This window comes from Marmota flaviventris, chromosome 3 (assembly GCF_047511675.1).
Source record: "Marmota flaviventris isolate mMarFla1 chromosome 3, mMarFla1.hap1, whole genome shotgun sequence".
Classification (NCBI taxonomy): domain Eukaryota; kingdom Metazoa; phylum Chordata; class Mammalia; order Rodentia; family Sciuridae; genus Marmota; species Marmota flaviventris.
In genome coordinates this window covers 99,598,283-99,742,461 of record NC_092500.1, presented here as the reverse complement: position 1 = coordinate 99,742,461, position 144,179 = coordinate 99,598,283, and the positions used below count along the sequence as shown (strand labels likewise).

At 34.0% G+C, this 144,179-nt stretch overlaps 5 protein-coding genes across 15 annotated transcripts; 2 read left to right on the top strand and 3 right to left on the bottom strand.

The window, feature by feature from the left end:
- The first annotated feature begins 39,413 nt into the window (after positions 1 to 39,413).
- Positions 39,414 to 49,995, top strand: Clec1b (C-type lectin domain family 1 member B). Of its 2 annotated transcripts, none has more exons than XM_027924008.1 (6): positions 39,414 to 39,671; positions 40,276 to 40,374; positions 41,372 to 41,497; positions 41,657 to 41,808; positions 43,330 to 43,436; positions 49,900 to 49,995. In XM_027924008.1, the coding sequence occupies exons 1-6, from the start codon at positions 39,608 to 39,610 to the stop codon at positions 49,904 to 49,906; spliced, it is 555 nt and encodes a 184-aa protein (XP_027779809.1). In that variant the 5' UTR covers positions 39,414 to 39,607; the 3' UTR covers positions 49,907 to 49,995. The 2 variants fall into 2 exon arrangements, with proteins under 2 accessions (XP_027779809.1, XP_027779808.2); XM_027924007.3 differs by lacking the exon at positions 49,900 to 49,995 and adding an exon at positions 45,307 to 45,526.
- Positions 49,996 to 50,021: 26 nt separating this feature from the next.
- On the top strand, positions 50,022 to 64,796 carry Clec9a (C-type lectin domain containing 9A). 2 transcript variants are annotated; one of them, XM_027924006.3, is made up of 6 exons: positions 50,022 to 50,665; positions 52,069 to 52,149; positions 61,130 to 61,276; positions 62,248 to 62,399; positions 63,648 to 63,783; positions 64,436 to 64,796. In XM_027924006.3, the coding sequence occupies exons 1-6, from the start codon at positions 50,407 to 50,409 to the stop codon at positions 64,552 to 64,554; spliced, it is 894 nt and encodes a 297-aa protein (XP_027779807.1). In that variant the 5' UTR covers positions 50,022 to 50,406; the 3' UTR covers positions 64,555 to 64,796. The 2 variants fall into 2 exon arrangements, with proteins under 2 accessions (XP_027779807.1, XP_027779806.1); XM_027924005.3 differs by having other exon boundaries at positions 50,026 to 50,665; positions 63,662 to 63,783.
- Clec1a (C-type lectin domain family 1 member A) lies at positions 63,592 to 91,214 on the bottom strand. 5 transcript variants are annotated; one of them, XR_011707110.1, is made up of 7 exons: positions 90,996 to 91,214; positions 81,617 to 81,715; positions 77,861 to 78,037; positions 73,789 to 73,940; positions 71,475 to 71,593; positions 66,412 to 70,441; positions 63,592 to 63,985 (listed from the first exon to the last, which is right to left on the bottom strand). XR_011707110.1 is itself a non-coding variant. In XM_027924010.3 (6 exons), the coding sequence occupies exons 1-6, from the start codon at positions 91,108 to 91,110 to the stop codon at positions 70,291 to 70,293; spliced, it is 813 nt and encodes a 270-aa protein (XP_027779811.1). In that variant the 5' UTR covers positions 91,111 to 91,214; the 3' UTR covers positions 63,592 to 70,290. The 5 variants fall into 5 exon arrangements, 2 of the variants coding, with proteins under 2 accessions (XP_027779811.1, XP_071466245.1); XR_011707111.1 differs by having other exon boundaries at positions 63,592 to 66,547; positions 67,360 to 70,441; XR_011707112.1 differs by having other exon boundaries at positions 63,592 to 66,547; positions 70,149 to 70,441.
- Positions 91,215 to 101,912: 10,698 nt separating this feature from the next.
- Positions 101,913 to 113,296, bottom strand: Clec7a (C-type lectin domain containing 7A). 5 transcript variants are annotated; one of them, XM_027923979.3, is made up of 6 exons: positions 113,096 to 113,290; positions 111,525 to 111,623; positions 109,988 to 110,125; positions 108,757 to 108,908; positions 103,618 to 103,736; positions 101,913 to 103,340 (listed from the first exon to the last, which is right to left on the bottom strand). In XM_027923979.3, exons 1-6 carry the CDS (start codon positions 113,187 to 113,189, stop codon positions 103,208 to 103,210), a joined length of 735 nt encoding a protein of 244 aa, XP_027779780.2. In that variant the 5' UTR covers positions 113,190 to 113,290; the 3' UTR covers positions 101,913 to 103,207. The 5 variants fall into 5 exon arrangements, with proteins under 5 accessions (XP_027779780.2, XP_027779783.2, XP_027779781.2 ...); XM_027923982.3 differs by lacking the exon at positions 103,618 to 103,736 and having other exon boundaries at positions 113,096 to 113,296; XM_027923980.3 differs by lacking the exon at positions 109,988 to 110,125 and having other exon boundaries at positions 113,096 to 113,288.
- A 12,695-nt stretch (positions 113,297 to 125,991) lies between these two features.
- Positions 125,992 to 140,601, bottom strand: Olr1 (oxidized low density lipoprotein receptor 1). The gene is made up of 6 exons (XM_027924004.2): positions 140,459 to 140,601; positions 135,597 to 135,698; positions 133,760 to 134,005; positions 127,871 to 128,010; positions 127,607 to 127,722; positions 125,992 to 127,312 (listed from the first exon to the last, which is right to left on the bottom strand). Exons 1-6 carry the CDS (start codon positions 140,544 to 140,546, stop codon positions 127,168 to 127,170), a joined length of 837 nt encoding a protein of 278 aa, XP_027779805.1. The 5' UTR covers positions 140,547 to 140,601; the 3' UTR covers positions 125,992 to 127,167.
- Positions 140,602 to 144,179: the final 3,578 nt, after the last annotated feature.

The window sequence follows — 144,179 nt, the reverse complement described above, 5'->3', positions numbered from 1 at the left end:
TTGGAGTATAAGGATTCAAAATAGTTTTTGATTATCTTCTGTATTTCTGAAGTGTCTGTTGTGATATTGCCTTTTTCATCCCGTATGCTAGTAATTTGAGTTCTCTCTCTTCTTCTCTTCGCTAGCATGGCTAAGGGTCTGTCGATTTTGTTTATTTTTTCAAAGAACCAACTTTTAGTTTTGTCAATTTTTTCAATTGTTTCTTTTGTTTCGATTTCATTAATTTCAGCTCTGATTTTAATTATTTCTTGCCTTCTACTTCTTTTGCTGTTGTTTTGCTCTTCTTTTTCAAGGATTTTGAGATGAAGTATGAGATCATTTATTTGTTGGTTTTTTCTTTTTTTAAGGAATGAACTCCAAGCAATGAATTTTCCTCTTAGAACTGCTTTCAATGTGTCCCATAGATTCCGATATGTTGTGTCTGTGTTTTCATTTATCTCTAAGAATTTTTTAATTTCCTTCTTGATGTCTTCTATAACCCATTGATCATTCAGTAACCTATTGTTCATTCTCCAAGTGATGTATGCTTTTTCCTTCCTTCTTTTATCGTTGATTTTCAGTTTCATTCCATTATGATCAGATAAGATGCATGGTATTATCTCTACTCCTTTATATTGTCTAAGAGTTGCCCTGTGACATAATATATGATCTATTTTTGAGAAGGATCCATGTGCTGCTGAGAAAAAAGTGTAACTGCTTGATGTTGGGTGGTATATTCTATATATGTCAATTAAGTCTAGGTTATTAATAGTGTTATTGAGTTCTATAGTTTCCTTATTCAACTTTTGTTTGGAAGATCTGTCCAGTGGCGAGAGAGGTGTGTTGAAGTCTCCCATGATTATGGTATGGTGATCTATTAGACTCTTGAACTTGAGAAGAGTTTGTTTGACGAACATAGCTGCACCATTGTTTGGGGCATAAATATTTATGATTGTTATGTCTTGTTGGTGTATGGTTCCCTTAAGCAGTATGTAGTGTCCCTCTTTATCTCTTTTGATTAACTTTGGCTTGAAATCTATTTTATTTGATATGAGTATGGACACTCCTGCTTGTTTCCGAAGTCCATATGAGTGATATGATTTTTCCCAACCTTTCACCTTCAGCCTATGTATGTCTTTTCCTATCAAATGCGTCTCCTGTAGGCAGCATATTGTTGGGTCTTGTTTTGTGATCCATTCTACTAGCCTGTGTCTCTTAATTGGTGAGTTTAAGCCATTAACATTTAGGGTTATTATTGAGATATGGGTTGTTCTTCCAGCCATATTTGTTTATTTCTGTTACTAAACATGGTTTGTTTTCCTCTTTGATTATTCCCCCCCCCCTTTACTGTCCTACCTCCCACTGTTGGTTTTCATTGTTATTTTCCATTTCCTCTTCCTGTAATGCTTTGGCGAGGATGTTTTGAAGAGATGGTTTTCTAGCTGTGAATTCTTTAAACTTTTGTTTATCGTGGAAGGTTTTAATTTCATCTTCCATCCTGAAGCTTAATTTCACTGGATACACAATTCTTGGTTGGAACCCATTTTCTTTCAGTGTTTGAAATATGTTATTCCAGGATCTTCTAGCTTTCAGAGTCTGTGTTGACAGATCAGCTGTTATCCTGATTGGCTTACCCCTAAATGTAATCTGCTTTCTTTCTCTTGTAGCTTTTAAAATTCTCTCCTTATTCTGTATGTTGGGCATCTTCATTATGATGTGTCTAGGTGTGGATCTCTTATGATTTTGCACATTCGGCGTCCTGTAGGCTTCTAGGATTTGGGGTTCTGTCTCATTCTTCAAGTCTGGGAAGTTTTCTTGTATTATTTCATTGAATAGACTTCTCATTCCTTTGGTTTGGAGCTCTGTACCTTCCTGTATCCCAATGACTCTTAAGTTTGGTCTCTTAATGTTATCCCATATTTCTTGGATGTTCTGCTCATGGTTTCTTAACAGTCTTGCTGAGCTGTCTATGTTCTTTTCCAGTTGAAATACTTTGTCTTCATTGTCTGATGTTCTATCTTCTAAGTGTTCTACTCTGCTGGTAGTATTCTCCATTGAGTTTTTAAGTTGGTTTATTGCTTCCTGCATTTCTAGGATTTCTGTTTGTTTGTTTTTTATAACCTCTATCTCCCTGTATAGTTGATCCTTTGCTTCCTGGATTTGTTTGCGTAATTCGTTGTCGAAGTGATCTTTCATTGTCTGATTTTGCTGTTTAATGTCTTCCTTGATACTCCAGATCATCTGAAGCATGTATATCCTGAATTCTTTATCTGACATTCCATCTGCTGCAGCTGTTACCTCTTCTAAAGTTGCGTTGACCTGCATTGCTTGTGGTCCTTTCTTTCCTTGTCTTTTCATACTGCTTGCGTATCTTTCCTGCAGGTGCGGGCGGCGGCTCTGCTCTCTCCTTATTCCAATTGGGGTTTCGTGGCTACCACGCCGGCAGGTCACTGGGCCTGTTCTGGGAGCCGGCGGCAGCTCTGTTCTGCCCCTACTCCAATTGGGGTGACGAGTGTACCACGCCGGCAGGCCACCGGGCCTGATCCGCCGGTCGGTTGCAGGTTTGCCTACCCTGCAGGCGTGGGCGGCGGCTCTACTCTGCCCCTACTGCAAATGGGGTGACGTGTCTGTCGTACCGGCAGGCCACTGGGCCTGTCCCGCTGGTCGGTCGCAGATCTGCCCACCTTTCGGGCACGGGTGGAGGCTCTGCTCTGCCCCTACTCCAATTAGGGTGTCATGGCTACCCCGCCTGCAGGACGCTGGGCCTGTTCCTGGCACGGGCGGCGACTCTGCTCTGCCACTACTCCAATTAGGGTGGTGTTTGTACCACGCCGGCAGGCTCCTGGGCCTGATCCGCCGGTCTGTTGTAGGTCTGCCTACCTTGGAGGCGCGGGCGGCGGATCTGCCCTGCCCCTCCTACCACGCCTGCGGACCCCTGGCCTGATCTACAGGTTGATCACTGGTCTGCTCACCCTGCGGGCACGGGTGGCAGTCGAGTCAAAAAATTCTGAATCTTCTTCAGTGCTAAGACCAGGGAAAGAAAAACTATTAAGCAATAATCAAATGACCAATGAGAATCTAAACTAAGTATTAAGGATTATATAATGAGATGAAATTGCAAAATATCAAAAAACAGAATCAATGAAGCTCAGAAATCTATGTGAAGATTGAATGAAGAGGTAAAGAGTTTTTAGGTTTCTGACATGACTAAGTGAACAGATGGCCAGTGCCATGTGCTTAGATGCAGGAGGAAAAAAATAGCTATTTTTGGTACATACTGAATTTGAGTATTTCCCAGGAAAACCCAGAAAGAGATGTAAATGGTGAGATATATGAACTAGAAGCTTGAAGAAATTCAGGGATAGCTATTTTTACAGAAATAAAAATGTAGATCATGGAATAAAAATGAATGCATTGAATAATCAGAAGAATATGCACAGTAAGATCACCAAAAACAACTATTTTGTGAACAACACTGGGCAAATAGGGAAGCTTGTCTAAAACACAGAAGGAATCGCAGAAGTGTAGGAGGAGAACCAGGACAGAGAGAGCATGAAGGCCAAAAAGAGAAAGACTTGTGGAGAAAGAAGAATCCTTCTATTTATATGAAGGAGAAATTTGAGCATATTAATTTTCTGAAGCAAAAACATGTGCAGGAAAAGGTTGACAAAAACAGGAGTGAAAGGACCTGATACTGCAAAGTCCAGAGACCAGATTTTCTTAAGTATACAGCTGTTGAGTGCAAAGTTGGGCATTTTAATTTTAGGAACTTAATGGGAAAAAATGAAGAGACAAATTATGGAAAAGACCGAGAATTATACCACACATTGCATAGGTACAAACTCCAATCTGCCTTTGGCCAGGAGTCAGATTGGCAGTTTACAATCTGTCTGCCCATATAACCCTGAAAAGAGAACATTAGAACACAACCAACATAATTTAGCTACTTGCCACATAAAGGGTAAAGCCAAACTATTAGTTTCCATTCCTTGAAAATTTCTCTTCCAATGCAGTTTTGAAGTTTTCATTGTTAAAATATTTTTCAAAGCTTTCTTTCCTTGAATCTCTGATCCACTCTTTGTGGAACTGTCTTCTTGGTGACTTATGCAATAGAAATCTCCAGATTAATTTCTGTATATCAAACAAAAGCTATCCATATTGTGTGTGTGTGTGTGTGTGTGTGTGTGAGAGAGAGAGAGAGAGAGAGAGAGAGAGAGAGAGAGAGAGAGAGAATGTGTGTTAGTATGGATCTGAATTCTTAAAGTGAATGGTGGAATGAGATGGACATCATTATCCTGGGTACATGTATGACTGCACATATGGTATAACACTACATCGTGTACAACCAGAGAAATGAAAAGTTGTGCTGCAATTGTGTACAATAAATCAAAATTCATTCTGCTGTCATATATACTTAATTAAAATAAATTAATTTTAAAAATCACCTAAATATTAAAGTAGAAAAACTTGTATTTGCATTTAGTTAAGCAATATTTATATAGTATTTACTTGATTAACAAGGCTTTCTTTTGTAAACTAGTGTCATTCTTACTAAACTTTCAAAAAAAATTCACACATTTTTTATTGAGTGCCACTTAATTTGATCCTGATTGCTAGCACAAACCACCTTCTATTTAAAAAGTTTAATTCAATACCCACTATGTGAAACTTTTTCAATTATCTAATTCCATTGACTTTTGAAGGCAAAATTATTGTGAGTATACTGAGAAAATTGATTCCATAAAATATATAAGGATTTTGACAGTTTTTAAACAAGTGAGGTTCTTACAGTTTGAATTTTCATAGCAACAGCTACTTGATGTAGTTAAGCAAAAGCAACGTGAGTAGAGGACTGGATCAATCAAGGGTGACAAGTAGAAGGTGATCAGAGTGACATGCCTTGGAATGACTCACCTAGAATGAAATGGCAGCAGCTGCAATCATGTAATAATTAAGATGAAAGATCTCTGAGATGCTTTAGCAAAGGAGACTGATTTAGATCATCTTTTCATTTTACTGGAAAACAGGTTCATGATTGAATGATCAATAAAAAATGAACTTTTGTTACTTAGTTTTAGAGATGCATTGTCCTTCTTGAGGTTAACATGGCAACAAAATTGTGGCTTTGATTTTGACTTGTAGAGTGGGTGGTGGGAGTGGCAGGCTGGGAGAATGCAAAGTGTTTCCTCCTACAATGTGAGTGCAATACATTTAAGAGGCTGATTGATATTTTGGGCATGTCAAGTGTTCTAAATAGAGATTCCAGGAGTTTGAACTTTTATACTGATCAGAGTTTTCAGATTTAAGCATTATGAGAATAAGATTAAATTGGAAGAAAATTGGAAAAGGAGATATGGGAGTTAAGAGGGGAGGGATAGAGGCTATCTTTGGGATGTTGTCTAATATCAAATGTAATTTATGAAACCATGGCTGTGCTTTCTGCTTCCTTAATTGGCATATATACAGATAGTTTTGCTAGCTTGAAAGACTGAGCATTTAGAAGTCTGGAATACCACACTTTTAAAAATCTGTTTAAAAGTAAGTTGAAAGTAACAGCTGGTTGGTCTCTCACCAAGAGGTTAGTTAATAAAAGGAAAGAGTAGGAAGGAAATCCAATTAGTGAGTTAAGTATTAAAAATACTTGACACAGGTTGTCACAGAGAAGGGGAAAGGCTGCATTTAATTTATTAAGTAACACAAATTGATCTAAAAGCACTGTGCATGGTTTATGCATTGGTCAAAAAACTTTATAAACATGATAAATATAAAAATATTGAGTAATTCATGTATATGAAATTTGAAATTACATGGGCAAAATAAAAAAAATTGTTCAGGAGTCCTGATTTCATCAAATATATGTTATAGCCATTTTGAGAGATGTGGAAATATTATTGTCGGGCACAGAAAGAGGTTTCTAAAGGATAGTTTTAAACATGAATAGCTGTAATACTTTTGCCCTATCTTTCTGAAATGTAACCTGTGATTTAAAATGTAAACAAGAGACTTGTAAAGATGGCCTCTGGGGCCTCATATGACTAGAAGCATCTTGCTGTGTACACCCTATCAGAACCTTCTGCTTATTTTGTGGAACTCAGTATTTATTCCTACCTCTACTTCTGCTATTATTTTTTGTGATTCATCAGCTCTACCATGCTACCACATCTCAAGGTTTGCTCAAATCCAATGTTCTTAATGGCATGAAAGGCCTTACGTCTGTACCACTCACATTGTCTTGTATTGATATTTTTAATAAATATAAATCATTTGCACATTCATTATTTTATTTATCTATTAATTACATAATTTATTTAGAAAAACAGTAAATACCTGTTAGCTTATTCTGGAGATAGGAATTTAAGTGACTCTAGGATGGAGGAGAAAAACATGAATATAGGTCATTTTGTTATTATGTGTATTATGATATGCATTTAAGACAAAATTGATGAACAAAATGTACTCTGGTCAATTTACTAAAGCAGGTAAAGTGTGGTGGACACACCCTAGATGACTCCCAATAATTCCTGTGTCCTAGTATTTAAGATATTTTGTAGTTGCCATTCCATGACAATGGGCAGAAACTGACTTGATCTAGCCAATAGAATACAGCAAAGGTAATAACAAGGAACATCTAAGAGTATGATACATTATACAAGGCAACATTGTAGCAGGCTGGAGTGAAAAACTCATTCACCAGCCTTAGAAAAGCATGTTGCTGTGAAATAAACCATCTGTTGAAGAGAGCTGACTGCCATAGAACTGCAGGCAGCCTTTCATAGTTGGGGACTTCAGTCCTCCAACCTCAAAGTGCTGAATTCTGCCAACAACTGTGTGATCTTGAAAGAGGATTCCCAGCCTCAGATCAGCTTGCAGCTTCTGCTGACATCTTGACTATAGCCGGTGAGATCCCCAGCAGAAGACTAGAGTAGGTCATGATAGAACTCCTGGTGCACAGCAACCGTGAGAATAAATGTGTGCTGTTTTTAGCTAGCATCGGTTTGTGCTAATGTATTATCCAGCAATAGAAAATAAATGCACAAAGTAAACCAGGAAAAATTTTTTAATTAGTCAAGTGTTACCTGAGAATAGAGCTTTCTCTCTCTGAATCTAAAGAATGATTGTTATAAAGACAGAAATATATAGAGTGTTTCTAATATAACACAAATATTTCCATTTGATACACTGGAATAAGCCATTTTAAGTACCTGGAATAACATGTCTGCTCTGGCCCTGGTCTACTAAGAGGAATTTTGAAATGATGGAAATGATCTTGGCACTTAGTCAAAAGAAACTGTTCATATATCTATCATATAAGCATCAGAAGAAAAAAAATATTTGGAACATGTGATACCCCTATTTGTGAATTCACTGATCATCTTAAATCATTACTCCCTGCTTCTTCTCAAGTATCAACTTCTGTTTCCTTTTTTCCAGATGTGAACTGACCACATTTTGCTGACTTTCTAAATTATTAAAGAACTATCACTCATGTGATCTAGAAGACAGTTCAGGTTCTTTGAACTGCATATTTATATGCATTCAATTTGTCTCAGACCCTTGAAGCACTGCGGTTGATTTTATGGCATATGACTGCACCAGGTATTGAGATATCTGTACAGTCTTACTCAAAGATACTTAAGGTATTAGAGAATATATATGTATGTGTGTGCTATTTTTCACACTTAGTTGTGAAAACACACACACCCACACACACATACACATATCTCATGTGAACTTTTTGTGAACTTTGTGTGCTATCCTGGGTAACTTTTATTCCTTATTCTGATTGTGGGACAAAGGCAGGCAAGTATTCAAATTATTTTTAGGGATTTTTACTTTGCTTGACATTTCACAATTCTAAAATGTACAAAATCTGTATAAAATATTACAAATATCAAAATAATCTTCCTTTGTAGCAAAATTATACTATTAGTGATGTTCTTGCTCATAACTATAGATCATAACAATATTGGTTCTCTAAGGACAAAAATTGGGGAGAATTAGCATTTTCCCTTGACTATTATATTTTATTTTCAGAAAGCAGAAAATATAACTTATGTAATTTTTAGTCTATTATTTGAAATGACATAAAGTTTTAATAATAATATGATTTTTCCTTAGTACGTCTTCAACTTTGGAAATGACATGCAGTAGAAATGATTCTTCCAATGAAAGATATCAGGGATCCCTGGAGAAGTTGTAAGCCTGGAACTGGGACAGAAAAAATGCAAAATCATTTTCAAAACCAAAAATAACAAATGCTGACGAGGTGCAGAGAAGAGGGAACTCTTATACACTGTCGGTAGGGATGTAAATTAGTACAGCCATTATGGAAAACAGTATGGAGATTCCTCAAAAAACTAAAAATAGAACTACCATATGATCCAGCAATTCCACTAATGAGTGTATATCTAAAGGAGATGATTCATATAACAAAAAGATACTTGCACTCTTATGTTTATTGTGGCACTATTTCAATAGCTAACATATGGAATCATCCCAGATGCCCTTCAGCGGATGAATGGATAAAGAAAATGCGGTATATATACAAAATGGAATAGTAGAAAGAATGAAATCCTGTCATTTGTAGAAAAATGAATGAAACTGGAGGTCACAATGTTCATTGAATAAACAAAATTCAATGAGAAATACCAGGAAAAATTACAGGAGGTGATAAAGACAATGGCAGTGATGGTGGCTGCAGGACATTAAAAAGATACAAGATCCAGTGGACAAATGGGGAGCAATTTGAGCAGCAAGATTAATAACTATTGTATTTAAATATATATTATATTATGTATAATTATATATATTAATAACTATGGTATTTAATATAGCCCAGAGAACACTGAGTATACAATGATGAAAAGAGAAAATTAAATAAATAAATAAATAAATGGAGGGGAATATATAATGGTTCCTTACATAAAAGTTCTTCATAATAATGAAGAGGAAATGAAACAAATAAAAATCACCACTTGGCAAATACCATAGAGCTTCTTGCAGGCAATATGAGCATATTAAACTTAATAGGCTAAAAATGAAAAAAGAAACAAACTATTTGTCTATTTTTAAAACATTTGTTTCAGATATGAACTATTTACAAAAAGAAAATAGTAACTTTATAATTAAGAAGTCCAGCAAACATCACTTTACCCCAGTTTTTAGAGTGAACAGCACTAGTAATAATAGACATATCAGCATCTTGTTGTCTTTGATATGATGCACTGAGAAGGGCACCTCACTTTTATGGTACTTTTCACAAAAATCCATAATTTTAACAGAGTCATAAGGAAACATAAAATTTAAATAAAAGAATGTATTACCAAACATCTTAACAGTCATATATAATACTCCCAAGATCATGACAAACAACAAATAACTGAGAAAATATATATTGGAGAAAACTATGAGAATGTGAAATCTAGATACAATGTTCAAGAGAACTTTGAAATATTTCTACTGAAAGTTATTTATGAGACCAGTTCTAGAAGAAATCAAGGAAAATGGAACTAATATTTGAATGAATATTACTGGAATAAGATCTACTGCCTAGATTAAGTTCACGATCCAGGAGAAGCTACAATAAGAATTATACACTGCCATTTTATTTCCCCTAAATTATGTAGAAATGAGTTCAAGGAAATCAATGAGTGTGCTATTGTAATTTTTTTGTCTTTTAAATATAATTATCATATATATAATAGCTGTTGCTTTTATAGCTCTATACCATATTTATCATAGTTCACTTTAAATATCAAGCTCTGGTTTTAACAGCTCAAGGAGATATCACAAAGTTTTACTTGTTTAAGGATTATCTGGAAAAATTCTTCAACAAACTTTACATGTTTTTAAAAATATCTGTTAATACCTTTTAGTAATCTGTCATGCAAAGTTAACAGAAAGATTATCTATTCTCAGTGTTTTGGCCCATGATTTCAACATTAAAATATTCTACTATTTGTTACCTTCTTTTTTTGTGCTGCTTTGTGAATGCTTGTGTAACATCATTGACGGGTTTTATTAAATTGTCTATCATTTTATTTCTGAATTTATTTTTCTTTTTTAAAATAAAAAAAAAAATCAGTTACTTCAGTTTCTTTGTTCTAAGTCCCCACATAAATAAACAGCAGCCACCTTCACACATTTTTTTTTATTTAAATTCTAAAATCTTTTGAAAATTGATCCATTAAGATAAATGGAAACTTTCACCCTCTGCTAACATAATCACTTTTAACAATACCTGTTATAACATTGTTAAAAACATTATTTGAAATGCTATCTTATATAACTATTATAATTTTATAAGTTACATTTTGCTCGTAATGCCAGTACTGGATTTATTCCTGTTTGTCTGGGTTTTTCTCAGAGAAAACCATCAATGCCCATATGTCTCATTTTCCCCTAGTTTTTCTTGATTGCATTTGTTCAAGGACCAGTATTTACTGAAGCTAGAAGCCCATATGTTTTTCTGTCCCAAATCTTGTGATATGTAGCCAGTTTCTCACCCAGACCTGGAAGCATCGGAGCTAATTAAACTGTAGGTTTGTTCCTGACAAGAGAAATGGATGGGCCTGGGTTGTGGCTCAGCAATAGAGCACTTGCCTAGCACATGCGAGGCCCTGGGTTCAATCCTCGGCACCACATAAAAATAAATAAAGGTATTGTGTCCAACTACAACTAAAAAATAAAAATTTAAAAAAAGAGGAAAGGAGACCCACCCCTCAGTGTCAGGTGATGTGCTTTCTGTTTTGTGAATCTTTTTTTACCTCCAAAATTTTTTCCTAAAATGATGGTCTGCTTTTCTACCATAGCCCTTTCTAGGACTAGAGACATATCTTTAAAACTTGCTCTTTGTTTTAGGATCATTAGTTTTCTTTTCTTTCTTCCTTCTCTGATAAGGGAGAAAAATGCTATTTCTCATTCCTACACAGTTTAAAAATTCACCCGATATGTTACTTGTTCAGCTTAGAAAAGTTGGTATATTGACACTCTGAACATATTTCAAGATGACAGAGTTTGAAGTAGAGGTTTGTAAATCAAATTCATTTTCTAGGATTACTTGGTTATGAGAGGCCCATGATAGTTCTGACTACAAAGAATCCAGATTTCATTGAAGTAATTTCCGTAAATTTTGAGGAAAAAAGGGGCAGAGTATGAAAAATTAAAGAAAAATAAGAGAAGAAGGAGAACAGAATGGGAAGGAGGAGGAAGAACAGGGAAGAAATAGTTAAAGCTTTCTAGTTCACCTGGAAAGTCTTTTCAGTATTCAAAAGGAGTTTAGATATTGCAAAATCATCCCATGGTATCCTGCCTCCCACCTAAAGATACTAAATCCACAGATACTCAAGTACCCTGTATAATATTACATGGAGTTTGCATTTAACCTATACACATTCCCCATATACTTTAAATTATCTCTAGAGCTTATAATGCCAAAAACAAAGTAAATGCTATGGAATATTTGTTATACCATATTGCTTAGGGAATAATGACAAGGAAAAACGTCTGTGCTGATATAGATGTAAATTTTTTTCCAAGTATTTTTGATCCACAGCAGGCTGAATCCAGGAATGTGGGACCCACAGCAACAGAGGGCTCACTGTGTAATTACTATGAATGGAGCACTGTCTGTCTGCAGCCACTGTCTCTACTATTTTAAGGAAAAACAGAGTTAACGAGCTATGATTCTGACACTATTAATAGAAGGTGCCACTTTCCTAGCTGTTTGCAAGAATTAGAGGGAGAGGTGAAGTTCATAACTTCATAGTCTATCACTTTTTACAGTGGGATGCAGCCAGTAACTGTTCACAGCCAACATGATTGAAAATGGGAAATTTAATACTTTCTCAGAGACTATAACTTGTATCTTATAATTTAAACCTACTGATATTTGAAAAGCATACTGTCTCTTTTACTTCATACAAATTTGCCTTCAATTATCTTATAGTTTATTTTCTGATTCATTATTTCTGTGAAATGCCATTTCTGATCCTGTTCTTGTTCTCAGACTGAAATATCTTTGCTCATCTAGTCATTTCTTATTTCATTTATTTTACTGGGATGGTTGGTCGAAATGACAAGTGCTAGCCAACTTCTATAAAGTTGATTGATAGGAAAATTATGAAGATGATTTAGTCCAGCACTCTAAAAATAACTCTCTGAAGTAACTTCAGTGTCAAAGACTATACTAATGTCCTCTAAAAAGTGTTTACTTTAAAGGATAAAGCTTAATTGATAGTTTAAAATTGAGTAGAATTGCATTTAGAATCCTAAGATATTCAATTTCATTTATGCAATAAATAAACTAATTAGTTGGAGTAACCTAAAAGGCTGAACAATAATAAATAATTATAATCCATCCTAAAATATTTACTAAATAAGAAATGTCCCACATGTGAGTTAAGTTGAATGGATTCCAACCCATCATGTTATTGTTTGCTTTTCTTCTCTTTTTATGTTACCTGTGTTTGCTATAATTAGTACTGAAACAAATAAACAAAAACACAGTTAAATAGCAACTCCGTTCTCAGTGAGTACAATGTGAAAAGAAAATACCTTCAGCCTTCTGAAGGATGTGCAACTCTGATTGCTTTGCACTTTTACTCAGTCACTTTCAGGCTTCTATTATGAGTCTTTTTAAAAGATCACCTTTACCAAGTATATCGGTTAAGTTTTGTTGACTGTCTTACCATTCCAAAACTGGTGCCTTAAATCAAATAATATTTTTTTGGCACCAACTCTGTGGGTTGAGTGAAGTTCTCACTCTGGCAGTTTGGCTGAACATTAGCTCACAGATAGAATGGCTGGAGAAAGATGGTCTCAAGCCTGTCTGGCAGCTGCGTCAGTGTCACAGGGTGGAAGATGACCTGGCTAGTGGCTCTCATCATGCTGAGGCAGCTAGACTCTCTCACACTGTATGGTGCAGTACTGTTCCCAGAATAATGAGATGGGGCATACCTCAGTGCACAAAACAAAGGGGATTAGTGGAGATATTCTGACCTATTGGGTACAGGTTTTGCATAGGAGATTTCAAAGGCCAATTTTGAAAACTTGAGACTTCCAAAAAAAAAAGTGATAACAAAGTAAGACTCACATACTACCAGTTTATAACTTTATTATATGCCTTCCATGATTTCTCAATCTGTCATTCTTTTCAAGCTTCTGTTGAAATCAACTCTTTATTGTATCCTATGCTTCCTTCCTGTAGTTGAGGAGGCCATATTGAGCAAGATAAAAGCTCACTACTTAAAGGAGAATCAGATTAACTTTGTTTTGGGGTTTGATGTCATGGCCATTTCACCATTTATTGTTTTCACTGTTATCTCATATCTCCTTCCCCCTCCCATGCCTTTTGTTATATTTACCTCATGAATTCCTGATCCTAGCTAAGATTTGTCCTATACCATTATCTAACTCTAGCTAGGATGCACAAATAATTCATAAAAACCATGGCAATTGTTTGCCCTACAAATGAGAGCTGTTTGGTATGGACTCAAATCCGTTTAGATTATTCTCTATTATATTCCATGCAATGTCTTTTATAGATCAATATTCAAATATTTACTATCTATATTATAATGATCTTTACATATCTTTACTCTCTGTACTATAACCATCATCTATATTAATGAGACGAGAGATTAGCTTAAATTTGTTTCATGGGCTTTTTACCTCAATTTTTTTTTTTTTTTGTATTTTATCTATTCTGTTTCTATTTCTTAAAGAGATCATTTTTAAGATTATTTAAATACTTTATTCCAAGCTCTGCATTTTCTTGAGGATTCCAGTTCATTAAGAAGTCTGACATTTGTGTACCACTTCGCTTTTTCCCTGTACCTTATGTTTTTACCATCAGTACAGTTTAAGTGAACACTAACAGCCTTTGTCAGTCTGTTAACCTCCAATGACCAGCCCATCTCCATTTCTCTTTTCTATGATGTATGAGTTACTTCTTTAACTCTGCTTTTTCACTATTGATCTATACAATGACTTAATTCCATATAACACTGAATTATCCTCCAAAACGGCAATGATCCAGTAACTCTTAAGTCCAAATCATTTCTATAAATACTGAGATAATTGTCACAAATTTAACTTTGAGAAAGAAGTCTCCAGGTCTCTTAGGAACAGCTAGAATTAGATAAAATTATTTGTAAGTATAAAGTACAATTTTAGTCTTATTTCATCACTGAAAGAAAAATAATTTTAGTCTTATTTCATCACTGAAAGAAAAATAAATAGGTTCTAAACTTTGTTATATGAAGACATCAGGTTCTTTCAGCTGTGTAATAGTTCTATTGACTCACTCCCTTGGCCCATCCACCAATAACTGCACTGTTGGAAAATTAAAGCTGAAGCAAAACAATGTGTAAAGTTTGTTCTTCTCAGTTTATAAAAGCTGTATGCTTGAGACTTATCTATTTAAAGAAAGCTTATTTAAGAAAAACTTTAGAAACAATAGAATTAAGAGAATGTAATAAAATATTTTATAGTGCATTTGTTCAACTATGAAGTCTAAATGATATGATTTGTATGCATGCTTAAGAAGAAAACTAAAAAAGAGTGAAATACAATTACACAGAGATATTAGGTGTTAATCATTATTTTTCTATTTTGTTATTTTCATTTTAATAGCTAACCACCACAATATTACTTGAGGGCATGGCATGATACTTATTGAAGTTTGAAGAAGTATTTCCTATTTTAATTACATGAATGGTCTTTAATTCCCTTAGTAACGATATATTTTCACTTAAGAAGCTGATAACTCTTTTATTAGAAAGTAAAATTAATTAAGTGAAGCCTGATTTAATTATGTAAGTATTCATTTTGACATTAAAATTAAATCTTTCATTTCTGAATATAGCTGAGAAATAGAGCTCAACAGGTCAAACATTGTAACTTAAAGTCATACTCAGAGCATATTTAATTATTTAACATCATGTAATTTTGCATATTCTGTAATTCATAATCAATAAGTCTTTTGTCAATAAAAAAATCAGAAATGAAACAAGTTTATAACTATATTGTCCTTAATTTTAGTAATTTTTATCCTTAGAAAGTCTTCAGACTATAATCCTTCTGCTGACAAAATTATAGTAATTACCATCTTTTTATGATATTTAACTGCAGATGTCCTGCATTAATTTAAAATGTGATATTTAGAGGAATATTCATCTTTCATTATTTTCTACTAATAAAAGCTTTCCTACAACAGATTGCCTTTTGAATTCTGACATCATGAGAAACCATACTTCTTTCTTGACTGGGGGCAGTAGAACCCATTTTTCCTACCACCTTCAAATTTGTTCTGGATTTATTTTAAAATACTGAGCACTGCCTACACAATTTGAGTTCTAAGCTGCTTAACATTTGTTAATGTTTCCATTAACTCTTATTTCTGTTATTGCCTTTGATATTCTGACACATTAAAAATAAAGAAGATAACAATGCTTTCCTAGTTCATTTATTAATGATAAATAATGTTTATCAAAGAGAACAAATAAGTCAAATTCAAAAAGATTTTCATTTTGTAATATGCATCTGCTTTGTTCATTTTAAAAATTATCTCATGATATACCTTCTAAAGAAGGAATCTGATATAACTTTCATCATTCATTCTGCCATGAAAACAACAGTACTTTTACAGCATTCCAGAATACATGAGTATTTTAATTACCACATTCAAGTATTTATTTAGTTCTCATTTTGGAATATGACTACCACCTTATATTGTCAGATTATAATGAATTGTCCCTTTCTTTTTTGTCCCTATAACAGTTAACACTTGCTGATATACTTTATAAAATATATTGAGAAACAATTTTTCTCCAGGAACTATGCAGATTATTGTACAGATTTCTTAATTTTCATTATAAAACTGTAAGACATGAATTATAATCTCTCTTTTTCAGATGAGGAAACTGGTGCTCACTGAAGCCAAGCAACCTGCTCAAGTCAGTAGGATCATTGAGTCTTTTTAAAAGTTTTGTTTTTTAAAAAAAATTTATTCTTTTTAGATGTACATGACAATAGAGTATATATTTTGATATATTATACATACATGGAGTATAACTTATATTAATTAGAATTTCATTCTTATGGTTGTACATGATGTGGAGTTTCATTGGTGGCATATTCATATATGAACATAGGAAAGTTAAGTTTGATTCATTCTACTGTCTTTCCTATTCTCATCCTCCTCTCCCTTCATAACCCTTTGTTTAATCTAGTGAACTTCTGATCTTCCTCTCCCTATCCTTCCTTTTGTGGGTTAGCATCCACATATCAGAGAGAACATTTGGTATTTGGTTTTGTTTTTGAATCAGCTTTTTTCAGTTAGCATGACAGTCTCCAGTTCTATCCATTTACGGGTAAAAGCCATAATTTAATTCTTCTTTATGGCTGAGTAATATCCCATTGTGCATATGTACCACATATTATTTATCCATTTATCTGTTGTAGGGCACCTAAGTTGGTTCCATAGCTTGGCTATTATGAATTGAGGTACTATAAATATTGATGTGGCTGTGTCACTGCACTGTGGTGATTTTATGTCCTTTGGGTAAGGACTTAAATCAACACATGGATGAGAAGCTGTTTCAATGGCTACCTATATCCTTTCATGGTGCCATTCTCTGTCTTTCATAAAAATAGTATATTTATTCACTCCAATCTATCTACAGTTATATCTATCTAAAATAGAGAAAATTCTCTAAATAGAGAAAATTGACAAAACCACATGTTGTTTCTTTGAAAAGATCAATAAATTGGTAAAACTTTCATCAGTTTAAGCAAAGAGCAAGTGAGCAAAAACCCAAATTACTACAATCAGGAATGAAAGAAAGGCCCTAACTACTAATATTACAAAAAGAAATAGGAATACGACAAAAAGATGGAAATTCTATGAAAACTGTATAGCAATTAGTTAGTCAACCTAGGTGATCTGAACGAATTCCTTTTAAGACACAAAATAGAAAACCTAGTTCCAGTAAAAACAGACTATATGAATAGCTTAACAAGTAAAACAATTTTATTGGTAATTAAAAGTCTTCCAATAAATAAAAATTCAAGCACATATAGCTTCATTGGTAAACTCTGTCACACATTTTAAGAGGAACTGATAACAAACCTTTTCAAACTTTTCCATAAAATAGAAAAAGGGACATTTGCACTTGAATTCCATGAAGTCACAATATTTCCACACCAAAATCAAAGATAGCATAAGGAAAAAAAAAAAAAAAAAAAAAAAACTACAAATAGAAATGCTTAACACAAAAAAATTCTCAACATCAAACTAAGAAACCATATCTAAAAACATAAAAAGCTTATACACTCCAACCAAATGGAATTTTTACCAAAAATTAAAAGTTGTTTTAACATATTAAAATCAATTAATGTAATGCAGCAAACTAAGGACAAAATCTGCACTGTTATATAAACAGACTCAGAAGAAAACAGCTGTCAAACTCACACTTTTTAGTGATAAAAACATTCAACAAACTTGGAATAGTAGGGAACTTCCTCAATATGATAAATAACATTAATGAAAATTCTGCAGCTTGCTAAGGGTCAAAGGTCTGAAAATACTTTCTATCTAAGAACTAGGACAAGAATATCCATTCATATCACACAGATTCAACTGGATATGCTGGGCAGAGTATATTGAGTAAGAAAAAAAAAAGTCACCCAGATTAGAAACAAAAAATTAAAATGATTTCTATTTGCAAATGCACTGATCTCATGGATAGAAATTCCTAAAAAAAAAAAGATTTAAAAATTATTTCATCAAAGTTAATGTATGCATATCAATACAAAAACATCAATTGCATTTCTATACACTAGCATAAATAAAATTAAGAAGATAATTTTATTTACAAAAATGCCTAAGAATGCAATTGCTAGTTTGTATATAAGCACTTGTTTAGAATTTTTAAGAAGTTAGCTTGCTCTTATTCATGGCATTTGCATGTAAATGGATGGAGTTGGAGAATATAATGCTAAGTGAAGCAAGCCAATCCCAAAAACCCAAAAGCCCGATGTTTTCTTTGTTTTGAGAATGCAGAGGCTTAATGGTGATTGGTGGGGGAGCATAGGAACTTTAGATAGGGCAAAGGGGAGGAGTACAAAGGAGAGGGAAGGAGGTAGGAATGATGGTGGAATGAGTTAGACATCATTACCCTAAGTACATGTATAAGACATGAATGGTGTGAAAATATTCTGTATACTATCAGTGTCTTGAAAAATTGTGCTTTATGTGTATAATATAAAACAAATTGCATTCTGCCATCATGTATAATAAATCAGAATAAATTTTTAAAAAAGAACTTATGACACACTAGGCTTACTTTTAGCTACACTTCTAGGAGCTTGATAGAAAACAACAAACAAAATATACAATATTCCTTCTTTCATATAGCATTCATTCTTGTTTGGGGACACAATCAATAGCAAAGTAAATAAGTAAATAAAATGTTATATTCTTTCCAAATGTTAAATCAAAAGCGTTCAGAGTAAAGAAGATTAATGAGGAAACAAGGAATAAAGGAAATTTAGCCTTTTTTAACCAATAAAAAGTCATAAAAATTTAAAAAATTTTTTCAATTGCAAAGCACTCATAGGAAGACAATCATTTCTATGACTATAAAACCATAATGCATCCCTGATGAGAAGCTTAGTGAATAAAGAAGAGTGAGGTGGACGTAAATTCAAACAGTTGGAGTATCATTGAAAAAAACCCAAATCTTCAAAGCTGTATTTATATTTGAGCCTCTAAACAATTAGAAAATTCTTAGCATGACTTAGCATTTTAAAAGGATCTTTCTTGCTATTCATTAGATTATATTGTAAGGGCAATGAATTTTTGAAGATATTGATGAAATCAAAGTGGAATTACCCTTACAGCACTATAGTTATGTCAGAAATGATATGAAATGATCAATTACTAAATGCATGGATAACTTGACTTAACAGAATTTGCTAATGGATTGGGTCTAAAGGTACTAAAGAAAGAGAGTGTACAGGGATGTTCTTTATTTTCTTTAAAAAAAAATATTATTAACTGTTTTCTCCCTACTTTTAATTTCTCTGGTAAAAGGCCATAACTTCTTTCTCAAGACATTATCCCTAGCACCACATTCTTCTATTTTCAGACAAATTAATGCAGAAGTATAAAATACATCTGTGTCTGACAATTCACAATTGTGGCAACATGCAAACTTTTTGTGTTTTCCTTTTTTTTTTAAATTAAGATATTTTACTCTTCAGTTCCCCTGTGATTGCTTTAGAAGCAATTGCAGTAATTTCAGATGTTGTCATATCTAATATTTGGAGCAGTGATTTTCATACAAATATGCAATGCCATCATTGTATAAGAAATGAGAATTTTTGGAATGGAATTGCATGGAAGGCATTAGCCCAAAAGGATAACTGAAAGACAAGGTAGAGTGTGGCAAAGGGAGAGTGTGTCATGTGGAACCAACTAACAGAATGCAGACTAACATCTAAAAATTCTAATGAAGATGGGCTCTGCTCCACTATATTGGATGTCTCACTTTCAGCAGGACATATACATTTTTTAAAAATTATATATATATATATACACACACACACATATATATACACATGTGTGTGTATTTATGTGTGTGTATATATATATATGGTTGTTGATAGACCTTTATTTTATTCATTTATTTATATGCTGTGCTAAGAATCAAACCCAGTGCTTCCTACATGCTAGGTAAGTGCTCTACCACTAAGCTACAGCCTTCATTTGTTTTTATAAGTGTTCTTCAGTTCATCTCATTCTTTTGCTATCTTTTGTCAGAAGTAATAGCATATACCATGCATATCAGTTCCTGAGGGAAGGGGGCAGGGGGCAGGGGGCAGGGGGCAGGGTACCTCCCTAAAACGGAAATCAAAGTCTTCATTCATGAAATGCTTGACTCAGGAAGCCACAGAGTAGAATCACTTTTCTGTAGAAAACAGAATGCATGTGAAATGATTTATAAAACTTAAAATGTTTACTTTAAGAATATAGGTATGTGTGTATGTATGTATGTGTGTGTGTGTGTGTGTGACAGTGTGTAGATTATGAATTTACACTGTTTTCTGCTTAGTGATATCAATCACATAGAAGGGATTGACACTTAACACCACATAAAAGCAACAGGTCACAGAAATGTTATCATCTTATGGTAAATTGATCTGTTCGTGATAATAAATGAGGACACTATAATATTAGACACATGGTCTTCTACACGTGATGGATGAGAGCCACCTGGTGCCTTGTATACACATCATTTGGCCACATGCGGGAATTTGCTTTTGTTTTGACTTTTCTGTTGACCTGATTAGCTCAACTCAGTATTTAAATTTTATTTGTTTATTCATTGCTTTCTTCTGTCAATTTCCCAAAAGGATTGCAGGTAAGATTAACTAGAATGTCCCCAACAGAACCTAAGCCTTGTTCCTGTTTTTAATTCACATTTCACTGACACTTCTATATAGGAATTTATCAGAGCTCCAGAATTTTGCATTTTATAAGTGGGATTTGTATTATTCATCCTGAATGTTCTCTCTTCACATCTACTTAAAATTTGATGTTTCATTCGGACACTTGGATTTGCATCTGCTGCATATCAATATTTCTTATTTGTCTGAATGCTCTCATTTTCTGCTACCAAGAAAAATGGTACACTTTCCTTAAAAATGAAATATTTTATAACTACATAATCTTTCCAACAAAATTTATTTAGTAGCTGAAATAATCAGCTTATCTTATTGAAAAAAGTTTTGGAGAAGTAAGGACAAAATAGACTATAGTATTCAAGGTAGAATCTGAAATATGAACTATAATAATTTCTCTCAGTGTGGTAGCTTTCAAACAGTTTATAGAATCCACTATACAGATGGTTATAAATGCAGATTGCTGGGCCCAAACCCATTGTTTCTGATTTAATTGATCTGGGCTGGGTGCTAGTATTTTTCTCTTAAGTCCCTGGGAAAATAATGCTGCTGGCTTAGGCACTACACTTTGAGAACCACTGATGTGGTAGGTTGTATGTATGCTTACCATAATTATATAGTTCTATTATCTCTTTCATAAAGAAAGGTACTAACTCTAAACCTCAATCTCAGCCATGCCACCATATATCATGACATGCAAGCTCTTAAAAGGAAGTCTACTGATGGTAGCTGAATTTGTTTAACATATAAATGCTAAATATAAAGTATTTTCCTCTAAGAAATGATCTATACAGGCAAAGGTAGGAAAAAGCTACTAAAGGCAGAATCTAAAAGCAGAACCCTGCTTATTTTATTATGGCAAGTTGAAGAAATAGAATGTATTTTATGATATAAGCAATATGTTTACAGCAGATAAGTTAAAAATATAATATAGAAAAATATTATAAATTTAAGGTAAACACTCAAAAACAATCATTGTCAATTTTGATTGTGTGTGCAAGTAGATATGAGTTTATATGTATAAACATGTACATATATACATGTTTTCAAATAATAGTGTCATTTTAATAGTGTAACTGATTTTACTTAACAGAATGTTATAGTTACTTGTAATTATGTTTTCTTGCCAAAAATATATTTACATAATTTTAAGTAATCGCATAAAAACCCATTATAGCAATATATTAAAATTCTAGCTCTAAATATCAGATGTTGTTTTAAAATTTAAATAGTAATGGACATTTTATGAAACACATTTAATTGTATACTTGTTGCCTGTATATATATATATATATATATATATATATATATATATATATATATATATATATATATAAATGTTGCAGAGCTGTCTAACCACTATCATTTAATCCAGACTTCTCCAAATCCTATAAACTCTTTTTGAATGAAACCATATTTTCTCATGTGATCATATAATTATATGTGAGGTCTTAAATCCCTTATTAGAATCTCTCTTCTCACCTAAAGATCTCCATACAAGCAGAACTGTGGGAGTCCTTGAATAAGAGTATTATCTTTCCACCAGTCAGTCAGCATTTGGTATATTTCTGCTTAGTTGCTGTTTCTCAACCTGGGTACCATGTATCTTAGGGAAAATACAGTACTACTTAAATTTCTAACACTCTCATTGAAGGACAGATAAGGTACCATAAGGCCAGGGAGTTTTGACAAGGACCATGTCAGAGTTTTGTCATAAACAGCTCATTTAACCATACTAGGTGGCATTTATTCAGCCAGATGATTTCATATTCTTGATAAATTAGAATTTATTTATACTTCCAATATGACTTTTTAGTTTTTGTCTCATTTAACTCTTGAAAAAAATTCTTACATTGCTCTATAAGCAAAACATTATTATCTATTTATAGCAAATTTCTTCCAACTTAAAAATCCATGTTTCCTCACTTCTTCTTTGATACCCAACCAATTAGACAAAGATCCTCTATTATCTGTCCCAGTCTCATTACAAAAGTGACATGTCTTCTGGTGAACCTTGTCCTTAGGATTTGAAGTGCCTTGAGAGCCAACATTAGGATATCAGGATTCATCTTTGACCTTCAAGCCAACCTAGTAGCTTGAAAACAGTTTTAACAGAGCCTGGCAAACATTAAGGGCCCAACTGGCATTTGTTAAATGAATGAATGATAATTTAGTACTATCATTCAGTAGGCGTAAAAGTCGTACTTTTAACAGAAGTGTCTTAATTTTATTTCTGAAAACACATAACAAATTGTTAACTAAATTTAAAATGCACTTGCAATCTTAATGTAAGACAAGCTTTTTTTTTCCCCTCCATACTATGGCCACTCTCTAAAATTACACTAATGAACCTGAAGAAAAAACATTTCATCCTTTTGGCTTTACCAGCATCCTTTACCCCTTAGTGTAGTGTATGTTGATATGCAACACATGAAGGTATTCATCTCTGGTAGCCAGCCATTTCTAGGATCTATCTTCTACCTTCTATATTAAAATTTAGCAAATTTTCTGAAATCCCCAGTTTCTATATTGCTACCTCCTGCTTGTATTTTGTTGTTTAAGATGAGAGCTGTAGGACTGATGCCTTTATTGAACAGTTGGCACAGGGCTTCATTTCCGTTTCATCCTGACTGCTGCTGCTCTCAATCCACTTCAGTGTCCACTGCAGGTGATGGACCACAATTTGCCTACAAAACATTTTGGTCTAGATCTTGCATTTCAGGCTTTCACTCATCTTAGACCAGGCACTGTCAGGTCCACTGTCAAGAAAAATTAGGTCTACTTGGTATCCATGCTAACATTAATTTACATATTAATTCACCAGTTGTTTGTTTCCAAAAAGAATTTGAAGTACTTTATATAAAATACTCACCCAAGTCCACTAAACAATAAAGGCTTAATGGAGGATCAGCATTTGTCATATTCTTTTTAAATTTATTTACAATTAAAATAAAATTAGTTATTTTTCCATATTTAAAATCAATAATTAATGGTAGATTTGGATGGTTACAAAAGAGCAAAAAATTACATAAAAACATTATTTTCTGGCAAGTATAACAATTTAAATGACTATAATATTATGTTTAATATTATAATAATATTTATAGAAGAGGAGCAATTTAGATGTGTTGATATATCTGAATTGAAAATATTAGCAATCTTATTTCCATAAAACATTTAGTGTTCTTGGCAGTGGGCATGAAAATATTGCCTAATCACACGAATTTATGATATTATGAAAGCATAATGTTCATTGCAGTTTTCCAATTTTAAGTGAAGGGGTTAAGATGATGTTGTCATTTTCAGAAAATGCAAAATACATTGGCTTACATTCCTCTTTTCCCCCAGTATGTACAAAATTGCACAAATATTGAAAGTGAAATAACTTGACACTTTAAATTTTGGTGAGTTAATAATAGCTGGAAATTAAGGATAAATATAGCAGTCAAATGCCACAGCTCTGCTGGAGCTCTGTTTTAATGGAAGTTTGTTGGGTGTGGCTGGAAGAGGCTGGGGGGCATTGGGGCCAGGGCTTTGGAGTATATATTTTTATCTGGCAAGTAGAGACCCCTCTCTCTCTTTATGACTCTTTATGATCATCACGTATGCTTCCTCCCTCTGCCACACTTTTCTGCCATTATGTTCAGCCTCATCCTGAGCCCTGAGGAAGGAAGTCTGCTGTCTATAGGTTGAGATCTCTGAAACTGTTGAGTCCCCAAATAAACTTTTCTCCTCTACAATTGCTCTGGTCAGGTCTTTTCATCATAGCAGGAAAAAAAAAAAAAAAACCCTGAAAAAAACAAAAGAGATTTAAGTTAAAAATCCAGCTTAGCCATTAACTACCTATCTAACAATGTGTCAATTAAGACAATCTCTCAGTTTTTGCATATGCAAACTGGGGATAAAACACTATTCACTATATTTCATAATACATGAAATAGGTAATTCGTAGAAGGATGATGAAGACACTGTCTGACACACAGTAAATCCTATGTCATATATTATCATTATTTGAATTGTGAAAATTACCAAAATATGAATACTGGTATGATAAATTTATATAGGCAAAAATAAATAAGAGTCAGAAAATTATATGTGGCATGTTACTGTTTTATATAATATCCAAAAAAATAATGCTAAGCTAGATATGGTTCAGTCAATAATCTGATTCAACTACAAAAATTAAAGTAAGTGAAAAAAGAACATAATCAATTTTGGATTGTGCTTATGTGTGGAGAGATGGGGGACAGAATACCACAAAAGGAGAAGAAACAATGTGTCCAAGATTGCCAATATTTTAGTCTTTGGAGGAGAGGACTAAACTGTTGGCAGTAATTGTGATTCATTCTATTCTGTTTATCTGAGTTCCATGAAAGCTACAAAAGAAATGATTAAATCACTATGAGGGAAAAGAATATGAAAGCAATTGGAAGGGGAATAAACATTTTTTAAAAAAATATGTTTCACAAAGGGATGAATTTAATATTATATCCAAGTTATAGTTACTAATAAAGTCTTTTCAAAAGTCCAAAGTAAGCTGGGCGTAGTGGCACATGCCTGTAATCTCAGAGTCCTGAGAGGATTGAGACAAGAGGATTGTGAGTTCAAAGCCAGTCTCAGCAAAAGTGAGGTGCTAGGCAACTCAGTGACACCCTGTCTCTAAATAAAATACAAAATATGGCTCAGTGCCCCTGAGTTCCATCCCCAGTAGCAAAAAAAAAAAAAAAAAAAAAGAAAGAAAGAAAAAAGAAAAATCACAGTAAGAGTTTTGCAGCTGATCACAAATAAGTAAGAAAAATATGACAAATTATCAGCACATTCAGAATCTGACCTAGTCCAAATTAATGATACTTTTGGAATTTAAAAACCTAAGTCTAAAAAGGTTAAAAGAAACACAATGCTTGACTGAAGATATTTTGTCATGAAGTAATTCTTATCTCAGCAATTGTGATTCACTACTTTAAAACAGTTCTTACCTGACAAATCATAGAAATGACTCAGGTCAAAATGGAATTCCTTCTAAGAACAATATGATTTTGCTGAACTTCTTTATTATAATCTGTGCTATTCTTTCTAAGATATTTGAATTTAGGACACTACAGCATTGCAAACAGATAATTTGCAGCCCAGTGAATTCTTCATTTATTGTTAAATGGCTTATATTTTAAAAAGTAGATAATTGCAAACATTATTTTTGAACTATTCTATTTTTAGGTGCTTATTTTACAGGGCTTTTCAACCTTGGCACCACTGACATTTTGGACCATAAATTCTTTGTCGAGGAAGGCCAGCTCATGCATTAGAGGATGTTTAGCAATATCCCTGACCCCAATCCATTAAATGATAGCACTCACAGCACATATGACAATCAAAAATGCCTCTAGTGTCTCTACTGAGGCAAAACTGCCTTTATTCCCATTAAGGACCACTACTATAGTTATTAGACTCTCAGCTAAACTTGTTCAACTCTAGAGGGAAAAAAAGAGCTAAATGTCAATGGAGTTTCAAATTGCAGAAAAATAGGAAATATAGGGTTGAAGGAGCAATGTTACAGATTTTTTTGTTCTAAACTTCTGTAATCTAAGCTTCTAACTCTAAGAATGAACTAAAAAATGAAATGTGATGGAGAAAAGAATTGAAATGGTAACAGATTTTAGATAATCTATAAACTTGAAGGCATTAATTTGAAGCAATCAAAACTCACTCTGGGTAGTCTACTAAAAAACATAAAAGAAAAAGGAGGAGAAGATGTAAGAAAAGTCTAACATCAGAACCTTTATTTATCACAAAGATAATATTAAGTGCCTTCAAATAGGCTAGGAACAGAACTATTTGTGGACATATGGAAAAGAACATAAGTAGATTTTTTTTATTTGTTCTTTTCCATATGTCCACAAACAGTTCTGTTCCTGGCCTATTTGAAGATACTTAATCTTATTTCTGCCAGGCACAGTGGTACATGCCTGTAATCTCAGAGGCTTGGGAGGCTGAAGCAGGAGGAATGGCAGTTCAAAGCCAGCCTCAGCAAAAGTGAAGCACTAAACAACTCAGTGAGACCCTGTTTCTACATAAAAATACAAAATAGGACTGGGATGTGGCTCAGTGGCCTAGTGCCCCTGAGTTCAATCCCTGGTACCTCCCTCCCCTCCCAAAGTTTCTTTAGAAACTGACAAAATAAGTAGCTAATTAATATAGTATATGAGAAGGTATTAATTACTATGCAGAGATACAAAGCAAAGGATAAGAAGAGCTAGGCTAAGGACATCGTAATTTTAAACAGCATTTTATAAAATTACTCACTAAAGAGAAAGTATTACACAAAGACTAGAAGAAAGTGAATGCTGTAGTTTGAAGGAACAGCAAGGGCAGAAGTATAATGTAGGACTATGCCTGGAGAAGCCAGAGAAAAGCAAGGAAGGCAGATTTGCAAGAATGGATCGCATATGGTGAGCACAGTAGATTAGGTTACAGAGGTAGCTCTGGTGTTAGCATTCTTGTTATAAGAATAGTGTTACCATGAATGAGATGGAGAGGAAATGGAAGGTCCTGAGCAAAGGTTGGGGATGATCTGTTTATAATTTATATGTTCATCCCAACTGCTGCTCTGTTGATAAAATATGAGGTCATAGGATCAAGGTCAGAAACAGGACAACCCCCAAAGAAGTCTCAAAATAATCATGTGAAGCATCAAGAAGGCTTAACTCCGAGTTATTGCAGGAGAGGCAATTTTAAAAATCTCGAATTCTGAATAGTTTGAAAGTCAAACCATTTTATTTTCTGATGGACTAAATAGGGGAGATAAGAGAATGAGTTGACAAGAATGACTTTATTGGCCTTGGTAACTCGCAGGTAGAGTAGACTTTGTGGCAGTGTGGAAGATCACAGGGAGCATATGAGAAGATGAGGTGTCCTGCCATGGATATATGTTATAGTTAAACTTGCAAGTGGAGTTTTCATGGAGTGTTTTCAACAGAAGTCTGGATGTCAGCATATAAACTGCACTTAAAGGCATGGTCTAGACGGTATAATCAGTAGACAGGAGAATGCACAGATGGAGAAAATGTTCAGGTGTCGAGCATTAGGAAACTCTACCATTAAACAGAGAATAGCAAGAAGAAGAGCCATAGCATACCATAACAGAAATCAATTGCAGGAAGTGTTTCCGTGACAATACAATAAAACATGGTTTCAAATGTTGGTGATAGTTCAAATAAAATAAGGAATGGGATTTAGCATTCTGAAGTCTTTGTTGAGTACAACATCAGCAGATTCTGTTTCAATACTAGTGAATGCCTGATCAAAGTAGGCTTATTATAAGAGAAAGGGAGGAGATCATTTCTGTATAAAGATTGTAGGCAATTAATTTCAGTGTTTCATTGTAAAGGGAAACAGAAAGGGAGTAGATGCTGAAGGGCAAACAGACTAATGGGACAGATTATTCAAGACAAAAGATAAAAGAGGGAAACTGATGGAAATTACCTAGTAGACAGAAAGATAGATTATGCAGGATTTAGAGTTCTGGAATAATTACCATAAATAAGTAGGTAGAAGAAATATGATCTGGCTCATAATTGGAGGGGTTTGAGTGGTCTCTTGAGCAAGAACCACACATTCTTAGAGAATAAAGGGAACTGAACAGAAGGGTTAAAGAGTGGATTTAATTCAGTAGATATGATGAGGATGAGTGGGGATATTCTCTTCTGATTTTTTCTCTTTTCTTGCTGAAAAAAATGAAGCAAGATTACTAATATAGAAGGAGAACAGGAGAGGTGTTGGTAGCCTGAGGAGAGAGTAAGTCTGAATTAATCGTCTAGAAAGGCAGAAATGACTGAGTAGAGAAATGTATGTGCCAGGCAGTGATAAGTCTTATGGATGCTGCAGATGCAGTTCTCTGTTCTTCTCTAGCCACATTCAGTTTCATGGAAACACATTTGGAGTAAGTGACAATTTGCATTCCATCAAAATAAAACAAAGCTCTCTTAAGAGTTTTTTTGACCCAGCAGGGGTGAGGGGGCAGAGGAGTAAGGAAATGTGCAAGGGACACTTATGATAAATTTTCAAATGAGGGAAGAAGTGAGAATATGAGGCTTTCCCATGTCTGTAACATTATATTCAGGGAACATCTCAATTTTATTTTCTACTGACTGTCTGTATTTAATTGACTATGATTAGATTTTCTTTGTTATGTATGTATTTTTCTTGAACACTGAACAGTGTAGAGGCTCTGGATTCTATAAACTTTCTTGGAGCATATTTTTATCTTATTTAAGTGACATTTCATTTATTGACTGATTATTTTAAATTTGTGTAAGCATAGCTTTAGAGTTTCTTAGTGTGAATCTATGCAAAGCCCAAGACATCATGAAAGGTAGTCAGGAAAATTTTGTTCCCCCATAAATATCTTGGTGAAGCCTCATTTTAAGCTTACACAGGGTGGATCTAGTGTAGGTTACATGCTAGAAAATTCTTACCTCTATAGAAAGGATTTTCTCTTGTCCTAGTTTTCAGGGGTACTACAGAGGTACTAATATTATTTCTCCAAACTGGTAGGACCAAAATTTAAGTGGCCAGAGACTGCTTTTCCCTCTAGTGATCAAAAGTAAATTCTTGTCATATAGGTAAAATATTTGTATTTCAATGTGGTTTTAGTTAACAATTTCTTAGTTACTGGTACAACTTAATCAATTTTGGGGGGGATATTTTTACTTATTAAAATTGATTTCTAGGCCAGAAATATTTTAAATTCCATGATGGATGCCCAGTTTTCCTTATCTGCTCATATTAAAATACATGAATAAAATTTTGTGAGAATTAATTTTAATTAATAAATAAGAGAAATGCTTTCATAAAAATAATTCAGGGCAGCCAACAGTCATCTGCTTACAGTTTTATTTTATGTACACATACTTTTCCTAGTAAGATGTTGATGAATAATTTATAGCTTAACAATCTGTCTTTGAACTGTACTTACTTCCAGGAAATGTATTATTAATTCAGGAGAAAATTTTAATAATGAATATAGAAGGCATTCACAGATCTTAAGGTTTTATTTAAATGCTATAAAAGTTTACAAATCCAATTCACATTTTACAGTTTTAACCTATGGAAAAATATGAATGGACTTTGTTCATCAAGTGCAAATTTTGAGAATGTGACCTTGACTGAAAATCTGTTTTTTATGTTAATTTCTCTGTCAAATAAAAAATGAGGTAGAATATTGTCCTAAAGTAATCATAATCATAAATCTGAATGGTTTGCTCAGGTTTTACCTTCTCCAGACAATTTTATAATTATTCAATAAAATATGAACATATCTTATAAACAGGGTGTGAAATTATCCCAAAATGAATGTTGTGAAATATAATTTTAAACTAGGTGTTTATATGGATATTATTAATAATAACCACAGTTTTCTGAAATTAGTAACCAATAACTAATTTCCCTTCTGAACAATCATAAAAAAATGAAAATATAATCTCTAGACTTAGAAAAACAATTTTTTTCTAGATTATTTTTTTCTGATTATACCATATCCATCCAATAAATAAGAGAAATGCTTTCATAAAAGGTATCACAAAGCAACATCTCTCTTGAGAGAATTCTGAGCCATTGAATCTTGGACATGAGAAGACTTGGGTTTCCATATCAACTGTACTCTGTTAGAATTGTTTTTAACAATCTTTGCTTTTCTGACTAGTTAAAACAATATTAAGCAAGTCAGTCACCATATGGTATTTGTTTTCTTCTTTCTCCTCTCCCTCCTTTTCTTTCTCTTTCTCTGATCTTATTCCTATTTTTTCCCCTCTTTTCTTTCTTCTTTCTCTTTTTCATTGTACTCCATCTCCTCCAAAGAAGCTTACTTTTACTTTGCAGGGAAAACAAAGCTCTCCTGTATTCATCTGAGTTCTTATTAAACAAACAAACAAATCTAGATTTTCTAAGACTCTTGACTTATCAGAAGAATTAGATCTAGAGCCATTTGTCTAGCTAATTGCTCTGATAAGTTATAACAGAACTTGTCTCTTCCCAACAAGGCAAATGGTTACAGCCTGGACTGTAACAGGTTCATTGGTAAAACCCACAATGTGTCCAGAGAACTAGAAGAGCTTATGGCTTGGGGTTTACCTTTCAAAGAGGATGAGTCACCTGTATCCTAAAAAACCAGACTCTTCTGGCTATAGGGCTACAGGACTCCTGAAAAAATTTCATTTCATATAAAAGTGCTAATCAAGGAAGAGATTCTTTCAGGGAAAGGAAGGGGAAGACCTTCTCCTTTATGTTTATAAACAGGAAAAAAAGATGGAGTATTTTTTCATTAATGCTCATCTGCAGGAAATCCATCTACTTAGTTAGACAAGACAATTAACTTGGCTTTCATCGTACTGGTTATTGGTAAAGTCCAAGGGAAATGGAAATCAAGATATCTATTTACTCTAAAGTATTTAATTAGAAATATTATTCAGAACATCTCATGTGCACATCAAGATAAAAGTACTTAAAACTGAACACATAAATACAAACAGAAAATTCTTGATGAACTAAATCTTTATTTCCTTTTATCTCACTTTTAACAGATCCAATTAGGAGGTTGTTTTTGGAAAGAGATCTGAATCTAGAGTCACATGATAAAATCTAGGTCTGGTTCTAGTGTTCTAGTGAGTTGACTTTGGCTAAACATTCAGCAAATCTTTACTGTTCACTACTTACTAAACAGCATGATAAATTCTGAGCTTATAATAAAAATGGCATTGTTATCAACCTTAAGAGTTCTGTGATCATTTAGGTGGGACAGAAACGAAATAGACATCATGCAAAATGATAAAGGTTATGATAATGACCTTGTGGAGAAACAAGATGTTTCATTACAGAGTTATTATGGATTAGTGAGGAACATTGACTTTAACAGAGGGTATTTAAAATATCTTCATCAAATGTGGGTCTTTTAATCCTCATCTGGCTCCAAGGAAACTTCTTTCTGGATTCTGTAGTTCAACATATTTCCCCATTTTGTTGTATTGAGAGTCAGAGTAGCAATCATAAATATTTTCACTGAAATAAGATATATATTGGAAAGTTACAAAGATTTTAGATTCATTATTAACTGCAGACAGAGCAGTCTCTGCTCCATCATGTCCCAAGATGTCCCAGGTCTATATCTGTGTGATGTGTTCCACACAGGGTTCCTATCTGTGTGAAGATGATCTCAAAAGATCTCCAGAATGAGGAGCAACCACTACCAATGTGGGAAAGAGGTACAGGAACATTCTTCAAGTACATTTGCACATGCTCTCCAATGGTATTAATGTACTTACAAATCTTGCTCATGTTCATTTTTTTTTAACCGATGGAGTGTTGAATCAAAAGGTGTTTGGAGGCTCTATGTTATACATTAACTGAACTTTGCTGTCAAAATATATGGAAATGAATAATAAATCTATCCTCTTATTTACCATTCTAGGTAAATTAAATAATGACAGAGAAAATTAACATGAGAAACAGTTAAACCAAGTAGGTGATTATAAAAATAAGAAATGAAAGTTGTTCATCTGTCTCTGCTCTGCTCCTCCATTTTCACCAAATTTTGCAAACTATTTTATTCTCATTTTATCTGATTTTTCATGTACCTTAAATTTCCCTGAGAATGTATGCAACCTCTTTCTATGGTACAGAAAATGATGCTTGGATGAAAGAGTGATATATAATCACACCTGACTCCTAATTATTTCTAAAAGGAAAAAAATTAGTCATACCTCTACATACTTTCTACTATTGTGGTACTAAAAGGATAAATAATCTATTATTATTTTATGATTTTATTATTTTGGAAATCACTGTATGTTTTTAAAGCATCTCTATAGCTCATTTCATCAGTTATATTCTCAAAAAAAAAAAAAACACCTTGATACAATCATCTATCAAACGCTCAGACAATCTTCCTTATCCCCTTATTTTTTTCCCAACCATCTTAAATCTCCTGCTCACCTCTATTGCTCTCATTATCTTAGTAATTTTAATATCCATGTAGATGATAATTCAATACCATGGGTTCTTAGTTCTTGTACTTACCTCCAATAACCTCATCCATACCCACAAATCAACCACCCACAGTTGATTACACTTTAGAGCTACACTGTCCAATACTATAATCACTAGGCACAGATGACTATTTAAATTTAAATTTATCAAAATTTTTAAAACTTAAAATTATTTTTCCTAGTCACATTAGTCATATCTTGAGTGCTCAGTAACTACAGATGCTATTTATTATGAAATTATACAGCACAGATATATAATGTCTCCATCATTAAGAAGGTCCTATGGGATAGGGCTGCACTGACTCTAGAAAATTTCATTTCCCACAAGAACCCCTTCTTCATTATCTCAATTTTAGGTATTCAACTCTCTGACCCCCAACTCCTGTCTTTCCAACCCACTCCTTCTAGACAGTCCATACTCCTTTAATACCCTCTGGGATGTCAAATCCACTGATGTACATATATACATCATTGTTGTACATATATAACCTTTTCAGTGTCATCAATCCCTCATAACTTATTGACTATTTAACCTGACTTAGACCACATAAGGATCAATTATAATAATCATTTCCTTATATACAGCTACCACTTGTTGCTTATCTCTTCATTCATCACAAGCATCTAGAAATTGCAGCCTGGTTTAGTCTACGCCTATGTGCACCACACTTTTTTGAAAGTGGTGATTGTGACCACAGTAACTGGTCTAATCTCCAGGAAGATTATTCACAAATTCTCTTCCTTTCTCAACTTTCTTTTCTCTTTCCTCAAATTCAACTGATGACCTGTTGTAATATTATCTTGGGGGAAAAATAATTAGAAGAGTTTCCTCTACTCTGCCAACCAAATACACAAAAACTGTCTCTTATGTCTGTGTGTAAGGCATTATCCTTTTCAACAATGGTTAAGTTGAACCATCTCTTATTTATCATCTGTCTTCAGCTGTATTTTAAAATTCATCCTATCGGCCTATTTAAAATTTTTGAATTTATAATTCTCTTTCTTTCTCTCTCTGGAATCATTGATTTTTCCATTTCTACTGGTTCACTTATTTTAATGTACATATATAATAAAATATCTCCCATTTTAAAAACAAAAAGCCAACAAATTTAAAAAAAAAAAAAACCTCATGTATATCCTCCCTCAACACACACTACCACCCCATTTTTCTAATGCTTTTAACAACAAAAGGGTTCTGGCCCTGCTTTCTCTTCCTATTTTTCCTGAACCATTTCTTTTTTTTTTTAATCCCTTAAAATATTTTTTTTTGTTTTAATTAGTTACACATGACAGTACAATGATCTTGACATATCATACATTTGAATCAGATGGGAGATAATTTCTCATTTTTCTGAGTGTACAGGTTGCAAAATTACATTGGTCATGCAGTTACATATATACCCACAGCAATAATAATGTCTATTTTATTCTGCTGTCCTGAACCCTTTCTAATCAGGATTTCCCCCTCACTATTTCTGTAAAACTGTCCTGTTAAAGTCAGGATTAACCTCCCTGTTAATATCCAATGGGTATTTCTTGGCAATTATCTTACCCACCCTGTAAGCAGTATTTGACATAACAATTTTATTAAATTTTCTTAAAACACTGTCTTCTCTAAACCATTTTATACCCCAGGACACCATTTTCTTATCTTCCTCTTTAGATTCACTGACTCCTCCTTAACTGATTTCAAAATATTGTGTCCCAACACTTGGTTACACTCACCTAAATGAGCCCATCTAGGGGCATGGCTTGATGAAAGAGCCATATCTTGATGATATCTAAATGTTTATCCCCAAGTCTGTGCTTGATCTTTAGGACCCCATATCTCCCTGTATTTTTTGCATATCTGCTTAGATATTTTTATAGAATTTTAAGTTTAGCACATCAAAAAGTGAATGATCCCTCTCAATATATTTAGTCTCAGTAAATGAGAACTTCATGCTTGTGGTCCCTCACCCAAAAGCTTGGAATCACCTTTGACTTTTTTGATTGTCTCATTTGAATTAAATCCATCAGAATACTGTTCACTGAAGAACAGAACAGAACACAGATATGAAATATAGAAGTATTGATGATTCAGAATACATTAAAAATACTGAGTTTATACCATGGGAAGTTGTATCCTCACTCTGTTCTGTAACAGTCTCCCATTCCCACGTGTTATGCCTGTTTCAGAGAAAACTTTTAAAAAGAATGGCCTACATTGATCAGTACCCAGAGAATAGCTAGAATTGGAATTAATTCATAAGTATTGAAAAAAAGGATTGGGAGAAATGAAAGGCAGAGATGTTAAAACCCAAAGAAAACAAAAGATAAATTAAAAGCAGAAAGAAAAAAAGTGGCCACAAGGAGGAGACAGAGGATGAACACAAGATGGAATTTTTTTGGAAATGTGTCTTTACCAAATAGGAAAAGATGTCCTGATTCAAATAAAGGTCTATAAAAATGCACTGATTGATTCAAATCATAATCAACACTTGCTCTGTGACTAAAGGAAAATTACTAATCCTCTGTGTTTATTTTTCTTATTAGTGAAATTTATATAAATACCTGCAAAGGTAATTGTTTAATATGCATACTTTGCTTCTAGAAGTATCTATCTAATTATTATAGCAGAAGCAAATCTGGTTTATTCTGTATGACTTTTAAAATGGAAGAAACCTGTGTAATTTCCCAAATGAACCCTCCAAGTAAGCCCAACCAGGGTCTTCCTGCAGCCTTACCAGTCAAGCTCTATTAGATCAATTGTTTTTCTTTCAAAGCATAGCACTTAGCATGATGTCACATTATCTTGCTCTTTGCTTTCTTTACTTTTTTACTGTCTGTACTCATTACCCTCTAAGAAGAGCACAAATCATGTATCAGTGACCACTTGATCCGCTGAAAACAGCAGTGCCTGAGACATTCACAGTGATGACAAAATTTATGTTCAAATAATTGACCAATTATCCCTGCCACTTAAGTTTTATAGCAATTTTGATAGCAAAGTGCAATGTTTTATATCTCAATATACTGGGATATGAACCCTCAGTTCAGATATGCTTTTCATCAATTACACCATGTTTACTCAAATTTCCCAGCTTTTTTACTCAGCTATTTTCCTTGCTTGATAAACATTCCCCTCTCCTTTTTATTTGTATTCAAATCTTTACCTTTCCTTATATACACTTTATTCCATTTGATTGTCATTTAACTTTTTACTTATGTGTGTTTTCTATGCATATGCATCACAATTTTAGTGATATGGATGCAGTCTAATACATTTTTTCTTCATTTTCTCAACTATGTCTAACAAAACACTCTGCCATAGTTGTCTATTAGTTACTACTATTCAATTCAATAATTTTTAATGAAGCTCATTCTATTTTTTTTTAGGAGGATCACAAGTTCAAGGCTACTTGAGCAATTTAGCCAAATGCTTTCTCAGAATAAACAGGACTGGGGATGTAGCTCAGTGATAGAGCACCCTTAGGTTCAATTCCCAGTACCCACACACACAAAGAAAAACAAATGTAATGCAGAGGGCTGAGAGAGGAAATAGGATATCACTGATAAAAGGACCCCCAAACTCAGCTTAAAAGGGGTATACACGAAAAAGTCTATATAGACAGAGAACCAATTGTAAAATGTTCCTTTTATTTTTCAGTTTAGAGACAATAAACGATTCTTATAGTAATCAACATCATTTTCTTGACTGTCTCTTTTCCACATCCACTAGCCTTCCTTGAATATTGATTAGTCCTATCCACAATGCTATCCATTCAAATATTTCACTTTGTTATTTCACCAATATTTCCTTGTTCTGATCCCAGTGTCATAATAAGTATTTATTGGGTGGTAATTGAATGTCAGTTACTAGTTTAGAGCCATAGAGTATATATCATTCCAGGGATTTAAAAAAAAAAATTTAAATATGTGAGTGGGGATGTAAGTCAGTGGTAGAGTACTTTCCTAGCATGCACACACCATGAATTCAATCCAGAGCACTGCAAAAAAAGAAAAAGAATTAAATATTTAAAATTACTGTGTGTGTGACAGTGTTATAAAAAAGAGGTAAAAGAATATGAGCTTGTGTGTATTGGGCTGGAGGAAGATGTTCTAAATGTTAAAAAATGAAGATTACATATTTAAATTTCAAGACTGTGCTCCATGATCAATATCATGGCTTTTTTCCATGACTATTTAGCACCTGTTTCAGTGTCAGGAACCTAATCAATATTCGTTAAGTATTTGATTTAAATATAAAGGATAATTCATGCTAAAGTGCCTCAATCTCTAAACTACGTAAAATAGATTAAAATACTTTCTTCCAAATTTAAGACTCATCAGGAAATTTGGAATGAAGAACACTTTTTTTAAGGTACTGTCTTCTAAACAAAGAAAATAGAAAAGAGATAAATATTCAACCAGAAATAAAATATACTAAGAAAAGACTTTGTAGGATGGTTAAGAGATATCTACCAAAGCCTCTGGACTTGTAAAAGGAAGAAGAAAAATTTATCATACCTACCTCTTTTTCCTGCATGTCTCTGCTTAATTTTTGCTGAGTAACTCAGCTTCTATTAATAGGATATGTGACATGGTAGAGAAAAATTAAGACTAAATGTTATCAGAGGCTTTTTTGACCCTGTAATTATGCTCTGTGTTTCTAACACCCAGAGTCATGATGGTGAGGGGGCAGGGATTGCAAATAAAGGCATATTTATTTTATAGAAAATTAGATCTAGATAGAAGATTTTCAGACCACAGCTGGAATTATCAAAGGCCAAAAAAAAAAAAAAATGACAAATTCAATGAGAAAGAAAGAAAAAAAAGGAACAATAGGAAAATCCGGAGCAAAAAAGAAAGAAAGAAACTTTATTATAATCTGTTAACCTATTTCAGATATACCTTCTTCTGATGCTAAATATATAGTTCCATACACTAATGGATCAAGAAGTAAGAAGTAAGACTGATACAGTCCTGGTGGTTTCCAAGAATAAATGAGTCACTTTCACCTTAAACCAATTGCCTAGGACTCAGCAAATAAGAAATCTCAACAAAGCAAACAATTGTTATGTTTAATTCTTTCTTAAAGTTTATATTAATGAAGAAGAAAATGTGTATGACAATCTAAAATGTTTCCTAAATATCCTCTGATGCCACAGTTATACATTCAATTAAATTAAAATGATTAAATTTTCAGAAGTTACCTATTTGGTTACTAAGAGAACATGTAAAACTTTACTGAAAATGTATCCTTTGAATTATTACCTCCATCCCCATTCTATTCTCTAAGTTAGATTATTTATTCAAATGTTTTTTAATATTTCTATACACGGTTAAGAAAAAGCACTAAAGTAAGGCAATAAACGAAAGAACATAAAAGGAGGTTTATATTTTTAAAAAAGTGAAACAAAATAAAAGCAGCTTTGAGCGTTGGTGCATTAGTATATGTGGGCAGAAGAAACCAGAAGGGTCCAGCTCTTCTTAGGCTTTTCTGGGAGTCCAGCTCACCAGGCACTGTCAGGAAGAGGAGGAGCCACTTTAGGTGAAACAAAAGTTACACAAACAGAAATAGCTGTAGGTATTTGCTGAGATGACAGTCTGAATTTATCCTTCTTATGGTTGGAAATCATTGAATATTTTAACTAAGAACTCATTAACAAACACCATATTGGGGATATAAGAAATTCAATTTATAGTACTTTTATCAAATTTCACATTTATTTAAAGCAAATGAGGATTTTTTTTAATGAAGGATTGGTTTATGGTAAAAATATTGGATTATACTAAATTTGGTTTTCCAAAATTAGGAATGCCTTTCATATTTGTTTTGTATAGTCTTCACATCATTCTTAAAATAATTTGAGATGTATAGGGAGATAAATGTTAAAATATGAGTATTTTAAGTGAATTGGTGAAGATTTCAAAGTGAAGTGGATACTAAGATATATTAAAGGTAACATTAGCAATCAAAATTTTACCTGCCACAAGATCCCATGTCATTGTTGCACTAAAAAATAAAGTCTAAGAGTTTATTAACTAAGGAGAAAAATAAAAATAAGATCATTTATAAGATAAATGCTACTCGTCAACTCTAAAGGAACACTTTACTAGCAGTGGAGTTAACAAAAGCATCAGTTTTTAAATTATGTAAGAGCTACCCTAATGGCAAAACAGACAACATTCTCAAGAATATTCCTGCAATATATCAGCCAATTTTGTATATTTGTTCTTATAACTACTTTCAACATAAGCTAAATAATCATTTAAAAGTCTATCTATGAAGTTAAATGTGAGGAATGAATATTATATTATGATGTAAAGGGCATTAGGAAACCATACTTTCCCAAATGTGTTTATCTAAGCACTACCATGATAGAAATGAAATGATGTCATTGAATTCAGATTATTTTTATTCCAGGAAATTCACTTTAAAGTATAAACATTAGTAAAGGGAATTATATCAAGTCACTAACTTTGTGTTATTTCACTGTTATTTTCCTTCAATGTCTAAATCTAAGTAATATGAGGCCTACAGAGTCCTCAAATTTTTGAAAAACCTATTTATAAAAGATGCAAGAATTTAGATGAATTCTAGTCATAATTAGTCAGGCTTCCTTCCAACATAAGACTATGAACATCTAATTTAGCTCCATATAATTTCAAATAATATTAGACTTGCTTCTCACAGTGGGATAGACTATATATCTGGGGATATTTTTACCTATGAATTTTCATCAAAAATTGGTTCATTTAAGCAATATGATTTAAGGTTTCATAGGGTTAAGATGAAACATAAACTTTTGTTCTTTGAAAGGATACACATGAGGGAATCTCTCTTCATTCAGGATTGAAGATAAGGAAACAGGAAACAAATACTACATCTACTCCTTTACCACAGTTGTTATTATTTTTTGTGTTTTTATGTTCAAGGTCCATGTATCTCAGAACAGCCATGAAAGGGCTTCCTGGAAAACAAACCAAACCAAAACAAAAACCATGTGTCCCAACTCACATGGTTCTACCCGACCAAGGAGAGGAGGATCACAGCCTGCAGACTCTGGGATTGTAAAAAAAGGGAACGCTGCATTTCACAAAGTCATTGAAACTCTGAGCTCACTTGCAGTCCAGGGGCAACAATGCAGGATGAAGACGGCTACATCACTTTGAATATTAAATCTAGAAAGCCACCTCTCTCCTCAGGTAAGAATGTAGGGAGCCCTCCACAAGGAAATTAATTAGTGAAACAGGTCAATCCTATTTTCTCTTTGCTACCTGTGATAGTATGTATAGTTGTACTTCATCTTTTCCTGAATGATGTTCTTTCTCTGAGGTGTTTGAATAATGTCTACAAAGGCTTATATGGACATATTTAGAATATAAACAGCAAAGATACAAGCAGGGAACATTATTTTAAGGCTCTAGAATTTAGTACTGGAAGGCACAGAAACCAAGGAGATAAAGAAACGTAATGTTTGAAAATTCCATTTTCTGAATGTCAGTATGGTTGTTGCTTATTAAAGTAACTATTTATGTGGGTGGCACACACAACAACAACAACAACAACAACAAAAAGACAAACTACATGAGATCTTAACAGCCAGATATGTTTTGGCTTAGAAAGAGAGAATCCATTGGGAATGCAGATGGATGTGTGGTGTGGAGTGGGTTGTGCTTATTATCCATTATCACGAAAGGAACAAAGGCAAGTTCTGTCTTGGCCCTTTGTGAGACTGGAAAATCCTGAGAAGGCATGTGGGGGTGGAAGGACCATCTGCTCCCTGATGTCTTTGTTGTTTGCCTACAGCTGACCCCACTTCCTCTCCTTGGTGGCGTGTGATGGCTTTGGTTCTGATGATCTTGTCCGTGGGGATGGTTGTTGGGCTGGTGGCTTTGGGGATCATGTGTAAGTATTGAATTTTGCCAAAGATCTGATCTGAGAAAGGCAATACCTAAGGGTTCTGGTTTATGCTGCTCAACTTCTTGTCACTATTGTCTATTTGTTACACTCCTATCTGCCTATACGTAGCTGCCACTATATTCCAAATGAAGGAGAACTTTGACTTTTACTTCTGATTAAAATTACTTTTTAAAATTCTTCTATTAATCATAATTACTTTCAGAATTCAAAACTGGTCCTTAAGATCTTCCTTAGTGTGGATCCAAACTATCTTTTGAAACTTTCAGCTTTCCTATCATACATATCCTAAGACCCAGCCAACCCAGAATTTTCTTAATTTCATAAATAAATCTGAATTCTCCCTGTTTGAAAGTTTGTTCTATCTATTCCCCCTTCCTGAAATGTCTTCCTTGCTATTTCACTTACTGAAATAATTGGCTTTCTCTTCCTGTAAATCTAATGGCCCTACAATGTCACATTGTAGGTTGTGTAGTTATTACTTGTTTGTATATTTATTTTTATAAGTGGTTTTAAAAGTTTTCATTTATCATGTTTTATCTATGTTAATACCCACAGTTATTTTAAGCATAATAATAAATAAATATACATCCTTAAATAAGTTAATATTTTGGTATTACATGAAGAACAGAAAATAAATGGGGTCACTCACCTCTATGATGTCTGCTCTGAAATTTGTATTCAAGGAAATGTCAGACAACTGCTTTGGCTTATTATTTGATCATGGGATTTTCTTCTTTGTGACTATCTCCTTCAAATAATTAACTTATTCTTCTGGATAGCACTGACATATCTTTTGCATATTTCTTACTTTGTTCTTTATATTCTCCTTTACTCTTATCCTTTTTCATATATTCATATGTATCAAATAATCTCTTCATATACTGGTCATTCTATAGAAGTGGAAATTAATGGAAAGATCCTTGCATCACCTTTATGATCCTGACTACAAATTATAATTTTATGTAATTTTTTTTAAATCTAGCTGTCACACAGCAAAATTACCTACAAGCTGAAAAAGAAAATCTCTCTGGAACTCTACAACAATTAGCAAAGAACTTCTGTCAAAATTTAATAAAACAATTGGAACAAAAGCAAAAGGGCAGTTTCTGTAAGTATGATTTGAAAACCTCTTCCTCTCCCCAACTCCTAGAACATATCTGTGATGGTAACCAAAGGGAGTCATGAGATAGACAGTAAACAATGAACATGGGGAATATGTAAGCGACATGTAGAATGATGAGGTCCCTATACTTGGTTTCTCCTTCAGACCATAAATGCAGCCCTTGTGACACAAAATGGAGGTATTACGGAAATAGCTGCTATGGATTCTTCAGGCAAAACTTGACGTGGGAAGAGAGTAAACAGTACTGCATGGATATGAATGCAACTCTTGTGAAGATTGCCAGCCAGAACATTCTGGTAAGAAAATTCTGATGTTAAGTATGTTGGAAGCATAAAGGGGAAAAAACTGTAATATATGACCTGTTTCTTTCTTTTTAACATTTTCTCATGTTTGTAATAATCAAAGAAACTTGTCAATCTCAGTAAAAGTTACAGAGTTCAAATATTCAATTTAGTCATGTTCCTCAGAATCACTATAGTTGGTCAGTGAAATTGACTTGTACCTTCCTGAGGACTAAAGTGCACAGTGGATCTAACTAGAAGTCAGCCAGGGATGTTCCCCACCACTAGTGTTCCCTGTTACTCTAACTTGTTGCACCATCTACTTACTGTTCAGACTCACAGAGAATATAATCAACTAAATAAACTTTTACTTCCATTCAGGCAAAATAGGAGAATGCCCCCAAATCTCAACTTCTAAAGAGATTAATTGGAGATATCTGTGTACTGAATCTTACTACTCTAGGGTGATGTGAGGGTGAATATTTATACCTAAAAGAAGTAACTTATGAGAAAAAAGAAATACTGAATTTGAGGTAGAATTACCCATCAGGTCCTATAGTGAAGCAGCTACTGTGGATATATTTTAAAGAAAAAAAAAAACAGGTATCAGCAGAAAGTTTATGGATGGCTCATACTTTCAGAAATAAACAATAAGAAGGGAAATTTACACAATATCTCCATGGAATGCCAAAATGAGTCACATATCTTTCAAGAAACTCAAATTACTTTCTTTTTTCCAAAAATGAATTCCCACCTGATATTCTGAGAGGCATGAGAGTATTCACCTTTTAATTTGGTTCAATTGATTGACTGCCCATTCATCCATTGGTTCAACAAATATATACTGGAACTGTTCCAGAACCTTGACCCATGAATTTTTTAAAAAGAGACAAAAATATCCCTAATCTCCAGGAGTATGTATTCTAGTTGGAACAATAGAAAGTGAATAAAACAAATATATTCAGTATATAGAATGATAGTAAAAATTATTGAGTAGAGAAAAGTAAATCAGGAAAGGTTTGATGCATGCAATTTATAAATCCCTTTTAGAAAGATGTCATAAACATTTGATTCTCCCAGCCAACTAAAACAAATTAAAATTCTTTATGTATGATAAGTGGTAAAACCAAAGCAGGTAGAGTTGAATTCTACGTACTAAAAATCTCATCAACAATGCATTTATTTTTGTGTTCTTCCTCTAGCTGTTTGCCATTCTTCACATTTGAATCATATGTTCTAGTCCATTTGGAACTCCAATCTTCAATTGATGGAAAATATAACCATAGATTATAAAGACATAGGAAGACTAGAACATCACTATTCAGTGACTAGTTTTCCTATGTCCTAGAAGTTTTTTCATATTATGAAACAACTCAATTTGGTACAATTCTAAATGCTAAATAGAATCCATTCATACTAACACAGACATATAATCTAACATTTTGTGCAAGGTCTTATTATTAAGCTTTGTCTCTGTTATTATGAAGAGTTGTGGACATATTCTGAACATTTTATATTTATTTGTGTTTACAATAGGAGTACATCAAAACTAGGACCGTTTTAATTCGTTGGGTTGGATTATCCAATCAGAATTCTAACAAGGTGTGGATGTGGGAAGATGGTTCCATATTCTCCAAAAATATGTAAGTCACTAGACACTTGAACAGAAGGCACTACTAGAAACATTCATTCTGGGAAACCATTTCCTCTTGAATACAAGTTATTGAAAACTGAGATATGTCTCTATACCCTACTATGAGTTTTCTCATTCTTAGTACCTAGAATTCAGCTGAGTCATTGATAACCTACTTACTCTTAACCAAAGAACACTGATAATAAGACAATTCTATTTTTCCTTCCCTCTCATTCTATTTTTATCTAAGTCATAGTTCACCTGTATTCTCAGTATTTTCCTCATTTATTTCTGTCTGACTCTACCTTTGGAACAGTGTGTGTGTGTGTGTTAAGCTTGATCTGATTCTCTTCACATATTTTTAGACCCAAATAATCACCCTCATTATTTTATAGTTGACAGTTATTAACTTGATGATTCTGTTGATTTTCAGTGTCATTTCGCTTAGTCTGTATCCTAGGAGCCTCCAAGAATCAGGTACACTGTGGGTCACAAGCAATTCTCATGTTCATGTAATGAGGTGCCATCCTTCCACAGAAAATCCAGGCAAATGGCCTAATTACATTGAAAGATGAGTGAACATCTTGGTTCTCCAATGTCTAATTTCAGCACATTTTGTTCATCCTGTGTATACATATTGAAGTCTCTCTCCAATTCAAATTTAAACTGATAACAAAAGCTTTTGCAATCTGATCATTATTTAAATTATTAATCAAGTTTTAACATATATTTATTAAGTCTTTACTTTGGGAAGGAGACCAGAACATCATAACTACAACAAGCCTCTTCTAGACCTTGGGTTTTATCTCCTGTCACTGGCTGCCTCAGTCACAATTTCATGGGCAAAGTAGCATTCTCTCTATTCTTCCAACAAGTCAAACTTGGTTTTGTTTTAGGTTTTTTTTGTTTTGTTAGTTTGATTTCTTTGAGGAAATGACTGAAGGCCATTGTATCTGCTGGTTTTTCTTCTAGAATGCTCTTCCTCCACAAGTTCAGGTTTGGGTACCCCTTTTGAGTCGACAATCAGCATAACTTGTTTGGTGAAATCAATTCTAATTACCTGAACTAATTTAGTCTCCCTCCAACCCATGTCCACACAGTCCATCATACCTTCATTGTTGTGTATCTTTATAATTCTTGTCACTGTCCAATTTTCTTGTCTACCTGTTTGTAGGCTTTTTACCAATGTTCCATTGTGTCATATAAGAGCCCAAGAGAAGAGAGGGTCTTTGTTTTTATTTACCACTCTATCCTCAGTATCTTGAACAACTTTGACACCTGACACATCCATAGATATTTGGCAAATAAACTAGTAAATATATATTCCTCATCTCCTCATAATAAGCAGTCTAGCAAGGGGTATAGACAAGTTAAAGGGCAAATACAATGCAGTGTGCTCTTGTAGATCTATTACTCAATAACTAAGTCCTCAGTTCAAAAATATTCAATCAACTTTCTTTTCCCTGAGCCTATTCCCATCTTGTGCAGCTTGCACTCTAGGATCTCCCATGTCCTCCCTGCTTATCTGAATCCTAGCCTTCCTTCAGTACTGATCTGATAGGTAAAGCCTTTACTCATCATATCAGAACCATACCCATCGTTTCTCTGCACTGCCATTATAGTTAGTGTTCACTTCTTCTTTATCTTATGCATTATAAAATTTCTACTGGGCTTTTCAAATGTACATACCTTGTATTCTCAAGCAGAGGTGAAGTTTCTCAATGGTGATAATGTTGGGGGCTTTGTTGCTGCTGCTGCTTTTGTTTTTACATTTTTCCTGTCGTCTCCAGTTTGTGCAACAGTGTTTTGCACCCAGGGTTTGACTCTTGATTATTTATTCATTTTTCAAAGGCATGCACTCTACCCTTTTTTATTCACAGGCTTGATCTTTCTGGAGATGAAACAGAAAACATGAATTGTGCTTATTTTCACAATGGGAAAATCCGCCCTGCCTTCTGTAAGGACAGACATTATTTAATGTGTGAGAAGAAGGCTGGCTTGGCAAAGGTGGAACAACTGCTTTAATGTAAAATGATGGACAGATATCAGAGAAGTGGTGGTTGTATAATAAAAGATTTGGATGAAGAATCTATAGCCACAAAATTGCTCATTTCTCCTTTTCTTCCCCTTGGAGTCATTTTTATATTATTTTTACTTCCAACACCACTTGCCTAGTCCCTTCTTTGCATGTCCAGAAGCCAACATGTGAGTTGATCATCTGCATATCAGTTGCTCTATTTTCCACTAATTTTCTCTTCCTGTATTGCATTCTTAATTATCTGAACATACCATGACTCACTGCATCTTCAGATACACACATATTAATTGAAATTTGGACAAGAAAAATTAGCTCTTAGTTGACTTAAGCTGTACAAAATATCTAGGTTAGAAATACAGCATAAGGTATTAGAAATACTAAATGTGGAATAAGGAGAAAATTTAGATAATGTGGTCCCTTAACTAAAGTATAGCCATGAACTAGTCATGCAACCTCCTTAATTTCCATTTTTTCATATTTAAAATGAGATATTACCCAGCTAATATACCTCACCATTCTACAACCTAAGATGAGCTTAATAGTGTTAACTATATCAGAAACTCTATGAAGCAGAGACCATGACTTCCCTGTTCACTGTTCTATAATTAGTACCAAATACAGTGAACAGGGAAGTCTGGATCTCACTTAATAGAGTTCACAAGAAACTGTATGCTTTGCATTATGTGACATAGATATTCAGAAAACTCTTTAATCAGTACAACAAGTGTACAAATACCGTTACTATTTTAAGTCCACTCCTGATCAGACTCAATGCAAAAAAACAAAGTTGACACAAAATCCCCTGGTGTTCATAAATGAGGAAATGCTTCTTAACAAGGCCCAGAGATTAGAAGGCAGAAGAAACACGTGAAAGTGTTTTATCTATTCCCCCCCCTCCATAAGAGGCCTATGTTTGGTTTTTGCTGAATAACTCAGGAAGTATTTATGGAGTATGTGGTCAGGTACCATTTAACAGGATAACAAGAAAAAATTGCCCTTCTTTCCCACAGTTTCCTTTCTCTAACTAGTGGGCATACAATTTATGAACATAATTCTCCACCTTCCAAATGAGTTTGTTAAAACATGGAGATATTACATCACAAATACTGATGGTTCTTGGTTTGAAGGCTGAGGAGACAGCCCTGTTTTAAACAAACACCTCTACATGATTCTGATATGGATAGTATTTAATACATTCCAAAAAACATTGCTTTAAAGCTTATGTGGCTTTGGGTAAGTAATTTAGTCTCTTTACAACTCGGTTTTCTATCTATGAAATGGGTTCAATGTTATTTTCTTATCCAGAAGGTAATTGTGTGGATTAGTTAGTATAATGATATAAAGTAATGGTCAGAGTTTTAAGCATGCAATACTTACTTAATAAATATGGGTTATATTTATAGCTTCATGCATTAACTCCCAAGCATTCTCAAATCTTTATGTTACTGTCCTGTCAATAAACAAGAATGTGTTAGGAAACTGAAGAAAAATATCACAAATTGTCCAGATTCTGTTTGTCATTTCAAATGTCTAGAGATATTGGATTTGGTAGAGTGGGGTATTATTTTCTTTCCTTTCTTCCTTATTTTACTTTAACCTGTTTTTTTTTTTTCTTTGTGTGTGCATGTGTGTGTGTGTGTTTTATTATTGTTGCTTGTTTGTCTGGTTTGGTTTTTGAGTGGAGTTTGTTGAACACCTCATGTGTCTTGTTTTTAATTTTTTTCTGTTTTCTCTTTTTTTAATTTATTCTAATTTGTTGTATATGACAGCAGAGTGCATATCAATTCATATTACACATATTTAGCAGAATTTTTTATATCTCTGTGTTGTACACAATGTAGAGTCACACCATTCGTGTCTTCATATATGTAATTAGGGTAATGATATCCATCTCATTCTACTGCCTTTCCTACCCCATTCCCCCTCCCTACCTCTCCCTCCCCTTTGCCCTATCTAGAGTTCATCTATTCCTCTCATGCCCCCCCACCCCCGCCATCCCCATCATGGATCAACATCTTCATATCAGAGAAAACATTCAGCATTTGGTTTTTTGGGATTGGCTAACTTCACTTAGCATTATATTTTCCAACTCCATTCATTTACCTGCAAATGCCATAATTTTATTCTCTTTTATTGCTGAGTAATAGTCCATTGTGTATATATGCCAAATTTTCTTCATCCATTCATCTACTGAAGGGCATCTAGGTTGGTTCCACAGTTTAGCTATTGTGAATTGTGCTGCTATAAACATTGATGTGGATGTGTCCCTCAGTATGCTGTTTTTAAGTCCTTTGGGTATAGACTAAGGAGAGGGATAGCTGGGTCAAATGGTGGTTCCAGTCCCAGTTTTCCAAGGAATCTCCATACTGCTTTCCATATTGGCTGCACCAATTTTCAGTCCCACCAGCAAAGTATGAGTGTGCCTTTTTCCCCACATCCTTGCCAACACTTATTGTTGTTCATATTCTTAATAGCTGCCCTTCTGACTGGAGTGAGATGACATCTTAGAGTAATTTTGATTTGTATTTCTCTAATTGCTAGAGAAGTTGAACATTTTTTATATATTTATTGATTGTATATCATCTTCTGGGAAGTGTCCGTTCAGTTCCTTGGCCCATTTATTTATTGGGTTATTTGGGGGTTTTTGGTATTAATATTTTTTAGTCCTTTATATATCCTTGAGATTAGTTCTCTATCTGATGAAGATGTGGTAAATTATTTTTAATTGTTTATTTAGATAAAACAAATTGGAAATAATAATTCAGAAAATTTCTCCCAAATTAGCCATATCTCTGAACTTTACTGTTTCTTATTTCCAATATGGAAAAGCATATATTTATACACAGTTATAGCACATTCAAATTTAGAAGAATGATATCTTAGTTTATACCTAAAACACAAATAAAATATGTAAACTAATTGAATTATGCCTACAAAGATTCTATTTTTTTCTGGTACTCACAGCTAAATCGTCTTATACAGCTTAACACAGACATTAATAAAACTTATGCTATGATCAGGCCACTAAATGTGAAACTTACTAAGTGAATTTCAGAAAATTTGACTTCACTGTGCTTTAATTTACAATTAAGCTACACTGTACTAATAGTAGTACCTATTTCATGGATCTACTGTAAGAATCAAAATAATTCATGTGAAAGATATTTAAAATAGTACAATACACAATGAACAGCAAATAATGGGAAATATGATTAAAATAATCAAATATAATATGAGAAGCATATTAATTTTTTACTGGAGAAAACCAATGACCCTCCCAAAGAAATTTATCAAAAAATACAGTGTATTTGATAAAATCAGGTCTTTCTGAACTCAATGCTTAGTGCTAATAAAATCTGAAGAGAAACTGGAAATGAATAATAGCTAATAGGACCTTCGTTCATGTCATTCATGTCAGTTCACATTTGGTATGATTATGGCTTCTTCCTCTTTTTCTCCTCTAAACAGAACTTGGGACATTTTAAAGGTTACATAGATTTTAGTCACCTGGTTTATTCAGATTAGCATCTCAGGTCACAAAAACATTGCATGAAATGTTTAGAGAATGTGCTGGATTTTTTTCATTTGTCCGTGGAGACCCTCTCAGCCCCATCATGTGTCTTGGGAAGCTGAACTCAAAAAATGAACATATTACCTAGACAAGCTTGGCCTCTGGCTTCCAGTTACCCCAGCCAATGGGAGGCACTGGCAATGATCAAAAGTTGAATATTGATTCCACTGACTCTCTCCCTTCAGGGCCTTGGTTTAGCAAAGTCTGTTTGTTCTATATGAAGTGTAATTGGTAAAGAAGGAAACCACAAAGTTCCAATAAACACCCTCCATAAGCCTAGGACTGATAACAGCTTCCCAGTGTGTATCTCACCATCCTGCTTTTCTTCTCTTAACCTTTGCAAAAACTTTAGTCTTTAGTGAATTCCCTTACCTGATCCCTTACATGTGCTGTTTGTTTGCTTCTGGGAGCCTATTATGAGAGCAACAACCGATCTAGTGAGACACTGAAACAACAGTGACACAGTGAAACACTGAAGTTACTAAGGCATGACCTTTGGCCATAAGAACAAGTGGCTAAAAAATGAATAATGATTAAAGGAATGAATTTCTCAATACTGATGCCCTAGTCACAGGATTAACACAAATGGCCATCTGTGCACTAAATAATTTGTGCCTCCCTTCTAAAGTGAAATTACTATTGAAAGCTTGCTGTCTAGGCAAAAAAAAAAAAAAAAAAAAAAAAAATATATATATATATATATATATATATATATATATATATATATATATATATACTTGTCAAACCTAACCTTTATATCCATATATGGATATGCCCTTGGTAGATGTGGCTGTGATACATTTTAATTCTAGGTTTTGGCTTTCAAGAAGTGTGAATCTACCACTTTCTCTTTTTCCTTTCCAGTGGATAGAAGTAGAGGATCAATGTCTCACAATGTGCCAGAAATCCAGGTCCCGTTGGGAGAAAAGCTGTCCACCATTCAAGATTACTGGAGCTAAGGTGTTTTGTGAGAAAAAAAAAATTTATAGTGTTAACCGATATTTGAGGTTTACTTATCACAGCTGTTAGTATTACCCAAATTAACATATAGCATGTAAATTTATTTTAGGAATGAAATCCCTTCCTAACTTTCCTAAGGACACATAGTGATGATCTACATCCTGGTTTGCCCATTGTGATCTTCCTTGTATCTCCATTGTCTAAGCCATCTCTCTGCTTCATATCTTGTGCCAAATAGAAGGACATTGTTTGCACATATATCCTTTCTAAACTAACCCAGGGCCATCACCTTCTGTATTTGTGACACTTTGGAAACCAGAGCAGAACCATGTTCTACCATTGGCCATATCAAGTTCAATACGATCTCACTTCCTTCTTTACCAATTACACTTCAAAAACTTCCACTTTCAAATGAAAATGCATCAGTTCTGTTCCTTAAACCCAAACATATTTTCCCACTACTGCGAAAAAAGTAGCCAGTTTCACTTCATTCACCAACTTGCTCCTAACCACAAATGGAGCTGTTTGTATCAGCCTCCTGCATGGACTGGCTGCTTTACCTATCAAAGCCTCTCAGCCATGCACGAAGAAGAAATATACACCTCTCTTCAGTGGGATAATCCAACATCAGAAACTTCTCAGAAATGTCTGACTTCCACCAAACTTTCAGGTAATGAGTTCTAATTTTTTAGGGTAAGACTTGAGTTTCTGCTTTGTTTCTTGTTCTATGATGAGTCTAAGATTTATTTATTTCTAATCTGAGATAATCTACTTAGAATATTTTCATATGCCTGACATACTAAATGAAATGAAGTGGAGTAAATAAAGGTGAAAAAAGAAAAGAATGAGAGACTTAACAAATATGTCTCCTTTTCTCTTAAGAAAGAAAGAAAGAAAGATGCATTTCAAGATTTAGAAAATAAGTAAAATAAATTATATCATTTTAATTCTTGTATCAAACACTCTCTAAATTATTTGATAAATACTAAGAAATAAAAAATGGGAAAAGTGAAAAAATATCATCCTGGAGCTGCCTGCTATAGTAGTCAGTTATGTCTTCTTATTTAATATTTGCATTAGTGTGTTTCTGTTGATGCAACAAGTCATCATAAATTTAGCAACATAAATTTATCATTTTAAAATTTTAGAGATCAAAATTTGAAATGGATTTTACTGTGCCAAAACCAAGATGTTGGTAGGGTTATACAGGAGAATCTATCCCCTTGTCATTTCTAGTTTCTAGACTTGCATTTATTGCTTTCTTTGGCTCTAAGCTCTCTTCTTTCATCTGCAAATCCAATAGCATAACACCTTAACGTTTCTTTGCTTCTATCATTTCATCACATTTTGTGTCTCTAATCATCTGATTCTTGCTTATAAGAATCCAAATAAGCCAGTGTAAACCTCCCATTCCAAATCCTTAATTTAGTAACATCTTCAAAGTGTCTATTGCCACATAAAATACTATTTACAGGTACCAAGGATAAGGAACCCTACCACACTATCTAAAGATAAATTTTATTTATTTTTCTTTGAGTAGTGTTAATATAATAAATCACACATTCTTAAATTTTCCTTCCTAAGAATTATAAAATTAGCTGGAAAAATTTATTCTTCATCCAAAATTATATAACTTATAAAGAAATATATTTTAATCAGTCATATTTAAGTGATACTTAAAAGAGGTATGGGAGATACAACTGCATTCTTGCTCTCAAAAATTCAAGGCAGCTCCCTGGCTTGTGACAATTCCTAAAGACTGTTGAAAAATAAAACATGTAATTAATTAGTAAGGTTGTGATACTATGCATAAAGACCGAGAGGTGTACTATTAAATCTATTTGACATTTTCCAAATCAGATGCATTCCAAATTATCACTTTCATTTCAAAAAGTTTTTAAAAAGGCTTTCTTTTTCCTATTACACATAATTACAAATTCCAGGCCTCCATAATTTTCCAGTGAGAATGCACCAGTATAAATTCCTTCTTTTGCTCAGCCTCATCTTATCTCTGACCCATCCCTTGCTGGTACTTTCTCTAATTCAATTTCATTGTCCCAATTTCATGTTTAGGAACATACTGTGTTGTGATGGCGATTTCATGGATTTTCTGCATAGGCTTGTTAACAACATCCATTTTCTTGGGCATCAAATGTAAGTACAAAAGAATATTTTTAAAAAATCTATTAACATATATAAGTTATAAATTACACGTTCATATAATTATATGTATGTCATTACATAAAAACTTCATGATTTCCAAGTGAATGAAAAACCAGTTAAAAACTATTTGAATGTGTCTAAATGATATAAATAAAGGTTTTCTGATTTAAATTATAGGATAATTATTTATTATGTATCTATGTGCACTTGGATATTACTGATAACATCAATGATGGCTTACATATTATTTAACTCAAATCTAATCTTATATATTTCCTTGAGAAAAAAACAATGAGAATAGTTTCTTACTCTTTGTTTCTTTCTTTTTTTCTTTCATCTTTCTTTCTTTTATTTATTTCATGGTGCAAGGGATCAAGCCCAGGGTCTTGTACATACACTAGGCACACTCTACTACTGAGCTACAATCTCCCTCTCATTACTATTATTCTGATTCTATTTGTGAGTCACATTAGCATGCCAAAGGATTGAAAGATTTCAGATATACTCTTCTAATATACAGTTATTCCAAATGACTTTTTCAGATTATTTTAATGTGTTTCACTGCACATTAAGCAAGGTACAATTTCAAATGTTTAAAGCAAAGCTAAGAGCTATATTTGAGCCATACTTAAGCACACTGGTTTATTCCTTTTATTCATATTAGAGAAATGTTTCCATGTCTAGCACATGAAATTTTTATAAAATAGAACAATTATGGAGTTTCCAAATCCATAAAAAAAAACTAAGAACCTCTAATATGGCTTCTGCTAGCACTGAAAAAATATGCTTAGAAAGATAGTGATGGAGGTTATATTTGGATAATTTTTGTGATGACCTTGGCAAATCATTTCTCTATCTCAGAGGCATCTGCTGAACAGGAAGTACAATGAGCTCTAAGAAGGCTAAAGGAAAGTGTTAGATTTTCTTTGACAAGCTTGAACTTGCTCACATAGTGCTAGAAGATGAATTTTCTAATGATTCTTAGAGAACTATTTTAAAACTCAAATCATTCTTGTTACCCTGTGTATCTCCTCAGATGAAATAACACAGCCCAACACAAATGTTAGAAATTCCAGAAAGCTTCCCTTCTCCATCTACCCTCCTTCTGTTTTGTTTTCAATATTTTAAGTAAATTCTAGTCCATCTATTAAGATGCTCATATGTTAAATATCTGTTTATCAAACACACTAGAAAAATTCATTTAAATAGAACTAATAGTAAGTCAGTAAACATCTTGATATTCTTCAGTAAAAACTGAGAACCTTTTTTATTATTTTTTATTAGTTTATTATAGTTATACTTAATATTGTAGTACATTTTGACATAACCATACAAGCATAGAATATAATTTGGTCCCCTTCAAAACTTGGGATGTTTAATGAAATAGTTCCAACCTCTTTTCTAACTTTACAACACAAAAATCCATATTGAACTCATTGCAGATGTAGTTTAAATATTAATTCTATAAAATAAATTTCAATGTTTCTTTTATAAATATTAAGGGAATAAAAGAAACTTAAAAATTTAAAAAGCTGTATCTGATTAAGAACAAAATTAACTGAATAGATAACATCTTATAGCAATATTGTCAAGTGAATGGAATATAAAATTTGGTTATATATAAAAATAAAATCTAGAGTGTCCAACTACAACAATCAGATGATAAAAAAATCATATAATATGTGTCTATAAAAGTAAATTGGATGTTTTAAATGTCTTTAATAATACTTGATGTCAGTATATATATAATTTTGTCTTATTCTCTGTCTAGTGCATGAGATGTGTTTAGATAAACTATGACAATCATATTTCTAAGAATTGTTAGTTATTGTAAATGATACTAATTAATTTTGTCCTAGTAATACCACATTATAAATTTATCTTATAGATAAACTTGTACACACAGCAGTAGGAAGTTTTAAAAACTGGAAAAATCCAAATGGTACATCAATAAGAGACCATTTAAATAACTAATATTTCATCTATACAATAGAGTACCGTGAAGGGGAGGGAGAGAGAAAGAGAAGCAATCTTTTTATGCACTGCTATAGAAATATCTCCATGGTACACTATTAGGTTAAAAAAAGGGCAACATTCAAAATACTGTATATTATGCTATAATTTGATTTAAAAAGAATATTTTCTTGAATTTACACAAAATAACAATAGAGTATATAAGTATGATAGATGATGATAATGATGATGATAACAAGCTATGTCAGTTATACTTGCTTGTGTTTTTTAAAAATATTTTAATCCTATGAATGTAGGATATGCCAATTTTCCTTTATATCTTTAGACAAAAATTGTTTGAAAAAAAATAAAGTTACTTTGATAAAAATAATGAGACACTAGCTAGACTCTAATATGTTTAAGACTAGCAGTAATTTCTGGAAAATTCTTACAAGTAAAAGATTTTTTGTTTTATCTTATAGCTGTAAATAAGTATTACACAGATGTAATACTTTTTCCTTTGAATTTTGTCCAAATGTAGTAGCTTTCATTTATTTTTTGTTGTTATCAACCTTATGATTTTCCTGGGTCTTCTCATATATTCTTAGCTAGATTTAATGTACATTGTACAGCACATATTTTTATTTGGGGTGTTTTAGAAGTATTTTGTTATGCTTCCCCAGGTAATTACAATGTTAACCTTACTTGTTGGAAATGAATTCCAACCTCAAATAAAAGTGAAGTATTTTGCTTCCCATTTAGGATAAAAAAGAGAAGTCTCATTTCCCTTTCTCCAGTTTTAATAGTTTTGTATAGTACAAGCTAATCAGAGAGTAATAAACAGAGCAACAATCGCTTCTAAAATACAGCTAATCTAAAAAAAAGCATCTTATATTTCAAGTTCCTAAAAATTAAATTATTGCATTTTACTAAGTTTGCCAAATAGCTAACAAGATAAAATAAAGAACACCATTGTCCTATTCCCCCACTCTGGTTAGGCCCACACTTTGATAAGAGAAAAAACAATCCAATCAGCTGAGCCAGAGTTTCTTGATCCACAGAGAAGCAGGGCATGAACTCCTGCTTTCTCTAGTTCCTGGTTATTGATTTCCAATATTTTCTTTTTAGCAGCAATGTTGGTGAGTAAAACAAATCAGAATGTGAAATATGTGATTTAATGTCCTATTGTGTGTCCTGCCTTGGCCAGTAAGGGGGAGATGGGCAAAGTAATGATGATGCAAATTGCTTTATTTTACAAATTATAATCTTCCCCTTCATTATAATATTCACTATTAGGAGCACAGCCAAATTGTGTCCTGTTTCCCCAAAAGGCAGAGTTAACTAGATCTTAAGTGGGCCAATCTTAATTAATATTTACTTTATTTTCATTTTTCTAATAATTCATGAACCTAAATGGCAGCTAGGAAGAGTAGAGTTTGGCCACTTCATTTATTACAAGTAAGATCAGCCTATCTTTATCAGATAGTCCTTTTTTGATCTTGTTTACCTCCTTTTTCTTGTTAAAAAATAGAAATCATTTTACAGTTCTATTCACTTTCTTCCTTTTCCCCTATTTTTCTCTAGAAGATCTGAGTTTTACTCCTTTAGATTTGGCTGACATGTATCGTTTATTATTTTTAATTTACTAATGATTGCCAATTAATTAGTAATTTACCAATTAATTAACTAATTAATTTACTAAGAGATTGCCATTCTCTCTCCTATTTAACAACATAGGCACTTAATGACTGCCAGTTAATAATTATTAATATGTCATGAGCTTATTTGAAGCTAATTCTGTAGCTCTCTATTAAACTATCTCTACAGAGTAAATGGCGCTGGCACAGCTCTTCTACTCAGAACTAACAAATTCATTTAGCAAAGTCAGAATACAAAGTAAATACACAAAAATCAATTTTATATTTATACTTTAGTAATGAACATGAACATCAAAATTAAAAATGTAGTACTAATTGTATTTACTCTAAACAATGAAATGCTTAACAAAACATGTTCAGAATGTATATGCTGAAAACTACTAGATGAAAGAAATAAAAAAACTAAGTGGAAATACAGGGCATGTTCATGAATTGTAAGACTCAACACAGGAAAAATGTCAGTTTTGCTCAAATTCATATGCAGATTACTGCTCCCCCTGGGGGAAATAACAATCACACACACAAACCAAAAAAAAAAAAAAATTTCAATAAATACTGATGTATAAATTGTATATCTTTAATATTCAAGTGTGACATTTTCCTGCATATTCAATAATTCTTATTTGAATGTTCACCATTACAAATTCTTTTTTATGGTTTTCTGGAGCCTCCTTATTTTTTGGGGGGGGCAGAGGGGTTGTTGTTACTGTTTTGATTTATTTGAAGTACTAGAGAGTGAATCCAGGGTGCTTAATCACTGAGCCTCATCCCCAGTCATTATTTTTTATTTTGAGACAGAATGTCACTAAGTTTGTCAGAGCTTTACTAAATTGCTGAGGCTGGCCTGAAATTTGCAACCCTCCTGCCTCAGCCTCCTGAGTTGCAGGTTTAATGCAATTCTTTTCAAGATATGAGCAAGATTTCTTGTGGATGTAGATAATGTGATTCTAAAGTTCATATGCAGCATCAAAAGAACTAGAGTAGTTAAAGCAAGAATAATGAGGGAGGAAACAATCTTCCTGATTTTAAAACATCATATAGCAGTATTAATGAGGGCAATGTGTATTACTGAACAATACAGCAACAAAATACAAGAGAACCTGGTAATAGTGTCACACAAATATGCTCGGCTGATTTTTTATATAGATACAAAATTAACTCTATGAAGCAGAATAACATTTTCAACAAATACTGATGTATAAATTGCATATCCATTGGCAAAAAAGTCTTAAGTCTCACATCTTATAAAAATATCAAAAATCAACTCAAAATGTGTCACAGTGTCAACTATAAAGCAAACACTATAAAACTCTTAGAAAATATGGAGAATTTTTTTTCAGTATCTAAGGGTAGGCAGAGATATTGGAATTGACATCAAAAGAATAATTAATAAAAAGAAAACACTGTTAAGCTGCATGTTCCTCAACATTGAAAATGTTTTCCTTACAAAAGACACTATTAAAAACCATTTACAGATGAACTAAATACTTGCAAACTTCACATCCAATAATGGACTAGAATATAAAAAGTATATAAAAACTTTCAAACTCAACAGTGAAAGATCAAACTACTCAACTAGAAAATAAAAAAACAAATCAAAATACATCTCTTCAAAGAAGATATACAGACTTAAGCATATATACTTAAGTAAGCATAAGAAAAGATGATCAATGTGATTAACATTCACGAAAAGCAATTAAAGCCACAGTGAGATATCACTATACACCTCTCAGAGAGCTAAAAATAAAAAGTAATCACAACATCAAGTGCTCATGAGAGTAAAGAGAGCTGGCTTACTCACTTCAGTAAAATGGAACAATCACTCTGGAAAATCTCACAGTGATTTCTTTTAAAAATCTAAACTTATTACCCCAACAGAACATAGCAATTGCACTCCTGAGCATTTCCCTCAGAGAAATGAGAGCTTATATTTACTAAAAGCTGTACAGGCAGGTGTACAGCAGCTTTATTGGAAATGAGCAAAGCCAGAAAACTACACAGATCTTCTTTAATAGGCAAATGGTTAAACAGATGTGGTAATCCATATCAACAATAAAAAATGAATTATCTATCTACTTATGACAACAATCCAGTGAATCACCAAGAAATTATTGTGAATGGAAAAGGCCAGTTACAAAGTGTTACATACTATAAGATCCCACTTATGACATCACTGAAATGACAAAACTATAGAACTAGAACATAGATTAGTGTTGGGAGCGATGGGGCAAGAGGGTAATGGGTATGCTTACTTATAAAAGGAAATATGATGGCCATACATGGTGATGGAGAACCTGTGCATCTTGAATATATCGATTTCAATATCCTGGTATTGTCATTGACCTATAATTTTGCAAGATGTTACTCTTTGGTTGAAAGTGGGCCAGGGGTACCTGAAATCTTTATTATTTTTTTGTAGCTGCATATGAATTCACATTGCCTCAAAATAAAATTTGAGTTATAAAGATGAAACTTTTATGTGATAGTTAAGTTCATTATTTCCATTGTAAAGATAGTCTGTTGCAGGAATATATGCATGAAAATGTATCAAATGTTCAATCATATCTTAATAATACATTAACAATTTCAACAGCAATGATCTGCTCTACCATTGGTCCCTTCCCCTGCAAAATTTTAATATATCCCCTGAGCTGAAGGGCAAATTAATAGATTAGAAAATAAAGCAGAAATAATATAGAGAATAAAAAAGGAGTTGTAAAAAAAGAGCAAAATATACAAAAGTGAGAGAGAGACACAAAACTCAAGAAACACTAGAATATGTGTTATAGTACAGCCAAAAGTGGAAAAGGAAGTGTTGGACAAAAGTACTATTATAAGGCTTTTGAATAAAAATTTTCCAAAATTGATTAAAAACATTAAACTGCAAGTTCAAGAAATTCTATTACAACCAAGTAAGATAAATACTCAATGCATGTTAAGAGAAGTGTTTACTGTAATAGGAACAGGCAGCTACTTTATAAAGTGATTTTTTTAAAAGAAATGGGCTTAGTAAGCTAGTCAGAATAGTAAGGGAAAAAAACTAATACAGTATTAAAGTATCAGATACTGAAACAAATTACAAAGTTAAAGTAATTAAGGCCCTGACATGCTGAAATATGAATAAATAAATAGATGAGCTGAATATAATTAAAACAAAACTAAATCTGAGTAGTTTGTTAGATATTTACAGTGATTTAAATGCAGCAACTGAAGAGTTATGGGGGTGGAAGATATTCAACAAATGACTAAGACAACTCTGTAGATACCTGGGGGAAACATTGAAGTTATACCTTACAATTTACAATCAAATAAATTCCACATACATCAAAATATAAATTAAAATATAGAAGTATAATCTCACATATAAAACTCTTTTACTAAAAATTAATCAAAAATACTGAATCTATGTGGCATAAACTACCACAAACCCAACATACAAACTAGAAACACATAATTGTAGCTCATATCATACAAAATCTGCCTCCACATCATGTTTGTGCACACAGTATCAGATAACAGGGTCGGTTGCTAAAAGAGACTTGCCTGACTCAGAATGAGAGCATTCATAAATCTAGTTTATTATAAGGTAAGGACACAACTTAAGAACATCATAAAAGTAAACATATATATTAGCCAAAGTCTGTCTCATCAGAAGGATCCTGGAGAGGTAGCACCTTTTCCTGACTCTGAAAGTGTCCTGTGAGGACACAGCTTCTCTCCTGGATCTGAAATCAATGACATGTATATAGGGTATGTTGGTCCTAAGGAGCTCAAAATGGAGCCTCACTTGGGGATTATTATATTTTGCTGATCACAAAGGCAAAACTTTGCTGAGGCTAAGTAACCTGGCTCAGCACCACAATTCTTTCATGGTCTCATTATAACCAAGGACAAATCACATATTATACTGTCATCAATAAACAATGCTGACAAGATAGTATAATCTGGTCCCCTAATTCCTGGACTCTTGGTTATAAAAGTACACTATTAATCAGTATGTCTCATGCCTTTTCTGAAGGTCAGTGCCATTGTGAACTTATAAAACACTGCTCAGGCTGATTTGGGGCTTGCTGGAACTATTTCTCAGAGCACAATAAAAAAATAAAAGACTAGAAACTCAACAGGGAGAAAATCACAAAGGATATAATCATACATTTCATACAAAGGAAAATACATCTGACTTTATGCATGTAAAAAGAACTTTAACTTCAAACATAAAAAGATAATTGCACATCTACATATTTCTATACTATACATGTGTAAATTCATAATATGGATGGTAGTTTGGAAATATCTAATACAATTTAAATGTCCACAAATTTTGACCTTATCTTAAAAATACACTTGCACATGTAAAGTGATGTAAGACTAAGATTCTTTATGCAATAATGCTTTTTGCCATACAAGAAAAATTACAAATCACCTAAAAGGCAATAGAAAAATATAGGACATTCACATGATGGGATCTTACAGGTATGATGAAAGAGTAACAGAAAGTTCTTGATGTGTCATTATAGAACTAGAACCAAAGTATATAAGTTCTTACCTTAGGTACATATATGAGTGCACATATAGTGCGATGCTGCTACATCGTGTACAAAGAAATGAAAAGTTGTGCTGCAATTGTGTACAATGAATCAAAATGCATTCTGTTTTCATATGTATACGTACCTAATTAAAATAAATAAATTTTAAAAATATATATTTAAAGTAATAAAAGGTACAATATCATGTAAATAGATTGTCACCGTTTGTATAAAGGGGAGAAGAGTATTTTATATTCATTGGTTTGTCAAATTAAAAATATCTTCGGAAAAATAAAGAAGAAATTGATAAACTCATCTGCTCTTAGTGAAACTGGGTAGTTTGAAAAAAAAACAAAACATGGATACCAATATGGCTTTTTGCTCTGCATCCCTTGAAACATTTGATTCTTTTTATAGTAATTACTTAATCATAGTAAGTGTAGTAATTAATGGGTTTCACTGTGGCATTTCCATGAGTACACATATTATGCTTTGATTATATTCACCCTCCCTACTATTCTTTCTTTTCCTTCCTTCTGTTCCATTTTACCCTATTCCTCCACTTCTTCAATAATCCATCTTCTATTTTCTTGTCATTTTTGTTCATTTCTACATATGAGAGAAAACATGGTATACTTAATCTTTGTGTGTCAAGCTAATTTTGACATTTGATGCTTGAAAAATGTAAATTTTAAATTTTTCAAAAATCTAAAATAATGCATATTCAAGTCTCAAAACTTATCAGTAATTTAGAGCTTTCTTTAGTCTGTGTTGAAGGATTACTTGGTTATAAGATGTCAGTATTTTGGTAGGAATGAGTATTCTTGTCTGTAGTTTTCCAGGTATCTACCATCTCAATGCAGCAGCAAGAAAAACTCATCCACCAGGAAAGAGCATTGTTGAACTTTACGCAATGGAAGAGAAACCATGACATTCAGATGAAATATTGTCAAACCTTGATGCAAAACTCTTTCAGTTTGGGTAATTGATATAAGATCAGTTGTTTTCAGTAGAAATCCAAATGCATGCACTAACTCCTCAGAAAAAAACAATGATATATTTTATTCTCTTCAAAATTGTTCTTCAGAATTTTATAGTAGGGGGACATGATTTAGATGCTTTTTACTCTTATCTACTCCAATAGTATAGGGAAAACACTAAGTTTTCAAAAAGAAAATGCAGCTAAACAACAGTTCTGGAAGTTTAAGTATCTTTTCTCCTGTAAAACTGTGCCAGATCTCTTGTTCAAATTTTTGCTCTTTGTTCTACTTTATGCAGTTGATCTTCTTTTTGTGAATACATTCTTTCTTAAAACAAATTCCTTCAAACATTGAATACTAATGCTTACCTTTTAGTTATGTCGAAGTCCTAAAATAAACATACTGTTCATTTACATCCTTCTTCCATTTTCTTCCCCTACATGTTTTCAAATCATTCCTGAAGTTGTACTGTTTGTTCTGTCTGCTAGACATGAAATATTTCTTGCTTAACTCTCAGAATCTGAACATGAACTCAAGGCTTACTATTCAATTCATCTAGTTATTCAGTACACTTCAGGTTAAATTTAAGCAGTAAGATTAACAGGCCTGAGATAATAAGTGAACAAGAAAAGATTGTAAATATTGTAAATTCAAAGAAAGGAAAAGATTGATAAAACTGAGAAAATCATATAAATTTTTATAGAAGTGGAAATATTTGGGTAAAAATGTCTCCGAATTACTTTTAAATAAACCAACTCTTAGAGACCTATTGTAGGTCAAAAGTATTATATAAATCTTACGGTTCTCAGTATCAGAAAAACTGGAATTGCTAAGTGCTGCACATGGGAATGGCTAAGTGCTGCACATGGTTATAGTGTTTAGTTTTCCTGGAGGTGACAGAGGGTTAGACTGGGGAGATATTCTACTAATTTTTACAGTGGTGACAATAATGTGAAATGTTTCTATTCAAAGCCTGTAACTGCAGTCCTTGTTCCGACAACTGGATTCAGAATGGAAAGAGTTGTTACTATGTCTCTGATATTTGGAAAAGTTGGCTAGCCAGCAAAGAGGCTTGTTTGAAAGAGGGCTCCAGTCTTCTACAAATAGACAGCAAAGAAGAAATGGTAAATTCAGCTTTATGGTTACACGTCACTCTGAAAATACTATGTTACTTATTAAAAGAAAGAAGATTCTCCTAAGATAGAATTCTTTAATATTTTTAATAGTTTATAAAATTCATAAAAATAAATACTTATAAAAATAAATTTATAAAAATAATTACTTAAAAGATATAAAGTAGGAATTACTATGCTTTATTTTCCTTTTAATGGGAGAAGCAAAAATCAGGTTGCTTTTACAGAAGTCAAGGAGAGTATATTAGTTCTATGTCCTTGGTTAATGAAAAAGAAAAGGAAAAGACTAGACCACAAGAAAAACAGTCTTCCATGACATGTAGCCCACTTCAACATACACATACATGATTATTGCATATATTTTCCAATGTATTTCTCCATGCTATAGAGAAATAGAATAATCTGGAAAACCAGAAGTATAAAAAACTGAGGTGATGTCATGAAATGAATAGGTCTAATAAAACCAAGTATTTGGTAAATGAAATGTTAAGTTGATATTAAACATAGTTCAGTAATATTTTAACAAGTGAACAAGATATTTCTCTAAAATCATTCTACACATAAATATATATGAAACAGAATGCATAATTACAACATATCTTTTACTACATTAAAACGTATTCTGACTATATTTAGTAATTAGTTGAAGCTCATTTCTACAAGAATAGTGAGAAAACAATGTGTTAAGGATATATGGTAAGCTAGGAAGGCTTGAACTATTATAATTATGGGTATACAAAATTATTTTCTGTGTAAATTTGATGATGAAAGTTATAAATGTTTTTTAACAAAATATATTTGCAGTTACATTGCTTCTGGAATCTCCTAAACTATTGGTAATATTGAAGTATACTAGGAAAGAGTGATCCACGTGTCATATGATATAAAAAATCTTTTTACGTCTGCTTATGAGGGGTCAGTATAACCTACCCCCTTCCTTTTTTTTTTTTTTTTTTGTTGACATCTATTGTCAGACTCTGAATCCATTCATTAAAATTACTTTAATATCAAATTCCTTTTTCCCATTGTCTTTAATACTACATTGGTCATACAGAAACAGAAGAAAAATCTATAAGATGTATCCCCACTTTTTTTGTTTCATTTTGTTTTTTTTAAATAACCCCCTCTCTTTTTCTTCAGCACTAAAGTTACCATTTATTTCCAGCTAGGCAAAATGTCAGAATTCATACTTCATGATAGTTTTATTCATGGTTTATTTTTTTCTTGGTTCATGTTCAGATCTTCTCTCATAGGTTTTTATCACCAAAAACTTGCAGAAGCTCAAAGCAGGCTATGCGTACTGGGTGGAAATATCTCAGGATGGACTTCAGGCACCTTTCCTTTGGCAAGATGGCTCCTCTCCTTCCCCCGACCTGTAAGTCTCAGAGGAAAATGTTGTGAGAATAACTAGAAAGATGAGGCAATTCAAAGGTTAATTTTATTGTGCACACTGGATTCCCTTCAGGAGACATATCAGCATTTCAATTTCACAGGCTCCTGATTGAAATTAAAGCTAATGTTATGAAGAGGTAGTTTCACAGCTTCTAAATCTTCTTCTCAGCCCTCCAAACATTATCCTACAGAAAATAAACCAAAATATGAGTGTCTAAATGAGCAATATAACATAATTATCAAGTGCATTTTCTCTGTATCACTTAATGTTTAGAGCACTAAGGGAAACAGATTGTAATAATTATTAAGCAATTATCATATTGAACTTTTCAGATAGAACTAGAGAGACTGGTGAGCAGAATCAAGTACCCTACTACCTTGAGAATTAAGAGTCAGGAGACATATACTATCTACCACCTATCTTTGTGTATACATGGCTTCCTTTTCTTCGTACACTGTTAAAATTACATTAACATATTTTTATGGAGACAAAACTGCTGCTGCTGAAGGAGGAGGATAAAACCACCACAGGAGGGTGCCATATTAAAACAAAAAGGCCTCTCTCATGTGTTAACCTCAAAAGCATCCTTGTCACACTCCCATCTAACCTCAGATATGCTGACTTGCCTTTCCAGGTTACCAACAAAGAGACCCCAGTCAACCAACCAGCTCTGCAGATTCCTCAAAGACAATGTCCTTTTGTCAGATAACTGTAACAACTGGAAATATTTTATCTGTGAGAAGTGCTCATTAAGATGCTCTATCTGAAAGAATTTGCTCAAAAAGATCTATAACGCTGGTATTTGAAACAGGCCATTGAAAAACCTGCCACAAAAAGACTAAGAGCAAATACAGAAGTAAACCAGTGTATGGGCTTTGAAACCAGCTTCCTAGAAATCAACGCTTACTTTCATATTTTCACTTGGAAATGTCTTCAACAATTTGAAGATTTCAGTTGACATTGTTCAAATTGCCAATAAATTGATTGGAATTACAGAGGACCAGACACTGATGCTCTATGAACAAACAAGAACATAATTTCCTTCCCTCCCTCCCTCTTTCTCTTTTCTTCCTTCTCTTCCCTTCCCTTCCCTTCTCCTCTCTTTTCCTCTCCTCTCCTCTCCTCTCCTCTCAGGGCCATTGAGAAAATAAAATTTGTCTGTAAATTGTCAGTGACTACTTGGAGAGAATATGTTTGAAAATCAATTAATCCTCTTCAAATAAAATTCTCCTCTATATTCAATCTCCTCTCCTCTCCTCTTCTCTCTCTCTCTCTCTCTCTCTCTCTCTCTCTCTCTCTCTCTCTCTCTCTTTCAGATAGAACTAGGAGTCTCTCTCTCTCTCTCTCTCTCTCTCTCTCTCTCTCTCTCTCTCTCTCTCTCTCTCTCTCTCTCTCTCTCCTTTTGTCCAGAGACAGTATAAATATCACGCAGAAATCAATATGTGATTGGAGGAGGTGGTCCAGTTATAACTGACTGATTTTTTTAAATAAATAAATAAATGTAAAGCTTGCAGCCTGCCAAATCTTCCTATGCATTTTCTAAGCTTTCAGGCATTATGTTGGATTGACAGAGTAAAAGGAAAGAGATATGGATTTCCAAATTGGAATTGAGGGGAAAAGGCTTTTCTCTGCAGTGTCACTGTTCTCTGTGTCAGGACTGCAGAGTTCCATGGAGAAGTGAACCCCTAGAACTTGCCAGCATCGGTTACCCAGTGAAGGAAAGCTGTGAGCTTCCTGACTCCCTCTGAGTACATTCCCACCACTCACAAATCGAAGGGCTCATGTCTGAACCCCCCAGATTAACATACCAGTACTTTTAACTGTATTTCTCAATGCCCCAAATTCTCCATCAAAAAATAATAATTGGATTTACTTTTAAAATTGTTGGAAGACTAAATCATAAATATATGTAAATTGTTGTGAATGATGTCCTATAGAGTTGGATACTGTATCAGTGCTTGCTACTGTTATCTGGAGTAAGCCACCAGCCACTTCTAGATATCAACCTCTATGTGCATGCTGGGCAAAACAGTCTATTTTCCTGCTAATGTTGCAGGGCCATTGAGAAAATAAAATTTGTCTGTAAATTGTCAGTAACTACTTGGAAAGAATATCTGTTTTAAAGTCAATTAATCCTCTTCAAATAAAATTCTCCTCTATATTCAATCTGAACCCCTGTGCTAGGCACGTGGGCTCCCTGAAACATCCGTCTTATTTTCAAGAGACTGTTGATATGTAAATACCTCATCATCTTCAGGAAGGAAATATTAATTATTTGTATATTATCTTTCTCCCACTCACCATCCCTAGAATAGCACCTTGGCACATAGGAGGTTTTCACTAAATATTTGCTAAATTCAATATAATTTCTAATCCTTCATTTTTTCATAAGAAGTAGCCAAGATACATTTAATTTTCATATTTTCTCCTTAAAATAAAGGCATTATTTAAATAAAGTAAAAAACCCTAATTCACTGAGGCAGTCGAAATCATTTAAATAAAAATAAAATTTCTGATACTTAAAGGTCTTTTTACAATGGGGAAAGCCTTGGAAGAATGGGAAGAACATGTCCTCATTTTTTGGTTTTGTTTTTTGTTTGTTTTATTTACCTTTGACCTGGAGCTTAATGGTAGAAGTATCAACAAAAGGAATTTTCTCTAGTTTTCTGCTGATGCCCCAAAACCATATAAGTTTTCTTCTGTGTTTGGTTATCACAACTGGCAGCTGGCCGCTAAATATAATAACCTGGAATAAAGGAGAAACAATAGCGATTTTCAGTGGTAAAGACTGTTTGTCTTAAAGAATCTTCAAAGTATTGTCACAGAGCTATGTTTAGAGAAAGGATAGGAAGCATTTACAATTCTCCTTAGAAAAAGCACAGTGAAACAAAAGGCAAACATCCTCCAGCTGATGTTATCCAGCTAGTATATGATGCTGTATTTACAAGTTAGAATTTTATCTACACTGCAGTTGACGTACACTCCTAAAAGTCTCCTCAGTAGCAACTCTGCTTCCACACAGATGGCGATGTGGAAAAGTTTTCCCTGCAGGTTGCTTTTTGCCCAGGATACCAAGGCTTTTTAAAGATGTTAGCACGGAGATAACCAGTTTTATATCCTAGTTCACCAGTGATGAATTGGGTCACTGATTCATCTCATGGAGTTTTTTTTTTTTTAAAGGGAAAGAAAAAATATCTGTCCTACAAATGTGAACAGGCTTTGTCACGAGGTATTAATAAAGTGTACTAAATATATTTTTAAAAACACATTGAAATAATTAGTAGAATAATAAATAGGTGCGCCTAGAGTCTGAAAAAATCTCTTAATAAAACGAGCCTTGTACAAAAGTCATATACCATTTAAGTAAGATTTTTCTGCTTTTTGCACCTTTTGGAAACCACAAGAATCTCTCTACAGAGAAAGTAACTCCCGAATTTTAAGACTGCTCCTGAGACAACCTGCTAAACCCTTGTGCTTGGTTCACAGTCTTCTTGGATCCCCCAAATAAAATCTGCCCATCATCCTTCTTGAACTTCCTGCTATTCCAGGGCTCCTGACCTGTTTCCTGTTGATAAGTTCTAAGTACTGGTTCAATATCCTCAGGAAAAGGAATAGCTCATTGTGTACCCTGGGGAACTCAGCTCTACCAGGAAAGGCTGTGTTCTTGTTTGACTTTTCCTGCAATTTCTTCAGAATTACATACTCACAACCTAGAAGGAAAAACATCTTATGCTGAAAAACCAATTAAGATGAGGTCCCAATCTGACTATCAACTGAAAGTTGTTCTCTGCAAATCATATTTTCAAATTCATCTTGTGATTATGTGCTACTCTTAAAAAAAATTTAAGTGTGTGGAGAAAACATTGTGCCAAAATGTTTTTGTTCTGAAATATTCATTCATAATGCAATCAATATTGTGTTTTTTGTTAGACCAGGGGATTGAGGGCAAAGATGAAGAAGAATAGTTCAGGGAAAGAAAGGATGTCTAAAGAATTCTCTTTTTCCTCCTCACTATCTACAAAGACCTCTCCTTTAGGTCCAATATTGGTAGTGAAGACACTGGTCACCTTTTACTCTTCAGGCAGCTAGACTCTTCAAAAGAATGGCAGTTAAAGAGACATTATCATTCGTCCCTGAGCACAGAATGCCAGGAGTCAATACTTAAATGAGTATTATATCCCTACTTTATAATTTAGTCCATAAATTTATTTGACTTTTTCATTTTAACTGGATTTTCTTTGCAGCAGTAAGGTTTAAATAATGGTTGCTTAACAACACACCTAATTCTCATTTCTTTTTTTAATTTTTTTTAGTAGTTGTAGATGGACACAATACCTGTATTTTATTTCTATATCTTTATGTGGTGCTGAAGATTGAACTCAGGGCCTCACACATGCTAGGGAAATGCTCTACCACTGAGCTACAACCTTAGCCCCTCATTTCTTCTTATATACATATTATATTAGCCACTTTCATTGAACATTGCACTTATCATATAAAATATTTGATAATATCCTCAAAGTAGTTATCTCTACTTTTTGTTTATGAATTTAGTTCACCAAAGAAAGTTGTTTATGCATGTTTGTGCTCTCTTATGCTTAAAATGAATCACTAAATCTTTTTAAATATTTTATAAATTTTCTTTCCATTTTATATTACAATTTAGGTTGTGAAATTAATTTCGCAGTTACCTTATTTTGACAAACAGTAGCATCATGAGGAACTTATAAATATTTCTGCTTTAAACTTAATGAAATCAGCTCCATGAAGTAAAATGATTGGCCCATAAGATAATTCAGAATAATAAGTCTAAAACTCTCATTTTCTAACCACAAACGCAGTTCTCTCTGTATGACACAGGATATCAACACAAAATTTGTACAGCACTGAAGACATTTCCTAGCTAGCTAACCAGAAGAAAATTAAAAGAAGAGTCCTCAAGGAAGAATCTGCAAGTAGTACAGATAAAGTAACAATCTTACCAAATACAGTCTTACAAAAAGGAACACTGCAAGAGTTTTTTTCATCACATGATTGCTAACTGAATGTAATTTCCCCATGAAATACATGTTTACTGAAGATAAAAGCAAAGCACCCTGGTTTTCACTGTTGAAAAATGAAGAGTTATAATCTTTCGTGGATGATCCTTTCTAATATTAAACCCCTAAAACTGATGAATCTATAACCAATAAAGTCAGTAGTCATGACAGTTTTATTCACAGAGATCCCTGTTATGATTGTGCATAACAGCCACCTTGAGAAAGACCTTATCCAGTCTAAAATTCAGCTCTGTAGTTTGTCAGTCTCTTTCACTTTCCATGACCTGACTGGAAATCATGTGGTCTATTGCAAAGCAGTTTACTCACCAGTCGTGTTGATGTCATAATTTTGCTTCAATATCTCATTTTAGGAAAATATTAAAACCTTCTCCTTGAAGATAATATGTATTTCAAAGGCTTGGATTTTTCCATAAATAATCACATAAGCAATTCGCAGAGTCCTCATAAACTCTCAGTAAGGCACAATCAAAACAATGATTATTATCATACTCTGAAAAGAATTTTCATGCTTAATTTTTCCCCAAATCACAAATCCATTCTAAAATCACACACACTTTACATTATTTATATTTATTATTATTAACTCTTCAGTACCTGAATGGTATAAAAACGGATCAAATGGGAGAAAATAAGAACTGATACCAAATTATTTCTGGTGCACATAAGAGAGGTTGTTTTCTTTTTCTTTTTCTTTTTCTTTTTCTTACTGATCTTCAATCTCTCTGAAGCGGGTATCAAGGGCAGTGATTCTATGTAAAGGGGATTTGAGAAATTCTTAGGAAAAAGAAACAACTATTGGAGTATTAATGGGTATGCAGAGGTATGTTTATAAGAAGTTAAGATTCTCATAAAAGGAGTTATTTCAGCTGTTTCAGATGCAGTCTTGATTGACAGACTGGGAAAGGAAAAGTGTAAACTGAAGAGGAACAAAAAGAATTAGTCATGCACTTAGAAGCACAGAATGGGAAGGTCTGTTAATTTCCCCTGGACCACTTGCCTCTGGAGCAAAGGATGTGACTTCCATTTAATTCCTCTCTTTTAGTGAGTGTGTCCCTTCTCTACATATGAGGAAGACATAGAAATAGGGAGATGATGTTGGATGTTGAGAAGGAAGAAAACCAGAAGGTTATTTCTAAGTCAAGAAAGTGGATAAAAACTGTAAGGGTTTCTGGGACTGGTTGGTGGTCTACAGATGAAGACTTCTTGTGACTGGTAAATATGTGCATGACCCCCAAATTCAGAAATGCTAGTGATCCCAAACAAGAAAAATGGGAATCCTGATAGTACCAGTTGAAGATTTTGCCTTTCCTGATTATTTTCCATTTCCCAGTGTCTCAAATATGCCTTGCATTGGCCTCCCTTGGCTCAGTTCTTTTGTTGGTAGCTGAAGCAGAACGGTCAGTCCCCTTCATCTGCTGGTTCAAGTGGGCTAGTGAAGATTTTCGGGCTCCACTCTTGCTGCCATCCTCTGACATGCACATCGTCTCAGCTCTCTACAGTCCTTTGAGAAAGCCTTTCCATTGAGGATGGTCACACAGTCCCTACTTCTTAGGCTGCTAACATCTATTATGATCTCAAACCTTAAAAAAAGAAAGAAAGAGTTAATCAGTTTATTTTTCAAGTAAGATATTAAGTATCCATAAAGTCCCTAAAAGTCTTCCTCTGGTGATAAAATTATAGAATATACACCCAGAATGAGTTCACTGAGAAGATGGGGTCACCTATTTCTTTATTTTCAGACCATCAATTTGATTATTGTTCTTCAATGCAGCAGGAAACCCAGAACAACAAAAACTATTTCTAATTTGAATTTATCATATGATTCTATTGCTACTTAAAAACTTATTTACTGTCTCTTTAATACATTTGCTTAACTGTAAAATACAAATGATCATATTAATCAATTCTGTCTCCTGAGAGAATAAATGCTTTAGAGAAGCTTTAGGGAAGAAAAGCAGATATAGCTTTAAGTGTAATATATTTTGGTATAAGGGTTGCATTTTCCTATTCAAATACTTTCATGCATTCTTCTTTCTAAATGTTTCTCATTATAAATGAAGCTGGTGTTTATAATGGTCTGTTTATATTGTCAGCAAGTCTACTCTAAGTGAGCATATTTTTTTAAAGATGTGCTCCCTATTTCACTATACTAAGACGAGAGAGAGAGCGAGAGAGAGAGAGAGAGAGAGAGAGAGAGAGAAGAAAAAGAAAAGAAATCTTAGGTTTTGTCCTTTTTTCTAGGTATGACAAGTTGTGGCCTTATACACCCACTTTTACAACCTGGACTCCTGGACTTCAGCATACACACACATAAAAGATTTTCTATTTCTTTCTCTCACATTCTAATTATCTAATTCACAGTTACTCCTAGATACCCAGTGTTGAAAACAGCCCAGGAACTGTCCCCTGATATTTTACTAGCACTATAGATGTGTCTCCCTGTTTTATAAGCCATTCAAAAGCAAGCAATTATATTCTACACATCTTTGGACATCTTGTGAACACAGCATCCAGTAGAAAACAAATGTTTGATTGATGTTTGTTGAACCAAACTGCTAACTCCATCACTCTTTCTGTTAGATGCCTTCCCTGTAATATGTTCTGAAATCTTACAGTTCAAAGGAGTAAGGTGCTCCATCCATCCACAGCCAGGCTTTGCCACTGCTGTTGCGGGAGAGCCCTATCCAATAAGAGTAGAAAAACTCAGAGTAGCTTTGAGGCATGGCAAACTCCTGTGAAAGACATACAAGAAAATCTTTAGCTTTAAAGAAGTTGTAATTTATTTTCAAATAAGTGTGGGGGCAGCCAACACTGTTCATGGGAGATCAACAAAGAATTCCTACCTCACATAGATGAGGGTGTGATTAGGAGATAAAAGTATCTGTCATGAGATCCATTAGAAATTCATCCAGGTTAAAGAACTTGTTTTGCTTTAGTTGAAGTTTGCAATTTTATATATTGATATTTTGAAACCAAGCATTTTATCAGTCAAAATTTATACATAATCCATTGTTTTTAAGACACAAAATGAAACATCAAGAGTGATATAACATAGTGGGAAGAAGATTTACAAAGAGATATGGAATGACTATGGGAAATGGAAAATTTTAAAAGGAAAAGTTCAGGAATGGAAAAGAAACCTTTATAAACATCTGGGAAAAAAATAACTGGGTATGAGAAAATAAATGTGAATATACTTCAATGCACAAAGAAGTGAAAAATGGACTTGGAAGGATGACCTATGTCTCAAACTATAGGGGACAAAGAAATTTTAAATTTTACATACACACACACAGTCATGTGTATGTCCATATTTCTAATATGTATATTGAAATTTCAAAAAGTTATTTACTTTCTTTCATCTACTCTCACTCTATATTCATATATATTTAACATGGGAATTATATATAATTATTATTATTATATATAGTATAATTATTATGATCATCCATTTATGTCTTTCCTTTCCAACATATTATAAACTCTTTAGGGATAAATACTTAGTTTTAGCAATTGTTCTACTCTCAATGCCTCAGATAATTAGTGGTACATGCTGATTCAACAAGAGATCATAGGAAATATCAGGGAAACTATTGCAAAGTGATGGTCACACAGTAGTCATGTGAAAAGAACTGTATTTGAACATATTTTCTCCAAATTAAATGGTATCACTTTAAATTAAAACTTCTGAAAATAAATCATGTGTAAGCGATTTAAACATATACAAATTTATAAAGTGCATAAAAGAAAATAACTTTGTAACTTTCATAGCAAAATTTCCTACCATTCCATATAGTACAGTTTAATTATATAACTGAGTCTTCAGTATGGGCTGGAGGTAAAGCAAACAAATATAATAAGAAAATGTTTTTGCCAGGACATATTATGTTAGTAAAAGAAATTGGGCTGGATGCAGAGGCACACACCTATAATCCCAGCGAGCGGTTCAGGAGGCTGAGGCAGGAGGATCACAAGTTCAAAGTCTCAGCAATTTAGTGAGGCCCTAGGCAACTTAGGGATACCCTGTCTCAAAAAAATAAAAAGGGCTGGGGGTGTGGCTTAGGGGTTAAGTGCCTCTGGGTACATTCAATTCCTAGTTACCACCCCCCCCCCAAAAAAAAAAACACAGAAAGAAAGAAATTGCCTTCCTCTATGCATAAATGGAGCCATAGAGGGTAAAAGATATTAAATAAAGGTATTACAAAGGTTCATTCATACAGATTTCAGGAAGTGGACAGAAATTAATATGTGACTGGAAGGATGTTAAAACTTTGTATATAAAGCTGGACATTTAATTAAAAAGCCATATGTTGACAATCTGCTCTGCATCAAGACCACTGCTCAATTATAGAGAAAGATAAACAAGTTATCACATGATCACATTGATGAACGAATTCAATCCAAAAGCAATAATGAATGTGGAAAGAAGTGGGGGAGGGGAATAATTACATCATTTTAAAAGTGCACTTATTCAAAATGTGTCAATTTGTAGGGTGATTTTCATATTTGTCTTGACCAATGTTCTGGAAAGCAAGATATACATTTGTGGATCATGGTAATGATTTAATTAAATATTTGCCACTCATAAATCAAGTACAGTCAGTGGTATTTTCATCTTTCTGATATTGTGTAAACACTCTTCTCTTCTTACCCAAACTAAAAGAGGTTAAAAAAAATTAAGGCATTCTCCAACTATTCCCTGGCTGAGGGGTGGTTTCTGTGGAGTAAGCATTTATGAAGAATGGAGCTCCTTTTTATGTAGTTGAGGGAATCATGCAAAGCAATAGGAATAAGACAGAGTCCTTGATCAGAGTAAGTGGGAACATTTGTGAGTCAATATCATTCACTCCTCTGAATTTTCTTGGCCAGCTCTTTCAAGGCCTCTTCTTAAGAATTCTTCAAACATTGAAAAGATCCAGGGCCTTACCAGCACTTCTTGTGTGTTTATCTTCAGCATGGTGGCATTCTCACCAGTGCAGAAATATTCACAGCCCTGCCAACTTTTACTCTCTTTATAGAATTGGTAGCATTGGTCCCCATGCCACCTCCATTTTTCTGGGCATGGGTTGCACTTGTGTCCTTGAGAGAAGAAAAATATTTGTAAGTTTTCTACTCATGTTTGCTATATTTCTTCTCATGAAATTATAGAGTGTTTATGTCCCAAATAAGAATTGATTTCCCTTCTCTCAGATATTTAAATTTCCCAGGCAATGATAAATACAAATCTGTATTGAGTGGCCACAATATGCCAGGAATTATAATTGGTGCTGATTATACAGTGGAAATTAAAATAGACGCTCTTAATGGAGTGTAGAATCTAGTAATGAAAACTTCCTTGTCTAGATGGAAACTTCCTTGTGTCTTGGCTATGCAAAGTAGCACATGGAGAGTAAAATCAATTCATGAAGCTGCTCATATGTTCAGAAATGCACAATGCATTATATTCAATAAACAAAGGATCATAATTTTCTTTCTCAAAATCATATTCTTATGACAAAGGGGTTTTAAAAAAATACAATGTATACCAATGTGAGATGGGCTCTTACTGTAAACACAAATAAAATTTTAGGGGAAAAAATGCTGAGACAAGCCTTGAAGTTAGAAAGGTAAATTTCCATGTATCAAAAATTAAGATTGGCATCCATGCCAAAGAAGTAAGTACACAAGTTGAATGTTCTTAGATGGAACAGTAGGTACTGACGGTATATTTAAGAGTTAGGCCCTGAGAGTCACAGGCCCTAAAAGGAATGTGGTAAAGTGTAAATAGGAAAATATAGTTTCCTTAGCACAGTAGCTTATACATGCAACAGGCTGAATGGATGTTAGCTTCAAGTCTAATCATGACTGTCACTGTGACAATTTAGATTGGTAATGCCTGCTTGGAGCACTCTGTAGGAAAAGATTAGGAAGCTGCATCTGAGCTCCACATGAAGGAGAATATTGGCTCATTGAAATGTCTGCTCTAGCTTCAGTAGATATAAACTGTAACTGATACAGTTGATATACAGTTGATACAGTATATTAATATCTTACTCCCCTTTCCAGTTATAAGATTTCTTGCATACCTTTAATCTTCACATATGGTGAGTGATTTTCTCTGTACAAGTAAAGTTCCATATTTCTATGAGAATTGATAGAAAGTGTAATTTCAATGAGTGTATAGGAAAAAAGCAAGATACAATTAGATGGAAAGGAGAAAGACTCAAATATAGTGCCTTATGTGAATAAAAATACTAGGCAGCTGAAGTGATAGCAATAGATACCTCTTTACCAATATAACTTTACCTACTTTAATATTTTATTTAATATTACATTAAAAAATTAGAAAAATAGAACGAGTCAGAAGTAATTAATTTTCCCTGGACTTGCACATACATAACGCGCATGTATACATACAAACACACACATGCACGCCATGTATATGGTGTGTATATGTATATATACACACACACTAGATAGGTAGATAGATAGATAGATAGAAAGAAAGAAAATATATTTAAGGAGAAATGCACATTTTGAGAGAGAAATTAATGTCTGTACTGAACATGGATTGTTTTCAACTATTTTATTCATGGCTGTATGACTAGGGAAATTACAAACACCATTGGATTCCTAAGATGAACATGTGTGATTTCTGTGAACTCTCCTCATCTATAAATTATGTGTGTGTGTGTGAAATAAAGTGATAAAAATTTAACATTGTTCATGATCAGTGAAGCAAGAATGTAAATATTACCAAGGCTAATATTCTTAGGAAGGACATTCAGTTTTATAAAAACCTAAAAATATATCATCAAACATAGTCTTATCAATTTTTTTCCTTATAGTCCTTTTTATTTCTGTTTCTCCTTTATTTTACCTAGGACTTGGACCCAGGAATGCAAGTTTATATAGGTGGTTCAGACCCAAACTTTATTTTTCATATATTCAACTCTCAAGACAGCATTTTTCCTAGTTCCTAACTTTGGGATGTCAATTTTATATTTAAACTAAATGTGGTTTATTTGCCTAGCTTTTCTTTTTATTTTTTTTTAATATAGCTAGATAAAAATTATAGAGAAACCTGGATTCTCTTTTTGCTGAGATAGGGCACCGAACAAAGAGAAGTATGCCCACTGGGCTGTTAGAAAAATAAGAAAGAATAACGTGACCAGTGAAATCAGTATTCATGAGAATAAAAATCATTTAGAGAAGTGGAAGTATGCCTATTCATAGTATTTGTTTATGCCTATTCATATTATTGGGTGATTATATAATCAAGATGTCTGCTTAGGGTGTGAAGTAGTGTATGTCTGGAAGTCTGAGATTTTGTCCTGTTTTAGAGTTCCCAAAAGATAAATAAAAACTGAAAAATTGATAATACATATTTCTTCTTAGGTATATATGTTAAAGAGAGCAGAAGATATAGACCGAGGAGTGGGTAGCTGAGTCAAATGGTAATTCCATTCCCAGTTTTCCAAGGAATCTCCATACTGCTTTCTATATTGGCTGCACCAGTTTGCAGTTCCACCAGCAGTGTATGAGTGTGCCTTTTCCCCCACATCCTAGGTTATTTGTTCTTTTGGTGTTTCGCTTTTTGAGTTCTTTATGTACCCTAGAGATTAGTGCTCTATCTGATGTGCTTGTGGTAAAAATTTGCTTCCATTCTGTAGGCGCTATCTTTACCTCACTGATTGTTTCTTTTGCTGAGAAGAAGCTTTTTAGTTTGAATCCATCCCATTTATTGATTCTTGATTTTAATTCTTGCACTATAGGAGTCTTATTAAGGAAGTCAGGGCATACTACAGGGACACAGCCACATCAATGTTTACAGCAACACAATTCACAATAGCTAAATTGTGGAACCAACCTAGATGCCCTGAAGTAGATAAATGGATTAAAAAATGTGTTATATATACACAATGGAATATTACTCATCAATAAAAGAGAATAAAATCATGGGACTTGCAGATAAATGGATGGAGTTAAAGAATATAATGTCAATTGAAGTTAGCCAATTCCAAAAAACCAATTGCTGAATGTTTTCTCTGATATAAGGAAGGTGATTCATAGTGGGTTTGGGAGGGGGAATATGGGAGGATTAGACAAACTCTAGCTAGGGCAAAGGGGTGGGACAGGAAGGAAGGGGGCATGGGGATAGAAAAGATGGTGGAATGAAATGGACATCATTACCCTAAGTACCTGTATGAAGACACAAATGGTGTGAATATACTTTGTATAAAACCAGAGATATGAAAAATTGTGCTCTACATGTATAATACAAATTGTAATGCATTCTGCTGTCATATATAACAAATTAGAATAAAAATTAAATTTAAAAATTCAAACAAAAAGAGAGCCAGAAGAGAGGACTGACTTGAATAAAATGGATAATGAAATACAAATAGGACAGGAAAGAGTCTCCCTCTCTCACTCTCTCTCCCTCTCCCCCCCCATCTCTCTCTCTCTCTCTCACACACACACACCCTCACTGACTTCTCCAACACTATTTTTATTTATACAACTGTGGTACACCTATCATTGACATTGATGTCTCCTAGGGTACTTCTTAAAATGTACATTTTTTTCGGTATCAGTCAAATCATATGGAATTAAAATAACAGATTTGATTTAGGTTATCTGCCTTCTTTATCTGATCCTTCTATGATTCTTAAATTATGAGTTTATTGACTTATAATAGGGATGATTTTTCAATTATGGGACAAGGTAAATTGAAACATTTCCATTTTATTTACTTGTAATGTTACGTTAGCTATTCCAAACTAATTGCTTTATTATTGTTTTAAGTGTTGCATTTAAAGAATTCTTTCATACACAGTAACACAAACATGTATGGACTGCATGACCCCCTAAACTTATCATGGTCTTGCAATCCAAACTCCTTATCAAGTTTTCCAGAAAACTAATTAAATAATACTGGTTCCCAGTTATGTTAATAAGAAATTCAACTTAGATTGACAGATAATATCCTGGGGGCAGAGTGATAAAGACCTGCTTACCTCCACTTTTGTTATAAAGCTCACGACAGAGTTTTTCAGCCACATGCTGCAGGGTTTCTGCAAGCTTCCTATTCTGGGCTTGGACAGACTGCAGATGTTGAGAGAGATTCGCCAACCTTTCTTCCTTTTCAGAAATGCTGTCTTGCTGAGTACTGGATAGCTGATAGAACTGAAAAACTAACCCAAGTGGCTAGGTCAGACTGGACAGTTCATTTCTTCATTTTACTTCTAATTTCCACTTAAGATGAAGGCAACATGTATATAAGTTAAGATCTTAGGTTCTGAGATCTCACATTGCATATATCCAAGTAGAGACTCTAGTACATACATAACAAATTGTATCATACTGCACAAATTAATTTCTCTAAGTCTTTCTGAAAATGTGGAGTCATGATAACAGTTTCTAGCTTCAGAAGTAAATTCTCAAACTATTTTACTACTGAATAGATATGTTTCTGTTCATGCAAATGATTACTCAATCTAAAACCACGATTCATTTACCTATAGATCATTACATTAAATAGTGGCAATATTCCATATATTTTTGTTTGTCTGATTATTAAAATGGTCAATTATCATTTCCATATTTTTATTGATTTATGATTATTATCAATGGGATCAACAAACTTCCCTAATAAAATTTAACTATAAAATTTTAATGCAGGTTTGAACTTTGGTTTTCTAAATCTAAATAGAGAAATCCCTTATGAATCATGAGAGTTGCTTTATATTCCTAAGAGTGATGGTGATTGCAAACTAAAAGTTATATCATACAAATTTTGGATTTAGGGAGAAACAAGAAGTTTTTTTACTTTTAAATTTAAGATCACATATGTGTTGATTGATTGTGCATCATCTTCTGAGAAGTGTCTCTTCAGAACCCTGGCCCATTTATTGATTGGGTTATTTGTCTTTTTGGTGTTTAGCTTTTTAAGTTCTTTATATACCCTAGAGATTAGTGCTCTATCAGATGTGTGAGAGGTAAATATTTGCTCCCGAGATGTAGGCTCTGTATTCACCTCAAAGATTGTTTCTTTTGCTGATAAGAAACTTTTTAGTTTGAGTCCATCCCATTTATCGATTCTTGATTTTAATTCTTGCACCACAGGAGTCTTATTAGGGAAGTTGGGGCCTAATCCCACATGATGGAGATTAGGGCCTACTTTCTCTTCTATAGAAACAGGGTCTCTGTTGTATTCCAAGTCCTTGATCCATTTTGAGTTGAGTTTTGTGCATGGTGAGAGATAGGGGTTTAATTTTATTTTGTTGCATGTGGATTTCCAGTTTTCCCAGCATCATTTGTTGAATAGGCTATCTTTCTCCAATGCATGTTCTTCACACCTTTGTCTAATATAAGATACCTGTAGTTTTGTGGGTTAGTCTCTGTGTCCTCTGTTCTGTACCATTGGTCTACCAGTCTGCTGTGGTGCCAATACCATGCTGTTTTTGTTACTATTGCTCTGTAGTATAGTTTAAGATCTGGTATAGTGATGCCACCTGCTTCATTCTTCCTGCTAAGGATTGCTTTAGCTATTCTGGGTCTCTTATTTTTCCAGATGAATTTCATGATTGCTTTTCCTATTTCTATAAGGAATGCCATTGGTATTTTGATTGGAATTGCATTAAATCTGTATAGTGCTTTTGGTAGTATGGTCATTTTGATAATATTAATTCTGCCTATCCAAGAGCAAGGTAGATCTTTCCATCTTCTAAGGTCTTCTTTGATTTCTTTCTTTAGGGTTCTGTAATTTTCATTATAAAGATCTTTCACCTCTTTCATTAAGTTGACTCCCAAGTGTTTTTTTTTTTTTTTTTGAGACTATTGAAAATGGGGTAGTTTTCCTCATTTCCCTTTCTGAGGATTTGTCATTGATATACAAAAATGCGTTTGATTTATAGGTGTTGATTTTATACCTGCTACTTTGCTGAGTTCATTTACTAGTTCTAGAAATTTTCTGGTGGAACTTTTAGGCCCCAGCTTCCTTAGTAAGACTCCTGTGGTGCAAGAATTAAAATCAAGAATCAATAAATGGGATGGACTCAAACTAAAAAGTTTCTTACCAGCAAAAGAAACAGTCTGTGAGGTGAATAGAGAGCCTGCATCTTGGGAGCAAATCTTTACCCCTCACACATCAGATAGAGTGCTATCTCTAGGGTATATAAAGAACTCAAAAAGCTAAACACCAAAAAAACACAAATAACCCAATCAATATGGGCCAAGGTTCTGAAAAGGCAGTTCTCAGAAGATGATGTACAATCAATCAACAAATACATGAAAAAATGTTCATCATCACTAGCAATTAGAGAAATGCAAATCAAAACCACTCCAGGATTTCATCTCACTCCAGTCAGAATGGCAGCTATTATGCATACAAACAACAATAAGTGTTGGCGAGGATGTGGGGAAAAAGGTACACTTATTGCTGGTGGGACTGTAAATTGGTGCAGCCAATATGGAAAGCAGTATGGAGATTTCTTGGAAAATTGGGAATAGAACCACCATTTGACCCAGCTATTCCTCTTCTCGGTCTCTACCCAAAGGACTTAAAAACAGCATACTAAAGGGACACAGCCACATCAATGTTTAAAGCAGCACAATTCACAATAGCTAAACTATGGAACCAACCTAGATACTCTTCAATAGTTGAATGGATGAAAAAAAAATGTGGCATATATACACAATGGAATATTATTGAGCAATAAAAGAGAATAAAATCATGGCATTTTAGGTAAATAGATGTAGTTAGAGAATATAATGCTAAGTGAAGTTAGCCAATCCCAAAAAACCAAATGATGAATGTTTTCTTTGATATAAGGAGGCTGATTCATAGTGGGATAGGGAGCGGGGGAGCATGGGAGGAATAGACAAACTCTAGATAGGGCAGAGGGGCTGGAGGGGAAGGAGGGGGCATAGGGTTATTAATGATGGTGGAAAGTGATGATCATTATTATCCCAAGTACAGGTATGAAGACATGAATTGGTGTGAATATACTGTTTATACAGCCAGAGATATGAAAAGTTGTGGTGTATATGTGTAATAAGAATTGTAATGCATTCGCTGTCATATATAAATAAAAAACATTTAAGATCATAAACAAATTTTTTAAATTTTACTATAAAAGTCAACTTTTTGACACATCTGCTTGTTTTCATGACCTTTTGCTTTGAATCACCTTCAGCTGTTCAGGGAACATGACTGCAGGATCTTAACTTGATGAGGCAAATTTATCCACTTTATTTTTTAAGGAACTTGTCCTTGTTCATTTAAATGTAAAGATTTTCACACATGCATTCTTCTGTGTTTGATTTTTCACAAGTTTTTGCAAAATGTCTTCTTAATAGAAAATATAGTGATTAAGGGCCTTAACTATTTTCCTTGTATTGAGAATATAAATATAAATAAAATCTCTTTCCTTTGCTCTAGCCCACTGAGACATACACACTGAAAGCAAAAGCCACTGCCAACCCACTCTTGTGGAACAGGAGAGAGATGAAGTCATTGTTTTAAATATTGACATATAAGCATACAAAATCCTGAACTGAAACAGAATGTTTAATTCTAGTTAGCAAATGATAGTTCTATTTTAATACTTCTTCCCCCACTGATCTTTAAATGGTTGCTATTAGAAAAGGAGCATTGAATTGCCCCCTAAGATCCAGAATTAAAAGTTTAAAAATTCATAACAAGTGTTCCGTGTTTCACCTAGAGAGATCATGGAACCAGGATCCTCCCCCAAGGCAGAGCCCAGACTTACACACAAAGCCCAGGGCTGCCAGGCCTAGGAGCAGCACCAAGCACAAAGTCAGTAGTGTGAGGGCCACTGGGCGCCAAGCTGAAGTGGTAGTCCTTTGCTCTGTAGGGAACAAAAGAGAAAGAAAGGTTTAGCTTCTCCTCTTCTTCCATCTAAGTCAGCAACCAGCAAGTAGGAGGAGGTGGTTCTGGACAGGAAAAACCATGCAGGACCTGGTCATCAGGTCTAGACAACTTACCCTTTGTCCTCAGAAACATGGTCACAAGGCTCAGTTAAACCTCACTTTTCACAGCTAGAGTTGTTCACAAGTCCCACTCTTTCCTATCCTCCCCCAAGTCCTACTGTGCTCCAAATCACAGTATATACAACTGTTATCTTTACGTGGTTGTTTTTATAACCTCCTGCTTGTCAAAATTTTAATGATGAAAAATTCTCCTAAAAAATGCCTGAAACAGAGTTTGAGACACCTGAAGCTACTAAAGAACAATTTTTAACATCATCAAGGTGCATATGAAACTAATTTAATTTTACTTCGGCAATATGTGACTCCCCCAACATGTCACATGTATCTTTCTTCTGAAAAGCAAAAATTACATATCAGTAATGAGAAATGACCATTTTACACTTTTTCTTTGGGGTTTCTTGGTCCTTCTTTTGCAAGGATGTTTTTTATTCATTCATTTCATTTATATTTCCTCTAAAATAGAGTATACAGAAACACAATTATCAAATTTCTCAAAGACAGATCTGAACTATCTCAAGTTTTACAGGAGGTAAGTAATAATGGAGGAGGAGGAGGAGGAGGGAGAGGAAGAAGAGGAGGAAGAGGAGAGAAAGGAAGAGGGGGAGGGGGAGAAGAGAAAATTCCCTGCTTCCATTTCTAGAAGTTTGACTTGTAATTACAGAAGTGCCAATGTAAGTCCTGAGTAGACCTATCACCTAGTGAAGTCATCTATGTGGGTCTGAATGATCACAGCTCTAACAGGGAGGACTTCAACTCAGAGGGAGTTGGCATCTGGAATTCTGAGTCAAATTAAACAAAAGGAGAAGAAAACCCTCAAACTCTGACCTTTTTGTGATCTCTGAGTTCTACTTCATTGAGAATTCAACTCAGGTTCTAAAACAGAAAGACTAAAGAAACACAAATTCATTTCCATCTAACAAGATCCTCTATATAAAACATTCTAGGCACAAAGATTTGCACTAAACATTATTTCCAAAGTGAGAAAGATAAGTGGTAAAGACTGTTTAGAAATAGGAAATACAATTACTAATCTCTTAAAATCTACGAAGGAAAATATTTACATCACAGAAAAGACATGCTGTATTTTATTTTTTTTTAATTTTTATTGTTGGTTGTTCAAAACATTACATAGTTCTTGATATATCATATTTCACACTTTGATTCAAGTGGGTTATGAACTCCCATTTTTACCCCATATACAGATTGCAGAATTACATCAGTTACACATCCATTGATTTACATATTGCCATACTAGTGTCTGTTGTATTCTGCTGCCTTTCCTATACTCTACTATCCCCCCTACCCTCCCCTCCCCTCCCCTCTTCTCTCTCTACCCCCTCTACAGTCATTCATTTCTACCCTTGTATTATTTTTTCCCTTTCCCCTCACTTCCTCTTGTATGTAATTTTGTATAACCCTGAGGGTCTCCTTCCATTTCCATGCAATTTCCCTTCTCTCTCCCTTTCCCTCCCACCTCTCATCCCTGTTTAATGTTAATCTTCTTCTCATGCTCTTCGTCCCTACTCTGTTCTTAGTTACTCTCCTTATATCAAAGAAGACATTTGGCATTTGTTTTTTAGGGATTGGCTAGCTTCACTTAGCATAATCTGCTCCCATTTCCCTGCAAATTCTATGATTTTGTCATTTTTTAATGCAGAGTAATACTCCATTGTGTATAAATGCCACATTTTTTTTTTATCCATTCGTCTATTGAAGGGCATCTAGGTTGGTTCCACAGTCTTGCTATTGTGAATTGTGCTGCTATGAACATCGATGTAGCAGTGTCCCTGTAGCATGCTCTTTTTAGGTCTTTAGGGAATAGACCGAGAAGGGGAATAGCTGGGTCAAATGGTGGTTCCATTCCCAGCTTTCCAAGAAATCTCCATACTGCTTTCCAAATTGGCTGCACCAATTTGCAGTCCCACCAGCAATGTACAAGTGTACCCTTTTCCCCACATCCTCGCCAGCACTTGTTGTTGTTTGACTTCATAATGGCTGCCAATCTTACTGGAGTGAGATGGTATCTTAGGGTGGTTTTGATTTGCATTTCTCTGACTGCTAACATGCTGTATTTTAAAGCGTGAATCTTATTCTCTCTTCATATTTGTATTCTTCATAAATAGCTTGAATTATATTTTGAAAATGCAAATCACTTTTTACAGTTTGCTCTTTAAAAAAAAAAAAAAACGGCAATTTTATTACAATATTTCCTGACTTAAAAACTTCTAATAGTTTTATTGCACTTGGAACAAAAATCCTACAATACAGTCTTTTCATCTAGACCCTACCTAGTTCTTTTATTCTTTTCTAAACCATTCTCCCCTTTCTCAAATGCTCTATTCCTGGTAGCCTTCTCTTCTATTCTTGGTCTGAATGAGCTTGCCCCTGTCTTTGTACCTCCTGCTACACTAGCCTCTGCCACTGCATTAGTTCTTCCTCAGATTGATTCTTGGCAGCCTATTGCTTGTTCCTCTGCTTTCAGTGTAAATGGCACATCCCTAGAAGAGGGGCTGACTCCATCTCTAGTACAGTACTCACCTTGTTGTGTGTGTGTGTGTGTGTTTAATAAAATATTAGGTAACATTTTCATGTCAGGTTGGTTTTTGTCTGTCTCCCTTTCCTCCAAATATGCATTCCATTAAAAAAACCATCTCATCTGTCTTGTTCACTAATTATTTCCAATATTGAAACTAGAATATATCCCATAAAGGTAGTAAATATTTGGTGTTTAGATTGAAAAAAGAATGAAATAATGAAAAAATAGCCCCTAAACTATGTAAGTATACAGAAGAAGAGAGTATTATCTAAAGTTAAATTTGACAGCTTGATTTTCAAAAAGCTATTTTTTAGCAATATTTCTGTCAGCAGAGGGCAGAGTCAGCAAAATATAAGTCCCAATCCTATAGGTTTCTATACAGTGACTTGCATGAGATTCTATGTCCTGAACAAATATAAAAGATGCACTTCCTCTGGGTGCCCTTCAACCAGCTGACCTATATGGTTTATTCTACATTTTCCTAGAAAAGTATGCTTTCTTCAGGGCATTGACTTTAAGAGAATTTCAGCTCAAAGAATGGGAAAAAAAAAAAAAAAAAAACAAGATCAGAAGCAGAACATAGCTTAGGCCAAATGTCTCTAAAACCCTAAACATTTTTAAATTAAATATAGTCCAAGAAATTTTATTTTATCTCAAGTGTTCCTAATCATGCTGAAGCCTCTCTCTGGGGACCACTCCCACCCTAAAATAAATGTATGTTCCTAGCTTCCAGATGTACCAAGTGCTTCATGTTTTTTTCCTTCATATTTCTTATTACCTTTAAAGATATATGACTCATTTATTTCTTTTGTTTTGTATCTATCTTACCCCACGAGAAAGTAAATTCTTGGGCTAGGGTTATGGCTCTGTGGTAGAGCGCTTGCCTCACCTGCATGGGGCACTGGGTTTGATCCTCAGCACCATATAAATAAATAAAATAAAGGTAAACATTTTTTTTAAAGTAAACTCTTTCTTGGAAAAGATTAAAATTTAAATAGCCACTATTGCAGTCTGGCAACTAGACCAATAATTGAAATAGCTCAAATAATGTTCAGTGAATTAATGAATGTCTATTCTGTATCTCTATAATATGCCTGGATACCCCTACTAAACCTTATTATGAATATATATCTCAAAGTCATAAAAATTAAAAATTATATCCCTTTTTATGAATAATATTTCCCAGGACAAAACTAGAAATTTAAAAAAAAAAAGGAAAGGAGAAGAACTATAAAAATCAACCAAATTTTTTATGCTTTCCCTTGGATAATATTATGGACAAGGGAAGTGTTGATTTTCTGCCTAATGAACCAAAAAGAGTAAACTTAAATCTTTACAATAATGTCAGAGCCTTGACTTTAGATATTAGAGCATTATTTAATAATATATCCATGAAAAGAACAAATACATGATCCTTCCTGAAATTGCCTCTAGGATAGAAAAATAAAGTATAACATGTCTTCTGCTAAGAACCAGTTTTTTAAAAATCCCTTCCAAGGAATCATCTTTACCTGATCAAGTTTTGCATTTGAAATCTTTCTTTCCTCCTCAATATTCATAATACATCCCTGTTTTATCTAAAGACCCAGAGAAATCTTACCTTGGGGTGTTTCTACACCAATCATGGTCATGTCCTAGGAAACCAAGCTTCCATGATGGAAAGACCATGAACTTGAACGTTTCATTTTTCCTTCAAAGCTGTTTTCCCCTCTAATGTTTTTCTTCTGTTAGTCCAATGTTCCTGAGTTTTATCTCAAGTGTTCCTAATCATGCTGAAGCCTCTCTCTAGGGACCACTCCCACCCTAAAATAAAGAGAGAGATTTTCACAAAAATAAGCCAGGAGGTGCATGAGTTTGGTTTGGCTTTAATGTGGTTTTATTTTTTGGACGAGAATCCCTACACTGTCTCCTGAGGCATGTTTAGAAAGAGGTGTGGACAGGCCAAGGAATGATATAAACATCCCTAGGAATAATAAGATATATATAGAAAAAAAAACACTCCTTTCCTGTATCCTCTTACTATAACCATACTATAAAAGGCTACAGTGTCAGGGTCAAGTTTTGAGTACAAACTCCTTTGTCATTATATGAAATTTTATGGATAAAGGGAGTTGTCATATTTGACCAGTGACCCTTTATCAGGTGACAGAGAGAGAAACCTTTACACTTCTCCAAGCCCAGGGCCTGCAAGAAATTAAGCAGACAATACACAAAATGTTCTCTTTCTCTGAACTATAAAGGGTCTTAACAGCTGGAAAACAAAGAGAATTTCAATAATTTGCAAAAAGCCACATTACAAGATTTTGTGATTCCCCCAAATTATCCTTATCTAAAATTTAATACAGAATTGGCACCTCATCGTTTCCTCTGAACTCTTGCCTCTTAATTTTATTCCTTAAAGGTTGTATCTCTGGCATGTACACCAGGCTAGTGCCTGCCTCTCTGCTGGTGGATCTTTGCACTGTGGTCCTTGCTAGGGAAAAGTGACCAAGTGCCACATTTTGCTTTGTTTAGAAAACTTGGACTGAGCCTTCCAGATTCAGAGCACCTGTCTCCTTATCTAAGAAGATGCAAAACTAGACACAGTCAGTAACACATTCATTCCTATGTGGCTTCTATGCCTCTGGTATGCATTCAGTAGCCCTAAATGACATTGTATTAGAATGATTGATTCCAATTATTCCTCCCACTTTTCTAAGTGCCTCAAAATCAAGGCCTTTCCAGAGCCTACCATAATGTTTAGTATTCAGTGGATGTGCTTCAAAGATTTGTTGAATCAATGGGGTGTGATTCGTGCCACACCGCTGCATGAGGGGTTTATACTGTAGTTAAGGAAACAAAAGTAAAAGCTAGAGGAAAATGCAATAATATTGTAATTAATATGAGTAGGAAAAAAGTAGGAATTGAATTTAATATTAAGTGTTGTTTTAATTTTTTTTTTACTGTTTTTGCTAGGATAACGTTTAGTTTTTAGCTAGAATCTTTGTCCATCTGTCACTTCACTCTCTCGTCAACATGTTAATGTGAAGTTAGTCTCCTATGCTTCTTTTCAATCTATGATTAAATTAGAATCTCTCGCACCTTAAAAAGTAATTTTAAAAAGCCTTCTCTCATTCCTATAATAATTCATCAATTACTACTCAGTGTCCTTGGCTTTCCCATTACTTTTGAATTTACTATTTCCTGCCTTCCTCGATGCCTCTCTCTCCCCCCCAGCTCCATACTCCACCCCTCTCTACTTCTTAGTCCTAGAAGTTCCTATTGGATCCTCTTGTTCTTCCTGTCCTTCAGTTGTAGCTATTCCCCAAGCTCCTCTCCTTGTCACTATTCTTCTGTTCTGTTGTCTTTTCATTTTACATTCCCTCCCTCCCTGTGTGATCTCACTCACTCCCATAAATTTAAGTACTATTTATTTTACTTCATTGCTTAAGCACTTGTTTGTTTATTTACTATGCCGGTAATTTCTACATATATGTGTAGCTCAGAATTCTTACCACAAGCCCACATCCTTCACATACCAATGTCTTTGGACAACCACAAATGGCATATCTTGCCTCCAACCAGACTACCTTAAAGTCAGACTGAATTTATTACTTTTTCTGTTCCTCCTAAAGTTTCTGGCCCTCTCCATAGAATATCTGACAGACTTTAGCCAACCTACAGTTGATGTAATTATAGGTCGACTTCTTACATGCAACTGAACACCAGTCTTTAAGCTCTTTCTCCTCAACATCTCTCATATCTGATTCCTCTTCCTCCTTCTTACCCTACTACCTCAATTCAGGATTCTAATCTACCCAGACCAGTGAAAACACTGGATGTCGGCTTATCCAGTTCTATATTCCTTCAGTTCGTCCTCTTCATTTTAGCCTAGAGGAACTTCTAAGAGCACATTTTATGTTTAAATCCTTCATTGAATTCATTTTAACAATTGATGGAATTTAAACACCTTAGTAGGACCTAAAAGTCCTAACTTACCAGACTTTCCTTTCACCAGTCTCCCCCTCCAACTTTACATGTATCTTTTCCTGTAGGGTCCCCAACCCTGAACCCCCCCTCCTGATTCCTCATCACATGGAACATCCTAATGTCAACTCGATGCAATGCTCACTCCCTCTCTCAAGTCATTCCTGATCTCCTTTATCCCTATCAGAGAAGTCAGACAGTCATTTGTACCCAGTACATGCTTCCACCACAGCATGCCATTATAATTGTAGCTTAGCTGAGAATGGTATTAGACTAAGCTGGGATTATATCACATTTGACATTGTATCCTCAGTACTTTGCAATTGCCTGATACAACAGTACCCTAAACATACGTTTATGGAAAATGTGTGAGGGGTTTCATTTTTACTTTCTATTTTGTTGGTATTTTTAGCATAAACATGATTGAGATTTATGATTTTTAATGAGAAAATAAAAATCTGTACAATAAATATATGTGCCAATTCACAATTTTGCCACAGCATTATATTGACTTTGAATATTCTATGTTGCCAAAAAAAATTTTTCAAGAGTTATCATTGCCATTGTTTTTAACACAAAGTTATATCAGATATATTTTCTTAAGAGACTTTCATAGTGACTTTCTTCCAAATATTTGCATTATCACAAGAACATGAAAACAAGATATCATTTATGTAGGCTAAGGTAACTATTTCCAGATGTTTGCCTCCAAGATATTTCTTTGTAATCTCCGCTCCTAACTGTTCTGATTTCCATTTCTTACAAAGAGACTGCCAAATGCTGCATTTGTGTTTTATCTTGCTACACCCCTCTCTCCATCCTCCAACCTTAACAGAACTTATTTGTACACACTGTTCCTGCTTATGCTGATCACTAATCCTTGTGAGAGTTCCTGGCTCCAGTCAGAGGTGGAAAATGTTGTTAAACACAAGCTGCTCAAAACCAAAACCCTAAGAACTGATTCTTCATAACATTTGTAGAAGAAAAGCATTTAGTATCCTATTACACACATCCTGTGGCTACAGAAACCACATCTCTCCTGTTGCCACTTAGCTTTAGGTCAAGGAGACTGGAAATCCCCCAATGTTCCCTGACAGCTTACTGAATAGTTTAGTTGAAAAACAAAAAGCCGTTATCAGTGGGACTCAGGTGGAGGGTCATTTATGCATAGAAAGTGAATGTAACGGTTTAATGTAGGGAAGGGGGAAAAAAACTAAAGAGAAAAGTAACAAAAAAAAAAAAAACAGTGAAAAAGGCTCTGACCTGATTTACAGATGTGAGAAAAACCTGGATATGGTCAGAAGGGAAATGACATGTTAAGATACAAGCATCAAATAAGGATCTCTCTGATGCAGACTGACACTAAAATGTTAAACAGAACACTTTAGGGATTCTCAAAGTATTAAATATCAAAAGGAAGTTCACATTTTTGAAGTGTCTGTGATATATCAAGTACTTTACATCATTTACCTCTAAGTATTCATGGCCACTTTATGGAAGGTTTTGCCACTTCTGTTTAATGTTAGTTAAATTTAACATGAACTTATATGCATAAAATACTTAAAACAATACCAGACACAGCATAAGCACTGAATACCCATCTACTATCATTGATGTTTTTTAAATAAACTTGAAGATCAGAACACTTAAGTACTGTGTTCATGATCACAAAAATGGTAATGGCATAGCTCACAGTAGAACCAAGAACCTAGTCCTATGTACAGTACCATGTGAGCTCTTCTCTAGAATAAAGTCAGTTCTGCTTTAGATGGCTTAGTAGTCAAGGGAATAATGTACGTGAACTATGAAAATCAATGGAACTGAAAATTTTGTATTACTGTATCATAGGATGAATGGTTATAAATAAAATGATAAGATAGAAGTCATATGCAACTAAAATGAAATATTTTCTTACTCTGATAAACCTTCTCAATAATATTCTAAGATCAATAGAGTTGAGTGAAAATAGGGATTGGAGTAATTGAAATCAGAGGCCACTATTTAAATTATCAAATCATGGAATTTAGAGCTAAGGGGATGCCTCAGAAAGCATTTGTTTTAATCATCCCTCATTTCACAGAGAGTAAAACCAAACACCTGATGTTGTCATGACTCTTCCCAAGATCTTGCAGCTTCAAAATGCAAAATTATTATTACAAAATACCAGGGTTAATTGGTTCATTTGGAAATCTTCCTTTTAAAGCCATGAGTTCAACACTAGCTTTCATTTATCTAAATTTCCAAATCAGATCACAGATGGTAAAAAATAAAAAAAGAAAAAGCAACACTTGATTTGGTCTTCATTGGAAGAAAAAGGGGAGGGGATGTTGCTTTAATATGCATACAGTTTGACCTTTGTATGCTATTCCTTCTCAGAAAATTTGACAACCCCTCAACTGCAAACCACTGTGCTAATAGGATTTCAGAAAACAAAACACCTGTGTGGAGACTAAGTTTTTTTTTTTTTCAGTTGTTTATATGTGGCACGTTCAGTTCCGGAAAGTGCAGAGTTACTTAGCACTGCAAATCTTGAAAATATTTCCTCTTCCCTCCACTTTGTATATTCCTAAGAGAGGTACCTCATCAAATACGTTTTTCAAAGCTCTGTCTGCTTGAACTCCAGGAGACGAGAATACCTGCTTGCCTGGGCTCTAGCTGCCGGGTGATAGTTGAGGCTTGAGAATACAGGCTCATGGTGGTATCCCCATCCTCATCCAGCATGTCTCTCGAGCTGCTGTATTTGGCCTGCATCCAGATTCCTGCAGGGCTGAAGGTGAAGATGCAGTCAGATTGCCCCAAGCTGCCTGGCTACTGTGAGATAGCTCAGGAAGCCAGGCACTGAAAGGCATTCCGAATGTCCTCTCCCAGCAAGCAGCAGGGGAAGCTTCTGACTCCAGTTCCTGCCGGGAGAGGCCCAGCCCCTCCCCTATGAGCTTGTACTCTGAATGCCAAGTTGGTCAGGCTGAGGGGAAATAGCATGTGTTTTCTGTTTGGACAGTCTCAGAACAGTTATTGAAACGGTTGCCCTTCTCAAACCTCCTTTGTTTATCTGTTTGCACTTCTTATGAAACTGCAGTGTAAAGATGGTGAGACCTTATAACAATAGTACTGTGTTTTCTTCAGACCCTAAAGTCAGGAGGACACATGTTTCCCAGTTTTTCTCTCCATCATACATTCATGGAGTCATTTAAATGTTTAACTCTCTGTGCCTTTGTGGGAAGAGATGAGACTCTGGACCTAGCTTCTTCCTGTCTCCAAGGGCACAGTGTAAGGCATCATATACATGGAGTTTCAGCACAGAAGAGTCCTCTTGAGAGCATTGATTCATTCTATTCTTTCATTTTACAGAAAAGGAAATTGAAGCCCATCTAAGTGAAGTGATTTGTTCAAAGTCACATAGCTGGTTAGTGGCAGAATTACCTTTAAAAGTGCTCTCCTGTTGTCAACTCAATGATCTTTCTTTGTATGGTATATAGACTTGATTCAACATTTTATAGCACACTTGCCACATTATCATCATGAAAATTGCCCATTTAATGGGGAGTCAGGACTTTTAGAACTATTACTAATCACAATATGATTATGGGAAGCCAATTGACAGTTTGTGTCTATATTTCTTAAACAGAGCTAGGAAATGTAAAAATTGTTTTCAATTGTTTCTTTCTGAACCAGCACAGTAAAATCATATTACTACTCAACCTGTTTGTGCTGCAACAACAGAATACCTGAGACTGAGTAATTTATAAGCAATAAAATTATTTCTCAGAGCTCTGAGGCTGGGAGTTCCAAGATCAAGACACTGGCAGCCTCAATTGTCAGGTGAGGGTGGCATTCGCTGGAGGGGAGGAGCAGAGGTGGAAGGTCATGCCATCCAAACTTACATGTTATGTGTGTGTCATATACACATGTAATATCATATAAACAATATATTCCATTATATGAAATTACTTTGTCAAGGCTTTTCTTGATGTTAGGTGACAAGTGGGCCAAGTCAAGCATGCTAACTATATAAACAAGTGTGGGAATTGCTTGAGATGGGATAGTGAGTATCTACAAGAGATCTATCAGGAAGTGTATGTTGTGAATTAACGTGTTTCAAGCTGCATGCTGTTCATCAGATTACTTAAAATTTTTTAAAAATTTAGGAGACATTTTATAGATTAGCAGCTTCTAAAAAGTAAAAAATCAAAAATTATTTATCTAGTTGTCTTAAGCTGAATGTCTGAGGTGGTATTAATAGAGAAAGCAGAAAGAATTGTGGAGGTCAAGGTAAATGAAGGATGCATGAGAACAAAATAGGAATAAATTTAGAATACTAAATATTGTAAAAGTTCAGACCAGAAAAATGCATGTAGGAGATGCCTCTAATCAGTGTTCTAACGAACAGCCATTAGAACTATTTTGTGAGCTTCAGTTGTCAAGTAGATTCTTGATAATTTTGACAAACAAACCACAACATTTATACTACCTTCCCTTAAATTCTTTTATATTTTCAACAATGACAAAAATACTTTTTGAACATTGACTGTATGACAGGTCCTATTCTCAGGTTCTTGGATACACACATGGTGTAAAGCAAAGTTCTCTGTTATTTTAGAGCCTACATCCTATGAAGAAACACAGATGATGTAAAAAAAATGATAAGTAAGAGTATATTAGACTATGATAAACGGTTAATATAGAGAGAGGGTAAAGGAGATTAAGACTATAGAGGAAGGAGGGTTGGTGATTTTTTTAAAAAGTAAGCACATTAAGCCTCCTTAAGAAGGTGATTCTTGTACAGAGACTTAGAGAGAAAGAAAACCCTGCTGCCATCTCAGTAAGAATCATTCAGTAAAGGAGTAGAATCACAAAGCCTTGAGGTGGAAGCATGTCTGATGTGGTTATGAAACCATAGAGAAGCCAGAGCCCTGTGTGCAATAAGTGAAGACTGGAGAAGTAGGAGACAGCACAAAGAAGTGAAGGGGGCTAGAGTGTGTGCTACTATAGGCAATTTAAAAGGCATTTTGTCCTTTTGTTTTACTTTGCTTTCCTCTGAGATATGACAAGTCCATGAGACTTTGAAGTAGAAAACACATAATCTGACTTAAATTCAATAGAGTCACTCTGCTATGACTGAAAATGAACTACAGAAGGACGAGGATAAATAGGAGACTGCTGGAGCATTGCCCATGACTGCAACCACAGTGGCTCAGGAGGCTGATGCAGGAGGATCACAAGTTCAAAGCCAACCTCAGCAACTCAGCAAGGCCCTGAGCAAATTAGTGAGACACTGCCTCAAAATAAGAAATAAAAAAAAAGGACTGAGGGTGTGGCTCAGTGGTGGAGTAGTCCCCCTGGGGAAAAAAGAATAAGAGACTATTCAAAAATTATTTCTTTATGGGACTGGGATATAGGTCAGTGCTTGCCAAGCACGTGTGAGGCCCTGGGTTTAATCCTCAGCACTACATAAAAGAAAAAAAAAAGTATTTTTTTTTAATTATTGCTATAACCAGGCAAGAAAGATAGTGTTCATTGGTCATTGTTTTGGGTTTTTTTTGTATATTTTATTGGTGCATTATAGTCACACACAACAGTGAGATTTGTTGTTATATATTCATACATGCACACAATACAACTCATATATTGACCAATATTATTCCTCAGTATATTCACTTTCTCTCCCCTCCTTTTTACCCCCTGGTTCTTTTCCTCTACTCTCCCTTCAATTCATGAGATCTCCCACATCTTTTTTCTTTTTCCTCTCTACCTTCCACATAGGAGATAAAACATATAACTCTTAAATTAAATTTAAAATAAGCAACTTATAAGTTGGCTTATTTTACTTAACATAATGCTCTCAAGTTCCATTCATTTTCCTGTAAATGTTATAACTTCATCTTTCGTTATGGCTGAATAAAATTCCATTGTGTATATTTACCACATTTTCTTTATCCATTTTTCTGTTGTCAGACACCTGGGCTGGTTCCATAGTTTGCCTGTTGTGAATTGTGCTGTCATATACAAGGGTATGCATGTATTACTATAGTATGATGACTTTAAATCTTTAGGATAAATAACTAAAAATGGTAAAGCTGGATGATATGGTGGTTCCATTCCTAGTCTTTTGAGGAATCTTGATACTGATTTCCATAGCAGCTTTATTAACTTACAATCTGGGCAAAAGTGTAAAAGTGTTCCTTTTTATCCATATCCTCTCTAGCACTTATTATTATTTGAATTCTTGATGACTGCCTTTCTGATAGAAATGAGGTGAAACCTCAGTGTAATTTTGATTTTCATTTCCCTAATTGGTAAAGATATTAAGAATCTTTCCATATAATTGTTGATCATTTGTATTTCTTCTTTTGAGAAGTATCTGTTTAATTCTTTCTCCATTAATTAACTGGGTTATTTGCTTTTTTGATATTAAATTTTTTGAGTTCTTTATATATGCTGAATATTCTCTGCCAGAAGAGTCACTAACAAAGATTTTCTCCCATTTCATAGGTTCTTTCTTCACATTCCTAATTGTTTCCTTTACTATACAGAAGCTTGTAAATTTGACTCCATCACATTTATTAACTCTTAGCATTATTTCATAAACTTTAGGGGTTCTATTGAGAAATTCATTTGCCCATGACTGTATGCTGTAGTATTGACTTTACATTTTCTTCAAGGAGTTACATAGTTTCTGGTCTAATTCCTAGGGCTTAGATCCATTTTGAGTTGATTTTTGTACATCATGATAGATAAGGATCTAGAGTCATTCTTCTATGTATTCATAACCAGTTTTCCCACCACCATTGTTTAAAAGGTTGTCTTTTCTCTAATGCATGTTTTTGACACCTCTATCAAGGATCAGATGACTGTATCTGTGTGGGTTGGTCTCTCTGTCTTCTATTCTGTACCATTGTTCTATGCGACTGTTTTTATGCTAGCACCATGCAGATTTTGTTACTATAGCTCTGTAGTATATTTGAACTCAGGTATTATGATCCCTTCAACATTTAGTTATTCTGGGTCTTTTATTCTTCTAAATGAATTTTAGGACTGTTTTCTTGTAGTTCTGGGAAAAATGCTATTGTTATTGTGTTGGGGTTTGCATTGAATCTGTATTTTGCTTTTGGTAGTATGGCCATTTTAATAATATTAATTCTGTCTAACCATGGACATGGGAGGTCTTTCCATCTTTTTGTGTCTTCTTGAATTTATTTCTTCGATGTTCTCTGTTTTTCATTGTAAAATTTCACCTCTTGATTAGATTTATTGCTGGGTACTTTTTTAACGACTATTGTAAATGGGATTGTTTTTCCTGACTTCTTTTTCACAAATTCATTATTGCTATGCATAAAAAACAGATTTTTTTTGTATGTTGATTTTTTAACCTGCTACTTTGCTGTTGTTTTTTTTTTTTTGTGTGTGTGTGTGTGTGTGTGTGTGTGTGTGTGTTTGTTTGTTTGTTTCTAGCTGTATTCTTGTGGATCTTTTTGGATCTTCTGGGTATAGGATCATATCATGAGCAAACAGTGATAATTTGACTTCTTCCTTTCCTATTTTATCCTTTATTCCTCTTCTCTTACCTAATTGTTTTGGCTAGAATTTCTAGTATTATTAAATAGAAGTAATAAGATTAGACATTCTTTTGTTCCAGATTTTAAAGTAAATGCTTTCAGATTTTCCCATTCATTTGGCAGGCTTTGGGTTTTTTTTTTTTTCTGTTATATCCTTTATGATGTTGAAGTTGGTTTCTTATATCCCTATTTTCTTCAGTGTTTTTATGATGAATGGATGATGAATTTTATTAAAGTCTTTCTCTACATCTGTTGAGATGATCTTTGTGATTTTTGTCCTTCATTCTATTTATGTGATGAATTACATTTAATTATTTACATGTGTTAAACCATCTTTGCAACACTGCGATAAAACCAACTTGATCATGATATACTATCTCATTGCTAGTTTTTGGTCTGTTTGAGTTTTCTCTGCCCTTTTGATTCAATTTTGGAAGATCAGAGTTGACTAGAACTGTATCCATTTCCTTCTTGGTTTGCAAGTTTATTGGTATATAAGTTTTCAAAAGAATCCTTACTGGATTTCTGTGATATCTATGGTGATTTCTCTCTTTTCTATCTCTTATTTTATTAATTTAAGTCTTCTCTTTTTCCTTTGGTTAGTTTGGCTAAGGGATTACCAATACTGTTTATCTTTTCAAATAACCCACTCTTCATTTTATTGACCCTTTGTATTTTTAAGAAATTCTCAATCTCATTGATTTCAGCTCTGATCTTTATAATTTCCTTCCTTATACTGGTTTTAAAATTGATTTGTTCCTCTTTTTCAAGACCCTTGAGATGTATCATTTGGTTGTTTATTTGGTATCTTTCTAATTGCCTCATGTAGGCACTTACAACTTTCCTCTTTAAACTACCTTCATAGCATCCTAGGAGCTCCAGTATGTTCATCACTATTTTTATCTGATTCTATGACTGCTTTAATTTTTCCCTGATTTCTTCTATCTCCCATTCTTCATTCACTATTGTTCAATCTCCATGTATTTTTATAGTTTTTATATGTTTTTTCAGTGTGGATTTATAAAATGTCATTCCATTATTATCTAAGATGCAACAAATTGTATTAATTTATTTGTATCTGCTAAGAATTGCTTTGAGGACTATAATATTGTCTATTTTGGAGAAAGTTTTGTCAGTCTCTGAGAAGACAATGTATTTAGGTGTTGTATGAAACATTCTGTAGATGTCTGTGAAGCCCAATTCATATTTATAATATTTTTCAGGTCTAAAGAGTCTTTACTGAGTTTATGTATGGATGACATTTCTATTGGTAAGAAAGATGTGTTGAAATCACCCAGTGTTATTGTACTGGAGTCTATTTGAGGCTTTAATTTGAGAATTGTCCCCTTTATGTAATTAGGTGCACTAATATTTGAGGCATAAATATTTACTATAGTTATATATTCTTGTTGGATTGTTTCCTTTATCAGTATGAAGTGACCTTCTTTGTCTCTTCTGATTAATTTTCATATGAAATCTGCTTTGTCAAATATGGGAATACCTACTACTTCTAGTTTTGGGGCTCCAGTTGCATGATACCTTTGCAACTTCCACCTTTGCGCTTTCAGCCTGTGGCTGTCTTTGCCTGTAAGATGAGTCTCTTGCAAACAACATATAGTTGGATTTTGTTTTTTAATATATTCTGACAGTCTATGTCTTTTAATTGGAGACTTGAGACCATTTACATTCAATGTTACCATAAAGAAATATTTATTAATTTCTGCCATTTTTATTTGTTGATAATGTTTAATGTGTTTACAGTTTTCTCATTTGCTTACTACTCTTCAAGTGGGATTTGTTCATTTGTGTGTTCTGGGGTTTACTTTTGATTTCTTCTGTGTGGAATTTTTTTAAGTAAGTTCTGTAATTTCAACTTTGTAGTCATGAATTCTTTTTGTTTTACTTATATTGGAAGGTTTTATTTTCTTAGTTGATTTTGAAGAATAGTTCTGCTGGATATAGCAATCTTGGTTGACAGTTATTTTTTTCAGGATTTGGAATATCCTTCCAAGCCCTCCTGGCTTTTAGAGTTTGTGCTGAGAAATCACAAGTAGTTCTGGTTGGCTTGCCTCTAAATCTTACCTTATGTTTTTCTCATTGGGTTTTTAAAATTCTCTCCTTGTTCTATCAGGCATTTTAATCATAATGTGCTGTAGAGAGATTTTTTTTATCTTATATATTTTGGGTCTGAATGAGTTGTATATCTGGATGTCCATCTCATTCTCAAGGTTTAGAAGTTTTTCTGTGTTGTTGTTATTGTTGTTATTTCTCTGAAGAGGTTTTTCATTTGATTAGTCTGACTCTCACAGCCCTCTTCAATTCCAATGATTCCTAAATTTAGTCTCTCAATGTTGTCCCAGAGTTCTTGTATATTCAAATCATGGTTACTTATTTTTTTTAATACTCCCTGAATGTTCTAGGTTGGCCTAGTTGTCTTCCAACTCAGATTCTACCATCAGCATGGTCTACTCTATTAGAGAGACTTTTAAATGAACATTTTGTTTGATTTATTTTGTCTTTCATTTCCAAGATTTTTGTTTGGTTCTTTTACAATATCTCTATTTCCTTATTGAATTTTTCATTCATATCCTTAACTGACTTTCTTAATCTATTCAGTTGTTTTTCTGTATTCTCTTAGAATTTTATGGATCATTTTTATAATCATTCGTTTGAATTATTTGTGTGATATTTCACCCACTTAAATATCATCTAGTTTATTATGAATTATGATCTTTAGGAGGTGCCATGTTACCTTTTTTTCATATTTCTTCTATAACTGTGTTTGGTTTTAAGGCATATGTTGGGATGGATTTCTCTTCCATACTTATGGGTGAGCCTTTTTAGGGTACAATCCTATCTTCCCAAACTGTCCTTCAGTCATCTAGATTTAAACCTCCTCATAGGCATGGTATCCATAGTCTTTGCATTAATTTTGTCTCTTTTTGCTGTAGGAACAAATGTCCATGAGTGGAACCTATTTGGGGCCTGGTCATTAGTTTGGGGTTTTGTCTCTTTTATTCTTTGTATTAGAGTATACCCAAAAAGTTTAGTGTCATTAACTTGTGTGTGGAGCAAGGTACACTGTCTTTTGACTGAGATTAGTTTAGTAGCAGTGTCTACCCTGTGAATTTTATAGTGTTCCTGTAGATTCCCACCACCTTGCAGAAAAGGAGGAAGCAAGCAATATCAACAACCAAAGCAAATAATGTATAATGTTAAAAAAAAAAAGAAAAGAAAACAATGCCCACTATGACTTCTTCAACACTAATTACCATAAAAACAGAAATGGTGAGGTCAATAATTGTCAACAACAAAAACAATCCATAACTGTAAACTAGATCTGACTTATAGTGAACAGCAGGTGTCAACTATGTCATCCATAGCAGTAATAGTTGAAATAATATGAATGGTAAGGGCAGGAGTTATAGAAACCAAATTGTTTTAAAAGATGGTAAAAATATAGTTCATTGAAAAAAGCAAACATGACAGGAAGATAGAAATGAATTTTGAGTGGTCAAAATGTAAACAGACAATGCAGAAGACACATTGCAAGTGCTAGTTATAAAGAAGGAGGAGAAAAAATAGGGAAAACAACATAAAGAAAGAGAAAGAGAATAAGAGAATTTGGGTTTTAGTTGGAGAAGATATAAGAGAAAGAGAAACAAAAAAAACAAAAACAAAAGCAGAAACACCTCTAACCCTCAAAAGACAAGGCAAGAAAAAGCAACTATATTTTTTTAAATGCTAAAATGAGTGAAAAAGAGAAATAAATATGTATGTATTGTTTATAGATAGATATATAGATGTAAATATATATCTCCACAAATCAAGACACACACACACACACACACACACACACGGAAAAAAAAAGATTCTTAATGAGAAATAAAAAATTCTCCTCCAGAGAGGTGGTCAAAACAGTCGACAATAATGGACAGTCATTGCCTATGCCCATCAGTCCTTCTTTCCATTTTTTCTTGGGCTATGTACAGAGAGACAGAGAGAAAGATCTGAGGGTTGTTAATCTTTTCCTCTTTTTGTATTGCTCACTGAGATGCCAGTGGAGTGGTTTAAGACTGAAGCTGGTTAAAAGGGATCTTAGCTTCCCTTCTCACCCGTTTAAGGTAGAATGTAATGGGAAGTCCTATAGATTGGTGTTTTTTCCAGACAGACCAGGTCAGTGCACTCCCAGGGTGGGGCTGCTACAGAGTTCTATGAGAGTTCCAGCAGTAGGGCTTAATCTAAACTGGCTCAGGGGCTTTGTTGAGTGATGTCTGCTCTGGAAAGATTAGATCAAAATACCCATAGGACTCAGATTCCCATCTCAGCTGAGAGCCTGGATCTCAGGAGCCTTGCAAGAATTCTCCTCATGGGACAGGGGAGACAATCCTCTACACACTCTGCTACCCATGAACACAACTTTCCCAGGCTTAGTACCTGAGTATATTCACACCCGCTTGTTCAGATTTCCAAACCACTTAAGCTGGCGACATGAGCGGTCTGACTCAAATGGAAAGCAAGTTGCACTCCCCTTCATTTTTCTGAATTGAATCCCCCTGGGTACAATCTTATTTGTACCTGTTTGACTCTTGTTCCACTAGGCCATACCCCTAGGCCATGTTGGGTGCTTGCTGAGACAGGATGGCAACGTTTGCTATAATCTCACAGGCTCACACAGCAGCAAGCTACAGCACAGCCTCTTCAAGACATCTCCTACCTCAGCCCTCCATTTGCCAGTTGAGGGAAAAAGAAAAGAACCCTTTTCAAATACCAGTTTGCTACGCAGCTGCTGGATTACCTAAATTCAGGCTCATTTTCTAATCTACAGGTTTTTCTGTTGTATTTCTCTCTGACCCTCCCCTCTGCGGTGAAACAGTGCTGCACTGCTGCCACTAACGCTGTCACAACTGCTTAGCTCCAACGTTCTTTCTTGTTCTTTGATCAATGTACCTGAATTTTTGAGTCTCTAAGATACTCTGGCTGTCCAGTATTCAATTTTAGTGAAATACCTCTTTCACCTACCTTGTTGAGAAGTAGTAATCTCCATCCATGAATCCTGAATCACAGAGCAACTGGAAATGCAGCCTTCCTCTACTGCACCACCTTGAATCTCAGATGGTGGCCTTTCAAAGGGTGTTTCCTCTAGAATAACCAATCACTGCTCAGCTTGAATTTACCCTGCAGACTTAGGTCTAGGTAGCAGTTATTTCCCCTTCTGTGTCTCATGAAAAGTGTAAATGCTTCCTGTTCATTTCGATGTGTTTTTCTAGGTAAATTGCACTATAAAATGTGTATTAACAAGTCAGGAATAGTGCACCTTGGACAACCTACAATAATCTTATTTTATGCCATCACTTTTGTCATATTTGAAGTCATGGTAATTGCCTAGCCTATCTGTTCTAGTAAGTACAGCTTGATTTTCAGCATCCGGAATTATTTCCCTTGCTTATAATGATTTCTTAAACTCATCCATCCCATCCTGGGGACCCAGGAAGATTCACTCAAACCAAAACTGAAATTAAGATATGTGACCTCTCTTCAAATCTCTTCTGTGCTTTAATTAACTGTTTAAATCAGTTAATGATGTTTCTTATACTTTCAGGCTAAATTATCTCTAGATAGCTCTACTATTTTTTTCCAGATAGTGATAATACAAATTTGCATAGTAAAATACAATAGTCACCTTCACAATAATCTGTCTTCTTTTAGATTTTTTAATTTTTTTTTAATGTTTTTTTAAGTTGTTGATATTTATTTATTTATTTATTTATATGTGGTGCTGAGAATCAAACCCAGAGCCTTACGCATGGCAGGCAAGTGGGCTACCACTAAGCCACAGCCCCAGGCCCAGATTTTTAATTCTTTAAGAATCCAAACTTAGGCTTTAATACAGAAGTTTCTATTATACTAATACAAGTACCCTTTGCCTAGTATCAAATTTATCATCACTTTTAAGGAGAAGGCAATTTGTGAGAGTGATTATTACACAGAGGCATACAATTTAGAAGCCAAAGCATTTTATTTTAGTTGAGATGAAATCTACATTACATAAAATTAACCACTGTATAATAAACAATTCAGTAAATTCGGCACAGTTTCTTTTCCCATATTAATCAACATGAGAAAGCTACAAATAATTTTGTATATCCCCAATAATACAGAAATCCCCATTGAAAATATAAATAACATCAATGAGACAATTTAAAAGAAAATAAATAAATCATCACATGATGAAATATAATTACATTCCAATAATATTTTACAGTGATCAGGAATTGGTACAAATTGCAAAACAGTATATTATAAAAATAATATAATGTACCTTTTCTCCAACGTATTAATATTTCTGCCAATAAGATTGGTTACTTTTGTATTTGTTATCAGATATTATTTATTTTTTGATTTATAATATTTGAAAAGGAGAAAGTTTTCATAAAGACCATCTTCCCTCCAATTTCACATTATACAGCTATTAGTAAAGCTACGGATGGCATACTCTCTGGGTTATTTACTTGCAGTTGCTGGTTTTTAGTGATGATGATCATAATTATGATCATATTAAGAAATAACAAGATACCTCTGATTATAGTGATGATTTTTTTCCATTTCTTTATTTAGGTAATTCAGAACTACATTTTACCTTCTACCCAAGCATGATATACTGGTAGAAGTTGAGGAACAAATTAAGGAAACACACAATGACACTCCATTGGCACTTTAAAAAGTATATATATATGTGTGTGTGTGTGTGTGTGTGTGTGTGTATATATATATATATATATATATATATATATACACACACACATATATATATTTAGTTGTATTTGGACACAATACCTTTATTTAATTTATGTATTTTTATATAGTGCTGAAGATCGAACCCAGCATCTCACATATGCTAGTTGAGTGCTCTACCACTGAGCCACAACCCCAGCCCTCATTGGAACTTTTTGAGGATAAAATAATAATAATAATAACATTCTGGTAGAGCCAAAAATGAAGATTCCTTTGAAATCACCAAGGACTTGTGGCTTAGCAATGGTAGAACAAAAATTCAAGCTTAGCTGCCCTGACTCCATGAGTAGGACTGTGTTCACTAGCATAAGATTGGCCTCCCTATGGAGCTGACAAGTACAGAAATCACAGCCTCTATATCCTATTTCTCAGCTGAGATTTAAGTTTGCCATGCACTTTTAACATTTTCAGCATCTATTTATACCTCAAATATCACTCTTCTGTTTTTGCCATCCATACAGTCTCATATACTTATCTCCTTTGATTACTTCTCCTCCCCCTTACTTCGACAGCTTCTTCTCACAGATACTGAATGAGGTCACATAACAGTATTGGTCATAAACAGTGGACACATGAATCCATCCACAATTGTGAAGTAAATTTTCCTGGGTAGCTGTGCTTCTGATTTGAAACCTGGTAAAGTACAATACAATGACATAATTAAAACAAATGTAAGGAATACCCTCTACCTATAGGAGCCAAGGAAACACCTGAGTTGGTAGCACTAGAAACTATTTTTTTGATTCTGCAGTCCTCTTTTCTTCCTGTCTTTTCTTGCTCACTTTTTCACTCCCCCCACCATTGTGATCCTTTCTCTTTATAAAACATGGCCGGTAAATCAGGTTAACTGCATGACTTACTTTCATCTTTGTGAGAAAGTGGATGATACCTTTTCTTTTCAGACACTTACAAATTAGAAGAGAAGGTGGATCCATCCTCCCAGTGCCATGGTTCTTCACTCTGATGGCGAGAGAGCCCTATCCAAAATGAATGATCAGGTTGGGAAGACACTTGGCTTTCTATAAAATCCTGGAATGAAACAGAAATGCAAAAAAAAAAAATGCAAAGAAAGAGAAAATATAGATTTTTGGAAAAAAAAAAGAACTGATTGAATCCCTTTGGTGAAGAATGCATGCATAAGATGGCAAGGACCTAGAGAGAAATTCCAATATTTTTATTTCATTGAATGTCTCAAAGTGTTTATTTTATTTAGAGTCACTTCCATTTAATTTCTCATAAAAATACTTTCATCATTCATGATTTCAATAAATAATAGATTCAAAATGTCAATGAAAACTGCATCCATTCAATATACCAGGCAAAGCTTATCCAAGAATGATAAGTTTAGTAGGCAATTTTCATGGTAGATATGACCCTATTATTTCCATAAATTGATACTAATCTTGTCAAGAAATGCTTCTCAGAATACCCAGATAAATAAAATAAAATTTGAGATTTCAAAGGAGACTTTACTTCTGATACTACAGAAATTCAAAGAATCATTAGAGATTATTTTGAAAAGCTACATGCTAACAAATTTGAAAGTCTAGAATAAATTTATGGACATTGATGACCTACCAAAATTGAATCCAAAACATAGAAAATCTGAATAGACCATCGACAACATAATAAGCATAATAAGAAGTCTACCTACAAAGAAAAGCCCAGGACTGGATGTCTTTACTGCTAAATTCGACCAAACTTACTTACTGAATATATTTATTTAGCAGTAATGAGGACTCAATCCAGGGGCACTCTACCACTAAACTACATCACCTGTCTTTTTTTTTTTTTTTGAGGCAGGATCTTACTAAGTGACCCAAGTTGGCTTCAAACTTGCAATCCTCCTGCCTCAGTTTCCTGAGTCACTGGAATTATAGGCATGTTCTGCCTTGCCCAGTGTAACCAAACTTTTAAAGAATAACACTAATGCTTTTAAAACTATTCCATAGAATTAAAAGGAAGAGAACACTTCCAAACTCACCCTAAAGAGGCTAAAATCTAACAATGTCACACACACACACACACAAAAATAAATCTAGACCAATATCTCTGATGAACACACATGCAAAAATTCTCAACAAAATACTACCGGATTGAATTCCACTGCATATCAAAAAGATCATAGGAAAGGTAGTAGAATACAACAGTTACTAATATGGCATTATGTAAAAATGTGGATGTGTAACTGATGTGATTCTGCAATCTGTATTTGGGGTAAAAATGGGAGTTCATAACCCACATGAATCTAATGTATGAAATATGATATGTCAAGAGTTTTGTAATGTTTTGAACAACCAACAAAAAAAAGAAAAAAAATTTAAAACACACACACACACACACACAAAAAAAAAAAAGATCATTCACCATGATCAAGTTAGTTTCATTCCAGGGATGCAAGCATGGTTCACCACACACAAATAAATAAATGTAATATATCACATAAAAATAATTCAAAATAAAAACCATGATTACTACTGTGGATTTTGAAAAAGCATTTGATAAAATTCAATATTTCTTAAGGATAAAAGACCTGAACACATGAGATACTGGAAGATCATACCTCCGTGGCATAAAGTCTATACATAACAAACACATAGCCAATACAATATTGAATGAGGAGAACCTCGAAGCATTTCCTCTAAGATCAGGAACAGGAGGGGGTTGTCCACCTTGATCACTCTTACTCAATATAGTACTAGAAATTGTAGCCAGAACGATGAGAAAAAAAGAAAAAGAGAAAATACATACAAAGGAAAGGAGGTCAAATTATCCCTGTTTTCAGATGGTATGATTTCTATACACAGAAAAACCTAGACTCCCCCAAAAGACTCAGATAAATGAATTCAATAAGGTAGCAGGATACAAAATCAACTTACAAAAATCAATAGCTTTTCTATATGCCAATAATGAATTTGCTAAGAAAATTGTCATGAAATTCCATTCATGGTTCTCATACAAAAACTAAATACCTAGAAATAAATTTAACTAAGGAAGTGAAAGATGACTATGATGAAAATTAAAAAATACTGAAGAATGAAATCAAAGAAAACACTAAAAAATGCAAAGACACTTCATATTCATAGGTTGGAGGAATTATTATTGTCAAAATGGTCATACACTGAAAGCAATCTACAGATTCAATGCACTATCCGTCAAACTATCAATGACATTCTTTACAGAACTAGAGAAAAAAATTCCAAAATTTATATTGAAGCAAAAAAAAATCTCCCAAATATCCAAAGCAATCTTGAGTATAAGGAGAGAAGCTAGAGGCATCATAACATCTTATTGGAGGACAGACTAAAGAGTCAGTAAAAATAGAAGCATGCTATGGCACCAGAAATTAATCCACATACCTATAGCCAAATGTTACAGTTTGGATGTGAAGTGTCCCCCAAAGTTCGTGTGTTAGACAACACAAGAAGGTTGGGAGAAAATTGATTGGATTATAGCATTGGTCTAATCGGTGGGCCAATCCCTGATGGGATAAACTGAGTGGTAACTGAAGGCAGGTAGGGTATGGCTGGAGGAGATGGGTCACTGGGGGCATGGCATATATTTTGAATATATATTTTGTAACTGGAGAGTAGAGTCTCTCTATCTGCTTCTGATGGTAAGCTGCTTTCCTCTGCCATACTCTTCTGCCATGAGTCTCAAGGAATGAAGCTGGCCCTCCATGGACTAAGACCTCTAAAACCATGAGCACCTAAATAAACTTTTCCTCCTTTAAAATTGTTCAGGTCAGGTTCTATAGTCAAAACAGCAGAAAGCTGACTAAAACACTAACTAATTCTCGTCAAATGTGCCAGAAACACGATGGAGAAAGTACAGCCTCTTTAGTACACAATACTGGGAAAACTGGATATCCACATGTGGAAGATTGAAACTAAACCCCTATCTCTACCCTGTACAAAAATCAACTCAGAATGGATCGAAGACCTTACTGTAAGACCTGAAACTTCCAGAAGAAAACATTGAGGAACTACTTCAAGATATCAATTGCAGTAGTGATATTCTACATAGGACTCCAAAAGCTCAGAAAACAAAAGCAAAAAAAAAAAATGATAAATAAAATGACATTCAACTAAAAAGTCTTCTGCACAGCAAATTAAAAAAACAAACAAAACAACAACAACAACAAAAAACTATCCATAGTTAAGAGACAGACTACACAATGGGAGAAAATATTTGTCATGGATTCATGTGACAGAGGGTTATCTAGAATACACAAAAAACTCAAAAACTAAACAAAAATCAAGTGATCTATCTTAAAATTGGACAAATGATCTGAACAAAAACTTCTCAAAAGAAACACAAATTACTTCAAACTATATGAAAAAAAGGCTTAATATCATTAGCCATCCAGGATATGCAAATCAAAGGCTATAAAGGACACCATCTCACCCCAGTAAGAATGGTTATTATCAAAAAATAAAAATAACAAGTAATGATGAAGTGATAGGAAAAAAGGAACCCTTATACACTGTTGATAGGAATGCAGATTACTACAGCTTCTATGAAAAACAGTATGAAGAGTCCTCAAAAAGCTAAAAATAAAATTTCTGTATTAAACAGCTATTCCACTCCTGGGTGTATAGCTGAAGGAAATGAAATCAGCTTACAAAGGAAATACCTACATGTCCATGTTTATTGCAGCATTATTCACAAGATATATGATTATAAGATATAATTTAATTAATTATATAAGATTTAGAATTAGCCTAGGTCCCATCAACAGATGAATGGATAAAAAAAATATGGTATAGATATACAATATCAGTCAACTATAAAGAAGAATGAAATCCTGTCATTTGCAACGTGTGGAAGGAAATAAAAGACATCATACTAAGCAGGATAAATCAAATAGAAAAAAAAATATTGTGCATTCCCTCTCATGCACAGAAACACCAACAGAAAAGAAGGACTGTGAGCACAAGAGGGATTACTGAGAATGGTGTTGGCTGTGGCAAGGGTAAGAGGATGATGGATGAAACAGATCAATGCACAACATACATATCCATAATTAGAAGTATCACAGTGAATACATTAATTTGGATAATTAATATGTGTTAACAATTAGAATCATAAACATTAACTTAAAAGGGAAAAAAGAAATGCTTCTCGGAATTGGATAATGCCTTAAAATTAATTTAGTGCCATTTCAGATTTTATGAATAAATAATCTGTGGTTCACTGAAAATATATGAATTGCTGACAAATACAAGATGATTTATTATCAATTACAGATTGATCTAATAGCCACACAGATTTCTAATACAATGCTCTCACTTTACCATGTACCTACTTTCATTAGCAACTATTGGGATTGGCATTACAGAAACAAAAAAAAAATGGAAAGTAATGAAAATCGGTGTAAAGTTTATGGATAACTTTAGATTTATAAAGTAGAACGTTTCCTATTAATTCCTTTTCATAACTCATCTGAGTTCTACCTTTCATTCATGACAGATTGTCTCCCTTTTACTTTAAAATCTCTTATATGTTCAAAGATATCTCTAAACTCCTATATTATTTATTATCTATATCAGATATTGATTTCTTAAAACTGTTGGTTTTTTCTTAATAAATTAAATAAGCTCAGTAATACACATTTATTACTTTTTAAACATTTTTTGCCTTTTCTGGTATATTGCAAAGAGCAGATAATTTATAAATATATATTATCATTGTTGCTATTTTCCTTGAAAATCATGATGATGGGGAAATTTTTCTGTTTTCTCCACTAAATTTAGAAATTGAAATACAAACCCACAAAAATTAATAGAGGACTGATTGTTGTAGTCATTAAAACATGGAATGTATTTGAAAAAATTTATTTTAAAGTGAAAGATGATTGTTTTATATTAATTAATTTTTTAAAAGCATATAATATGTAATTTACATGCTGAATGAAATGCTAATATTACAACTATGAAGAATTCTGAAAGTAAGTTTCACATAAGAAAAAGAATTATTACCTGGATTCTCTCTCTGTTTTCGTGTTTCATCAAGACTACTGATAATTACAGCTGAAGTCTACACTTACCAATTCACTTGAGCTGTCTATCTTCAGGAGATGAGAGCCCAGCTGAGAGCATCGGATCTTACTTCTTTGCCAGGAATCTAGTGACATGCTAAATAGATAACAGCTCTTCTCATGTATGATCCACTTAGGGGGACACGTGCTAGAAAAGAGTCCTGGAAATAAGAGATAGTAAGTACCATGAAGCTCATAGTATACCAACTCCTTTTTCTAATGCAAACACAATTTATCTCATGAATACTTAATCAATGAATTGCCATTAATATCTTTCATTTTCAATTCAAACTATAAGGATATGATTTTATAGAATACGTTCAAATCCTCTCATTCACTTAAAATTTAGAAATTATCTGAAAAACTATATACAATGTTTCAGAGAGTTAACTATCCTTTCCTTTTTGTCTTCCTTTAAATTCAAATTTAGCCCAGAACTCCCTTTCTCTATTTCAACCCCCTATAATAAATGCACTCAAAGTCAATCATTAGGATTCATAGTAATTTCATGTGATTTAAGTTATTTTATGATGAGAAACCCACTTTAAATTGTCGCTTTCCAAAGTGGAAAAGCTTAAGGGCAATTATTTACATTTCAGAGTGTCTACATTGAGTATTATCAGCTGTTTGATAAGAAAGTCAGGAAGTATGAGTCCAGAGATTGGAACTTGAACTGAAAATATAGTCATTGTCGATTATGATGCAATTAAAAGTAAAGGTCGTCCATGTATAAAATTGTAATGAAGTCATATGGTTAAAGGCAAACACATTTAATCAGTTTTCAGGAATATATTATTAGTGCTAATACTTTTGTATTTTTTAACGTAGCGCCTTATTTCTTGCCAACATTTTTGCTCTTTTACTTTTCCTTGCCATTTTTCTGTCCTGATATCCTATTTCCTCTTTTAATAGTATCACTTTAAATATATCATTTTCCTAAGGAGGAACGAACATATTTTTTCTTTCACATCAATTATACAATCTTCTGAAGGTCTAAACATATAGCCAGTGATAAATCAGTTACTGATTTCAAAAAAAAAAAAAGTTCAACATAGAAGTGTTCATACAAATGGGTATTAATGAAATAACTTTATTGCTTTATTATAGATCTGGCAGTGATGCATTATACTGAGATAGTACTGATCAGTACTATCTCATCTTCCACCTACCCCAGGCTTAGCACCAAAAAATTAATCATCTTGAATCAAGGATTTCATTAAAGTTTTAACTCTGCCCTTGCCTGTGGTTTTGAGAGTCTTGGTAGGAGCCACATTCTCTTCTAAAGATGATTTTGTGGGTTGACTGTGATTCTCTTTATTTCTTAATGTAAAGTTCTCTCTTTCCAATGGGTCGCTGCCTGAATTGGATCTCCTAAATGCTTTATATTCCAAGAACAATAAGAGTAACAGAAAAAAAAAAAGTTATTCTGCTATGTTTGAAAATTAAAATTCTGAAATTCAAATTTTATTGTAATATAAAGGGATAGATCTTTGATGACAAATAGATGCTTTATTGTTAGTGGAATGGTAAAGTGATATATTTGATTGATAGATGAAATAGGAAAAAAAACAAATAACTTCTATAAAGAAATAGTGAGAAAGAAAAATGAAGCAGATGCAGAGGAAAGAGATGACAGATCAGCTAGAGGCAAACGAAAAAGAGTCAACTAAAACCATGAGAGATTTGAAACAGTAATAAATCTTCTGGTTTTTTTTTTCTATTACAGATAAATGAAAGCTCCTGGAGAACTTGCTCAGCACCTATAACATAAAATGTACTCAGTAAAATTGACTAATTAAGAAACATCATGAAGACTCTCTGAAGGAATAATAATACTTTATGGTAACAGAATTCATGAGATATAAAATCTAAAAAAAAATCTATTCATCCATCACTAAGTATCTACTTAGAATGCATTAAGTGCCTCAGGCAATTCCTGGTATATTCAAAGGAGTTTATATTAATGATCAGATATAAAACAAGTCCCATCAATCATGAGACTCATTAAAATAGCATATAATCCCTTCAGTGAATTTTTTTCATTAGAAAGATAACATCATATTGTATTTCTTTCTCCAGCTCCACAGATTTCCTTCCATTAAATTTATCCTTCAAATTTCACAGTTTTCAAACCAGCTATTCCAGGGTGATAGTAAAGCAATGTAGTTAAGACTATGCATTTTTTTTAGACAGAACTTCTAAATTTCTAATCAACACCCCACTAACTAACTAACTTATGATCCTGTAAAAGTAAAATAATCTCCCATTCTCTTACTTCCTTATAAGTGAAATGGGAATTAATAGCAACAACTCAATATGGTCGATGTACAGACTAAATTAGATCATATATGCCAAGTCATTAAAAGAATGCCTAGCACACATTAAATACTGCCTGTGACTATTGCAAACCTCACTGCCGCAGTCTGGCTGGGCACAAATCACGAGCCACTGAAGCAGGAACAAACTTTATTTTTAAACTGCAGGAAAACACTTCACACAGCTCCGGGGGAATCCTCCCAAACGCCCCGAGGCTTGTCCAGCAACCCCGAGCCGGAACTATCTCTCCCGGAAATCCCTCCTCCTGCACTTCCCCAACCAATGGGAACTCTCGGGGAATCCCCGGAAATCCCCACGAGAACTCCAAAATAGTGCGAGAACTCAAAAGTTGCGGCAGAGGCGGACAGGCAGAGGCGCCTGTCAATCAATACTGTTGGCAAAATGCCAGGGGCCATACAGACTCAGCCGTGGCTCTCAGCACCTCACCACCTAGTACTCACCTAGGACACCCAGAACTACAGCTATCACCAGTGTTATCAAGCAGATAACACTGATTGTCACAGCAATCAGCCGCCAAGGAGGAGAAGCCTTCTGATCACCTAAGGAGCCAGAGGGAGCAGAAATTGAATGAAGACTATGATGGAGGACAGAATGCTTTAATCCCACAGTTCATTAAACTCCTGGCCAATTCGTAAGAGAATCATTTATTACTGATGCCTACATAATCTAGACATTTAGAGTGAGTTTCCATTTTTCCCCATCTTTAGGATACTTCTTCAGTTGTTGGAACTGAAACTGTCCATAGGTCTTGACACTGCTCAGGTCCCTGAAATCCCACTCATTCTTAGAGGAAACAGCTTAATATAGGGAACCTAGCCCTGATTACCAAGGATAACTTTCTTTCTCATTTATTTAATGAATGACTTAGGCATATTATTTTCCCTTTTATTTTTCATTTCTCTTTGAAATTGGGATAATAATACCTCACAGGATTCTTGTGGGAAATAAATGACCTAAAATATGTAGAAGCACTTCCTTTAGCAAGCACATACAGGTCTCTTTTTATTTGTCCACACACACACATAAACATATTGCCTAACTATCTCTTCCCTCATCCAAATTTTCTGCTTTTTGTCACAAGTTGCATAAAAAAGAATTTCATAAGTGGCGATGAGAGGAAAATAGCTGACCAGTGCGAATACCAGAAAGCAGAAGAAAACAAAATCTGATGTCAAAACCCATGAATTGTCTTTCTTGAAGATAACAGGGAACTGATTTTGTATCAACATCAACACACCAAAAACATCTCTCTGCTTCTCACTGGCAATGTGCTAAGAGCAATTCATAGAATTGTCAAACAGGAGACTCATAAGGGACACTAAAGCCACTCATTTTGTGAAAAGGCAGATCCTTTAATGTCCTTCTCAATATTTCCTTTCATTTGCATTTTTGTTTAGATTCATGTCCATAGGAGCTTTTTATCTAATATATGTTTTCCTTCCCTGATATTCCAAGAACTCCCTTCGATCTCTTATCACAAAAAAAAAAAAAAAAAAAAAAAATCAGTTTTGAAATTTCAAACCCTACAACTTCCAACTTCCCTCTGGTCTTCACCATAAAATTGTAAGAGTTTTAGTTTTGTCATGTGTCTCTCATCTTTCCATTCTTCTCTTTCTAGTCTCCTATTTTTCTGATGTTATTCATAAGCATTTCTATAGGATTCCTGGACCTCCCTCCTACAATTGATTCTTTTCTATCAAACCAGGAACAAGTAAATCTATTGAAATCCTTCAGATTTGTGTAGCTTCACACTTAACTTTCAACTCCCCAGTGATGAAATGTCTTTTGTTTAGAACAAACAAATTTCATTTTCTTCCATCAAACAAATTAATTTAGATATAAGAATTAATCCCTGAATACCTACCATGAAAGAGCCTTAATGAATTTTCAAGTTATTTGCTGTGACTTCTAAAAACCTTTAAAAACATATCAATGAGTCTCAGATTTTCCCTACTTTTAGTATTTTAGTCAATGAGAATGAGAGTACTAAAGTCAAAAGGAAAAAAAATACCTTTCACAGGTCTTCTGGTGATGCCTCTAGAGGTGAAGTCTAATTGAGTATACCCATCTTCGTCCAAATTTTCTAAATCAGAGCGGAATTCCATTGTTTTATATGTTCTCTAAAAAGACACTGCATTAGATAGTTATTTCCTTTTGCCTCTCCAAATGACTGTCCATGGGCAAAAGAGGACCTATAAGTCAAATCATGTGGTGTAAGCATTATTGAGGTTTAACAAGTTGAGATTTACTTCTCCACATACCCAAAAGCAGGAAATGAAAATTCTGCTGTAGTAATTTCCCGTTTTTACCTTTAAGTTTTATTTCTGGGTCTAAAAACTTCAATGAAATTAAAAAGCCACGTAATAGCTATGTCCTTGTTTCAGATCAAGTATAAGACAAATGCATGAAGGCTTATGCCACCTTCATGATTCTCAAAACTGAATTTGACGCCCTTAATTGACTTGGCCTATGTAAACTATTAAATAATTTGATACCTTGGGGTTACTATCATTTTGTTATAAATGTATATGCATGCACGTACTCATGTATTTTTTTTCACCCAGCAAACACTTATTAAATGTTCAAAGTTCCATTCAGCAGGAACTGGAGATCAAAGGAAAAATGGTGAAGAAGTTCATTTTTCTCGTGGAGAAAACGTATAGATAAGGATAAGAATGATGCCATGGGGAGGTGCATTATTGTAACAAGAGAGGAAACAGTTCTCTTTGGGATTCATCAGAGATGAAAAATACAAAGCAGTAAGTATTCATTGAGCACTGACTATGTTCTAAGTACTGAATATCACATATGCTTTCCTATTCAATCTTAGCATTCCAAAAACTCTATGTAGTATTATAATTCCTATTTTCAAAGGAAGAAAATGAGACATTAAAAATGTAGTCCTTTGCTGGGGCTTAAGAAGCTAATTTTTAAAATTTGAGCAAAGACTTGAACCAGATCCTTTTGCTGCAAAACTCATGATCTTGTTGGCTATCCTACACTACCTTCTTTCCTCATTCAGTACATTAATATTGCCAAGTAATTGCTTATGGAGCATTCTGGGATTGAAATATTATCATAATTTTCTAATTTTTTTCCCTTTCCAAATTTCCATTGTAGTACTCAAAATCAATCAAATGAACACATTCATCATTGCTGCCAACTTAAGCACCCAACCCACACACCAGACTGAAATAAGCAAAATGTAGGGGACAGACAGTTGACTACAGATCAACAAAGCCAGACTTTAAAGTAATGAGGACAGATTTCAGTAATACGGAACTGAACTGAACTTCCCCAAAATAAGTCTGAAGACTTTTGAATGACTTAAGTGTACTAAGGAAAAGGCACTGGGGTGAAACTCAGTGTGACTAGGGTTTGTTAATTAACACTTATTCAGAGGAGAAAAAAATCTCTTATGCCTTTATGATATGAGGTAGTGGTGCAAGTTGAAGCAATGTGCCCACCATCTAAATTGGCTCTTATTCTCCCAGAGTGACTGGGAGAACGAGTAAGAATTATCTTCCTGAATACTGAATACATTTCAAAGAAACGGATGCTTGAAAATACTGTTCTGTGTGGTAGATTTACATCAGAAAGGGCAGAAAATAAATTTAGTATTGCAAGTCTTCTAAAATAACTATCATAAGAATAGATTCAGGGGCTATCTGTCTATCACCAAATTTTAAATAGAAGGAAAAGTAAATTCTCCTTAGCATAAAGAGAGCTTCCTCAAGAAAGCTGAAAGGAGTCATCTTGTGAACAAGGCTGGAAGTCATGCTAAAGCTGTTCACATCTCTTGATGCAGAGGTTTGGGGGAAGATGATATACCCAGGACTCTGCAGTTCTCACTGTCAAACTCTAATCAAAATCTGAGAGAGCTCATTGGAGAATAAATAAATTTCTCCTCCTTGCCCAGTCTACCACAGAAGTCTTGCCAACTTCTTGCAGACCTGTTGCAAAATAATAGTGTGTAAGTCAATATTCACCAATTGTCCAAGTCAGTAACATAGTCTTTGGCAAACAGAGTGATTCAGGACATCCTTCTCCAAAATGTGGCTTGTTGGCATTTGAGAAAACAGCAGAAGCAGGACAATCACTCTCAACTTGGTTTTGATCTTCTCCTTGATACGGATCATAAAATTTGACAGGTACTCTTCCAAAATCCAGAGGAAAGGAACATACTTATTTCTGAAGACAGAAACACCAAGAGATTCTAAACAAACAGTCCTTGCTAAATACCCCCTCCCAGTTTTTTATCATTAGATCAAATTCTGTTTGTCCGATGTAGGGGAGAAAAAAATATTACCTTTTCTTCACTCATCAAAAAATTCATTTCACAACATTTTACAACAAAATCAATGAAAGAAAAGCATACTAGTTTTAAACTACACAAGAGCCTTCCAAAATGAAGACCCACAGACATAGGGCAAACTGTGATAGTGATGCAGAAGTTTGATTGAAAGGCAAGAGGGTAGCAGCTAATGGTAATAGACTGAGGAGAGATCAGAAATTCCTGTTTGTTCAGATTTTTTTCTGTCTTTTTATGACATTCTCTACTTCTAGGTATAGGGCAGGACACTGTCAACTGTGGGTCTTCAGGGGAGAAGGGGAAGGAGAAGTTCAGAAAGTGATAGTCTAGAATTTATGGGCTGCATCAGGTAGGAAAAAAGGGGAGAATTTCACTTTCTATGTAGCCCAGGAGAGGGGAGGCAGGCAAGACCTGCCTGCTTCTGTAGTTTTCTTGATTTCCCTCTAGCTTAAAATATTCAGTATGCCAGGGTACCATATTTTAGGTATGACCTTGATACCAATTGTATTTACCAATGACTCTCTACTCTTTAACAAATATAAACATAAAAATACAAGGATTTCCTTGCTTCTTTGGATCTTCTTTTTCTTATGAAGTCTCTTTTGACACACAAAACTTATATTAAATGGAAGTATGTGATTTTCCTTTATTGTTGTTACAGATGCCTCAGCCATAAATTTAGTCATGGGCGAGGGGGAAAAAAAGACCTTTCCTCTCCTACAATGAGTACTAGGAATAAGACAATGGATAAATTGACTCAAGGAAGAAGGACTAGCTTACTAAATACAACCAGAGAACAGTAATGACAGACCACCTTTCAGGCAGTAATAAGAAGCTTTTTCTTACTATCAATTCAGAGCCCCCAAAAGAAAGACTTTCTCTGCACAATGACTCTTATTTTCTATGAACATAAACTTTCACCTTTTTTCCCTCATTTTTTTCTTTTTCTTCTTTTTATTTTATTTTATTTATTTTTTTGGTCTTTTGTCTAAGATAAAACAATCCAAGAGTAATCACAAAAATGGTTTGCAAACTGAAAAAAAAAAAAAACCCTTGGCAATTCAAGATAATGTATGGGAGAGAACATATATTCAGAGAAAAATACCCTTAATTAAATACTCATGTAAGAGGGACTGGGGATGTGGCTCAGTGGAAGAGCTCTTGCTAGGCATGCATGAGATATGTGAGGCTCTGGGTTGGATCCTAGATTGGGGGAAAAAAAAAACTAACGGCAGCAACAGATGAAAAACAAACCAACCTAATTAAGAACAACAACAACAAAATTCCAAACAATAATTATCTAATTTATATAATCAGTATAACATGAAGAATAATGATACCAGAGAGTTAAAAGACTTGCTGTGTTGTTCATTGATGTATGCTAATAGTCTAGGATTGTTTCTGATTCATCATAGGTTATCAATAATATGTTAAGTCAATGTATAAATTACTGCATTTTTACATTTATATGCATTTTTATAGATATTAAAGAGATACTTTTTAAAAGTAAATTATCATTCTTCATATTGATAATTATCTGATTAAAAGTTAGTCATCTGTATTTTATATAAAAAATTTAAAATAGTATATAAGCAATGTCTCCATATATTATAACCTGAAATATATTGTTCATTACAACCAATTCTAGTTTATAAACTTCAAAATAATAAGCACATAGCTGGGCCTGGTGATATAGGTCTATAATTCCTAATCCCAGGCACTCAGGAGACTGAGGCAGGAGAATTGCAAATTTGAGGCCACCTGGACAATTTAGTGAGATCCTGTCTCAAAAAAATATAAAAATGGCTAGGATGTAGCTCAGTGGTAGAACTCTTGCCCATCATGCATGAGTCCCTGGGTTTCATCTGTAGGACTTGGGACAAGGGGTGGGGGGCTGGGGGTGGCTAAGCATTCTGACTTTACAGGTATTCTGAATACAATATCTAGTACAATGTCTTAATCATCTCCTGACTAATGGAGGAAATAGATAAGAAAACAAGCAATTTTACTTCTTATGAGAGTCATCCCACTACCCTTCAATAGATTATGGATTAAAAAAAATGTGGCATATATACACAATGGAATTTTACTCAGCAATGAAAGAGAATAAAATCATGGCATTTGCAGGCAAATGGATGGAGTTAGAGAAGATAATGCTAAGTGAAGTTAGCCAATCCCAAAAAACAAATGCCAAATGTTTTCTTTGATATAAGGAGGTTGATTCATAGTGGGATAGGAAGAGGGAGCATGGGGAAATAGATGAACTCTAGATAGGGCAGAGGGGTTAAAGGGGAAGGGAGGGAGCATGGGGTTATTAATGATGGTGTAATGTGATGATCATTATTATCCAAAGTACATGTATGAAGACACATATTGGTGTGAATATACTTTGTATACAACCAGAGATATTAAAACTTGTGCTCTATCTGTGTAATAAGAATTGTAATGCATTCTGCTATCATATATAAGTAAAAAATAAAGAAAGAAAAAGCTAATTTGCACAGGAAAGGGCCGTAGCACCCAGCACCCAGTACTCTGCTCACCAATGATGTGTAGGATTAAAGGTGCTGATAACAGAGGAACCACTATTTGACTAAGCTCTTCTATTACACAGCCTCGAGAGATGTTCAGAGGCTCCTTAGCTACCACTTTCAGCCAGAAAAAGAGGCCGTAGCTCTGCACCCTATGGACTTGGCATTTAGACAATATTCCCAGACTCAGTGAAGAAGGTCAGCCCCCTGTAGTCCCTGATCCAGGCAGGGAAAGAAGAGCTCAGGATGGTCAAGGGTCCTCACTTGTCTCTCCTGGGCCCTTCCCATCCCCAAAGCACAAAGTCCATGGCTATGTGAAAGCAATCTGTCTATGACATTCTTTTCATGAATAATTTCTGAAAGTCTTCACTATATACCAGTGACATTAACTCCCTTATCTCAGGGAAGAGTAATGGATGATTTGAAAAAAAAAGTCTTCCCACTTAACAACCAGTAATTTCAATTTCTAGTCCCACATTACCACTGAGTTGTCTTTAAATTTAAAAAATGGTAAATATTTTTTAATGAGTAGTAATTAATTATTTTAAAATCTATATTATTTTCAATTGACAAATAATAATTGCATCACACTCATGGAATGCATATTTTAATACATGTATAGAATGTGGAATGGGTTTTATATGTATATTTGTATGTATATTTTTTGTGTGCCTTGGGTGATCTCCATGTCGTTCCTTGTTCTTCTCTTCAGAGTGGCTCTTTTTTTTCCTATGCATTCGTTTTGTTACTTTAATATGTTGACTCTGTTTTTTTTTTCCTGTATTATATTTATTAGAAAAATGTAGCAGAATGTGAAAGTGGAAAACCCAAATAAGAGAGTCTCATTGGCTCTTCCAGTACTGATTCAACAAAAGCGTCCCTGTAGTGGCTTATTTTGCATTTTAGAGTTGAATATACAATTTTCCTTAAAGAAAAATAATTGGGCTAAGAAAAAAAAAAATGAATTCTCTCACAAGGCATATCGCATTTATTTTTAGAGAGAAAACAGTCCAAGATAAGTGAATTGAATTGCAATTTAAGTCACCAGCGCACTGTCTAAATTCAGAGTTCATGTTCTACCTGATAAACACAGCATGTGGTGTTGTCATTGCTCCTGTCACTGAGTGACTGAGTGACTTTAGAGGTGTCCTTTTAGTTACTGTGTTTGCTTCCTCACCAGTTCAATGATGATGGGCCTTAAATATCTATTGGTACCCTTATATGTGAATAAGAGAGGTGCAGGAAAATTGATAAATGGAAATGCATCCCCTCTGGAGTGCTATTTGAGCTAAGTTAATAGGAATTAATCAAAATGGTTTAACAGACTAAGGCAGGAGTAAATGAGGGGCTGGCGCCATCTGCTGTTCTGTTTGGGTAATTTCAAGGCAGATTAGAAGAAGTTAATGTATTTTCTTCATTTGGCAATAAAGTTAAAGAATTTAAGCCGGCAGGTGTGAGATGAAATCTTAGAGTAGTTTTTATTTGCATTTCTTTAATTACTAGAAGTGTTGAACGTTTTTTTAATATATTTGATGATCGAAAGTGTATCTTCTGAGAAGTGTCTGTTCAGCTTCTTAGCTCATTTATTGATCAGGTTGTTTGTTTTTTGTTGTTGTTGTTGTTAAGTTCTTTAAATTCTTTATATATCCTGTAGAGTAGTGCTCTATCTGACGTGCGTGTGGAAAAAAATTTGCTCCCAAAATGTAGGCTCTCTCTGTACCTTATTGATTTGTTTTTTTTTTTTTTTTTTTCTGAGAAGAAGCTTTTTAGTTTGAGTCTATCCCATTTATTGATTCTTGATTTTATTTCTTGCACTATAGGACTCTTTTTTTTAAGAGAGAGAGAGAATTTTTAAATATTTATTTATTTATTAGTTTTCGGTGGACATAACATCTTTATTTTATTTTTATGTGGTGCTGAGGATGAACCCAGCGCCCCACGCATGCCAGGTGAGCGCGCTACCGCTTGAGCCACATCCCCAGCCCCTCGCTATAGGACTCTTGTTAAGAAAGTCGGGGGGCCTAATACAACATGATGAAGATTTGGGCCTACTTTTTCCTCTATAGGCACAGGGTCTCTGGTCTAATTTCTAGGTCCTTGACCCACATTGACCTGAGCTTTGTACATGGTGACAGATACGGGTTTATTTTCATTTTGCTGCATATAGATTTCCAGTTATCAAGAATACATAGTGTTGGCAAGGATGTTGGGGAAAAGGCACACTCATATATTGCTGGTGGGACTGCAAATTGATGCAAACACTCTGGAAATCTGTACAAAGATTCCTTAGAAAACTTGGAATGGAACCACCATTTGACCCAGCTCTCCCACTCCTCTCTCTATACCCAAAGGACTTAAAATCAGCATACTATAGTGACACAGCCACACCAATGTTTATAGCAGCTGAATTCACAATAGCTAAACTGTGGAAGCAACCTAGATGCCCTTCAATAGATAAATGGATAAAGAAACTGTGGCATATATACATAGTGGAATATTACTCAGCATTAAAAAAGAATAAAATTATGGCATTTGCAGGTAAATGGATGGAGTTGGAGAATATCATGCTAAGTGAAATAAGCCAATCCCAAAAAAACCAAAGGCCGAATGTTCTCTCTTATAAGTGAATGTTGATCCATAATGTGGGGGAGGGGTACTTTAATTTGGCAAAAGGGAGGGTAGGGAGGGAAGGGGGCATGAGGGCAGGAAAGATGGTGGAATGAGATGGACATCATTACCCTAGGTACATGTATGACTGCACATATGGTGCAAATCTACATCATGTATAACCAGAGAAATGAAAAGTTGTGCTGCAATTGTGTGTACAATGAATCAAAATGCATTCTACTGTCATATATATCTAATAAAAATAAATTAATTAGTTAGAAAAGAAGAATTTAAGCAGGAAAGATTTGAATATGATAAAAATGTTACTTTCATTCTGCTTAAAGTTATCTATGTTTCTTTTTCCCTAAGGAATTATGATTGTTAAGTAAGCTTTTGTTCTAAGCTCCTGCTGAATTCAATAATTATCATATGTGCTTATTCTATTTTTAATTTTAATTTCTGTTACCAAATTACAAGTTATAAAAGGTAAAGGAACTTTCCCTATTTAGTATTAACCTTGTGACTACAGTAGTTCTTACACTGTATTAAATAAATATATTCAGCTTTTTATTTTGTTTTGTTTTTCAGCTAGGAATGCAACCCAGAACGTTGTACATGCTGGGCAAGTACTCTACCGCTAAGCTCTGGAACAGCCTCAGCTCTTTTTATTCATACATTTATTTTATTTTTGAGATAAGTTTTCCCTAAAGTGCTGAGGCTGACCCAAAACTTGCAATTCTCCTGCCTAACCTTCCCAAGTAGCTGGAATTACAGGTGTGCACCACCACAGCCAGCTATATATATAGCTCTTTTAATTTACTTCTTTATTTTCTTCCTCCATACTAGACTGTAAACACCATGAGAATAGTGTCTATGTATGTGCATTACTGTCTGCACTGTTAGCAGTAAAGAAAGAAAGAGCCTTCCCGTGAACTAATCCTCGCTAGAGAATTGTCAAATGAATGAATAAATGAACTTAAAAAAGAAGAAACTTCATATTCTTTTGTCAAAATAAATTAGAACAATTTTTAGAAAGCAAAAACATCTGGGACTTTAATATTTGTATATAATTTACCAAAAAAATATAGTCAGGTTTTTAAAAATTACATATTAGACAGTCTACGTCATTTCAAAAATATAACATACATGCTTAATAAAACAGGCATGACATTTACAAATCATGATCTTTTTTCAGTGTTTGGGATTTGCTGTGCTACATAAGCTATCTTAGAAAAGAGCTTAGTAAAGATATGATTTTACATTTATGGATATATTGAAGTGGATTCTTGATGTCAGTTTCATGGTTTTACTCAACTTAAATTATTTATATTATTATTGATTTGTTTATTCTCTAAAAGTCAAATTATAAATTATCAGTCAGGTATGCTCCTGATGGATTAGGCAACTCAGGAAGAGCTGAGATATGTGGCAGTTGGCTAGAATATACATGAATAATTAAGTTTAGATATGTTATAACCAAGGGAAAATTTAATAATTGTGAAAATCCTCAGGTTGCCTTGAAGTCCAAGAGCAAGTGATGAATAATACTTCTACTTAGAATTCCGAGTTTCCCAACTGTGCCATGCTTAGAATTCCTCACTGTTCTCTCATTCTTTAAAATTTTCTCCCAGGAAACCAGTGGTCTGTCAATTCTCTGGTTCATAGTCTCTTCCACGGGATAATGTTTTGCCTACTGTGGAGGGGTAGGGTTTCAGAGGATTTAGGAAATAAATGCAGGCATAAAGGAGGTACATTACTAAGGTAGAAAGACTGAATATTTCAAATTTGTTCATTTTTCTTGCTATGTTTTAAAATATTTAGCAGACTTAGGAAAATGTACATATTCGGCTCATGCTGCCAAAGCAGAACAAGCTAAAGTTGCTATAAAAAATACATTGACTTAATCCAATCTTTAAAATTATATTCATTTGTACATCTATTCATGTGCTAACATGAATGTTCTATGGAGCCCAAACAAACCTCAGAAAAATCTCTACAGTGAAAAAAAATAAAGAAATGATTAAAACTACTCCTTAACGTTTCTTTTTCTACTACTGCCTATTAATTGTACAGAATAATGGGGTTTGTAGCATAGTCATAGATTCATATATCATACTTTGATCACATCTACTCCCTTCCTCTGACTCCCTTCTTCTCTCATTGTCTCTTCCCTCCCTACCCAGATTCCGCATGAGAGAAAATGTGAGACTGCCCTAAGTCTGGCATATTTCACTTAGCATTATGTTCTCCAGGACCACTACTTTTTATGGTTAGAGAAACAAGTACCAATACAGACTACATTCCACAGCACACTTTTTAAGAAACAACAAAAAGAATTCTAAGCAATCTTTACATATACATCAAGTCTGAGTTAATAAGTCTTTAGGTTATCTTTGACCAAATCTAAACACTTATTAACTCAGGCTTAACTGTAGGTTAAGAATACATTAACAAAAACCAAAACATGTTTAGGGTTTTTTAAAAATAATAATAAATAGTATAAATAGCTAAGATTTCTTCAACTGTTATGAAATTCTAGGCTCTATATGATATGCTCTATAAACATTATCCCTTTAAATCCTTAGATATGTAAGAGATAGCTACAAGCATTCATCTCATTTTCATTTTAGGAAATCAAAGCATCAAGAGGGAAACTTGCTCAGATAAGAAAGAAATTTAGGGGGCTGTGGCTGTGGCTCAGTGGTAGAGCGTTTGCCTTGCACTGGTGAGGCACTGGGTTCGATCCTCAGCACCACAAAAAAATAAATAAATAAAGATATTTTTAAAAAGAAAGAAAGAAAGAAATTTAGTAACTGACCAGAATTTGAATTCAGAGAGGTCAAATTCAGAACCCTTGTTCATTTCTAATTAAGGAAATGCATGCATAATCCATAATTTATTTACATCAGCAATCAGGAAAGTTTTACGAAAAGAATGAGAGAACAGATATTTCGAAATTTTCAAGTTGCTTAACAATCATTGAGGTTATAGTTTTAAAAACTCTTTAGGAATGTAAAAGTCAGTCAGCTCACAGGGCATTCATAAACAGTCTGCAGGGCAAGTGTGATAGCTGGAAAATCATGGCATTTGCAGGTAAATAGATGGCGTTGGTGAAGATAATGCTAAGTGAAGTTAGCCAATCCCCAAAAAAACGAATGTTGAATGTTTTCTCTGATATAAGGAGGCTGACTCATAGTGACAGTTAGGGAGGGGGAGAATGGGAGGAATAGATGAATTCTAGATAGCAAAGAGGGATGGGATGGTAAGGAAGGGGGCAGGGGGTTACTAATGATGGTGGAATGTGATGGACATCATTATCCTAAGTACATGTATGAAGACACGAATTGGGTGTCAACATACTTTATATACATAGATATGAAAAATTGTGGTATATATGTGTAATGAGAATTGTAATGCAAAAATAAGTACATGTATAAAGACATGAATTGGCCTGAACACACTTTATACACAAAAATATGAAAAATTGTGCTCTATATGTGTAATAAGAATTGTAATGCATCCCACTGTTGTGTATTTAAAAAAATAAAATCAATTAAATAAAAAAAGAGTGATAGCTGGAGACTTGATTTAAATTGTGTCAAGAATGGGAACATTTAAATAACTGGCCACTATACAAAGCAGTATACAGAAAGAGATGTCCCCAGAATAGATGGGATCAGGGAACTTGCGCCTGAAGAGCTAATGCTTAGGAATCAATGCGCTGGTGCCTGCCTAGATTGGAGAACCAAGGAGTAATAAGCATGAATGCAAAGGATTCACAGGCACTGTTAGCGTGGCTCAAGAAGATAGCTGTGTCAACTTTGAAATAGAAACTACCAGACACAAAACAGTCAAGAAATTCACCTGCCAGTTTTAGACTAGACTCTTTTTAGAGAGATGCTTTGTCTCCACAAATTCTTGTTCAGTGATAAAGTAGCTCCCAATGGGAAGCTAAAAGTACCTAATAACAAAAGAATTATCTTGGATTTTACTTAAAGCCAGGATGGAGTGACAAGGGCTGGTTTTATTTTTAAGCTAAACATAAACAAAACCAGAAGTGTATTATTTACAAATGATATGATTCCCTATATAGAAAATACAACAGAACAAAAAAAAGTACATGTATAAAGACATGAATTGGCATGAACACACTTTATACACAAAAATATGAAAAATTGTGCTCTATATGTGTAATATTATTTGGAGAATGAACTGAATTTTTCAGTATTTTGAGATAGAGTTAGTACCAAAAAAAAATCCCTTGTGTTTCTATATACTAGCAACTCATATTTGTATAGAAAAATTACAAATGATAATGTCATCTACTTTAACTTCAAAATTATAAAATACATAATGATAATCTAACAAAATAGGTAAAATATCTTTACAGAGAAAACTTTAAAATTTTACTTAGATTAAAGAATGCCTAAATAATGTACTTTGCTTAGAAATCAGATGAATTATTATTTTCAAGATGTAGTTCTCCTGAAGTTTATCTGTAGATTCAATGCAATCAAAATCAAAATTCCAAAAGATTTTTATAAAAATAGATGAGTCAATTAAAAAATGAATATGGAAATACAATGACATAAATCAGCCAAAATTAGAAGAGGGGAGGGGAGGGGAGGGGGGACAGTAGAGAATAGGAAAGGCAGCAGAATACAACAGACACTAGTATGGCAATATGTAAATCAATGGATGTGTAACTGATGTGATTCTGCAATTTGTATACGGGGTAAAAATGGGAGTTCATAACCCACTTGAATCAAAGTGTGAAATATGATATATCAAGAACTATGTAATGTTTTGAACAACCAACAATAAAAAATTTAAAAAAAAATAAAAAATAAATAAATCAGCCAAAACAACTTCTTTGAAAAGAACAAAATAGAAGGATTGTCACTATGTGATTTCAAGATTTACTGTAACAGTTCAGTATTCAAAATAGTGTGGTGGAAGTGGTATAAAAATAAATACATCCATAAAAGAGTAAAGAGTTTTTAAATAAATTCACATATGCATGAACAGTAGTGCTGACAAACATGCAAAAGCAGTGCAGAGAAGAATTGCCTCTCAACAAATGTTACTAAAACAATTGGATATCCACAAGCAAAGAAGTGAACTTCAATACATAACTCACAAATTACTCTAAAATAAGTCATAAACTTCAGTGTAAATCCTAAAACCATGAATTCAGAAAAACAAAATAGGAGAAAAATGTTGTGGCCTTGAGTTAAGCAATGAGTTCTTAAACAACAGAAACGTGGAAGTGCACTTCATCAAGACTGAAAACTTCTCCTTTTGTGAGTGCACAGTTTTGAGAAGGAAAAGAAGGCAGAGACAGACAACCAAAATTCTCAAGTCACATATCAGATAAAGGGCTTTTGTCCCAAATATACACAGATCTCAAAACTAAAAAATTAGTACATAGATAACCCAATTTAAAAACCCTCAAAATACTTGTGTAGTTTCTTTATTTAAAAAACATACAGATGTCATTATACATATTGTGTATAATGATGCTGGATATATATTATAACATATTTACATATATGATGATAGATTATATATAGCAAATGGAAAGGTTCTTTTAAAGAAAATAGCCTGTGTAGGGGGTGGAAAGCTCTGAAAATAGGAGAGATATTTCTAATTTCATCTGTTTCTATTCAGCAATATTTACATATCTGGCTCAGTTTGTTCTACAATTGAGTGTCTTGATTTTTTAGTCTTTATGTTTCTCATAGTATCTCATAAGAGAGTTGTAGAGAAGAATGTAATTTAGGGGGGTAAAATTCTATTATTTTTGCCTCTGGGTCATATATCCTGAGATTCTAACAAATGCTATTTTGAGGGGTTAAAGCTATTAGACTGTCCTTTGGAGGAAGAAAAAATGAAGAAATAATAACTGATTCAGAAACTGATAATGGGTTGTGAATTAGTACATGGAAAAGACCATGCAATTACTAATTATTTCCTGGGGCACCACAGTTGTCCCAAAATGTGTGTGTGTGGTGGTAAAGGTTGGGGGGAATATGAACATGTATAAATGGTGGAGTCTAGAAATAGGTCAAAATTAAAAAGACAATGGCTTTTAAGTTGAGAATGTGAGCTTCTTGATTTTGGTGCGGTCTTTCTCTAGTTCTCCTTCATGGGCACTGTTTACCAGGTCCATTTCCCCTTTTTTTGCCTTCTGTCTATAGTTGGGTAAGTTCTCTATGTTCTGTCTTCTATGCAGTATTAGAAGGGTGGGGGAAGACAGAGAAAATTGAGCAGATGGTTCCCAAGGTTGGAGAGGAGCCAAATTTTAAAATAGAAAATGGAAGATGGTTTGAAAATTAGCAAGGAGGCTTGGGACACACTAGCTGAAAAATGTCAGACAATGATGATGATAGATAGATAGATAGATAGATAGATAGATAGATAGATAGATGATAAATAAAGTGAATCTACAACTCTGGATCTAAAGGCAGTAGGCAGCTGGATTCCTAGTCTTAGTTTCTGAAAAAACCCAGTCAGTTTCTGTAGCCAGCTCATCACCTCAGTTCTCAGGGCTCTCATGGTTTGTACGTAAGTGAAGATGAAGAATAGCTTAACTTCCAGAATAAAAGACCTTTTTATCCAGATCCTTCAAATTCACAGTGCTTTCAGTAGAACTGCCTTCTTCTGACATATACTGTATGCAACTAAAATGCAGTTTTCAGCAAAAACAGCTCCCCGTTGTATATATGCACAGGTGCCTGAAGCATACATCTGGGAAACGGCACCTTGGAGTCTAAACCTGCAGGTGAAGAAGATTAAAAAAAAAAATAAATTTACTGCCACCTTGTTTCAGAAACGTAGCTTTGTCTTAAAACTTCAAATCAATAAATATGGGAAGAAAAGCTCAAGAGAGATCTGAAAGGGTAAATGGGCAAAGCCCTTTGTGAGAAAGGTGAAGAGAGACTTTGGCAAATTCCCCAAGGTTCAGTGTGGCAAATGAGGTCAATAGTAGAATGTGGCAATAATTTTAAAAGTAGATAACAATAAGAAACAGAAAACTTAAAAGGGGTATCAAAAGGAATAAGAAACTTACAAGTGGGGCACCAAAGGAGAACCATCCTCCCAGAGCCACGCGTAGTTGGGTTTCCTCAGTGACAATCCCATCCAGAATGGGAAACTGGAATGGGAGATTGCTTGCTGGATGAAATTCTGTGGAGAGTAATGTTTCTGATTTGATTGAATTGATGTTACAAAACAGCTATTTTGGCTCTCCAACAAGTGGTTCTCCCCCCAGGTCCTAAACTAGATTTGTGTTGCTATCAATGCTCCAGTCCCATAATTATTCATAAACACTCACCAGATCATCAGTGTTATTAATTTTCAGCAATTGGGCATCCAAAGACAAGCAGTTCTCTTGACTCTGTTCCCAATTAAATAGTCCAGAGGGAAATAGGTAACAGCTTTCTTCATGCCAGATCCAATCTTGGGGACAAGGACCTGGGAAGTGTTGTATACTTAATCAGTGAGTTATGTTTGAATACAAATATTTCTGCAATTATGTGACTAATTATAGCCTTAGTCCCCTCACAAGCATACCATTTCGTCTTCATTAAAATATATCTGTACTCTACAAATACCTAAATAACCTTATGGTCTTTATTTCTCCATTTGTTTTAATAACTAAATTTATTTCTCATTTAGCATTTTCACTTCCTCTGTTAAAAAATAGGATAAGCTGCAATGTGATTTTAGAACCCAATCTACTTTTTAAAGTTATGTATGGAATAATGGAAGTGAGAGTTGGAAAATGGATATTTAATAGCCACTCTGTTATTAAGAAGTTAGGCTTATGAATTTTAAAACTACACATCTTTGAATAATGGATTAGGCCTAAATACTGTGCCTTCTACTTTTAGACATGTGCTGACTGAGACAATGACCATATGTGGCTAGTCTGCATTAAGATGTGCTATAAAGATAAAATGCATACCCAATTTTGAAAACTTTATATGAAACAATGGACAATATCCTATTAGTAATTTTATACTAATATTGAATAAATATTTCAGATATTTTGGATAAACCTAAATATGCTACTAGAACTAATCTGCTTCTTTTTATACATATGATTGCTAGAAAGTTTAGTGTTACATAGTGTCACACACTATACTTCTTTGGGACAAAGTTGTTTTAGGGAGAATAATATATTGATGCAAAATAAAGACCTCAACCTCAGTAAAATCTCAAATATTAAGAAGGTTCTCAGCAGCAAAATTCCCAGAGAGACTAGCAAACACAACTCAGGAAGTTAGCAATATGCAAAATGTGCCAAGGTCAGTGAGAATATGAATGTTTTCAACCACCCCCCGGGCCATCTTATCACTAGTGTCATTCTCATCCTTAGTGTTGTCTTCTGCCTAAGTTTATGACATTTTAAGGAAGACAGAGCCCTTTGATCTAGACTGCTACCAAAGTGTAGAAAAAAAATAAAATCTTTCAAAATAGTTACATTTTAATTCAGTTTTTACTGTGCCATAAACCAAGATAATTTAAGAATAGGTTTCATCAAAGAGGCTAAAACAGGAGGACCCTGAGCAATAAAATAGGATAGTGATTGAGAAGGACATGCAAAGGGTCAAGTTGAAAGCAACAAATGCAACCATCTTAGCCTCTTAACGTGCCTTTCATATTATATAAGTGTCAAAAATATCAGTTTTGTGGTCGAAAGCTTAGGCAAGTTTACAAACTTTGACAAAATAAGGAAAACACTTAAAATATAGAATTGAAACCAACTTTTTTCCTTGTGTATGCATGAAATATACATATAATATTACTTAACATTATAATACTATATAAAATGTACATAATTACCATATATTATTATGAGATATAAACTTGAAAAAGACACAAATCTTATTTACCATGTGCAAGAAACCACTAGAAGTACTTCACATATATGAACTCATTTAGTCCTCATAACAACTCATTGAGGTAGGCTCCGTTATTATTCTTCATTTCTCAAATAGAGAAAAGAGGAATTTGAACCTAGTCAGTCTAACTCTAGAGTCTATGTTTTTAATCACTGTGACACACTACCTCTCAAATTTCTAAGTTTGAACTCTTTCAGGACACATTTCTCAGTGATACTCACAAGACTTTCTGATGCAGAATCTTGGAGTCAATGTGGAATCTGCCATTTTTAACAAGCACTTTGCTTACTAAGGTCTGAGAACCACTGCTATTGCTGGTGCTAAGTGTAAAATCCATTACTGTGAAGCCCCTGCATCTCACTAGCTTAATGACTTCAAGCAAACACATAAATAATCACTCTCCCTCTTCATATATGCATTAAGACAACACCCTTGTTTATAGGACAGACAAAACTTGCATATTTTTCCATATGGTATTTTAATATTTATTTATTTATGATCTTCTCAAAGCTAATTGATGAAAGAAAAACTTTATTTAGTATATCTACTAAGTGGCCTTTATCTGACACTGTCGAGAAGTGTAACACATTACCTGGTGTATCTGCCCACACCAAACATACCATTTACTGAGTTTAATTAGTTGTCCATGCTTGACATCCCTGAAAGGTGGTTCTGAATGGTTCTGACATATATTTAATCCCATACAATTTTCAACTGATAAAAACAGAAATGTTTCACAGTCTTGCCTATGAAATAAACTGTTGGTTGGTATATAGCTATGTCTGATTATGTAAATATTCCTGCCCTTGATATAAAAGCCTCCTCCAAGCTTTCTTTGAGCTCTGTGTTCATTTATTTCTTTGAAAGCTCCCTCCCTAAAAAAGATTAAATATATGTATGACACTTGCTAAATATCATCCTATCTAGAAATCTCTGCTTATTTTGGAAATTTAAATTACTCTGTAAACAGGGAAGGGATTTATAAACTGCAAAACTTTACACAAAACCACTTATCATTTTTATCATTTAACTTTATCTTGGTCTCACTTTGTATAAAATGAAGGAATAGATATCTGTGAACAATTATTATGTCATATTTATTCTAAGAAGTTACATATTTGAACTTATATGAGCTGTACAAGAAAAAAAATGAGAGAAATCTGTGTATTAGTGGACTTAGCTACTAATCCTAAGACCAAGGCACTCAGGCGCTTCACAGAAAGCAATGTATGTCTGAAAGTGACTCCATGTCACACTTTCAAACATTCCCTAAGACTAAAATCATACACTTGTTTGGATTACACACCACAGAAAGACTAAATAATGCAGATAGCTTTTGTAATAATATCAAAGTTAAAAATAATCTTGTAAATGCTACTATTTCTCTCTTCTAGATTGTGAGTCCTGAAAAGCTGAAATCAATTCAATTCTTTTTATATAAAGGGACTTTTTAGACCCCTCATATTTTTGTCTAATGTGAAGTATCTACCTAACACTTGCATGCAAGTCTACCTCCATTGATTCTATTTAGATTGATGAAGTGAACATTCACATAGTGTCACAGAATAAAGTCTAATGCAGAAGTACGGGCAAAGAATTTTAAGGACAAGAAGACTCTTTAGGAAAAGAAATCTGGTAGTTTGTAGCTTTCAAGAAATTTCATCTGTATTGCTAATTTTATTGGTATAAAATTTCAAAATGTTTCATTGTCTTTTTTTTTTTTTTTTGTGGTGCTGGGGATTGACTCCAGGGCCTTGTGAATGCTAGGCAGCCCCCCTCATTGTCTTTTAATATTTGTAGTATCTGTAATTATGTCTCCTGTTCTTTTTTTTAATTTTTTTATTGTTGGTTGTTCAAAACATTACAAATTTCTTGATATATCATATTTCACACTTTGATTCAAGTGGGTTATGAACTCCCATTTTTACCCCATATACAGATTGCAGAATCACATCAGTTACACATCCATTGATTTACATATTGCCATACTAGTGTCTGTTGTGTTCTGCTGCCTTTCTTATCCTCTACTATCCCCCCACCCCTCCCCTCCCCTCCCCTCCTCTCTCTCTACCCCCTCTACTGTCATTCATTTCTCCCCCTTGTATTATTTTTCCTTTTCCCCTCACTTCCTCTTGTATGTACTTTTGTATAACCCTGAGGGTCTCCTTCCATTTCCATGCAATTTCCCTTCTCTCTCCCTTTCCCTCCCACCTCTCATCCCTATTTAATGTTAATCTTCTTCTCCTGCTCTTTGTCCCTACTCTGTTCTTAGTTACTCTCCTTATATCAAAGAAGACATTTGGCAGCTACAAACTACCAAAGCTCATTCAAGATGAACTAGATAACAGAGTACATGCCTATAATTTTTTTAATAATATATTGTTTTTGAATTAAAATGATCAGATCTGTGATTTAGTGTTCTGGGCAGGTACACCTAGATGGTTCTCAGTAAACATTTGCTAGCCATCTCAGATCCTTTCTAAATATCGCGGTAAACAATGCTGACTAGGGCTTCCCTCATTTCTCAATCCTCACTCATGTTTCACTCAGTGTGAATGTATAGTAAAGCAATGCATAGTAAACCATGCACTTAATTCAGAACTAAAATAAACTGTTTAATAAACTTTTCCAGTACATGAAAATTTTCCTCAGAAAAATGGACAATATCTCAAGACCAGATGTTTTTTCTTTCTTTCTTTCTTTCTTTCTTTCTTTCTTTCTTTCTTTCTTTCTTTCTTTCTTTCTTTCTTTCTTTCTTTCTTCTCTCTCTCTCTCTCTCTCTCTCTCTCTCTTTCTTTCTTATCTGTTTACTTTTTTATTTACTTTTGGTGCTAGGGATTCAACCCAGGGCCTCACGCATGCTAGGCAAGCACTCTATCACTGAGCTAACCCCCAGTCTTATCTTGGCTTATTATGTAGCATTCACAGATCAAGCCCACATCACAGGAAACCATGGAATGATTGGTTACCAGCTCAAAGGAGCCTTAAGATCATTGGCTCAGCCCTTGCTCCATACAACACTCACTTTGAGAAGAAGCAGCCTTTGGAAGCTGATTCTTTAATAATACAACAGTGCAACTAGAATGAGAGAAGGTATTGGGGCATAGATTGATTCTTTGATGACTTCTAAAGTCATTAAGTAAAAGTAACTTTTAATTTTTATCCTGCTGAATCTGTAAGGAGATCACTCAAGTTTTTTCTAAAAGAGAAAAATAATCTGATTAATTGAAAATCCCAGTCATGCCCTAAACAATTCAAATTGTACTGAATACTAAAAGTTACAAAGAAGAATGCTAAATGAAGGAACTGATTTTATATACATTTTTGAAAGAGTTCTCATAAGTATACAACCTAAAGCTGTGTTCATTTGCTGCTGTGTGTACTCTCCAGATGTACATTCCTATTTTATCATTTACAGTGAGACTCCAAATTGTTACCCCTGCAGTGTTTCAGGGTTTTCTCTCATCAATGAAAACCTAGTTAATCATTTCTAAGATTAACATAATCATTAGAGAGTGCCAGGGTGTTTGTTTTACTTGAGTAATTGAATAAACATTAAGATCTACTCAGTTAAGTATTTGTATTTTGAAGTTCATCTGTTTATATTTAAAATTTTATTGATAATTTTTAACATGCAGCTAAAACATTTGCCAATTAATAATAATTTCACTAACTTACTAAATAAAAGTTAATTGAATTATATAATGATATATATATATATATATATATATATATATATATATATATATATATATTATATATCATCCACCGGTAACATTTCAAATGAAAAGGAAAGGTTGTCAACTTTCTTCTTTGTTTTTGCAAGTAAAAACTTAAAAGCAATTACTCACTCTCTTTGGCTATAATTTTTCATATGAAAAATCATTTTGCACCTTAGGAAGTAGGAAACACAATAAAAAAAAAAAAGAAAAAGAAATCTGATGATTAAGATACAGTAGAATGCAAAGAAGTAAGTACCTATGGCAAGCAGTGAGGATGAGAGGGGGTTCTTCCAGAGAAATAAAAAAAAAAAAAAACAAGAGTTTTTAAAGAAATAAGAAGCTCTTTTTTTTAAGGAAGAAAATCTTAAATCCACCAAATAGTGGGCTTCATTAAATCAGATGTCTCTAGGATTTGACATGGGGTAGGGTGGAGATGACAAAAATAGAGAACTTCCAGATGCAGACCATTATGAATGAATAATGAATGAATCATGAATGAAAATGTCAGTATGACAATTCTGTGCCTAGAAATACTTATAAAAAATAAAGATTGAACACAAAACCTGCTACTCCCCCTCTTTCCTCCCACAATACCTGAAAAGTTTTCCACTCTCTTCAGAGCTTCTTGGAGATCCAAATTTTGCTGGTGAAGCTCCATCTGCTTTCTGGATTTTTCATCCAGCTTCAAGGCAAGGGTTTCTATCATTTCCTTGAGTTCCTCCTGTGACTTCTGAGAAGCATTTTTTGCCTGCTGCTGAGCTAAAATCTGTCCCTCCAGTATCATTTCCTGGTGTGTAAGGTTGGCTTGGTGTTGTTTGAGGAGATCAGACACCTGAAATACTACAGTAGAACTGAATCAGGGTTCCATTTCCAATCCCCAATATAGTTCCACTGAATTTTCACAAAATCAAATAATCAATTTTGACAACAGGTAAGTATCCACAATAACATTTCATGAACTTGAATAACTGAGAAGCAAATAGCACTTCAAAGTCTACTGGAAGATGATCCAGATTTCATCAGAAATTATGCAGTGTCTTTTTAATATGGGGAACTTTTCTGATACTTAGGATAAAAAAATTACCAGTATTTTTTATTAGAGTTGTGCACAAATTAAAATTAATAAGTAACACCACAGTGAAAAAAATAAAATGCAGACAATCTAAGACACTCGCCATACTCAGTGACTATTAATAGGAATTGTCATTAGTGGTTTATTCTACTTGTGTCTTAATTCTTGCGTTAAATCTCCTCTGCCCCTCCCATTTTGTCTAACTTTCCAGACTTCCTAATTTTATTTAAGAACCAGAACACTTGCCCTATTTTGAAATAGCCACCCCCAAAATTATTTTAAGTTACTGTGTCACTAGAGTCTCAAAACATTTTTTGTTTTTATTTTTGCCATAGTGCATTTTAGGAAGGGTGGAGTTGAAACTAAGGTTGTGAAATCAAGCAGCAATGAATGTTATGGGTAAAAGATCTCAGTTCTAGAAGCTTGATGCTGCAATCTCAAGGGGATCCCTTGACTTGAAACCAGACTTGAATCTGTTGGAAAGCAATAAAGCTTCAAAGAAGATTTCTGCCAATCAGTGCTGCCTAGTCTAGGACACTTCTCCCAACCATTAGGAAAAGGCCTTTAGTGTTGATAGATTGAAAATAAAGCCGGGCACAGTGATGCAGGCCAGTAATCCCAGCTTCTGAGGAAGCTGAGGCAGAGGATTGCAAGTTTGAGGCCAGCCTCATCTACTTAGCAACACCCTGTCTCAAAAATTAAAAAGGTCTGGGGATATAGTTCAGTGATATAGCACCCCTGGGTTCAAAAAGAAAAAAAGAATATCTTATGAATTTGAACAACTCAGAAGCAAATAGCACTTCAAAAACCTTAATACATTGGATCCCAGCCACTTGAAATAGTTCAGATCTACAATCTAAATATGCAAATTAGATGGATGGGTATAATTTTCTTAGATATTCTTGTCCTTATTTTCACTTCTGCTTTTCCTATTAGTACATTCTCTTCCTAAATGACCATGTTATAAATTTAAAGTACATTTAGTTTAAAATGCTTTACTTAGACTATTTCTGATTTTTAAGGACATTTAATCATCTTCATCAAATCTTAACAAGAGTTAATGAAATTCATCTTGCGTTTGTTCAAGTGAGTTTGTGGATTAGTTACGTCAAGTAATTTTACTCTCCATCATTCTTGGATTTATATAGACTTTCTCGATGAAGTTATGAAAATATTTTACCATGTGTATTCTTTATTTCATGTCTTTATCCATTTAAGGGATTAACACAATATACCCATTCATCTTCCCACTCACTTTAAAAACATTTTTTCTAAAACAAATCTAAATCAAAGCTGTTTTGTAATTGTTAGGAAATAAATTCATAAATGTAGACTCATACCACCTATTTCAGTACTTACACTGCATCCCCAGCATTATGATGGTCACCAATAATCCCATGCAAATGATCCCCAGAGTTACAGCAGCAGGGCACCACCACCGAGAAGAAAGAAAGTGAAGACCTAGAGGTGGAAAGAGAGAATCAGAAATTCAGAAACAATAGAAGCAAGTCGTCAAACCATTCTTTGGATCTTGCCTGTACTTGATTTCTTCTCTCTCATACTCCCAATGGCTCTGCAAATAATTGATCACACACTTACGATGAAAAATATGGACAACTAAAGAATTTAAGTAATTTACTCATGGTCACAAAACTGGTAATTTTAAGAGCTGGGATTCAACCAGATATCTGACTCTGATTATCTGATTTTGAAGCTGATACTTCGTCTAATCTCTTCAAAATGACTCTGTTTTTTTTTTAATTGGATAAAAGTACATATATATGTATATCGATATAAATATATTCTTTTTTATCTGTTCTTTTTAGATATACATAATAGTGAATTTTGACATTATAAATACATGAAGTGTAACTTATTCCATTTAGAATCTTTTTTATTGGTTGAAAAAATGACAGCAGAATGCATTACAATTCTTATTACACATATATACCACAATTTTTCATATCTCTGTTTGTATATAAAGTATATTGACACCCAATTCGTGTCTTCATACATGTGCTTAGGCTAATGATGTCTATCACATTCCACCATCCTTGCTAATCCCCTGCCTCCTCTTTTTCCCTCCCACCCCTCTGCCCTATCTGGAATTCATCTATTCCTCCTATGCTCCCCCTCCCTACCCCACTATGAGTCAGCCTCCTTATATCAGAGAAAACATTCGGCATTGTTTTTTTGGGATTGGCTAACTTCACTTAGTTTGTTGTTTGTTTGTTTTAGTGTTATTATCTTCTCCAATGCCATCCATTTACCTGCACATTCATGATTTTATTCTCATTTATTGCTGAGTAAAATTCCATTGTGTATATATGGCAATTTTTTTTTATCCATTCATCCACTGAAGGGCATCCAGGTTTTTGGCTCCACAGTTTAGCTATTGTGAATTGTGCTGCTATAAACACTGATGTGGCTGTGTCCCTGTAGTATGCTGTTTTTAAGTCCTTTGGGTATAGACCCAGGAGAGAGATAGCTGGGTCAAATGGTGGTTCCATTCCCAATTTTCTAAGAAATCTCCATACTGCTTTCCATATTGGCTGCACCAATTTGCAGTCCCACCAGCAGTGTATGAGTGTACCTTTTTCCCCATATCCTCACCAACACTTATTGTTTTGTGTATGCATAATAGCTGCCATTCTGACTAGAGTGAGATGAAATCCTGGAATGGTTTTAATTTGCATTTCTCTAATTGCTAGTGATGATGAACATTTTTTCATGCATTTGTTGATTGATTGTACATCATCTTCTGAGAAGTGTCTCTTCAGAACCTTGGCCCATTTATTGATTAGGTTATTTGTATTTTTGGTGTTTAGATTTTTGACTTCTTTATATACCCTAGAGATAGCACTCTGATGTGTGAGGGGTAAATATTTGCTCCCAAGATGCAGGCTCTCTATTCACCTCCCAGACTGTTTCTTTTGCTGATAAGAAACTTTTTAGTTTGAGTCCATCCCATTTATTGATTCTTGATTTTAATTCTTGTACCACAGGAGTCTTATTAAGGAAGCTAGGTCCCTAAAAGTTCCACCAGAAAACTTCTAGAACTAGTAAATGAATTCAGCAAAGTAGTAGGATATAAAATCAACATCCATAAATCAAAGGCATTTTTGTATATCAATGACAAATCCTCAGAAGGGAAATGAGGAAAACTACCCCATTTTCAATAGCCTCAAAAAAAAAAAAAAAACACTTGGGAATCAACTTAATGAAAGAGATGAAAGATCTATATAATGAAAATTACAGAACCCTAAAGAAAGAAATCAAAGAAGACCTTAGAAGATGGAAAGATCTACCTTGCTCTTGGATAGGCAGAATTAATATTATCAAAATGACCATACTACCAAAAGCACTATACAGATTTAATGCAATTCCTATTAAAATTCCAGTGATGTTCTTTATATAAATATAAAAAGCAGTCATAAAATTAATTTGGAAAAATAAGAGGCCCAAAATAACCAAAGCAATCCTTTGCAAGAAAAGTGATGCAGTAGGTATCACAATATCAAACCTTAAATTACCAGAGCTATACTAACAAAAATGGCATGATTTTTGTTAGTATATGGTATATTTTGTTAGTATATAGTATTTTTGTTAGTATATGAATTGGCACCAAAATAGACATGAAAACCAATGGAACAGCACAGATGTGGGGGTGGGGATATACCCACATAAACACAGTTATCTCATCCTAGACAAAGGTACCATAAATATACATTGGAGAAAATATAGCCTCTTCAACACATGGTGCTGGGAAAACTGGAAATCTATATGTAGTAGAAATTGAACCCCTATGTGTCACCCTGTACAAAACTCTAAGTGGATAATGGTCCTAGGCATTAGACCAGAGACCCTGCATCTATTCAAAGAAAAATTAGGTCCAACTCTTCATCATGTTGTCTTAGGAACTGACTTTCTCAATACAATGACTCTTTACGGAACTCTCAATCCATCTTGGTTGGATCAATTTCATCCACAGCACAGAAAGCCTGAAGTTGTATTATAGATCATATATGAGTACACATGTACATACACACACACACACACACACACACACACACACACACACAGTGTCTTACAAGTAACACAATATAAATAAATATCAGATATCAAGCAAATGAACTTTAGTCAATGAGTCAACTGGGATTTCCTCAAGGAATCCCATGCATAATTTTATGCTGTTCAATTTTTATTCCACTAAAATTATATATGGAATCTGGAGTTATTGACCAAAGAAAAATAGGAATGAAATCTTGATATGCACTTAGCTTATATTAATAGTATGTCCTATAATTATAATTACAACTATGTTATGCAACTATATTTATATCTATCATGTCACAGCAACTATAGGCCTGTTACTATAAGAGAAAAATTTCTTATTTTTATGAAAATAAGTCATGAATTTCACAGTCATATAAAGGTCCATTTATGAGTTCCACCACTCAAAAAACAGAGGTTACCAGTTCAGCAAAAAAAAATCCCATACAAGGAATTTGATTTCCTCTTCTTGTGAAATAAAAAAAATAAAGCACCAGTATTGTTCACCTCTCTAAGTAAAGAGGAAAACAGAAAAGTTTAATAACTACCTTAAGAATATATGGATGATAAAACCCAAACATAGGACTTTAATCCAGTTGTCAATAGCCAGACTGCTTGGAATATTACATTCCAAAATTACCAGTGTAAATGTGTAACAATACAAGTCAATTGATGATCAAATATTCACAAAATTCTCATGTATCAAAAGAAAAATCAAAATTTTGACAGGGTAGAAGATAGCTCATTCAGTGATTCAGTATTCAGATTCTCTTTGCGTGTGTGTGACAAACTTGCAATGAAGAAGTAGAAAGTAGTTTCATTTCTTGCAAGTTATTGCCTAATCCTAGCATGTATCTCTGTAAGTCCCAACTGACCTTTCTCTCTGGTCATTTCAATTTACAATTAATTTCAAATTACAGGACATCAGATATGCCTACCACTCTTGAATGATGAAACTTCTGAATTTTTAGAAGGAAAAAAATTACAGAACACCAGATAATAGAAATAATAGATAATAGAAAGGCACATCTTCTATTATCTAGAGGACTGCTTTGTTCTTCAGAGACCATTAATTCATTCCCCATTCCTGCTAGTGACTTTCTCATCAGAAAGTAATCAGATGTTTCTCAGTAGGTAACTTATCTAATCAGGATTTTGAAAGCAGTATTAATTTTATAATTATATCAAGAGACAGGTATTCAACATTTACTACATGAATACTGAATGAATGATTGAGTGAAGGAATGAATAAACAAATGTCAATTGTTAACTTGTAAGTCTACCAATAAATGTTTCACTGTTTTCATACCAAGTTAGTTCATCAACTCAAGGGTTACATCATTCCATGCTCATCATTATTTTACCCATTGAAAGACATTTCTATCTTGTTTATAGAAACATGATTTGAAATTTCTTTATCCGAATTTCTGACAATACTTCTCTGTCTTCCTCTCCTTTTTTTCTTTTTCTTTAGAATGAATATAAAATAAAAGGCAATTTATCCAGGTTGCCTGTGGAGATGGACTTATGAATTAATGTATACCTAAGCAGTTTAATTTAATCTGTGTGTGTCAAACAGAAAGTATAAATTTTCAAACAATTATACACAATAGAACATAATTTATGCTAATCCATACTGTGTATCATTTAACTTGTTTTGCATAATTCATAAAACATTTCAGAGTGCATTTGCAGTGCCTCAAGTATAAACAAAAATTATGACTGTACACAGTGGATGAATTTGTTTTCTGAACCATCTCATGGATTGGATTCTAATAAATGAGAGTTTGTGATATAATTCTAGTTTACTACTTACTAGCTCCATAAATGTGGGTGATTTTGTTAATCCTCCTGATCCAAGTTGGCCCTCAATAAAAGGGAGATAATAATAGTATGGATCTCAAAGTATTATTTGAACATTCTAAAAAATAAACATTTAAAATGAATAGCATAGAGAATAGTTTGTAGTAAATATGCAGTATAAGTTATCATCACCACCATTATATACTATTTGTTTTCCTTAAATGGTAATACTTTTCATTAAATGGATTAATTCTCTTTTCCTACACTTGGATGTTTTGGTATTTTAACTCCTTTCTTCAATAAATTTACATTTCTGAACTAACCCCGGTATTCTTTCCCTGTACACTTTTACCCACCCCTAGTACCTTTAGCTCTCTCTCCATTTAACTTCTGGTCAGGCTGATCCTTCCTAGGCTTCATTTTGAGGTCATCAAAAGTCATTTCCAAATTCATGCCAAGAATCAGAGAGTGTAGCAGTCAAGGACTTCAACGAACTACAAGTGTATGAGCTTCTGCTGGAGTGTTTAAATAGCTTCTGTTATCTAATAGAAAAATGACTCAATCATCCCTGGGAGGAAAGGGAGTCTTTGCTTCATATTGGGAAGTTGACTGACGCAAATTCTTGGGTTACATCTATTGCAGGTGGGGAAAGTGGTGATTCTAATATTTCAGTAAGCAATTTATGAAAGGAAAAACGTATTTTCCATGAGTCTTAGAGGGAAAAAGTTGTATGTACTCATTAGATAAGGATGCCAAAATTCACAGAAAGTAAGTCATATTAAATTTATGGAAGAGGGTGCATTTAGCCCAATATTCACATTTGCTTGTTAATTTTTGCTGTGGCAAACTGTATATAATATCTTATAATTAACACTTTTTAATAATTCTCATTGTTTTAATTGATAATCACATATGACTCCCATTTCCAAGAGGGTGCTCTGGGTAATTTTAGAACTGAATTTGGGGTACATACAGTGGCCATATAATAGCAGTAGAGAGAACTATTAGACTAGATAAGCTAGTTTCAAATATCTCCCTTGGTCTTTCCTCTTGGGGAATTACTTAACACTGATCAATGTCTCTGTCTATAAGTGGAGATAATGTCTACTTGATAATGTTGCTATAGGGATTCAAATGAGACAATGAGTGAAAGTGAAAAGCTGTTTTCAATTTGGTATTTGAAATATAACAAGAACTCAATAAATATTTGTTATAACTATTATTAGTTCTAGTATTTAGCACAGATAAATTGCCCAGCAAATAATACATTTTGGTCTAACCAGTGATTGACTCAAGTCACAAACATTCTTCTGTGCACTCCCCTTAAGTATGTCTAACTACCTGGATTCATGGATAGACTCCTCATCTATTTTTCTTTCACGATCACCTCATCAGAAAAGAAATATCTCTTTGAAAGTATGTGCACTTCTAAAAAATATCCATATCTTCTAAAAATGTTTTCTGAAGTATTTACGTAAAACGTAACATGATTCTAAAATTTGCTTTAAACCACTTTGGGGGGAAAAAAAGAAAAGGAAAGGAAAAGAAGGAAGAGATAGCTAACAGAAGAATGGAGAAATAAATAAAGTCTCTAGGAAACTAATTAGTAAAAATAACCAATATTGACAGTCTTATTAGGATTCCATTTTCTTCCGTCTCCCTAAGTTTTTCCTGCATTCTCTTTTTCTGTGCAGTGTATCTAATACCAAATTGAAAACAGCTTCTTTGCCATTTAATGTTTTGCTCTGTGACATAGTTCACACACACAATTATCAACATGTAGCAAATACATCCTTATCAAATCAGCTGGTAGCCAGAAAATGTTACTTACCTTTATCACCAAGCCCCTTGCCAGTTCCCTGAAATGTGAGTGCCAGGAAGCAAGGTCCTGATGGGACACATTTCTGCAACAACCCTGGTGACTCACACTTGAATAAAATCTTAGGAAATTCCATTAATAATGAATTAATAGATCCTGAAATAAAAAGGACACTTTATTATTCCCATAGTTACTTAACATGCCACTAACATTTCATAGCATAAAAAGGTTGCCATTTTAACCATTTCAGACACACTGTTCACTGTGGAATTAATTAAATTTGTATTGTTATACAGTCAGCACCACAATCCACCTCCAGAACTTTTAAAATTTTTTCCATCTGAAACTCTGTACCCAATAAATAACTCCTGTGGTGGTGAATTTTACAGTTAGTTTTGTTTGGGCCATCAGGTGCCAAGATAGGGTGTTTGGGGATGGGATGAACATATTAATTAGTAAAATATAGCACATTTCAACACATAATGTGGGTGGATCTCTTCCAAAAACTGAAGGACTGAAGAACAAAAAGACTAACCTACCCACAAATAAGAAAAAATTCTCCCGCATATGGACTTTGGGTAAAAACTACCTCTCCTAGCCCTTCTGGGTCTTCTTCACCTGCTGGCCTTTGGACAGAAATTGTACCATCAGTTCTCCTGGACCCTCGGGCTACTGACCCTCACTTCTGATTTGGACTTTTCAGCCTCTATAAACATTTAAGTCAATTCCTTATAATAAATTTCTTTCTATGTATGTACACATCCTATTGATTCTACTTTTCTAGAGAACTCTGATATATACAACTCCCTATTCCTTCTTCCTCTTCTGGAAACCACCATTCTGTTTCCAGATTTTGCTAGAACTAGATGCCCTTGTGCTAACTTCTCATCAGTGTGACAAAATACCTGAGATAATTAACTTATAAGAAAAAAGGTTTATTTTGGCTCTCATGATTTTAGACATTTCAGTTCACGGTCTTTGACTGTTGTTTAGAGTCTTTGGAAAAGCAGAACACCATGACAGGGAGCATGTGGTGAAGCAAAGCTGTTCACGTCATGGCAGACAGGAAGTGGAGAGAGAGAGAGAGAGAGGAAGGAAGGATCCAGTATCCAAATATCCCTCTCAAGGTCATGCCCCCAGTGACCTAATTCCTATACTAGGCCTCACCTCCTCAAGGTTCCACCATCTCCCAATACCACTACAGGCTGGGGATCAAGCCTCTGACACATAGATCTTTGGGGGACATTCAAAATATACACCATAGCATGCTTCATGTAAGTAAAAACATAAAATATTTGTCAATTTGTGTTTGAGTTACATTATACTTTGTATGATATCTTCAAGTTTCATCCATGCTTTAGCATGTATTAGAACTTCCTTGTTTTCCAAGGCTGCATAATATTCCCTTATGTACATATAGAACATATTTTTTTTTATTTGTCCATCTGTCAATAGACATTTGGTTTCTCCTATTCTTAAATGTCCATGAACACAGTCTATAATCCTTGTGTGGCAGATACCTGGGCAGACTTGACATACCTATGAAGTCTCCAATTGACCCCTCCTCCTGGTGTTCATGGTCCAGGATAATCTCTTCCCTTTGAACATGAGTAAGAACTTTGACTTGAAGAGCAGCAAAAGTGATAGAATGTATGTGATCATGCATATGTGATTACATAAGATGTAGTGACTACTATGTTAAACCCTCTCCCTCTGCTATCTCTATTTCTCCATCTAGATTTAGAGAAGCAAGTTTACACTGACACAAACGTCACAAAGAAATGCATTCTGCCTGAGGGATCTTGTGGGTGAATTCTTCCCCCATTTGACCCTTCAGATGAGAATGCAGGCCAGAAGTCACCTTGATTTCAGCTTTGTGAGACCCTAAGCAGAAGACCCAACTAAACTGTGCCCAAGCTTCTGATTCATAGATGCAAGATAACAAGTATGTGTTGCTCTATATTATTACTCACAGGTTATGGTAATAAGTTTTATAGAATATAAACCTAATTCATTTTTTTATAAACTCAATCCTTCTTGCCTTACTCAGCTTCCTTAAATCTAATCCCCTTACTGATTTTCAGTGCCTGTGAGGTTTCCACTTAAAACCTATGCTTCGATGTTGGCTCATAAGACAGATGCTTTCAGAGGTTTTAAGAAGGGACTGACTTCTGCCATCTCATCTACTCTTGACCTCATGGTTTTGGCCCAGTCCACTGATCAGCCCTTTATAGCTTGATATTGATGCCTCAGAGTAATCACAGTCC

Bases quoted from the DNA above. Each gene is read 5' to 3' on its own strand.
- Clec1b (XM_027924007.3), top strand. From the start codon at position 39,608: ATGCAGGATGAAGACGGCTACATCACTTTGAATATTAAATCTAGAAAG. The intron at 41,498-41,656 runs GTAAGTATGATT...TTTCTCCTTCAG, and splicing joins AAAGCAAAAGGGCAGTTTCT to ACCATAAATGCAGCCCTTGT. The intron at 41,809-43,329 runs GTAAGAAAATTC...TGTTTACAATAG, and splicing joins TTGCCAGCCAGAACATTCTG to GAGTACATCAAAACTAGGAC.
- Clec9a (XM_027924006.3), top strand. From the start codon at position 50,407: ATGAAAATGCATCAGTTCTGTTCCTTAAACCCAAACATATTTTCCCAC. The intron at 50,666-52,068 runs GTAATGAGTTCT...TTTCATGTTTAG, and splicing joins GACTTCCACCAAACTTTCAG to GAACATACTGTGTTGTGATG. The intron at 63,784-64,435 runs GTAAGTCTCAGA...TTGCCTTTCCAG, and splicing joins TCCTCTCCTTCCCCCGACCT to GTTACCAACAAAGAGACCCC.
- Clec1a (XM_027924010.3), bottom strand. From the start codon at position 91,110: ATGCAGGCCAAATACAGCAGCTCGAGAGACATGCTGGATGAGGATGGG. The intron at 81,716-90,995 runs GTATTCTCGTCT...TGTTCCCTACAG, and splicing joins GCTAGAGCCCAGGCAAGCAG to AGCAAAGGACTACCACTTCA. The intron at 73,941-77,860 runs GTAAGCAGGTCT...TCTTCTCTCAAG, and splicing joins GCTTTATAACAAAAGTGGAG to GACACAAGTGCAACCCATGC.
- Clec7a (XM_027923979.3), bottom strand. From the start codon at position 113,189: ATGGAATTCCGCTCTGATTTAGAAAATTTGGACGAAGATGGGTATACT. The intron at 110,126-111,524 runs GTGAGTACTAGG...TGGAATATAAAG, and splicing joins TGTAGTTCTGGGTGTCCTAG to CATTTAGGAGATCCAATTCA. The intron at 103,737-108,756 runs GTAAGTGTAGAC...GTTTCATTCCAG, and splicing joins TAGACAGCTCAAGTGAATTG to GATTTTATAGAAAGCCAAGT.
- Olr1 (XM_027924004.2), bottom strand. From the start codon at position 140,546: ATGAATTTGGAAATGACTTTTGATGACCTCAAAATGAAGCCTAGGAAG. The intron at 134,006-135,596 runs GTAAGTACTGAA...GTTCTACTGTAG, and splicing joins CATAATGCTGGGGATGCAGT to TATTTCAGGTGTCTGATCTC. The intron at 127,723-127,870 runs GTGAGTGTTTAT...TACTCTCCACAG, and splicing joins TTAATAACACTGATGATCTG to AATTTCATCCAGCAAGCAAT.